General features: G+C 41.2%; 7 protein-coding genes across 15 annotated transcripts in view; 3 read left to right on the plus strand and 4 right to left on the minus strand.

The window, feature by feature from the left end:
• Positions 1 to 278: 278 nt before the first annotated feature.
• LOC121306446 (ankyrin repeat domain-containing protein 34B-like) lies at positions 279 to 7037 on the plus strand. The gene is made up of 2 exons (XM_041238165.1): positions 279 to 631; positions 5172 to 7037. The coding sequence occupies exon 2, from the start codon at positions 5222 to 5224 to the stop codon at positions 6791 to 6793; it is 1572 nt and encodes a 523-aa protein (XP_041094099.1). The 5' UTR covers positions 279 to 631; positions 5172 to 5221; the 3' UTR covers positions 6794 to 7037.
• Positions 5590 to 25269, minus strand: fam151b (family with sequence similarity 151 member B). Of its 4 annotated transcripts, none has more exons than XM_041238182.1 (6): positions 25105 to 25269; positions 21864 to 21992; positions 21063 to 21222; positions 19776 to 19996; positions 18870 to 19005; positions 5590 to 5648 (listed from the first exon to the last, which is right to left on the minus strand). In XM_041238182.1, exons 1-6 carry the CDS (start codon positions 25124 to 25126, stop codon positions 5633 to 5635), a joined length of 684 nt encoding a protein of 227 aa, XP_041094116.1. In that variant the 5' UTR covers positions 25127 to 25269; the 3' UTR covers positions 5590 to 5632. The 4 variants fall into 4 exon arrangements, with proteins under 4 accessions (XP_041094116.1, XP_041094109.1, XP_041094130.1 ...); XM_041238175.1 differs by lacking the exon at positions 5590 to 5648 and adding an exon at positions 11623 to 12082 and having other exon boundaries at positions 25105 to 25267; XM_041238196.1 differs by lacking the exons at positions 5590 to 5648; positions 25105 to 25269 and adding exons at positions 11623 to 12082; positions 24910 to 25095.
• A 2529-nt stretch (positions 25270 to 27798) lies between these two features.
• Positions 27799 to 54632, minus strand: LOC121306483 (zinc finger FYVE domain-containing protein 16-like). Of its 2 annotated transcripts, XM_041238214.1 has the most exons (19): positions 54471 to 54632; positions 52402 to 52510; positions 49772 to 52068; positions 49255 to 49351; positions 42191 to 42367; positions 40713 to 40858; positions 39524 to 39809; positions 38432 to 38554; positions 37886 to 38041; positions 36998 to 37222; positions 35145 to 35227; positions 34313 to 34417; positions 33079 to 33229; positions 32607 to 32687; positions 32229 to 32391; positions 31387 to 31492; positions 30920 to 31096; positions 30483 to 30651; positions 27799 to 29324 (listed from the first exon to the last, which is right to left on the minus strand). In XM_041238214.1, exons 2-18 carry the CDS (start codon positions 52469 to 52471, stop codon positions 30490 to 30492), a joined length of 4605 nt encoding a protein of 1534 aa, XP_041094148.1. In that variant the 5' UTR covers positions 52472 to 52510; positions 54471 to 54632; the 3' UTR covers positions 27799 to 29324; positions 30483 to 30489. The 2 variants fall into 2 exon arrangements, with proteins under 2 accessions (XP_041094148.1, XP_041094140.1); XM_041238206.1 differs by having other exon boundaries at positions 27799 to 30651.
• Positions 54633 to 60026: 5394 nt separating this feature from the next.
• LOC121306493 (coiled-coil domain-containing protein 125-like) lies at positions 60027 to 74347 on the minus strand. Its single transcript, XM_041238229.1, has 12 exons — positions 74154 to 74347; positions 72102 to 72403; positions 70474 to 70541; positions 69043 to 69129; positions 68571 to 68648; positions 67673 to 67758; positions 67012 to 67094; positions 65695 to 65810; positions 65220 to 65327; positions 64360 to 64528; positions 61767 to 61882; positions 60027 to 60650 (listed from the first exon to the last, which is right to left on the minus strand). The coding sequence occupies exons 2-12, from the start codon at positions 72358 to 72360 to the stop codon at positions 60405 to 60407; spliced, it is 1416 nt and encodes a 471-aa protein (XP_041094163.1). The 5' UTR covers positions 72361 to 72403; positions 74154 to 74347; the 3' UTR covers positions 60027 to 60404.
• A 3331-nt stretch (positions 74348 to 77678) lies between these two features.
• rad17 (RAD17 checkpoint clamp loader component) lies at positions 77679 to 90302 on the minus strand. 2 transcript variants are annotated; one of them, XM_041238241.1, is made up of 17 exons: positions 89997 to 90302; positions 89020 to 89128; positions 88263 to 88520; positions 87177 to 87260; positions 86576 to 86735; positions 86329 to 86465; positions 85873 to 85925; positions 85397 to 85522; positions 85211 to 85280; positions 84384 to 84495; positions 82794 to 82991; positions 81626 to 81711; positions 81059 to 81205; positions 80075 to 80221; positions 79551 to 79671; positions 79154 to 79211; positions 77679 to 78684 (listed from the first exon to the last, which is right to left on the minus strand). In XM_041238241.1, the coding sequence occupies exons 2-17, from the start codon at positions 89059 to 89061 to the stop codon at positions 78417 to 78419; spliced, it is 2067 nt and encodes a 688-aa protein (XP_041094175.1). In that variant the 5' UTR covers positions 89062 to 89128; positions 89997 to 90302; the 3' UTR covers positions 77679 to 78416. The 2 variants fall into 2 exon arrangements, with proteins under 2 accessions (XP_041094175.1, XP_041094183.1); XM_041238249.1 differs by lacking the exon at positions 79154 to 79211 and having other exon boundaries at positions 78606 to 78684.
• A 54-nt stretch (positions 90303 to 90356) lies between these two features.
• LOC121306511 (adenylate kinase isoenzyme 6-like) lies at positions 90357 to 93966 on the plus strand. Its single transcript, XM_041238254.1, has 5 exons — positions 90357 to 90462; positions 91506 to 91598; positions 92244 to 92302; positions 92914 to 93059; positions 93487 to 93966. The coding sequence occupies exons 1-5, from the start codon at positions 90426 to 90428 to the stop codon at positions 93674 to 93676; spliced, it is 525 nt and encodes a 174-aa protein (XP_041094188.1). The 5' UTR covers positions 90357 to 90425; the 3' UTR covers positions 93677 to 93966.
• Positions 93967 to 112555: 18589 nt separating this feature from the next.
• LOC121306518 (MARVEL domain-containing protein 2-like) overlaps positions 112556 to 115364 on the plus strand; it is a 16093-nt gene continuing 13284 nt past the window's right edge. For 2 of the 4 annotated variants that reach the window (XM_041238274.1, XM_041238264.1), the window contains exons 1-2: positions 112557 to 112675; positions 114345 to 114427. The gene's annotated coding sequence lies outside the window, so the exon portion shown is untranslated. Of the gene's footprint in view, positions 112676 to 114344; positions 114428 to 115364 lie in introns of all 4 variants that reach the window. The other 2 variants (XM_041238290.1, XM_041238282.1) reach the window with 2 other exon arrangements.

Raw genomic sequence — 115364 nt, forward strand, 5'->3', positions numbered from 1 at the left:
CGTATTGATTACAACCACCTGAACAATTAATATTCCTATTGTCTATAAAGGATTCCCAGAAACTATGAATGGGATGAAATGGAACTTTCGGCAGTGATCAAACTGGAATTAACTGGCTGCTCTTTACACCCGGGCTCCATCTATGTAACTCTGGAATCCCCTCTGCTTCAGAACACCCTCAAGAGTCTTTCTCATTGGCTGAGTCCTCCTGTCACCTGGCAGCACACTCAGCCACACCCCCTCAGCATTTATCAGACTTGTAGATACAGCAAGAGATCTGTGTGCCTGTCTCTTATGAATCTGAATGAGTGAAAGCATGCTGTCTGAAATTACTTGTGACATTTCCAGGAGCCCTTTTAGCTTCCATTAGGAACCAGCTTACTGGAACTTTATAAGTACTGTTTTCTGAAAATTCCAAGGACTACAATAACTGGCTAAGTAGAACATACATACATATGCTGTATACATACATACATATACATTTATGTATTCAGTTTTTTTTTTGTTGTTGAATAAAAAAGCTGAACACGGCAGGCAAGTCTCTCTTGAGTGGATTACCAGTACCTGTGTGAGATGTAACCTGAAGCATTGTCAGACAGCAGGGTGAGAGCTGCTAGCAGGATAGACGCTGGTAAGTGTGTTATCATTATAGACAGTGAATTGTGTTTTGTAGTGGTCCTGGAGTAGAAGTGCACAGATGACGTGTTCGATACATGTTGTAGTATTACTTCCAACGAGGAGGAATGTAAAACCTGCTAGAATGACCCTGTGGTTTCTTTAGAGCTGCATTCTTCAGGGTATCGCCGACTGAAATATTTAATCTTCTGAACTACTGTGCAGTGACCTGGCGTACATCTCAACATATGGGGAGTGTGACCTATAATAGTTATTGGGGGAATTGGAGGTTCATTCTAGAATGCAATGCAGTATTTAAACTCTATGCATACTGAACATTCGGTAACAAAAATAGAACAAATAGAACAAAGATTCTTCAGCAGCACACCTAATCGATGCATGCCGCTCAGGAAATGTACTCTGATATACACACGGTTGATAATTAAAAAATGACTAAACAAACACCATCATGTAGCTTAAATAATGGTAAGTTTAAAGCTGACCATTGAATCATGTTTGTATTTCTATGTACTGTTTGCTCTCCCGTGAATAGCAGTTGTGATCTGACACGGACTGGGATTGCCTCCTATGCATCTCATTCATTGACTGTACAAGTAAATAAATACAATGCACAGCACTTTTATACAGGAATATTAACAGACCCCAAAGGAACCAGTTCTACTGACTAACTAATCAATGTAACAAGCAGTTGCTAAGGACTGGGGTGCATGCAATTCATTCATGCCAAAAACACTCCAAGTGTCAAAGTGTGCTTGTGTGAGTGTGACAACTTGAGTACTGCTGTGTCTGTCTGCTCAGCTCATGACCTACCAGGGGTGTCAACAGGATTAATCGTTAATATGTGAAACGTTCAGTAGATATTGATATACATTAGTGTTGGAACTTGTTATCCAATGCAAGGGAATGGCAATGAACTCTAGCTAGGAATGCAGAGCAGTCCAGCTCTTTTCATAGTGTTTAAGAAGCTTGTTTGCTGTGTGCAGGGTCGCTGGTTCATGCCCAGCCTATACCCCATTAGACTGACTACAATGATTTCGATCTCGTAGATTGACTGCAGCCGGTCGCTGGGGTTTGAGGAGGGAAGAGTGTAATGGACGGTATTGTGTAAAGGCTCACATAATGGATTATGGCCAGTGGGTGAGATGAGACCTGGTTACAAGCTTCATAACCAAGTATCAAGGCAAGTCCGGCTCTTTCCAGCAGCTGTTACACCTAGTATAGCAAATCACAGCAAGCAATCCTCATAGATACAGTAGGACGTTTTCTGGGTTTTGGACTACAACTTTGTATAACTAGAACATCTATTTTGTACCCCCACCATTTAGAATCATGCATATTTTCCAATCCATACAGACACAAGCTTTCATAGAAACGAACAACCAGGCCTTACATGAATATGTACAAAAGCAGAAAACATGATTGGTCAATAAGATTCTTTAAAAACTTTTTGCATCTTCTCAAAATGACTTCATTACAGTTGTGTGTTAAGATTCTGTGTTCCATTATAATACCTGCTCTTGTTTTATCATGCTGCATTTCTGCCTGTTTCTCAGGCTTTCCTGCATTTTCTCTTCTTGGCCTGTCATCTTTATTGATGGAGAAATTGAATGGTATGGTAACTTCTGAAAAGACACTTTGTCCCTGAAGTTTTACTCCCACCTGCATTGTATCCGCTAGACAGATGGTCAGATTCAACCCTGACATTTTCATGAATCTTTTCTTTTTTTTCATTTGTATTAACTCAGATGTGACGCAGTTACTTTTGTAACTGCAATAAAAAGCTGTAGAACTGTGGAAGCAAGGTTAAAGCTGACAAGAAAGCTATTGAGGCGTGGGCTTTGAAGCTACTCAATATTATACATTCTGTATGTGCTGTGTTCACATGGTTAGATTTTTATGTGACTCAGATCTACAAGATTCACATTGAAAATCTCAATACATGAAATAACGACAGCACTTTTTAGTGTTGGATAACAGGCCACTGTCACGGACGGCTGGTGTGGGTGTGGTCAGACCAGGAAGTAAACACTCAGGATGCAGTGACTGCGGGGTGTAATGTGAGCTGTTGGGCTCACGTTTATTTAAACAAAAGAAAGCACGCAATCATGGGGTTTCCATGCAAGTCAATTTACAAGTGAAATGGCGATGCGTGTGCGCATTTGGGAAGAATTACTCGGGTAAATCAGGTTTGTGGCTGAAAAAACGGCCAAAGAGAGGTATAGGGTAAATCTCATTTACCCGTGTTAATGACGAAACACACGGGAAAATCCACACCCAGTTTTGCACGGAAACCCGCATTTCACATGTAAATGTTAATGAGGGTGTTTATCTGTAACTATAAATATTGCAAGGGTGCAGGTCAGTTGTTACTGTGGATTCCAAGACAGCAGACAGTAGTGGCTGATGGGTGATTTTATGGTTAGCAGTGGTGTAGTTCACCTTAATGATAATGCGGGCGGCTTTTTTGGTTATTGTTTTTTGCTGTGTTTTTACTGTCATGTTGTAGATCTCTTGTGGGTTTACAGTTCTGTATAAAACCACTTAACATGAACTGCGTCATGCCCGTGTTATAGTATTAATGCAGCTGTTTGAGAATACCCTTGCTGCTTAAATGTCTAACTGAATTAATTCCCGTCCTTTTTTTGATCCCAGCTATGTCCAAAGACAGCGTGTCTGCACTCCACGTTAACAAATACAGTTGGTGAACTGAATGTCATGAGCCAGCTTGATGGCCCAAAACAGTGCAACAACAACAACTTAAAAGAAAGGAGAGAATCTGTGACAGCATGTGACTCCTCAGATCACTGCTGTCCAATTGAAACTAGTGGCTGAGGTAACCTTCATAGTTGCCAAGTCCGCTTATAGTAAGCAGAATTGGGCTTGTTTTTGAGAGTCACTGGTTGGAACTTGTATAAACACCCATACTCTATCATGAGTTCCCATGTTTTGGGCTTGTTTTGAAAGGCAGTGCCGCTTTTTGTTCTCGTGAGACTTGGCAACACTGGTAACCTTCCCTTTCTGTCTCACAGGCAGCCATTGATTCCTGAACACCTCATTCTGCTGTTGACAAGAGTTTGTGCAGGATACAGCAGGCAGTGGCAATTTTGGGAACGAACTAATGCTGCACTTCAGTCCGTTTCATCACTACCCGTATTTGCCCAAGCGTGATGTTGAATTCTTCCTCAGCAGCAGTCAGCCTTCCAGATGGTAGGGTTTCTAAATCAAAGCTAGGGTAGTACACGCAGCATCACCTGATCCCCTGCCGTGTCTGCTGGTTTTCAGCTATGGTGAACTGCAATATCTGTTAGTCAGTTTCATTTTATACCTCCAAGTTATTTTTTAATTAATGAATCGTAAGATAAATTAGTTGCAACAGTATTCATTACTAAAGACATGACACCCCACTAACAACATTTGAAAAACAATTTGGGCAAGAGCAGTAAAACACATTATTAACCAGCCAGGCACAAGGTATTGTGCTTTATTACAGCAGCTTAGATTTACTCGTGTACCAGTTCTCTGTGCATGGAAACCACATTTTCACAACATTTTACTAGTAATCTTCAAAAATACGCAGAGTTAATCTGCATATCAACCCCCCATTTTCCATGACGTCAGGTGAAAAGCCTGGTTTACTCGAGTAAAATAAATGGAGCGAACGGAAACCCCAAAAAGCATTCTACACAAGACATTTTTCTCATGTAAATGTAAAGAGTTTAAAAAAAATAAACTTGCATGGAAACCCCATGAATTAAAAAAAAATCAAAAAAACGGCACAATGGCTAAAATACACAACACACACTAAACAAAACAATAAACAAAAACACACTAAACAAAACAATAAACAAAACACACTAACAAGTATCACGCTGGTGCGAACCAGCGTGAATAGCAACTGTTATTTTATTTTACAGTTTTTTCTCTCTCTCTCCCAGTGCACCTGTTCCCCTTAAATACACAGTGAACTATAATTACACAATAACCCCGCAGCTCCCACCCGCACTAGAACAATTAAACAATAAACAGACACATTTTCGTTCAAGCATCCCTTCTTACAGAGTTAACATATATTCATTCTTATGTGAACTCAATCTCCCAAACATAAACAAACACTGTAAACCGCTCACTATTTACAAGTCACGTTGCACTTCATCGGTCATGGCACCATGAGAGTCCCCACCTCTCCAATACTCTCTCTCCTGCCATTACCCAAACAGAAGTACTTGGAAAGACTTGGCTGTGCTGAAATGACCAAGTAAAACCGTAATAGGGTTCCTGAGAGTAAGGCATGGAAACTGAGAAGGTCCTACAATCTAGTGTAATAACGCAGACCTTCCCAAAAGCAGGTCCAATTTTGTAACACGTGACTTTATACCATGGCTGCAGGTTGGGTTTTTTGCATTCAAGGCATACCGTACCAATAAAAAAAAGTCATTTTTTTAATTTTTTTTTTTTTGCATGTCAATTAATGGGTGCATTGCTTTTTACCTGTCCAATAACTGGTTAGTTGATGGTTTTCTTTTTGCCAATCTCAGGTCTTGGTCATCACACCCATGGAATACAATGATGTGAACCAATAGCCAGTATGGATGATGCGATGGAAGTGCGCACTGATGGCAACTCCCTGCTGAAAGCGGTCTACCTCTGCAGGCTGCGCCTCACCCGGCTGCTCTTGGAAGGGGGCGCTTATATAAACGAGAGCAACGAGCGGGGAGAGACCCCTTTAATGATTGCCTGCAAAACCAAGCATGTGGACCAGCAGAGTGTTAGCAAGGTTAAAATGGTGAAGTACCTCTTGGAGAACAACGCCGACCCCAACATCCAAGACAAGACGGGGAAGACGGCACTCATGCATGCCTGCCTGGAGAGGGCAGGGGTGGAGGTGGTGTCCCTGCTCTTGAAGAGAGGAGCCGATCCCAGCCTAGACGACCACTCGAGCAGCTCAGCCCTGGTGTACGCTGTCAACTCGGAAGATAAAGACACCCTGAAGGTCCTCCTAGATGCCTGCAAGGCTAGGGGTAAAGAGGTCATTATCATCACCACGGACAAGTCGCTATCAGGGAGGCAGATGACCAAGCAGTACCTGAATGTGCCTCCCCCTCCAGACCTCGATGACAGGCATTCCCCAATCCCTTGCATGTCTCCATCAGAGATCGAGCTGAAAACCACCTCTCCATTATCCACCTGCACTGACCAGGAACCACACTTGTTCAGCTTCAAAGACCAAGGACCTCAATCTACCGGTAAAGGTTTGTCACAGCCTGGTTCCCCCACCAGAAAGCCCAGCCCAGCCCGAGGGGTCACCAAGCTGCTCCACCTGCAGCGTCTCCACTCTGAACCCTGGCTGAAGATCCCCCCATCCCTCCTACACCAGAACAAAGCCACGTCCTTAAACGAGGACCTGCAGGACATCACCCCGGAGGAAGAGGTTGACAGGCTACCCTTCCTCAAGCAGCATGTCACCCGGCACCAGAGCATCGACGTGAAGGACACCAGTGGCTTGCTGAAGACCTTAGAGCAAGCTCCCGGCGGGGCGGTGCCCAGGAAGATGTCCTATGATGAGATTTACTCCCACTCCCCGCACGCTGATGCCTGCCGGAACAGCAGCGCCGTCCCTGTAGACCAGGACCCCGATTCCATTCAGATCCTCGGTGTGTCGAGCCTGAGAAACATTGTCCAGAGACGCACCATCGGAGTGGACCACTACAGCTCGGATTCCCAGCTCCCTGTGTACACCACGCCTGTGGCCAGCGAAGACAGCAAGGGGCTTCTGGAGAAGAAGAAGCTCATCTCCATGCGGTCTTCAACCATGTCCAGCTCGAGGGAGTCTCTGGAGAACATGTGCGCTGCTTCAGTGAGCAGGAGACACCCTGGGGTGCTGGAGCGCAGGGGGTCGGCGGCCTTGCTTTTAGATCATATTTCTCACACAAGGCCAGGCTACCTCCCTCCTCTCAACCCCCACCCACCAATCCCAGATATCGGGGCCAACAATAACAAGCCTACTGGGGTCATCTCCAGTGGCCCCAAACCCCTCATTCCCACGGCGCCTGCCTTCCCAAAGGATCTCAAAGCTAAGAAAATGCTGCTACGGAGACACTCCATGCAGACTGAACAGATTAAACAGCTAGTTAATTTTGAGGAGATTTTCGGTCATTAATTTGTGAAAATTAAGCCATTGTCTTTGATTGTGAAATCTCAAGTTAACATACATTCCATAGCAATTTGTGTGCTCTTATTGATGCTGTGGTGCATCTGTTCCTGCTTGCTATTAAGTATGACATGCCATTTTGTTACAAACATTGTGCAGGGCCCAAAGAGAAGGTGACCACATGGCTCTGTGTTCAGTGGGACAGTTCAGGCTTTTCAACTCACAGCCTCAATGCATTCTGGTAAGCGTAGTCCTGCTTCTCTTGAAGGAAAGAATGGTACCTGAGACAGGTAAAACATACCAGAATGCATTGGGTTGCGAACTGAAAAGCCTATCCCCAACTGTCCGACTGAACACAGAGCCATATGGTCATCTTACCCAAAGACATCATGGTAAGAAAATGCAAGTTTTATCAGTCCAATGGCAGAATGTCATAATGAAGGTATTCATATGGTTTATTATCAATTGTTAGTTGTGTATGCTAGTGGTGATAAATGCCAACCAATATCTATTTTTAGGGAACTCCATAATAAACTAAGGGGTCAATTTGATCACCCTATACCCCATCAAGACAACCCTTATAAAAGTGGCCCATAGTAAAAGCATAGAAACATGTAATAAAGCAGTTCAAGCATAGTAATGCACAGGTAAGCACTGTGAAGAACAGAGTGGTACGGTAAAGTATACTAAAAAACCTGGCAAACCAGGGTGAACTATGCTAAATGCACAGTATAAGCTTGGGGAAAACATGCGAAAATTACAAAAAATACCATGCAAGAATATCACGGTAAACTTGTATATGGGAAAGCACAGCTAGGGAGTGATCCTAGATTGCATGAACCATTTATCCTTTGTTATACTGAGATTAGCCCTAAAAAGAAGAGGTTGACGCAGCAATCCACGGAGGTTCCACAGTGCTGCAAAATGCTGTAAGAAATCCAACTGCAGCTTATTTCAGCTGATAGGATGAATCAAGGCAGCTATATCACCCTAAGAGTTTATTTTGTTGGGTAGGGTTTGTGACCACTCCACATCTGAAGAAGGTCAGAAAGGCCCCAGTTACTATAAAAATGTAATAACACTCATGATGGCACCAGTTATTATAAGAATGTGATAACACTGATGATGGCACCAGTTATTATAAGAATGTGATAACACTGATGATGGCACCAGTTATTATAAGAATGTGATAACACTGATGATGGCACCAGTTATTATAAGAATGTGATAACACTGATGATGGCACCAGTTATTATAAGAATGTGATAACACTGATGATGGCACCAGTTATTATAAGAATGTGATAACACTGATGATGGCACCAGTTATTATAAGAATGTGATAACACTGATGATGGCACAGGGCTGAATGTTTAAGACTCATCATTCTTAACCCTATGATAGTCTATGGATGATCAATTAATCAAATGATATTGTACATGCCAAGACTTTTCCCAACACTTTAATTTTATAATTTAGGTATTTGGAATATTAACTTTTGACCAAAAATGTCTTGCACCTGTGCAGACATACGAAAAGGGAATGCTGCATATTCTGAATAATTAAAACTTAATTTTCAAAGATGATTATTTATTATGTATTGTATTAATAAACTAAGTAACTATATTTAAAACAATTTTTATGCCTTTGTAAAATGGTGATTATGCATATCCAATGACCTGGAGAACTGACTATAAAAACATTCACCCCTCTAAAAGTTTACCTCAGTAACAAAATGTAATAAAACATTGCAAAATATACAGTGTAACTACAGGGAAAGCACGATAAAACTACACATGGCTGCACTGCTTTTACAAGGGCAGAACCATACAGTTTTAATTTAGAAGGTGATCATTTGAACCTGTGATAGCTAGTCTCCCATATTTGAATATTTTGCTCATCTAAAAACCAACTGGTCATTTCCATAACATCAAAAAAATGTACTGTGAAAAAAAGTTGTTGTTATTTTTTGTTTTGCATGTGACAAAAACACACAGTAAAACTGACTGGGGTTATTGTTGGTTCTGAGACAACACATGTTGAGACAATAAAAGTTGCTGTTAGTCCTCACTATTCTTTTGAGTCTTGCTTGACTTGTTCTCATTGGGTCTTTATGAGATAAAAAAAAAAAAAAAAAAAATTGAAAATGAAATCTCCTTGTTTTTCCATTCTTTGTCACTGAAAATAAAATCACCCCTTAATTTAAATAAAGGATAACTTAAAATGTGCTAAGGAAGTCAGGAGCTGTCACCATCAGTAGCATTCTTGAGATTGACCAATAAAATGAAGGTGACTAAGGAAGATGAAGGGATCTGGCTCCTCAATGGGTATGGTGGTAAACTTGGCAGTTCCCACCATACCCCAGGCTAGCGTTTCTAATCAAATACATGCAGTCCACGCACAGACAGCAGCCCTCCGACGGCTCTATATACACAAGATATCGCTGCGTTTGTCAAGCCTGGCTGTGTACACGGACCATGAGAAGCTGAACACAGCACCCTGCTGCAGCACCACCCAAAGCTAATGTCAGGCTGATAACATTCAAAGGGAAATAAGGCAGCAATTCCCTCGTTTCCAACTGAAATACAGAACCCTACATACATTAGAGCTTGCCTTGCATGTTGTTTTGCACAGCACGTCAAAAAGAAAGCTATGTATAGCAACAATAAACCCTTCTGGAGGCACAGAAGACCTCAATTACCTATCTGTCGCTTACGTGTTTTTGTGAGTTTGAACTTGTTCTGCAAAATATTATTCCATCATGCAATGCTGATTTTATTTGAGTTACAGATAATGAAAAAATAGAAGTTGTGTTTAAATGAAAACACGTACAATATCACCCACTTTACACACACTGGGATATACTTTAAAAAGATCTGTAATTTACTGAGGAGAAAATGAGAAACAACTTGAGAGTGCTTCAGAGCCATGAAGTGTTTAATAATGTAACTGACTGAGCCTCTGAACCAATGCTTCTGAGCACCACTATACTGTATCTACTATACAGGGGCCTCAAAGTATTTGGACAGCTTGACGGCTCAGAAATAAAATAACATTTACCAGAATGCTGTTCACCATGTGATTGAACAGCAGCTACTGAGAGAGCATGAATCACTGGTAATTATGCTAGGCAGGTCTACAGAAGCCATGCACTAAGTATTTGATTAGTAAGCTCCTCTCTGGGGATTGCGTCTGGTTCAGATGCTTGTTACTCTGTGATTACAAGCCTGGTTAACACAGTGGGATGGGCGAGTCACTGTCATAACAACAGAAAGCATCACCTTCATGCTTTGTGAAGCGTTTCGAGAGGCTGCAGGCTGTTCTGTTTTTTTCTGAAAATGACAAGTGGTGTCAGAACATGAGGTAGCAGCCACCTTTAAATATTTCACAATTACTATACCCCCACAAACTACAATATTTAATAACACGCTGTTGATTCTATTAGCGACAGCTTCCAGTACAATTCTTTTTATGCAGATCATGCCCGTAATCCAGAGGTGAAATTCAACAAAAAAATGAAGGTACTCCTATGCACAGCCGGGTGTAAACATTTAAAAAATTGATACAATTTGAGTGCCAATGAATAAATACTTTTAAAATGTATACATATTGGTACACAATACATTTATAAATACAAAATAAGCCTTAGAAAATAACTGATCAATTCTAACCAATTCATCATAAAAAATGATGCAAAAGGTCCAAGTCAAACAATGCACAATAGCGGCTAAAATACCCCTCAAATGTGTTCTGTAGCAGACACTACTATTACTAATGGTGCACCTGGTCATTGGAATCTCCACAGTATTCTCTGAAACCATCCCCATACTTCCCAGACCCTGCATACTCACCTACAGGACCTGGCCATGCTACAATAATAGCCTTCGATTAGAACAGATATCCCGGGTCCTTTAATTGATTCTCTACTTATTACTTATCTTACAAAATCTCCGTTTTTTTCTGTGTAGATTAATTACCATGATCTATTCCAGAAAAAAGATTTCTCAGGCAGAAACAGTATAAAAGTTGTTTTTTTTATTTTTAGTTTATCCCTGGTATTGTGGTTTCTGCACAAGAAACAGAGTGGCAAGAGACACATTTTCGTGAAGTAATATCATTGCTGTGGTTTATTTCTGCCTTTTTTTTTTGGATGTATGAAAGTGAAAACTCACATTTAACTTAAATAAACTCATTCAAAATGTTTTAGAACGGGGGGCATTGCACAAAGAAAAAACACCTCACCAATTTGGTTTTCGTTAATTCAGTCCTCATAACAGAAAATACTAGGATCACAAAATACAATGTTGATCACTGTGCTTAACATGTACCTTGCAAGCTGGGCTGTGTTTGAAAAGCGTGAAGCACGCCTCCATCTGTATCCCGACTCGAACTCACTTACCAGATCAGAAGCTGCACTCTGATTGTGTTTTTTTTTTTTTTTTTTATGTTCTTGTTAATCCCTACTGTCCCACTATTTGCCATTTTAGAAATTTTCGGTGTAAGGCAAAACGTGTTATGACAATTATTTCTAATATTTATCAACTATGTAATTTATGGCGAACACGGACGTGGATTTTTGCCTTAATTCATGTGCAGCAATGTTCATTTCGAATATTTCAGATAGTTTCTACACCACACTAGATAATTATTACTTCATGATAATGATAATTACACCATACCGTGGTTTTGACGTTGAACTGCTAGTCTTCTCTTGTTGATCAACGAATGAGCACTGACACAAAGCGAAATGGGCGGAGATTTGTGACTCATGAAATCTGATCAGAATGAAAGCTCGGCCAATCAACATGCAGTGATTATACAGACTTAATGGTGGCCAATAGCACCTAACAGAAACAGAAGCAGTGTGAGGAAACAGAAAGCAAGCAGCATGAACTGTGCTGAATGAAAGTGCATTTGAGAAACATTGTGCTAATGGACTGTGAGTGGATGGAATGCATTTGCACTGGATGAAAAGCAGATTAAATAAGTCCTGGTACTCAGTGCCGGCCTCAATATAAGTCCCGGTACAGAGTACCGGTGAGTCCCGGCAGAATTTCACCCCTACCCGTATCAAACCATATCTGTGGTAATAATGTTGGTTTCCAATGCAATTCCTCCAATGCCTGAGTCCATCGGTTACTTTACTATTGAAGAATAACCTATAGCCTTCTTGAAAGCTGCGTCCTGAGCCTCAGTGATGTCATAGAAGATCCTGGACTTGTCGAAGTTTTTCCTGAAGTACAGCAAGTCCTCCACAGGATACACATCATCCTTTCCTGACCAGACGCTTAGACTGTACCTAAAGCAATACACAGAAGATACAGCACTAACATACAGCCAACCAGTGTCTTAATCACAATACAGATGAGGGAGAGCATCTGGCAGTCCATAGATACAGCTGGTGTGTGATAAGTTTACATTTACTGAAATCGGTATTCTGAAAAGCTACTATGTAGTCTACATTTTTATTAGCTGTATAACCAAACTATCACATGTGTTGATTTTTTTTTCCCCAGCTGAAATCAGAGGAGAGTCACCTATCACCTCGCTCACACTCGTCACCACTGGTGTGAAAGGTAGTGTAGAAGCGAAAGTACCATTTTATCACAGGACAAACTGCATCACGTCCAGTGTGTGTAGACCTTTACTGTTGAAGGAGTGTAAAAATGTGCTTTAAAATGTATTAGTAAGTAGCTTCAATGTAGTTTTATTTGCTTGTTTATATTCCTCTTATTTTACAGTGTTCACAATCATTCCCAATGGTTCTGAAGCTCAATTATCGAGTTATTATAAGTTCTCTAAATGACAGACCGAGAAAGAGAGGAGACTTTTGTCTTAAGATCCTTTATTTAAACATTCCAAATAAAATCCTTTAAAATTCAATAAAGGTAAAACACAACAAAAATTAAGATTCCTACTGCCTCAGCAGAATTAAAAAATCCTAAAATACATCAGGTTCTCCTTAAAAACAGATTTTAAACAGAATAAGCCTAACACACTCGCTGTACATGTGAAACACTGTCTCCTCTGCAGAGCAGAAACTGCACTCTGAGCTATTACTGGAATCAACTCTGTGGAGAAACCTGCCGGTGGACACAATACAATGCAGGCTCCTCCACTGCAGGTCCCCCGCACTCTTGGTGAGAGGCAGTTTATACAGCACCCTCCATACTGGCCTGTGCCCCTCCTCTACCTCCAGACAAGCCCTCCACCTTGAATCTACCAACCCCCTCAACTGGTGAAAATGTGATATCTTCACACACAACTGGTACATTTTTTTTACTCCCTGTTGTGTGAAGAGTTAAGTCTTTAACTGTGTTAAAGTTGAGTAGCATTCCCTCATTCCCTACATCCCCCTCTCCTTCACCTACTGCTGGACACACCAGCAACCCTGGAAAGATGAAGTCTGGTCTCTGCCCTGTGCCACTGGATATCTCCTCCCTCAAAGCCTCCCTGAGCTCGGGGGAGAGAGAGCTTCTCAGCTCACTAACCATTTTCTCTGCCAGCCTGTCAGAGTGCCAGCCCAGCCACCCGACCAGCTGTGTAGCAGTCAACCAGCAGGAGAGGTCAAGGTTGATCAAATGACTCGGCCTGGTCACTCCTGCCCTCAAAAAACCAGCACAGAGCGTCAATGACTGAAAGAAACGAACAGGGAAGAGCGGACTGAAGAACAGGGGCTCCTCCAACAGGACCCTGCCTGTCAGAGACCCCTCATCTCTCCACCCTCACTGACCTCCAGGCATCTTAAACACTCAAGTAAAAACAAGGGAGACCTATTTTAGCTAATCCAGTAGTCTCAATTAAAAACAGGTGACTGCCTATCCCCAGCCCCCCTACTCTGCTGACAAAAAACAAGCCAGCCTCTTCCAATGAGCCTCCTCCCCAGCGTACAGGAGCCTCTGAACCGCCTACAGTCTGAAAGCTGCTACCCTGCTGGCAATGCTGACCAGCCCCTGCCCCGCCCCACTTTATCAGTGGGGAGATTCAGGACTGCTGGCCGCAACCAATGTCTCCTGCTCCAGAAGAACTCCAGCAGTATTCTCTGGATCTGCACCATACCGCGGGGAGGGTCCAGACACACCAGCCTGTGCCACAGCATGGAGGCCACCAGATTATTAATCACCAGGACCCTTCCCCTAAAGGACAGCTGGGCCAGCAGTCCCCTCCATCTCTGTAGCCGCCCCCTCACCCTGTCCACCAGGCCCTCCCAGTTTTTCTGCACATAAGTCTCCACTCCGAAAAACACACCCAACACTTTTATACCTGTCCTGTCCCATCTCAGCGCCTCGGGCAGGACAGGGGGTGTGCAATCATGCCAACTGCCTGACAGGAAGGTGTCACACTTTGCCCAGTTAACTCTTGCCTTAGATGCTCTCTGGAATGTGTGCAGGCTCTGTTGTAGTGCCTCGATGTCTCCATCACTGCACACAAACACATTAACATCATTTGCATATGCAGACACTTTCACTGTGACAGGGGAGGGTGAGGAGGGCACTGCCCAGCCAACCAGCCTACCCCTTAGCAGGTGCAGCAGGGGCTCTATGGCCAGTGAATAAAGCATTCCAGACTGGGAGCACCCCTGCCTAATATCCCTGTAGACTGGGAAGCGTTGACTCAGCCCATTGCTGATCTTTAAAATGCTAAAAACATTTAAGTTTAAAAGCTGAATGTAAGAAATAAAAACAGGGCCAAACCCGAAGGCTTCCAGGGTTTTAAAAAGGTATGTGTGGTCGACCCTGTCAAACGCCTTCTCCTGATCTAAAGAGACCAGCCCAACATTCAAATCACATGTATTAGCCATTGATAAAAAGTCTCGAATTAAAAACAAATTATGGAGCGTCCCGGTATACAGTAAGTTTGGTCCATGTGAATTACAGCTCCTATATGTTTTTTTAATCTATTGGCCAGACATTTTGAAATTATCAGAACATAAAAGCGAAACAGGTCTCCAGTTTTTTAACAAACACAAGTCTCCTTTCTTGGGCAGTAGTTTGATTACTGCCCTCCTGCAACTGAGGGGCAGTTCTTTATCCCAGAGGCTTTCTCCCATCATCTGCAAAAAGTCTCTCCAATCACAGTCCAGAATTTTGTTAAAAATTCAGCGGGCAGTCCGTCAATACCAGGAGCTTTTCTGTTTGAAAGCTGTGTAACAGCTCCTGATATGTTAGCAGCTTATTTAATTGATGTTGTTCTTCTTCGCTAAGGGTGGGCAAATCCTGAAGCAGCAAGTCCATATTCTGTTGGTCACATGGCTCTTTACTATATAATTCAGTATAAAATTTTACTGTCTCCCCGCTAATCTCCTCCCGGCTGTACAGCTCCCTGCCACAAGGCATCCGGATGCAATGCATCTGCCGGCTGTCTGCTATTCTCCTCTCCAAACCAAAAAAGAAACTGGAGGGGGTGTCCATGTCTTTCAGTTCCATGAAGCGAGAGCGCACCAGCGCCCCCTTTACTCTCTCCTTCAGCAGGCTGCCCAGCATGTGTTTCTGCCCCCTCAGGGTTTGCAGGGTCTGCTCCTGGTGGTCTGTGTCCAGGCTGCTCTCTAACTGGAGAATTTTAAGCTCCAACTCTCTCACTGCTGCGTTCAGTGACCCAGTTGAATTGAGTGTGTATTGCTGGCAAAAGATTTTAATCTGTGTTTTGCCAATGTCCCACCACATATTTTTATAGAGTGTTTTTTCTTTTTTTCCCATATGTTCCAGAATTACTTAAACTGCTTTACAAAAACTGTATCCTGTAATAACTTTACATTAAAATGCCAGTAGGAGTTGCTGTGAGAGTCAGTGGTAGGTATTACTGTAACTAACAGGCAGTGGTGATCAGAAAGGCTACTGGGGATGATGTTGGCTTTAATGAATTTATTCAAATGAGTGTGTGACGTGTAGAAGCGGTCTAACCTTGCTCTATATATTTGTTGTGAGTGACAATGAGACCAGGTGTATTGCCTTGCATTAGGGTGCAGACACCTCCAGACATCATCCAGGCCACTGAACTGAAAAACTGCAGCTAATTCACTGGAGGACTGGGGATTGGGCTCCTCATTGTTTCTATCCATAGTAAAATCAATAGTGCAGTTAAAATCTCCTCCCACTACCACCACATCATCATTATCAACACCTGAAAGAGCTTGCTTTAGTTTGGTAAAAATTTAAATATGTTCCCTCCCCTTATTTGGTGCATAAATATTAATAAAAACAAATACAGTGCCACCCAACCCTGCTCTCACTTTTAATAACCTCCCCTTTTCAATATCTAAAATTTATTTAGGCTGGGCTTAAATAAAATTGACACTCCTGCACTGGTGTTTCAGCCATGTTTCAGCCCACATGGCCCCCTCCACTCTGCCAGCCATGCCGCCTCATTCTCACTGTCTGAGTGCATCTCCTGCAGCAGCGCTACCCCCGCCCGCTTCTGCTCTAAAAACTCACACAGCTGCGCTCTTTTAAAAGACTGTCTGCAGCCATTCACGTTAAAAGAAATAAAAACGCACTTTTCCATAGCGGCTAAAAATAATAAAACAAGCAACAATAAAAAAATTCTTAAAAGAAATATCCATTTTAAAAATATTATTATTTGGCAACATTAGAGATCTTTTTCTTAATCATTTGAACGTATTTTTTAAGACGGTACCTTTTTTGCTGGTCAAATTCCTCTAATGTTGCCTTTCGTGTGATGATATGTGCTGAGTGGAGGAACAACCTCAGATCTGGGAAGACGTTTTCAATTTCAACCCCCCTTTTTCCTTTTGTATTCTCCATGAACTGTTTGAATTCATCCAGGGTATAAACTTTTTTCCCCTTGTTAACGGCTTGGCTATCGGGGATGTCAGAGATAAGCGAGGAGTCAGAGAGCTCCCCCTCCATTTCCTCTGCTCTGTCCTCGTTGTCTGCTCCGCCATCCACGACTGTCCATTCCTCCATGGCTCTCTCCACCTCCACCGCACCGATCTCCTCTTCTCCTCCCAGCACAGCCGTCACCGCTGCTTCTGCCTCTGCCTCCGCTTGCTGAGGTTCAGAGAGAGAAGAGCGCTGCAAAGCGCCGTTCCCCTCTCTCTCCATATCAGGAGGGACAGACACCCCTGCCTGAGACTGCAGGTTCCCCTCCAGCACAGGCTCGGGGCTCTGCTCCGTTCCCCGTTCGCTGTTAGGCAGATCTACCTGTTCCTTATTTTTTTACTTTTTTTTTTTTTTTTTTGTTACCATGACAAATGACTCATCATTTTCAGTAATTTAATTTTGTGAAGGTCTGAGCTAACAAATACAACACAGCCCGTACCCTCCACACTGAAGCTCCAAGCGACATCTATCACCTGCCCCGGGTTATTCAGCAGTAAAAACACTTGTCTCCGAAAAGACAGGACGTGCTTAACATTAGCATTTTTACACCCTAATGGAAAGTTTTTAATTGGGGACACCAGCTTGCCATTCTCCAAGATCGCATTTCTTAAAAACGGCGACACGTTAGACATAATAACCTTGGTAACAGGGGTTACTAAGGGGGACACTTGAATAAAATCTCCTTTCACTGAGAATCCTTCCTCCACCAGTTGACTGACCAGCGACACCCCTTTTAAAAAGATGACAAATCTTTTATTCATACGGGAAGCCGACACGATGTTTGTATAGCCGACTACCTCTCTTACTGCCAGCAGGCACTCCCCCACCAACACGCCGGTATCCGGTATGCAGCTGACCCCGTGCTGGCGGCTGAGAGCCCCCAGCCCTCCAGAGTGAGATCCCATACCGGGATCTACACACACACGCACACACAAACACACAACACCACTCATTAAGCTGTAAAATGCAAACCAAAACAAACAAAACAAAGATATATAAACAAACTAAACGATTAACAAAGAATTATAGAATATTGCACAAAATGGTAGTGCGTAAAAAAAAAAAAAAAAAAAAAAAAAAAAAACACCCTCCTACCGCACTACTAGTATTTGAATAGTATGAAGAACGCTGTTCAGTCCGGGCACTGAAGATTCTCAATAAATATTGAGTCCCCCTCACTTGTCACTGAGTAACTTGGTTTGTCACTTTTTATTTTAATAATAGATACGCCTCTGCATTGCTGTGCTTTGTAGTAGGAGTTAACAGTACCATGTGAGTGTACTCTGTGATACAGAGCTGCTTCTTAACCTCACAGGCGCCCTTACACAGCCGTGGAAATTTCACTTCATCAGACAAGAGCCTCTATTCCTCTTTACTGGCTCTGACGCCTACTGAATCGTACCGGCATGCTGAGGTAACCTTGAGAAGCTTACGATTGAAACACGAAGTATTACGCTGTGTTAGGAAAAAAAAAAATGTACTGAATTAAAATGTTATATAAAAATAAAAGAATAAGGGCTTGGTGATCAAACCAGCTCTATGGAACTATGTTTGGATATTTAAGACTAACACAAATCATGAGAATGTCAATTAGTAACTAATTCCCAAGAATCTTTTTATCATGGTTGCAATCGCTGTGTTTGTTTGTTGCAATTACTCGAATATTGTGAGTTTTTTTGTGGGATTCCTCTGTTATTTGTAGCAAAAGCAGTTATTTTTAACTTTAGTTGCATTGAAAAGGATCTGAAAGGAAAGTAGTATCTACTGTGCTTCCACGCAGATTCCACAAACCCCAGCAGAAGCACATGAGAACACAGGAAGCGGAAGAATAAGAGAAGTCCATTCCACCCATCAATGCTCACCCAGTTCCTAGCAGCTGACTGATCTCAAAACTTTATCAAGTCAGCTCTTAAAGAATCCCAATGATTCAGCATCACCAATGTGGCTTGGTAATACATTCCATCCCCTCACCACTCTCTGCGTGAAGAAGTGTCTCCTGCCCCCTGTCCCACGTCTATCTACAAATAATTTACAACCGTGTCCTCTGGTCCTGGTTTCGGCACTGCGCTTAAAGTATTGGTGAGGGTTCATTTAGTCAGCTCCTTTTAACTTTTTCTTTTAAGATTTAAAGAGTTCACTCAAGTCCCCCTAGTTGTTCTTTGTTTTAGGCTGTACTGACTCAGTTCCCTCAGCCTCTCTTCAGAGCTCATTCCTTTGAGCCCAAGGAGAAGTCAGTATGATGCTCACCTGTCAGACTGCTGCAGCAGCCAGTGAAGCTGATTGAAGGACTGTCTCAGCAGAGCTGCCCTGACTGGAAACGTGACCGGCTGCTGTAGGGCTCCACAGATCTGTTCCATCTCTTTCACCATCTCCCAGCTGTAACCTGCCATGAACCAAGAGGAAACCACTAGCACTTCCACTACAAAAGCTCACCATAGTCAAAGCATAGCAAAATGCAGTGGAAGCATTGTAAAGCTTAGGTTAGCACTACAAAGCCATGGCAAACTGTGGTAAATGCACAGAATGACCATAGCAAAAGCATGGGAGAATGAGAACAATGATATAAACTCTATTAAAAAAAACAGAAAAGCTTATACACTACAGTAAATGCAGAGGAAAAGCATGGGAAAATGAGAACAATTATATAAAAAACACAGACAGCCATATAAACTATAGCAAATGCAGAAGAAAAGCATGGGAAACATACTTGTACAGTTCTACCGCACAGCAAGTTCTCCACCATTATCTATTGCTGTGTCTGCATATAGCATTATTTTACAGGATTACTAGACAATGTTTAACCTGGCTGAAAACCACTGGGTGCTTTGAAAGATAACCATTAGGGGTGTGCAGCTGTCATTTCTGTCCCCTCAGAAACTCATACTGAACACAGATTTTCCATTTACTGACTGCTGACACAGAGGTAATTTCCAACTCAGCTTTTAGGAGTCACAGTGAGTGAATAGAAAAAGGATATTAATACAGGAAGCCTGGTAAATGAGGATCCTTTAAAAAAAAAAAAGATATATAACATTATTTATATTGAGGCATCCCAGGTTGAGGAGAGAGGGAGAGAAAGAGAGAGAGAGAGACAGTGAGAGAGAGAGCGCGATGTGACCCAGTCCGATCAAGTCTATCTGCAAACCCACGTACCGTGGTTCTCTGTTTGAGGGCTCCAGCCTGTGGTCCACCCCAGAGACAGCACTGCATGTGGGGAGACAGGGCACACAGAGTCCAGGAATCCCTTGGCTTCCACTGCTTGCCCAGGGCTCCCGTTGGGTCCTGGGAGAATATCAGCGTTTATCCACAGCGGGCTACTTTGCCGACTCTTCACTGACTCCAGGAGCCTAACGGAGGACTGCACAGCTTCCAGACTGGGGACCGGTAAACAATCACGCAATGTGTATTACAACAAAGCCATTTCTCTCAAACATGCACCACTGAACAGTCTAAGGCAGGGGTGGCCGCCCTGTTCTAGGGTTTAATGAGTTTTGCTGGTGTTCATGCTTTTTATAATGTCACTTGAGTAGAGCGTAGGGCTATGGACTTTGCCAGCAACTTTCAACCCAATCAAAAAAGATGGCATACTGCAGCATATAAATGTAAGAAACACATTTTATTTTAAAACACATAATATACCAACAATTTAGATGAAAGTTGGTTTTCACAAGAATCGAAATAATCAGTATTCAGTGTCCTACGTTTCAGTGTGAGAAAAAAATAAAAATTTCAACTGCTGCAAACTCTCCAAACAAAATGGCGCCATCTAGTGTTTATTTGCTGCAATAGTAGGATAGTGTTTCTGACGTCATTATAGTTTTTCCCCTCACCACAGTTAAACTGAACAGCTTGTTACAAAAACACAAGTTAACTTTTCTAGTGGCTACTGTATTTACCCAGATTCAGGAGAATGAATAACCAAGGCAGGTGTGTTCAGTTACTACTGTATGTATTAATTTAGTAAATGTATTCAGGACATGGTCAGCAAAACATAAAAGTCAAGCCAAAATAAAAGTAGCATTCCATGCAAAGCACTATCTGCAGCTATGAGACTGTGCTTTCTTTTAAGATGGACAAACGTTAGATCTACCAGAAGTTTTAAGTATAGTACCCCAAGTAAGATTAAGTAGATTTAAATGTCATACATTGCCTACATTCTAAGTGGTCACGTTCCTCCAATACTGAGCTATTATCATTAATCTGTTAGTATGTCTTTACCTGCTTTGAGCTTGTCTGGAGAATCCTAAGTGCCGGCACTGATCCTTCTATTCAGAGCATGTGACTCTGACTTTTCTGCCAGGATTTCATATTCACATATAGGCAGATTTGATAACAATATGGGTGCAACAGACCCCAGAATCACTCTGCATTTCATTTCTTCAGGAGCACACCCCCTCCCCCAACCTGATATAATAAACACTTCTGAAAAGCAAGCGATACCTTTTGAAATCCAGCTTGATTCCTTTATCAGACAGCAGCACCTCGTTCAGCCAGTCCTCTAGCGTGATGTCACTGTCACTCTGGGGAGGGTGCGCCATGATTGGTTCTCTCGGCTCCCGCCCCCGGAGTAGAACATCTGCTTCAATCATGTGAGCTGCACCTAGACATGCATGCAATTAGAAAATAAATCCACCCCACTCAGCACAATACCAAAGCACAAACTGCTGTCCCTCTATCCCAGCAGGCACCTGACTACAGACGTACCCATACTCTCTAACCTGCACAGAACTGCATGTTTACATGTGTCTTACAAAGTGATTATAGCTCACAAAAGATGTCTAGAAACCATATCTGCAGTGCCCTTCCATTCATTACAGAGGTCTCACATGTTCTAGTAAACTGGATTTTTACTTGAAATCATGATACGTGGTACTACACGAGCTGAAAGAAACCTCTGTTTGCAGCCCATGCTTTCAGCTAGTGTTGCACTTCCTTGGTTATTTTACCTGAACTCTAATGAAAGCAAACCATAGAAATGAGGAAAAAAAGGGGACAACAAAAACAAAAAAGTTTGAACAAACTGAGGTCACACCAACATAAGACTTTTTTTATTGTATTTGTAAAAACAGACCTCCTTTAAATAAGCGCTCTTAAAGCAGATGCACCACCAGTTCACACAAACTCACCGAAATGTAGTGCTGGATTTGTCCATTTTTCCATGAGTACATTTGCAGTTTAACTTGTTTTAAGCCTCAGACACATTTTGTTGTGTGTTTAACTGGACTTTTCGTTTCTGCTTACTTTTTAAAGCTTCCGCTGTGCTGGCCTTGCTGTTAGCTGCATGGTACCAGGTCACCTGACCCCCATCTCTGTCTGGAATGTGTCCTTTATTGATGAAGTAGTCAAGGGCAGCCCCACCGCCCTGTCCTCCTGAAGCACACAGGTCCAGTAGCAAAGCACAGAGAAACACACAGTAATATCGGTGTCACTTCACACAAGGTACATTGCTCAACACACACACACACACTTCTAGGGTTGAGACAATAAGAAACAGTACTAAGAAGAAGAAAATAAAAGTGATCATTTAAAATATGAAAATGGAACTGTAATGCATTCGTTTATGGACATTCATGAAGAGGATAGTGCCACCGTACTGGACACGGATCAATTTGTCCTCGGTCACATGGAGCAGAACATGGTAGGGAGAAGAACATTGTTTGGGAAGATTTGGTGGTGATCTGTTGTTACTTGTGCCCTGTTTATATATATATATATATATATATATATATATATATATATATATATATATATATATATATATATAAACAGTTGTTCAGATTACCCCACACAATATGACAATGTAACTGTACACAGTTTTGGCATTTAATCAAATGTTGTTCATTGCTGTAGTTCCTCTACAAACTTCCAATTATTCTTTCAGCTCCCCCAGGGCTGGGTTAAACCAGCTATGCATAAGTTCACTCCTACATTTCACTGAACTAAAAATATAAACTCAGCATGCAACAACTCCAAAGATTTTACTGAGCTACAGTCAACTGAAATAAATTCATTAGGCCCTAATCTATGGATTTCACGACTGGGAATACAGATGTGCATCTGTTGGTCAGATACCTTAAAAAAAAAAAAAAAAAAAAAAAAAAAAAGGTAGGGGTGTGGATCAGAAAACCAGTCAGTATCTGGTGTGACCACCATTTGCCTCATGCAGCGCGACACGTCTCCTTCGCATAGAGTTGATCAGGCTGTTGATTGTGGCCTGTGGAATGTTGTCCCACTCCTCTTCAATGGCTGTGCGAAGTTGCTGGATATTGGCGGGAACTGGAACACGCTGTCGTCCACGTCGATCCATCCCAAATATGCTCAATGTGTGACATGTCTGGTGAGTATGCAGGCCAAGGAAGAACTGGGACATTTTCAGCTTCCAGGAATTGTGTACAGATCCTTGCTACATGGGGCCGTGCATTATCATGCTGAAACGTGAGGTGATGGCGGCGGATGAATGGCACGACAATTGGGCCTCAGGATCTCGTCACGGTATCTCTGTGCATTCAAATTGCCATCGATAAAATGCAATTGTGTTTATTGTCCGTAGCTTATGCCTGCCCATACCCTAATCCCACAGCCACCATGGGGCACTCTGTTCACAATGTTGACATCAGCAAACCGCTCACCCACACGACGCCATACACACTGTCTGCCATCTGCCCGGTACAGTTGAAACTGGGATTCATCCATGAAGAGCACACTTCTCCAGCGTGCCAGTGGCCATCGAAGGTGAGCACTTGCCCACTAAAGTCGATTACGATGCCGAACTGCAGTCAGGTCAAGACCCTGGTGAGGACGACGAGCACGGTTTCTGACAGTTTGTGCAGAAATTCTTCGGTTGTGCAAACCCACAGTTTCATCAGCTGTCCGACTGGCAGGTCTCAGACGATCCCGCAGGTGAAGAAGCCAGACGTAGAGGTCCTGGGCTGGAGTGATTACACGTGGTCTGCTGTTTCTGCCAAATTCTCTAAAACGACGTTGGAGGCGGCTTATGGTAGAGAAATGAACATGCAATTCTCTGGTAACAGCTCTGGTGGACATTCCTGCAGTCAGCATGCCAATTGCACACTCCCTCAAAACTTGAGACATCTGTGGCATTGTGCTGTGTGACAAAACTTCACATTTTAGAGTGGCCTTTTATTGTCCCCAGCACAAGGTGCACCTGTGTAATGATCATGCTGTTTAATCAGCTTCTTGATATGCCACTCCTGTCAGGATGATGGATTATCTTGGAAAAGGAGACATGCTCACTCACAGGGATCTAAACAAATTTGTGCACAAATTTTGAGAAATATGCTTTTTGTGAGTATGGAAAATTTCTGGGATCTTTTATTTCAGCTCATAAAACACGGTACCAGCACTTTACATGTTGCGTTTACATTTTTCTTCAGTGTAGAACGTAAAGTCTCTTGTAAGTCCTTAGTTGTTACTAGTTAGTTTATAACTGAGCGCTCTCTTATTTCAGTTGTACAACACCTACTTGAGAGGATACTTTGTTAATTCATCTAGCGATGCATACTACGTAGGTGGCGTCATCACTGCTCGGAGGCCAATTAGAAGTGAGGGTGTTTCAGAGGGCTTGGTCAAGTGATACAGATCGAAGCTCCCACTGAAGAAACATGTGTGGACAGGATCTCTTACCTGTTATTTATAAAAATCCAATCGTTACGATTAAAAATATTATTCCCGCGGCTCCCCCTAGTGCTGTCTCCCTGTCACACCTCTGACAGGCAAGCGGATAAGGCAGCTAATTAATTCAAGAATATGTTGTACCGGGAACCGCGGGCATGTCACTATATTCATACATATATGGTATAAAATACTGAATATTTAAAAACAAGTTTTAGGAAAGTTTACACATTATTAATATAACTTTAATAACGTTAATGATTGCTCCGTGAGAGCCACGGATAATAAATATACATATTTAATTATACATTTAATATAACCCTGGTAAAAAATCCTATAGGAAATCCTAAAGAATTTTATAGGCATGCTTCAGAAATCGAAAATTCTTATCGGATCATATAGAAACTTTACAATTAATACTATTTTTATCCTATAAATCGCATAAGAAACTTTAGAATCTAACAGGATTTAAAAGGATTTCCTATAATTACCAAGGCCGTATGCTTACACCTCCCTAAAGGTATACCTAAATTTTAAGCAACAACTAGTCTTACGTTGTAACTATCATAGCTGGTGCAACCCATGAATATTTAGTAATGTTTAAAGTCGACTTTAGCAAAGATTTACGCTTTAACTATTGTAAGAACTTACGCACAGCTGGTGCAACCCAGCCCTGGTCCCTTGTTCCATATAGCTAGGAGGAAGAGGAGGAGGCTCTCCTTTGAGATTTCTTTAGCTTGGGGGGCCGAGGCCCCGATTTTAACCACTGGATCAAAGATAAAACACACAACAACGACCTATTTATTTAACGTGTGCGCGTTCCTAAAATAAGCAAATCTACAAATCCTACCGCAACAAGTAATGCATGCCATAGCTGGGACAGCAGCAGCACAGTCAAAGAGGGTATTTCCGTTAGTGGTACAATATGGCCGCCAAAACAAGAAACGAATAACTATATCACTCCATTAATGCCGCAACGATGCAAACAACCCTTAAACACTGAAGAAACTGCTATAAGTACCGTTGTCGGGGCGCTGGGAAATGAAGTCTTTCTTTTTCACTTCACTGCGCAAGCGCAGATTTCCCTCCGTTCTGGTGTAAAAAGGAAAGGACAGAAACTGAACTCATACCCGTGTAGTTTTGTATCTGACACCGTAGCTTACTAAATTCATAAAATATTTTTTTTCGGCAGATGTGTAGTAAACACGTGTCACGTAATAGCAAAGCGCTCTCGCGGTCCTTTCTGGGATATGTAGTCATTCGCAATGTTCCTTCAACGCAGTGGGTCATGTTCCATATAGTCCTGTGATAGTTTTGTTTCTAGTTGTCTTTTTTCTTTTAATACAATATTACAATATGTATTAGACATATTCAACAGTTTGGCAACATAGGTGTCGGTGGGTTGTTCGCTCATCTAATTACAGTGTCATTTGTCATAGTATTCAGGATTTACTTGTATTATTTAGTTTACACATACATTACTAATTTAGCATATCGTTTTTGACATCAATGTATTGCGGTAATTTTGGGACCCACCATCAGGGGGCAATAACGAGTTCACTGCATCTATCATGTGGAATGCTGGAGTTACTGGTGTAATTAAGGGTTTAATATGAGAATGAGTATTTCTGTGTACAAACATATACAGAAAAAAAGCTTATACGAATTCCCACTTGTACTCTTTTCCCTTAGAAAACGATATTGAGGTTAATGATGGGGGTTGTTTAATTAAGCAGAATCAATAAGACACCTACGCAAATGTAAGAGTTTCCCTTTGTTAATGAGGATGTAACCTCCGAGACACTAGTCTTAAGCTTGGCCTACAGAAATCTTTACAATTTCTAGAGCACTGCAAAAAACTATCAAAGTGTTTACCTGTGTCATAAACTGCATCTTCATGCTGAACACACTGCGACATTGTTTTGATTATGCCAATCTGGGATTGAAACTAAGAAACTAAACACAAACTCCACCATGTTGCATCCATCTATCTTTCTTTACAAGTAATTTCTCAACAGCCTATAGTGGTGGACCAGTTTCTCTCCAGGCTACTGGTCTACTCTAGACTCTGTCCAAGTAATACATTCTAGTTCTTGCTTTGAATGTGCGCTTTGCTTGCGTGACTCGTGTACAGTGGCTTGTGTGCAGACAGAACGGGTAGAATGACTACTAATTTCACAGACTGGAATAGTTGACATAAAAACAAAATCGACATGTAGATACATACATAAATAAAAAGAATAAACCATATATTGGATAGTGTCTGGTGCTCTATTTGTGAATATACCATTTGTATCACTTTGCTGTTTGTGCACTATATATTTTAAAACTGCTTGGAATTAAAAAAGAAAAAAAAAAGGTTAAAAAAATGTAATCTCTAGGTTGTTACTAGTTAGTTTATAACTGAGCGCTCTCTTATTTCAGTTGCACCACACCTACTTGAGAGGATACTTTGTTAATTCATCTAGCGGTGCATACTACGTCAGTGGCGTCATCACTGCACAGAGGCCAATTAGAAGTGAGGGTGTTTCAGAGGGCTTGGTCAAGTGATACAGATCGAAGCTCCCACTGAAGAAACATGTGTGGACAGGGCCTTTAAACTGACAAAAATAAACACAGAACATTGTGGGAATGTGAAGAACGTTTAGTATAGAGTAAAACTGCAAGGCTATTTGTTTTGTTTGTTTGTACTTCATATCTTAAAGCTCTTACCTGTTATTTATAAAAATCCAGTTGTTACGATTAAAAATATTCCCGCGGCTCCCCCTAGTGCTGTCTCCCTGTCACCTCTGACAGGCAAGCGGACAAGACAGCTTATTAATTCAAGAATATGTTGTTTAATTAAGAGGAATCAATAAGACACCTACCCGAATGTAAGACTTTGCCTTTATTAATGAGGATGTAACCTCCGAGCCACTTGTCTTAAGCTTGGCCTACAGTAACCTTTACAATTTCTAGGTTGATAACACTATGTAACACAATTTTTGTTCCTGGGTAGTAAGTGTTATTTCCTAATTGCTTATGCCTCAAAAGTATAGGAAATGGCTATTATTCCCCACAAACTTTGCTTTTGTGACCAGGACAGTGATATTTCGAAATATCACTATTTCCAATGGGAAAATGGGCAAATGTGTGTCTTTTCGTTCACATAAAGTCAGAAAAAAACAACATATGAATCCAAATTAACATGTATTTATACTAAAGTAATACAAAGATGACTACAAAAGATTTAGAAGTGAGTAGTTTTTTGAGATTTACAATGTATGTAAACTGTATTTACAGTATAATTGTAAATCTCGAAAAACTACTCAGTTCTAAATCTTTTGTAGTCGTCTTTGTATTACTTTAGTAGTAGTATAAATACATGTTAATTTGGATTCATATGTTGTTTTTTTCTGACTTTATGTGAACGAAAAGACACACATTTTCCCATTTTCCCATTTGAAATAGTGATATTTCGAAATATCACTGTCCTGGTCACAAAAGCAACATTTGTGGGGAATAATAGCCATGTTCTATACTTGAGGCATAAGCAATTGGGGAATAACATTTACTACCCAGGAACAAAAAAAAATAAACTTTTTGTTACACAGTGTAGTTGCAATCGTAACTGCACTGCCGTCCATCTGAAACAACACGCTTCAGTGAATTCACAATGACGTGCCGTGCGGTAACTCAACTACACGTTTTAGCATTTCTATCTGACTGTAGAGCAACAATGCACTACTTTAAAAATAAATAAAAAACAAGAGGAAACGGAAGGCACCCATGACAACAGAAACTGTGACATACAAATTTATAATTTATTTTCACCTATATGCAATACAGCAATACAAAATCTTAATCTGTGTATGAAGATAGGATCCTCACCAGTATTATGAAATACAGACACTAGTCTTGATGAGGGAAAGTTTGTTTTTATATATAACAAAATAAATCAATAAAAATCAATCCATGTCATTTTCCACCAGCACCTGCCATAAATGCAACAAGCAGCCATGCTGCAGGGGTCGGGTTAATAAAACACACCTTTGTAGTATTTCAGTACCATATTTAAATACATTGGGTTATATACAATATGTTTTACTGCATTTGGGTTAATAGGAATTAAAATAAACGTATGGTTATAATAAAGGATAACTAGTAATAATTGCAACAGGCCATTACTGCTAGCTATACACAAGGCTGGTAAACTTTACCACCAGTTAATTTCCTCTGAATATAAATGTCTAGCAGGACCACTACCTTAAAGCAGTAATGACAGATCAGACTTTAAAAAAAAAAACAAGCACAATACAGTGACAGACACTGGTAATGATTATATGCTGTTTATAAGCTGTTTAAAAAAAAAAAAAAAAAAAAAAAAAAAAACAACAAGCACAATACAATGACAGACACTGGCAATGATTATAAGCTGTTTAAAAAAAACACAACACACACATACTTCGAAAACGCATGGGGACTTATTTTCAAAGCATTTCTTCCATTCTTTAACTCCTATTTTCTGAAAGGAAACACGTTAAAGTTACTAAATGAGATATGAAACACCTTGAGAGTGATTAAGAGAACTTGAAATATATAACTTGGTTATTAGGTGTGTTTAAAAAATAACATAGGAGTTAATTAAAGACTGGAGTGAACACTTTGAAAACATGGCCCATGGTGTCTCAATAGTACAATGGCAGGGTACAATTCCCAGGGCTAGTGTTTGGCCATGGGCTGGCTTGGAGTGTACAGGCATTCCCTTACTCCCATTACAAAACTACAATAAAGTGCATAGGTCTCATAGATCATTTGTTTCCAGCATTAAATTCAACTACACAGGTTTTTCAAAACATCAAAAACACATGGTAAATCAACACTCAGCTCTTGCTTCTTTAAAAACAAACAAAAAAAGGCAGCAAAACAGCAGCTTCATGCTGTCTAAGTGTGCAGGTTCTTATCTATAAACATGAGCATCACTGCAAGTCAGCAGTGTCCAGGGCAGCTCCAGGGCAGCTCCGAACAGTACCATTCCTCCAAAGGGTTTGTCTTGGGAGTTAGGGCTTCAGAACTCTAATGAGATGGCACCTTTATCAAAACAATAAAGTGAATGTAGCTGAAAACTGTAGAAACATACAAAGCTACTGTATGCTCTGGCCAAAGTGTTCCTTGTTTAAAGTTTGGGTAATGCAAAATGTTATCTTTTTATTATAGAGATCCAGCAAATGAATGTTCATATTGAATAATGATGTCATATCTTTAAACAATGGTTTTAAAAACAAACCAAAAACAAAATAAGAAAAGTTCAGTTTGAATCAATACCTAAAACACACAAGCATATATACATATATGTGATTCATAGCTGTGTTTTTTGGAGGAAATACAACTCTGATAGCTCAAGAGCACATCTTTACAGTACCATATTACCTTTGTGAACCACAGCTGTACCCCAAAGAGCTAATTAGTGTCTGTAGCCATATTTACATTTTACACTGCCAGGTTTTTAAGTATACCTGAATGGCAATTTCTCATATCAACTCACATACCATCCTATCAAAAATATCTTTTGATGCACAGGTTTGTTCCAAAAATAGGACTGAAGCACCGAATTTAAAAAAAAAAAAAAAACCTTCTATAATAATTATCATTCCTATGCTTCATTTTCTATCAAATTAGGACATGCTAAAAATGAAGACCAGAGTGAAAGACAATGCAAGGATGTTTATAATGCACAAGACAAAAATATCCTCCTTTACCTCAAGTGTGGAACACTTGATTTCTAATAGTATATACACTTACATAAATGTACATGATACATCACATTTCTGTTAAATATAAAGCTAAATTCATTTCAGATACTAAAGCTGGTTGATACTTAAAGTAAATGTCCTTCCTTCAGACTGTGGTCTATTCTATTGATCTAAACGGTGGCGGTCCTAAACACGCTGTTGTTTAAACCCTTAAAAGAGAATTTTGTGTTTAGATCTGCCATGTTTAGATTCATTGAATAGAGACCATTAAGTTCAAAGCTTCTAAAAAAAACTGCACAAAAAAACAAAAAACAACCTGGTTTTCAAAAGACATTGTAAATGGTACCGTATTCAACATATCCTACATAAAAAGCATTTAAAAAGAAGAAAGTGAAGTTGAAGTGTTTGATCGCTTGTGTCTCAGTCTTTTTGCTTCTTGTAAAAACCTGCTGTGATTAGCTTGAACGCTTTGGCATATCTGAAATGAGAAGCTCACCCTTGGCTTAGTAAAGGCTTTCTGTTATAAAGAACAGGAAGTCCATCTCCATGGGGCTGCGCGGGGGGCTGGAGCTGCCGCCGTGAATCACAGGAATGAGCGCGGTGTCCAGGTCATTCATGTAGTTCTGAGGAAGAAGCCTGCCTCCTGAACCCGCCTGGTATTCCACCTGTCAACAGCAGTCAACACACCAATCAGTGGCTTGCCACTCTCAAGAACATGCACATGTTGGCATTGGTTTACCACCCAGATTTTTTCTACTGATTTTATCTTATTTATCTTGTTACAAGAGCGTCCCAAACATTAGCATTTTTGAAATGTCCAACATAACCGTAGCAAATAACGAAGCATGCCCATTTTAACATGTACAAAAAAGGAAAACACACTGAAACACACACTGCACACACAGCTAAAGCAGGAGCTAGCCCGCACTTTACCATGTCTATGTCTGTAGAAACTCTGAGTCCCAGCTTATTTATCCCACTCTCTTTCAAGGTCTTCAGGTGAGGGCAGAGGGCAGCACAGCAGGCCGTGGCGATCTCTTTCGGGAACTGACTGTGGGCAACCAGAACGCTGGCAAGAGACTGCTCCGGGCGCTTCAGAAGATAGAACACCTGGAGCACAAACAGCAGCACAAACACTCACTACAGTCATGGAAATACACAGTGGCACTGGGAGACTGAGGTTTACCTGAATGCAGCTTCCAACCCAAACCACCACATTTATTTTTGATAAAAGACAAAGAGGGGAAATGTGCCCTTTTGTTTTGTTTACGATCTAATGAAGGGGAATGCCTATTTGACCTGTTTTGGCAATTAAAACAATCCCTGGGTAAACAATCTGGACACTCATGTGTTGCACGCAAGGTTAAAACCTCATATAATCCTCTTGTTCTATTACATACCTCAGTACATTTCACAAGCTTCCCATCGCTTTCAAACTCTGCCTCCTGTTGCATTTTAATGCTTGGAACCCCTTCCAAGGACTTTCCATCAACTGGACTCATAATCCTACATGATGAAGATAAATAAATAAATACAATCAAATAAATAAAATATAGTCTAAACAGCCCTACAAAATATTCTCACTGCATTAAGGTTTCAGAGTTGGCTATACAAGATATGTGGTTCATCAGTATTACATTATGAAATACTTAAGAATGAACTTCTATTGGCACACTATAGAACATGTCAGGAACAAGATGAAAAGACCCAGGGGCTACACCAGGTGGCACGAGTGCTACATGCGGTTGTCAATACAAATTCATGGTAGCTTTGCCCAAATTTGGCCTTTGGAACCAAAATTAAAGCATGTTATGGACAGTCATTTTTTGGTGTAAAATTTATTATGGTGATCTGTCATGTTGCAGAACTGTTTTAATACCTGGGTAGATCATCGTGCATTTATTGAACACTCCACAGTTCATGCAATCTTAACTAGAGGCATTTTATTATGAAAGCAGCTTCTACTCTTAAGGGCATACAGAAAAAAAACAACTATATGAACCCTTACCAGTGCAAAGACACATGGCCACATAGTGGAGACCTTGCCCAAAATGGACCCAGGTTGGATCTATATGGTTTACTGATGTGAAGTTACAGCAATTGACTTTCCACAGTAAAATACAGATCTTGACCAAAACACATAAATACAGCAAACCGATAGCTTTGTTACAGTTTCGAGTAAGAAAATAAATAATTTGATCAAAAATGTTCACTGTGCATTAGAAAGACTTTTTATCCTTACCCTGTGTTTACAATGGATGCCCTCTCCACCCAGTGGATGTTTACATATTCTCTTAAATCTCCTGAATCATGTTTTCCACATGGGATCTGGAAGTCCCTTTTTTCCCTAAAAGCTTGCCGTAATGCTTCCATCGTCTCCGGTGTTATTTGAACCATCAAACCATCTGATGAAAAAATGTATACAAAATAATAACTAAATGAACTAGAAACAGGTTGCTTTTGTGAACACAAATACAGCAGCCCCAAAGGCATAATGTAAAGGGAGTCAAATATCTGGGAAATGTGATGTTTTGCAGACAACATGGGATTCATGTTAATTTCAAGAAACTTGAGGCACCCTGGATTGTTTACTTGAGAAACACAAGTACTGATTCATTACCTTCAACTATGCTGGATTTGGCAATAAATCCAGAGGAGGCCTTCAGAGCACCGTTGAATACAACAAAACTTGCTCCAGTGACTGAAAGGAACAGAATGCCTTCATTAGTACAGCAAAGCTACTTCAAGCGGTCTCCTAAAATATAGAAGCATATTACTACAGCTGACAGGTTCAACAGAATGCTATTTTAAAATAAAGAAGCATAATACTACAGTAATATTAATTATTGAGCTATAAAACATAGCTTGATCATGTAATTCCTAAACTGGTCTGCAGGTTTCAGTGTAAATTCTTAAAATAAAAACAGCAAATGATAATGTTTTAGTGAAAATGCATGCAAGACACCGCAGCTTTCACTGCAATGAGCTAGACTTGCATACCTAGATATACATGAACAGACACAGATATGGCATGTCAGTGCAGGTCATTGAGCGGCAGGGTTTTACAGAGGCTTAAAGCCACCTGGACTTACTTCTCCTAGTCTTGCCTGGTACACTGTTGGCCTGGGTCTGATAGTTTCCATCGGCGTTCTGAACACACACCAGGTGGGAATCTGCCTCCATGCTAAAGCAGGCACCCATGCTGATGACATGCTCATTGGAGGAATTCATTACTTTCATCACCTAGGGTTACAGATACAGGCCACTGTGAATCAACTGCTTTGATAAAAATACGCTGAAACTTTCTTGCATCACTGGATCGTTTTTTGTTGAGAACCGGTTTTGAAAACTAACCGTCTAGATTGTGAAAGTTTAGCTACCTATTGTACAAAATATATAGAGTATGATCAATGGAACCATAAACTATTAAATGTATATTTGTATTCACTTTATCAATATTCTTAAATAAAATACATAATGTCATACAATTAGATTGGTGTATATAGACATGTTCCAATTGAATGACGAAAATATAAAAAGTTAAAAGCATATATACTTTATAAATATAAGCAGGGTCTTACTAGATATATGTTTTTGTTTTCCATTCTGTTCTTATTAAATAAATGAAAAAGCTTCATATTTATTTAACTGCCGTGGATGAATTCAGCACTAACTTTAAAGAAAGACTGTCCAAGGACAACTGGTTAAATATTTTCACTGGTTCATACCATACTACTAGAGCTGGCAGAGAGTTGAAGTGGAATCATTTTTCCCCAGACCCTTCTAGTCTGTCACATCTAGAAAGGTGTTAAAATGCTGTTTGGTTTCCATGTACATTTAATACTTGGTCTCCTTTTCAGACTGTCTGCAGAAGTAACCGGATCCACTGATGCTGTATTGTGTGGTGTTTTTTCTTTTAACCCACTGTGCCACCTAGCACCTGTTCCTTCAACACTCCTGTTCTCTGCACATATATATCCTGGGGAGAGTCTGTCAGCCAATTTCATCCCCCTTTTTAAAATGTACTTAATGTCTCAACGGCTTTGTTTGTACTATTTGATCTCCATGCTGACATATCATACGTTACATAGTTTTTTCGTTTGTCTTCGCTGTGCAATAGCTGTGTTTTAAATTTAGCATTAAGATATTACACTGTCCAACACACAGCTAAGTCTTATGACTTAGTGAGATCGGATTCTGCATGGCTTGATAAGAATGGCTTAACATTCCTCCTGTTTTGTGTTTCCCTGAAGCTGGTCACATGCTTGCCTAAGTGGGAGAAAAAAGAAAATAAATAAATGGAGCACAGATGGAAGTCACACTCACCTCATTAAACCTCCCCTTAGGGATTTCAATGTAACTGTTGCCCATTTCCATGTGGATCAACAAGCCCTCCACACTCGCCAGACTGTACTGGTAATTTCTGAGGTCCTGCAAAAAGGGAAATTGTCAAAATGAACACGGCAATACATAAAGACAAAGCAAAGGAAGTGAGCAATAGGTTTGATTTTAAAATACATTCAGAAATGAAGCTGAATTAGCATAGAACAGCAACAGATTTCTTTCATGCAAAGGATTTGCATGTGGTAGTGAATCTTTGACCATAAATAGTTTAAGTTTTACTGTAGCAAGTGGAGTTTAAAAGGGTACTACAGGATGTCCCATAAGTCAGGCATCACAGACAAGTTCATATATTATGCTGATTAAGTGGCTGTTCTTTTAAAATGGGGGGCCAAACCCTGCGGCTACCTGCACCCACATCAAAATGATTTCCTCTGAAAAAAACTGAGACAACCAATATTAACAAATACGCCTTGATGCCTACCTTATTGGAATACACTGCAGACCTAAATATAGGATCAACCTATAGAAAAATGAACCACACGACAATAATTTTCTGTTTGCTCTCCATAATAAAAATAAATTCCTTTTCACTCTGTGGAAAACTGGGTAAACATCTGCTATATGTATAGAGAGATGACAGCAGCTGTGCAGGAACTCTTTGCTGCCCCCATCCCACTGCTCTCAGCAAGCATTGCTGCTATTAAATCACTGGTGCCTGTGGAGTCGTTCCTGGTGCAGGATCATAGGATAAAATGAAGACAAAGTGCATAGGCTTCTACTAATAGGTGAAATTTGTGTTTGAAGAATCACTTACTGCTAGAAGGTTCATTATAGTGTGTCCAGTTTCTCTGAATAATGGGTTCCGGAATCTGAAACTCGTCAAAGTGCAAGGATACACTGAAAAACAATAAAATAAAATTAAATTAAAAAAAAAAAAAAAAAAAAAAAACATAAGCCTTTTTTATTTTACAACTTCTGCAACAAATGTTGACCTAGTTTCATGAAAAGTCTTCATCAGAACTCATGCACAAGTAACCCAAATTACTGAGGATTCCGACACCCTAGTGCAGGGGTTTTCAACTAGGGGTATGCGTACCCCTTGGGGTACTTCTAAGGGTCATAGAGGGTACGCAGGAGGACTCCGAAATGCAAATAAAAATTAGTTAAAAAAATAATGATGAAAATAATGATAAAAAAACCACATAGTATCTACCACAGCCGTACTTTCCACCTGTACGCATGCGTAATTCCGAATAAGTGGATTTCCACTGATATGGGTGGGTAAAGTAGGGGTCTGGTGATTCCGCCTATGGAGAGCGCTCTGTACTACTCATTAACTTCGCTGCTTTCAACTTGTCATATCATTGAATACTAAATCAGTGAAGACCAATATTTCAGCATTTTCTAGAAGTATAAATGTTTTGGTAAACATGAATAATAATCACTAATAATAATAATAATATTTGTTTTTTTGTTTTTTTTTTAAATTAGGTGCGGCTGCATTTTTTTTAGAAAAGCAATAGCGGCTGGTTGAAATGGATACCTGTCTTACTTGCCCAATAAAAACGAAGGAAGAAAATACAAGTTCAAGAGTACAGAAAGTGCAAAGTGACAGAAAGTTCTACTGAATCCGTTTGGATCATTTGTATTGGCTTAAAGTTTACAATGTTAGTTACTATAGTTGCATTTTGGTTAACTTTGATATTGTAAACATTGCAAATGGCACATAATTATGCTGAGATGGTAAGTAAATGGTAAAGTGATAAACATTTACAGCGCAGACTGTTCTGTATTATTTACAATAACTTTGCTGAACAGAAAGTGAATAAGTGTTTCCAAAGAGATTCACAAATACTGTCTTAATTATATGTGTCCAAAGACAAATTAAAAGCTTTAAGAATTAAGCCTACTGTTTGGTATTCTGTCCTTAACCAGCAGTTTGTCAGTCCAAAACTGTTGACATAAATTATATAAAATAAAACAGGGAAAAAAGAAATGTGTTAATCAGAATATTCTGCCTTTTACTGCAATTGTGGTACCATTCAGTCAAGTGAACATTGTAAAGGGGGTCTTGAGCTGAAAACTCCAGACAGAAGGGGCACGGTTTCAAAAAAAAGGTTGAAAACCCCTGCCCTAGAGTACCCTCAACAATGCGTGCTTAAGAATGTCCATACCAAGTTTCAATCCAGTTGAATGAGTGGTGTGAAGAGGTCAAAAAATGTCAGTGTGGCATACTGTATGTTCATCCTGGCTTCTGATGCTCTCAATAGCTTGCATTAAAGAATGTCCTTACCAAGTTTAGATCACAATTGTACAAGCAGTTCTCTTTATTTGTGAGACTGATGTACGGTTGGAAGGAAGTATTGATAAAAGTATAATCTGTATTTGGAGTACTCTTAAGACCTTGGTGGATGTAAACTGCTTCTCCAAATGTTTTGTACTCTTCTACCATAACAGGACCTTCAAAAATAACGAGAACTGACAGCAAATATTTGGTTTTGTTTTTTTTTACTTGAAAAGGCCCTGCCCAGCATTTAAACTTCTCTGCTCCATATACTACAAATAACATGGAACTGTGTCAGCTGTTTCAAAAGGACAAATTCAACACGTTACTTCCTTTTTTCTGCTCCCTTTTGCAGGGGGCTCCTCCTCCTCTCCCTGACTCACCGCTGTACTCAGCTCCCAGTCTCAGCATGAGCCTCAGGGGGAAGACCTTTGCCCAGGGCACCTCCAGCTTGTGAATGAGAACCCCAAAGAGGAAGGGGCTGTCTGGCAGGTACAGGTCATTCAAGGGCTGGAAGGTGGGCGAAATGAACAGGAATCCACCGTGATCCTTACTGCCAAGGAAACTCTCACTAAAGGTCACGTTGCCCAGATTTTCAACATACTTGCCTGACAGAACAAGAAAAAAAAAAAAAATGGTATTAAAAGGAAACTGTCATTCCAATTAACGTCAGACGAGTAAATTGGAAGCAGAAATCAGACAGGGCCAAGTTCATTTTTAGTAGGTGACCTGCTTTGTTTTTTAGTTTGCAAGTGTAGTTGTATGCTGCTCTCTCTGCAAGCAAGGTGCACATCTCAATAATGGAGGTTTTATTCTTGTGCACAAGTTGCCCCATTTTGACCGTCCTCCCTTTGTGTGCAACTCACCTTTGTCATTAATGGAGACGACACCATGGTCCTTGATATATCTTGTTTTAATTTTAATAAAGGGAGTCTATTTAATTAAATCAACAGTAACAGATCTAAACACCTACACTGTATTTAAATATTAAATAGGAAGAAACCCAACATTACTAATTTTTAAAAGACAAAAATACACTTGACTCACCCGCACTATTAGAGATGTTGGTTTTCACAAAATCCCATTCGAGTTAAAAATGATGATGGTATTTAGGTCCACTACTGGTTAAATCAATTAAAATGGATTCCAAGCTGGTTATCCTTTCTGAAAGCTAGACTCTAGCCTGGATGCTAGACACCTTGTTTACTTTTTTTTTTTTTTTTTACTTTGTCTACCAATCATGTTTCAATTTCTCGATGCCTCAGCCTTACCCTTTAGTGCATCCTGATAGATGGTAATGTACAGCTTAAAGATGTCTTTGGGGAGAGTGCTTTCCTCTGGCAGGCACTGCAGCAGGAACATAATCTCAGGCTGACCCACCCCGTGCAGGCCATTGGAGCTGAAGCACCAGCATTTCTGCGCAGCATCTGAGACAAAGTGGAAACGTGCACGTCATACTGTCACAGACAACAACGCTCTAGCTCAGTGATTCAACACAAAAACTGTGTCTACACAACTGCTATATCCCACACAGTAATTACTTGATTTAATTTACTTATTTTATTTTTTAAAGTTGATTTTTTTTTTTTTTATTAACTAACCAAATCAGCGTGGTAAATATTAATCCTTACAAAAGCAGAAAAATAAATGTTAATTCCACCTAAAAGCAATTATGGCAAAAACATGTTTAGTAGTAAAACATAATACTTTATTGAATATGATGTTGTATTTCTGAGTACACGAGTAAAATACAGTACATCACAGTGTACTAAAAATAGGTCAAATAAATTGCTGCACAGGGATGTCCGAGTACTTACAAGTCACTAGTTTGACATTCACCAGCAGGTTGACATTCAGCACGAACGTGAGAGGGTTAGGACCTCCTTCTTCAAGGAGGAGTATCAGCTGGCTGGCAGAGGGGCGATCCTCCACCAGCGAGTCTGCATTTAAAATGGGAGAGACCTTTCATTATACTCTTCAACACCACATGTACTGTTTCTGAACAAGAAAGAGGAATGTATCTATAGACGAGGGAGGCCAGCACAGGCTTCAGTCAGCCTCAGTGCAGAGTAACCATTTCTGGGGTGGTTTTATGATTAGACTAATAACGGGAGCGGAATCAAACTCAACTCACTGGTGACCTGAGCACGATTCTAACACAGGCCTCCAGGTAAGGTATGACGGGCTCGTGAATCAGTCAGAGGAGTCACCTAGCCCCTGCCTATAAACTCACATCCCAAGAGGCTAATGCAGGCTCACATGACCAAAGAAACTGTGCATTGTCAAGTGGTTTGTAGTGCCATCTGACACCACTTTACAATAAATAAAATGTCAAACCAGCCACAGCATCACAGATCTCTCTGGAGGAATTGTTTTATTAAAGAGTTTAATAAATACAATTTTAATAAAAGATAGCCACAGCAGGTTTCAACTTACAGGAGAAAAATGTGTCGCTGGGTTGAAAAGGTGACCTCTAGTGAGCAACAAAGCACTTTTTCTGAGGCTTCGTGCTTTACTGCGCACCATGTGTCAGTTTTTCAACCCTATGAGCAACACTACAAGCCTCAACTACAGTTCACATTTCTATAATATCACTAGGTTTTGAAGTTGAATAGAGAAACACTTTTTTTTTTTTAAACTGCAAAGAGTATCGGATCCTCAATTAACATCAAGTAGGCTTTCTGTCTGGACCTGTGGTGGACAACTCTGACCCTTGAGATCCATTCCAAGCAGGTCCTCAATTAGTTAACTGAACCTGCTAAAGGAGCACCTAAATTTGGACTTGATTGGGAAAAAAACAACATGGACTGGAAAGGGGTCTTGCAGACCAAGTGGTGCACACGCCGGTCTAAGCTTTGTCTACACGTTTCTACATTGATGTTTAGATTTTCATGTCTCTGCCACATTACCGTCTCCTCTCTCCCCTGTTGCTATGACAACAGGGGGCAGCCCCTCTTCGTCATCAGGAACCAGACTGCCCGTCTTGGTAATGCACTCCCCTATGGTGGATAACATTCTGTAATCCGAAGGCCCTGTGATAAGATGCTTCATATCATCTTCTGGACTCCGAGAAGCTGGACTGTTCGGTACCTTCATCGCGGCTTTAGGAATATCAGGTGCTTGTTCTGAAGAATAGCTGAGCGCTGTAGCTGTAGAATCCTGAATCTCCTTTTCCAGGCTTTTCTGAACCTGAGGCTTCATAGAAATAAAAAATAAAATAAAATAAAATGATGCATGGCAGTACCATTTTTTCACCTGTGTAGACCCTTTTGTTTTCCAGGATTTATTCTGACTTGGTGAAGACCATTTATTCTGCCACCAAACTACAGATTTCCCTCTTGTGCAGCAGCTATTAGGCTCCCCACCTTAGCCTCACAACCACCTTACTGTGCTGCACATGTGGGGTCCTAATACCTGCTGCACAGGAATGAAAAGCAGACTTCAGTAAACTGGAGTAAAAAGGAAAATAAAGTCTGGAAAGCTAAATGATCTTCAGCATGGATAGAAACAAGACTCAAGACTGTGTTTGAGGCAATCCAGGTCTTACAGTAAGCTTAATAAACCACAGAGTTCAAGCAACAAGCCTGTCCTTGGCAACGGATCACATTCCCATACCTGTATAAAGTAATATAAGGGATTTGTGTGAAGGTTGTTATGCTGTCAGGTAGGAGTACAGTATGTAAAACTGGATTTTTTGAACTCATGCATTAGACTAGAAGAAAAAAACAAACAAACAACCACACATATATATATATATATATATATATATATATATATATATATATAATACACACGCGAGGGGACAAATGTTCCGTCGGACAATGTGCACATTAAATATAATTCTGTGGTCATGTCATCGTACCTAGGTTAAACGGGGTATACGTTACCGTGCCATAAACAAGTAGTCTTGTTATAAAAGGCAGAACACGTTCTCTTAACCATGGCTCCAGACTAGAGCTTTCTAATTAGACAGACAGTTTAGTGTTGTATATTAATTTAGGTTTTCTTAAATAAAAATAATAAACAGGGCCACTTAAAAGTCTGAAAAGCAGGCACTAAATGCACAAGGTAGCACTGCAGGGCAGAAGCAGCACTTACCACAGGTGGTTCGGGGGTTACAGGGATGGAGTCTTGGGACGACCTCTTGCTGACCCCTACTGACAGTTTCGATGTATCTGCTACTTCTCCGTTTGGCAAAATACCATCTGCGAACCAAACCCGTTTCTGTTCCCTGGGAAGCCCAGCTGCAAGAGGAGGAGAAAACTGGCACCAAGTACAACTACAAAAACATGAGAAACTATCACCAGAGCTTCACAAACATGAACTGTGACAACTGGGGAGTCTGTGAAACCAGGCTGTTATCTTGCAGGTTACACACAGTTGCAACCTCTGTTTTTAATTGGCGTAACATTGGCACATTAGGACAGTACAATCAATCTAACCTATTGTCAAAAGGAACTAAGAGAGGTGAAGGCATTTTCATCCATGAACAAACTGCTATTCTGTTCTTGCTTATTACTTTTGTTTTAAACTCCATGACAATTTTCAAGAATGAAACGTGGTGATTCCGAGAGATGGCAGGGGTGCTTTAAACAGGTCATTAGGATGTGACAACAAACAAAAACTGAAATTTAACTTTAAAACACTTCATTTCACAACGGCATTTCCACATTTATTTTATTTGAAGGAGTGAAAAAAACTCACGTTTTGGTTCTCGTTTATTACATTCCATATAACAAAGTTGCAATAAAAAAATCTATAATAATCTATATAAAAATCACTACATATTTCCAGCAAGTTGGGCACTGTTTAAGCGAGGCATTTCAGAATGACGTGCTTGCCTTTTTTTTTGTCCCATGAGATTCTGACTCGCTCTAAAGCGCCACAATGCGTTTGACACAGATGGCCTTCCACAGAAATCACTATGCGTGCGCACGCATAATCTGGTTTGTTTACTTTTTGTTGTCTAAAACTTTAAAAAATATAGCTGCTGTGTTGATCCTGTTTTTTTATGTATATTAAATCTCACATATCACACAAAGCTCTTTTTAATTTGCCATTTTTAAAACTGTCACGCAACTTCTAGTGAGGTTGTAAATAAGTGCAAGGTATTTGTCATTTGTAGCAAAATTGAACATATGATTTTTGAATCCAAACACGTGTCAAATATTTGTTTGAATAGTCAGATATTTGTCCCCAACACATACATACGCACATTATATCTATCACAGTACTGCCACAACATCTGGTGTTCCCCTTCTTCTTATACAGCACAGACAGCATATACAAATGTGCAATTCTTTATTTCATTTACCTTAGTGTCGGAAATAATATGTCGATAATTCTTAAATACTGATAATCAAAGCCAACAAAAAATCTTAACTTAATAGTACCAGCAAAACTGCTCCTTCTTAAACAAAAAAAAATTATTCTTTGTTCTAGCTAAATGACACATTGTGTCATCATATAGCTTCACAACAGAAATCAGATACAAATAAAATTGGTATTATTTAAAAAATGTCTACACAGCAACAGCTGCACACACTACACACAAGTGAGAGAGGCGTGCAGGTTACCTTCGTTTCCAGGGTGCTTGAGCACAGACACAGGCACCATTACTGTGGGCGGAGGGGAGTTGAGAGTGCCAGCTGCCTGGGCTTGCTGCAGGGGAGGGATGGTGGAGCAGTATTCAGAGGGAATATTAGGATTAGGACTCGGACCGGTCGGGCTCATCATCCTCTCAAGGGCTTGTGCTGGAAAACGAACAAAAATAAAATAAAAAATAAAAAATTTGAAAATGTTTTATTTAGGCAGAGAGACAGAGAGAAAGTTTCCCTCCCTCTCATCTGCACCCACATGCTGTGTGGTTACACAGGCATTCCTGGCAACTTCAACCCCTTTTTCTAGTGGTTGTTTTTGATATGAAGTGACACACAATCACTTCACAACTGTAGGCGGCGGAGGAGTTTGTATTAGCTTGTGTCCGTCATTACTGCTCCATCTTTATTTAAAAAAAAAAAAAAAAAAAATAGTTTTGCAGTGTGTTTAGATGCAATGTTTACCTGCATTGCTATTCTACGAACAGTAAATCCACATCCCTGTAAAAAGATGTTAAAGTCCTTGTCACGCCTACCTATCATACTGGGTTTTTATTTGAACCAACAGTGTTACACAAAGGCCCACACAGCTCAAGGGTGACATTTTAGATGCAAGGTATGAGTCACAAGGTTCACTGTGGAGTTCTCAGTCTTTAACTCTATTGTGTTGTTATATATGTGGCACAAAAAAAGATTAGTTGTAATATTAGAAAGCTCAGGGATCATTTGAGCCAATCGGGTTACAATCACAGCAGTTATTCGCACAGGTTGATACATGCCCTCTACAGTCAATGCTAACATCTCACTTTAAACAACGACTCATTTTAAGCAGCACTAAGCGATCCAGACCAACCTAAAAACACAATTAATGTCTTCATACACAAACATATTTTTTCAAGTTTGTAGTAAAACCATTCAAAGTGAAACAAGTGAAGAAGCAGCTGCTTGGGTTTGTGATGACTGCTGATTTTCATAGACTGTGTGGAGAACAGAGATCCACGCCAGTCCAAGCAGCTGTGTCTTCACTTGTTTAACCTGGAATGGTAAATTAGCCTGGTCAACATCAATGCCCCTCACCTGTGGAGCGCTTGATCTGAATGACTGAATAATCGGTTTGTGCAGCTGTACAGTCCACCACAGTGTTGAACAAATCCACGCCATGTTTAAAAATATTCTCCAAAAGCAGCGCTGCAAGAAATCTAACACTGCATGAAAAAAAAAGTATACTTCAACACCACCCTTCTAACTTTAAAGCAAACAAAACATTGCTTGGCTACCTTGACAAAGAAACCCCACAGGGATACTTATATTACTAAACACCCCTAGCTAAAGAATTAAAAAACAACGTGCACTCACCAGTCGCTAATCCACCCACTAGGCTCTCGTATCACTTACAGTTCAAAACCACCGTCACTGAACTGCCACTGAGCACAAGACAAGACAACTGGATGCTTAAACACCTCACTCGCCTTGACAATCCTAATGGATTCCTGTAGTACAGTCAGTAATAAACCAGCTCACTCTCCAAAAGAGTTAAATAGAAAAAAGAAAAACATGAAAACCACAACTGCTCCAGCAGCAAAATCACAACCTTGTTTGAAAAACAAAAGCTGTACTGCTTAACTAGCTTTAAAAAAAAAAAAAACACACACCTCAGCCATTATAAGTGATTCAGCTGGATGTTGTGTTGCATTATGTATGAACTAACAATTTACTGTTAGCTCAGCTGCTGTTTACTGACACATGACCCGAAAATGACTGATTTTCTATCCTGCCACAGAGTTAAAATGTCAATTTTAATGACATCATATTTTACAGCTATGAAAAAAACACTGACCAGTCACTGATGAGTTTACAAATATCTACAGGTATGAAGCAGAAAGCTGTGTAAGCTTTAGAGGGGGGCAGGCAATACCCACAGACACAAAGAACTTGTAAAAGGAAAGAAAAGTGCAATTTACACTAAAAAAAAGTGCAAGGTAACAAAAAGGTATCAAATGAATCAAGAACGTTTGCTACCAAAAATGAAAGAAACACAATCCAACACGGATAAATGCGATTTTCTATTATTGTAGTAAGGTTTATAAGTACCATAATGAGCAACAATCCAGCCAATGAGGATAAACACTAAAGGAGCATTTCAATTATAACTGGCAGGTCTATTGTGTAAGTTACACCAAAGTGACACACAGATAAAGGGAACATGCCTCAAATACATATTGGATTTTTTTTTTTATTATTATTATTTATTTTATTTTATTTTTTTACAGATTAACCCAGACATCCTAATAGAAGTTATGGTTCAATGAGCAAAGAAATCTAATATTTTCAGTTGGGCCATGGCTTGAGATTTAACATTATATAATTAAGAAAGAGGGAGAGAAACGAGATGAGCAAAAATGTGAGCTAGGGACAATGGCAGTGAACAATACACAGCTTATGTTTAGAGACAGACATTGTGCTTTATCAGTAAGGCTGGATGTGCTAGAAGACATCAGATGCTTTTACAGAATATTCAAAACACAGACCCCCACTGCAATAGTATAAAACTGCTCTTGGTCCACATGATGTTTACAAAATAATGTAAAGGTTGAGTTTGGAATCAACAACTGTCTGCTTTCACAGATCCAGACCAGTTCATCAGTCCTTGAACGCAAAAATAATATGTATGACACCCCCACTTTCAAAAAGATATTTGACATCAGACTTGATAAAATCAAAGAAAGGAAAAACAAAAAAGTATTCTCAGTCTGCTTCTGCTGAGAAAGTTTATTCTAAACAGAACCAGCAGTCTGGACTGTGTAGGTTTCTCATCTGGTTTCAGCTACAAGACGTATTGAAAAGGGACTGAACATAGAAAGATAATTGATACAGCGAACTACAACCATCCCGCTGGACAAATCGTTTTATTTATTTATGTTTGTTCTGTTCCCAGAAAAACACGCCGGATATATTTCCAGACAGCCATGCAAGTGCTCAAACATTTAAAGTGTTTACATCCCACCACTATCACTTCTGATTGGCTAGCTGTAGAAAAGCTGATCTTCTATTGGTTACAAAGAAACCCAGAAATAGCTGTCAAGAGAGCCTCTCGCAAAGCACAGACTAATCTTTTAAACTTAAGGAAAATAAATCATACTGCTTTCTTAATATATAAACCTGACATTTAAATGCAGCAATGTAATAAAGTTACCAAAAAAAAAAAAAAAAAAAACCAGTCGCTTAGGTATTTGCGGATTAGACAAAAAAACATGTTGTGTAATTTATAAAATTATTTCAAGCGTGTACTTGTTGGGATGTTTAAAAAACGTGAAGTTTACTGTTTAGAAGCATTTCAGACAAACCTTCCCTGGCAAAATGTAATGCTTTTTTTTCTTTCGATTTTAGTGTTGCAAACCTAGTTTTTCCATTTACCATATTTACATATGTTTTAGATTTAAATACGATTGTAGGTCAAAAGTGGCCTGGTAGCTTTTTCACTCACATGTCTACGTGTCAGTTTGCAGACAGGCTTCAGGACGAGGCGTGGGGGGCTACTTCAAGGTTCTGAAACATTCCATACTATATGTAGGCAATAATGATATATATTAATTACCACGAAGGGGTTCTGCTGTCAGGAGGCTTAACTGTCATTATAAACCCAGATGATAGATTAAAATGGATGGAAGAATACTCCTAACCAAACTAACTTGGAGTGCCTTTATTCATAAGAACATAAGAAAGTTTACAAACGAGAGGAGGCCATTCGGCCCATCTTGCTCGTTTGGTTGTTAGTAGCTTATTGATCCCAAAATCTCATCAAGCAGCTTCTTGAAGGATCCCAGGGTGTCAGCTTCAACAACATTACTGGGGAGTTGATTCCAGACCCTCACAATTCTCTGTGTAAAAAAGTGTCTCCTATTTTCTGTTCTGAATGCCCCTTTTTCTAAACTCCATTTGTGACCCCTGGTCCTTGTTTCTTTTTTCAGGCTGAAAAAGTCCCTTGGGTCGACACTGTCAATACCTTTTAGAATTTTGAATGCTTGAATTAGGTCGCCACGTAGTCTTCTTTGTTCAAGACTGAACAGATTCAATTCTTTTAGCCTGTCTGCATATGACATGCCTTTTAAGCCCGGAATAATTCTGGTCGCTCTTCTTTGCACTCTTTCTAGAGCAGCAATATCTTTTTTATAGCGAGGTGACCAGAACTGAACACAATATTCAAGATGAGGTCTTACTAGTGCATTGTACAGTTTTAACATTACTTCCCTTGATTTAAATTCAACACTTTTCACAATGTATCCGAGCATCTTGTTAGCCTTTTTTATAGCTTCCCCACATTGTCTAGATGAAGACATTTCTGAGTCAACAAAAACTCCTAGGTCTTTTTCATAGATTCCTTCTCCAATTTCAATATCTCTCATATGATATTTATAATGTACATTTTTATTTCCTGCGTGCAGCACCTTACACTTTTCTCTATTAAATGTCATTTGCCATGTGTCTGCCCAGTTCTGAATCTTGTCTAGATCATTTTGAATGACCTTTGCTGCTGCAACAGTGTTTGCCACTCCTCCTACTTTTGTGTCGTCTGCAAATTTAACAAGTTTGCTTACTATACCAGAATCTAAATCATTAATGTAGATTAGGAATAGCAGAGGACCTAACACTGATCCCTGTGGTACACCGCTGGTTACCACACTCCATTCTGAGGTTTTTCCTCTAATCAGTACTTTCTGTTTTCTACATGTTAACCACTCCCTAATCCATGTACATGTGTTTCCTTGAATCCCAACTGCGTTCAGTTTGAGAATTAATCTTTTGTGCGGGACTTTGTCAAAAGCTTTCTGGAAATCTAAATAAACCATGTCATATGCTTTGCAATTATCCATTTTCGATGTTGCATCCTCAAAAAAATCAAGCAAGTTAGTTAGGCACGATCTCCCTTTCCTAAAACCATGTTGACTGTCCCCCAGTACCCTGTTACCATATAGGTAATTTTCCATTTTGGATCTTATTATAGTTTCCATAAGTTTGCATATAATAGAAGTCAGGCTTACTGGTCTGTAGTTACCTGGTTCAGTTTTGTTTCCCTTTTTCAATTCAATTGAGCCAGTAAAACATATCTATAATGATCTGTTGCGTTGGAAATAACACATACTGTATTAATTATATTTATCCAAGTGGAAAAATACTGACCCAAATTGTGGTTAGCTGGTGTATCTAAATGTTCCTAGCACTGACCCTGATCCAGATATGCAAGCACAGCATGTTAATATACAAAAGAATGCCCTTGCACCTATATAAGAAAACACTTGCAATAAGATGATGGAACGAGTTGTTTAGTTCTGTTGCAGGAAATGTGGCTGGTGTATTAACTGCTGTAGCTTGTAAGTTCTACTAAGAACAGCAAAAGGGGGGAAGTGTATGTGAAAATGTATTGATATATTGGGTAAAATTCCACGGGCAGATGGAATTGGTTTCGTCTGCTCAGGACCAGGAGATGCTTGGGTTGTGGTTTTTCTACTTGCTTATCAGGGTGTTCCTGAACATTCTGCTAATTTATGTATTTATTTTTCAGGGAGAGCAGTGCAGGGAAATAATGTTGCCCTCCCAAATGTATTTATTTATTTATTTTTAAAAAAGAAGAAAAAAAAGCCATCAAGGTATGAAACCAGGATCACTAGATCACAGGTTCCAGCTAGCCATCATGGGACAAGATGTTAGAAGAGGAGAAACATCTGGAAAATGCTGTACACCGTTTAAAAAAAATAGTATACAACAGAAATAAACACAAGAAAAAAGATATTTTGTCTTAGCAGAATTTGATGGAGCCCACTGTAAATATTGTGTGCATTTTGTTAGAAAACTGTAAAAAATGCAGAGAAACGTGACAGGTTATACAAAAGTTCTTTAAAAATCTAGGGTTCAGTCATTACAAAACTGAAACATCAAGAAAAATCAGAATTCCACAAAGCAGCAGTAATAGTTGGCAATGATTTCGTATCAGTGATGCAACAAACTAAAACATCTGTACATCACATGTTGAATTCAGCTTATAGAGAAACAGTGGGGGGAAAAAACAGGAAGAAGCTATTTTTATATTTTATATTTTAATAACTCCCAAGTATTGCATTATTATATTACAGTTGTACTCTTAGTATGCTACTTAAATTTACAAGAAAATGTGCTGCAAACTGCACTGAACGGATCCTTTGCTTAAAGTATATTATAAATTTGGTGAGGTGAGGTGGGGTCACAGGGAACCTTTTATCTTGAAGAATTTGGTGACCCAGTCAAGCTACAAGGCTAGATTTCCCCGTTAATCACTAACTGATTGATTGTGTTCACTGTTAAATAAAACCATAATCCTACAAGTTCTATTCTACTTTTCTGTGTGTATTTTGTGCAACGGGGAGGGGGCAAGAAGATTTTTCTAGCATTTTGTCCCTTGGACAAGAATTTTATTTATTTATTTTTTTTTAAATTGCACACTCCTGCCTGCTCCTTTATGATGTAAAGAAGCAGAACAGAAACTAACCCTCCAGATAGCATCGGCCCGGATCTCTGCACTTCATTAATGCAGTAAGACTGTATTTGTAGGGATATTTATACTAAGGATCTGTAGAAGCAGCTAAGGGGGTAGATCCTAAGTTTGCAAATAATCTAAAAAGGCTTCCAGAATGGGGAGGGGTCAGAGAAGAGACTGGAGAAGCTACAAGACCCTGGGAGGGCAGTCAGGTCTAACAGGCTTCAGCTCTATTGAGACATTGTCTATTCTTGCTGACAGGTAGACAAGAGAATGGAGCTACTGTCATGTTTTGATATTTAGGACAAATATCTTTAAACCTAGGTGCTCAGTAGTTCCTAAATAAATTAACCCATCCCTGGAATGTCTCATTCAATATTTATGAATTGGCAAAATCAGTGCAAAAAGCTCAGTTAGTCTGTACTGGATAAATTTAATTCATTACAAGACTAATCTGAGTCCTACTCCTACAGCTTGTCCTTGTTCAACAGAAAAAGTATTACAGATGCTATCACAAAGAACAGCTTTCACCTACCTTTATGAATAGTTTCATAGCAGATGACGCAAACCCTAGCTTCTTTTTCCATATATTTTAGCTTACATTTTCGGTTACAGCAACCACCACAAAATACCTGTTAAAAAAAAAAAAAAGTTAAAATGCATTAAAATTTAGGCCATGACAAAATCCACTTCCACTAGCTGCTACAGTAGAACAAGAATAAAGTCAATGTTTTATACATTAAAACAAAGTGGCATACTTTGTCAACTCTCTATATAATGAATAACCACTATGATGATTTAGCTCTCAGCTTAAAACATGAATTTCATTTATTGTGTTCAGATGTTTACTAATGCATTCTATCTCAAAAGGGCCGAAATCCAGAAGACTGAGTTCCTGCAGGTTATCAATTTCATGCAGAACAGCATCCATAAGAAATACATTTTCATTAATTTATTAAATACATTCATTCATATAAACAATATCTGTTCAGGAAACAAAACATAACTGCAACAAATTAAATCTTTTTTCTTTTCCCAAACTATTCACATACTTTTCCACATGCCCGACAATGATGCCTCCTTTTGGTGAAGGTAAACTTGAGCTGGCACTTCATGCACTTTAGTGCTTTAGAATCAGGTACCCATGCAGGCTGTTTCAACCCCAGACTTGATTCTTCTCTCATCAGCCGATCATCGAGGGAAGCAGCCTCCTCTGTGCTGTCCTCCTCCTGGTTAACGATAAGCTGAGCAGATTCCGAGCCCTCTTCCAAATCAACGCTACTATCTATACTCTCAGAGTAGGTATACCCAGGACTTGCTAAAGACTGGTTCGGGAAGCGCTCTCCAATACCAGGGGACTGCACATGATTTACGGTTTGCTCTCCTGCTAAAGGAACATCTTTAAAATCGCCTCTTTTATGGTCATTCAATTCCCTTGTCAATAGAGCTTTTGGAGGATGAACAAAAAGTTGTTTTGGTCTTGCCCCTCCAAAATATGGGTGTTGGTTATTACAAGCACTTGGGTTGGGTCTCTGACAAACAGAACTGCACGCGTTTGCCTCACCACTGCCTTTTGCGTCTTCTACTACAGTCAGGGCAACGTCCCCAGAAGAAACAAAGTTTTGGTCTACCCCCAGAGATGGAGGTCTCTCTGGTTCTGAATATGCAGGCTCAACAGCCTTAATGTTCAGGGCACTCCTGACAACCTCAAGCAGGCCATCTCCCCCAATGTTCTGGGAAGGATCAGACAACCCTGACAGGTCACCATTCATTTCTGAAAACCCTTCGTCAGTAGAATTCTCCATAGGCCTCAACTCAGTGTTCTTGAGGCTTTGCTCCATCAAGAAGGCATCCAGGTCCGCGTCACTCACCAGGTTGTCACACAGGTCTTCGTCTGGGAGAAAGTCATCGACAAACGTTATGTCCGAAGGGAACTCAGGGCTGGAGCCCACAGGGTAGGCCCACCCTTCAGTGGCGTCCACAACACTGCTGGAGGAGTCTTCACCCTCAACTGAATCTGCTTCTGCCACGGCAAGGCTGTCAGGGATTGTGTAGTGCAAGAATGCTTTTGTCTCAGGGTTGACTTTGGTTTCCGACTGGATTCTGCAGCTTTCGCAGGCAGGCTCTGGACCAATTTGGTCCATAGTCTTTGTACTTTCCTCCACAGGAGGAATAATCCTTTGTGTTTCAGGGTCAGGAGAAAGACTGTTCACCACGAGTGTATTAGTCTGGGTAGGAAACAATTCACTGGCTATAATCTTGGTGGTTTCAACCTGAGGTCTGTTGCTTTTGGAGTCTTGCATCAAAACCAAAGAGCCGCACATGGACATAGCAATTGGAAGACAGGGCAGGGACGTCTCGCTATCTTCTGTAGGACTACATGGCACGTTTAGTTCGTTCTGTTCTGCTTCCACCTCCCTGATGGATTTTACATGGTTTAAACTGTTCACGTCTTCCTCGCAGTCTAGCTTTTTGTCTGATGAACAAGCTGTTATTTCCAATGAGGAGTTAAACTTTGCTCCACCATTAATATTTTTCTTTGAGTGGATCAGCTCCTTGGCATCTGTGCAATCAAGGGTCCCGTTTACAGCCACACTGCCCTCACTGCATTCAGTTTTTGAAAGGACTGTGGTGCCGTTCTCAGTTCTCTCTGGATCGCATGGAAACTCTTGATCCTCCTGGCCGTCTTCTTCATTTTGCTCCATGACGTTCTGAGCAACAGCTTCATTTTGAAGGACTTCTAATTGTTCTTGGCAGACAGTGCTTGAAGATGAATTTATATTCACTGGTTCATCAGCAGCCTCAGGGGGCAAGATAATGTCTAATAAGCTCAGGCTTTCCAAATATCCTGTTGCAAGGCGACCTGCTCCGTGCAGTCCCAAACCTCCCTCGGAAAACACCTGTACACCAGGAACATTACTGAGGCTGAACTGCAATGCATCTCCTGCAGCACAAGAAGGCAAATCAAAGTCTACAAGCAAACCTTCCTCCAACTGCTTTTCAACAATATCCAGCTCCTGAAAAGCAGCATGGCTATTGGTTCCGATAATAAGTGATCCTGAATTGCTAACCAGGTCACAGACAGGTTTGAGACCCCTGTCCAGACAAGGAGGTGCAATGTTCTTTGAAGCTCTGCTGTCGACAGTTGGAAGGTCAAGTTCCGTCAAGGGTTTTGTTTGAAAACCATTGGCTGCTGCAGAGGTGGACACCTCAGCGGACATGCTGTAGGTAAGACTTTTGAGTTCATGGAGAGATTGAGATGGAGATGATTCAGGGACAAAGTGGTGGGAGTTGAGGGAAGGAGCTGGGAAGGCTGGAGCACAATAACTTGCAGATGCTGTAAGCTCATCTGGAAGAAGAAAAATGAAGACTTTTTAGAAGACATGACCAAAACAGGAACACAAAAGCCATCTGCTTTTCCAAAATATACACACATACATTACCTTACATGCAGCTGGTTGCGCAGACCCAGATTAGCGCTACTCTTGGACTACCTACTGTTACCTTAGGCAAGGTGGTCCAAGACTAGTGCTATTCAACAGATACAGATCTTTTTAAATAAGCATTTGTCCACTTGAACATTTTATTTGTGAGTCTCCCTGGGGTGTTTGCATATATAAAGGTGTAATGATATGGTAGGTTTAAGCTGTGCCAACAGCATGAATTACACAAGTGAACCAACCTGTGTTTTGCTCAAAATCATCTAGTAGTTTGTCCAGATCGCAGACCACTGCTTTGAAGTAGCTGTCCATTCTTGTTCAGGCGCAAACACAAACCCAGCTTTTGTGTTCCTAATAAAAGAAACAAAAAATGTTAGAGCCAAGGTGCAGTACCAATGAATAAAGAATCTGGTGTAATCAAAAAAGAATGTAAGAGCAACAAGTGAGAACCACTGGTTTAGAGCTTAAACATTGAACCTTATATATATATATATATATATATATATATATATATATATATATTTTAAAGGTCACAATTGTAAAATAAATATTCATGGCAGAGATACAATAGGCTGTGTTACATTAGCTTTAGCACATTTAACAAATAACTGCTACCTTCTCTGATAACAAATTGAAACATATTTTATAAAATGCCAAGGTGTGTGTGTGTCCTCTTTACATGCCAGTGAAAATATATATCAGGGCTCGACACTAACGGTTGTCCAGGGCAACCAAAATTCAGCCTCGGGCAACTAGCCGGGCAACCACAATTTTGTTCATTATCAGATCAAAACCTGTCTAAATATAAAAACTTAACTTAAAACAGACTTCTACTGCTGCTCTCTCGCTCCCCACGTGGATGATCTGATAATCTGATTCGATTAGGCGTGCATGACGTTACCGGAAACACAACATTCTCACCGTTATCTGTATAATCTGCCCGTTCACCTCGGCATAACCGCGTATGTAAAAAAATAAATTAAAAAGAAATATTCCCCTTCCAGAAAAAATAAAATGAAGAAAAGCGGCGATCAACAAGAGGGCTGTATCCCCTCGACATCACCGGTCTCTGCTGTGCCACAGGCTGTCGGTGAAGGGGATGCAGTGGCGAGCAGGGGAAAGGGCTCGTCGGCCAGACTATATCAAAGCCTAAACTGATGCAACGTAGATCTGTGACTGGATAGCACAACGAAATGTTCGATGTTTGTTTACCTGGATACGGGTGTCTGCTTAGTAAATAAATAATACATTAAGAAAATGGCAATGTTTATTTATTGTATTTTTTCGGGCAACCTAAATTTCACTCCGGGCAACTTGGATTTTTTTCTGCTGGAAAAAAAAAGTTAGTGTAGAGCCCTGCATATATTAAAAGAAAACCTGTCCTTTCCTGTGCTTGAACCAAACCCATGCTTTAAGGAAGTGTAAATATCAACCACACTTAAAACATTCTGGTTCAGAATAGAAAGCCATTTTTTCAATAACATTTACCAACAGGAAAACTGAGGTTTGATAAAGAAAAGTGACACGAAACCTGTCTGTAACTCGAATCAATCTCGTTCAATATCAAACTGATATAAACTCAGGCATGCATGAGTTAAACACAAGAAAAATAAGGAAACATTGTCATGTAAATCCAGTCATTTCTTAGAATACTGTACAGTATTTGTAATTCATTAAACGGGTACGCGTACCGATGTAGGGTCATAATGTGGATTTAAATAACTTGCACTGTAAAGAAAGTGACTAATATTTTGACTAAACCGAACTCGCAAATACTGTATTACAATCAGACAGCACCGTGTTGATGTGGCTGAGTGTACTGTCAGTATAGTAGCACCCAACGCATAGCACCGCTTTGATCATATTCGTCAGGGGATTTTACAACAAGTGCACAACCACACTTCCTTAACATATTCCAGCCTCAGAACATTGCCCTCCTCCTGTGTGACAAGGCCGAAAACATTCACACGTTCCTCATACTTACAGAAGTCTAGCTTTACTGACACGTTCCTCAGACTTTATTATAAACTGTCATAATAGCAATTTATTAACACGGCCACTGAACTAGACTAGGAAACCAAATTCCATACTGCCCATGCATTCGGAAACGTGTTTATAAAAGGGTTATACTCATACCTACAATTCAAGTTTTTAAACCCCTGCAAATGTGAAATAAACTAATTAATTTAACTAGCTCCAAATAGCAACACACCACAAATAGCTCGAATCCAGTCCAAGTGAGTTCTAGGTTCATTTTTGTTTTGTTTTGACAGTTTTGTTTCTAAAATGAAACGTATTAAAATTGGGTTACCAGCAATCTCTTCATCCTGCTGTTCGCTGGATCTCTGCTTACGTGCCTCTGTGTTGTTTTCGCTATCGAGTCGGTTATATCACAGCTCTCTGTTTACACTTCCCCAGTTTTGTTTGAAAAATACCCCTCATTGTTTTCTGCACAAGCAGCCATCTTGGATGTGGAAAGTTGACCGGAGGGGTCATACCGTCACACCATTCTTAAAGAGACAGTACGTTATTTTTTCATGTAGACTGTTGTTGTCTGCTTTTTTTTTTTTTTTTTTTTTTTTTAGTAGTTTTAAAACACGTTAGGAACTTTGATATATGAATACACGTTAAACTATTAAGGAGGCAGTGTGGTCCAGTGGTTAAAGTCCAGGCCTTGTATCCACAAAGTCCCCGGTTCAAATCCCACCTCTACCCCTGACTGACTCGCTGTGTGACCCTGAGCAAATCACTTAACCTCCTTCCGCACCATCCTGCGGATGAGATGTTAAATCAATGTCTTATTGTAAATGACTCTGCATATAATGCACAGTTCACAGCCCACCTCTGTGAAGATTAACTGCCACACTTAGTTTGTCCGATTTCTGTGTATATTTGCACCTTTCACACTTCTGAATTGTGACCATCCTGCCCCAAACTTTGGAATGAGCTACCAGCAGACATGATATCTGTTTTTAAAACAAGACTAAAAACAGATTTGTTTGAGATGCTATTTTTATAATATTTATATGCATGCATGCATATATGTTTTAGTTTTTATTGTTGTATCTGTATTTTATCTGCATATACAGTGGCTTGCAAAAGTATTCAGACCCCTGACCAATTCTCTCATATTACTGAATTACAAATGGAACATTGAAATTTCGTTCTATTTGATATTTTATTTTTAAACACTGAAACTCAAAATCAATTATTGTAAGGTGACACTGGTTTTATGTTGGGAAATATCTTTAAGAAAAATAAAAAAACTGTTTGCATAAGTATTCAACCCCTGTGCTGTGGAAGCTCCCAGTTTGCACCGATGAAAGAACTTGCCCTAACGAGGACACAATTACCTTACCATTGGCCTCCACCTGTGAACCATTAAAGTTGCTGTCACATTTTCTGGATAAAAACCCCACTGTTGAAGGATCATGGTAAGGCTGTGAATCTGAAGGAAAATGAAGACCAAAGAGCATTCTACGGAAGTTAGAGATAAAGTAATACAAATGCATAGATTAGGGAAAGGGTACAAAATAATATCCAAGTGTTTGGACATCCCAGTGAGCACAGTTGGATCAATAATCAGGAAGTGGAAGCTGCATCACACCACCCAGGCACTGCCAAGAAAAGGCCATCCCTCAAAACTCAAAGCGCTATGTGCTCAAAACTCAAAGCGCTAACCCTCAAGACACACCATACCTACAGTGAAGTATGGTGGTGGCAGCATCATGCTGTGTGGATGCTTCTCATCAGCAGGGACTGGGCATCTTGTTACAATTGAAGGAAGAATGGATGGAGCAAAATACAGGAAAATACTGCAAGAAAAGCAGCTTCAGTCCACTAAGAAACTGAAGCTTGGGAGGAAATTCACCTTTCAGCAGGACAATGATCCCAAGCACAAGGCCAAAGCAACATTGGAGTGGCTCAAGAACAAAAAGGTGAATGTCTACAGTGGCCCAGTCAAAGTCCTGATCTCAATCCCATAGAGAATCTGTGGCACTATTTGAAAATTGCGGTCCACAAGCGTCGTTCAACCAACCTGAACAACCTGGAGCAAATCTGCCAAGAAGAATGGGCCAAAATCACTACGACACTGTGTGCAAAGCTGGTACATACTTACCCCAAAAGACTTAAAGCTGTTATTGCAGCAAAAGGTGGCTCTACCAAATATTAATGTGTGGAGGTTGAATACTTATGCAAGCAAGATATTTCAGTTTTTTATTTTTCTTAAAAATATTTCCCAACATAAAACAATGTCACCTTACAATAATTGATTTTGAGTTTCAGTGTTTTAAAATATAGAACAGAACGAAATTTCAATGTACCATTTGTAATTCAGTAATATGAGAAAATTGGTCAGGGGTCTGAAAACTTTTGCAAGCCACTGTGTGTGTGTGTGTGTGTGTGTGTGTGTGTGTGTGTGTGTGTGTGTGTATATATGTATATGTATATATGTGTGTATATATATATATATATATATATATATATATATATATATATATTTAGTTAGTTAGTTAGTTACTGGTGTTTACCTTTCATATTTCTTATACTTTTTCCAATCAGACATGTTTGTTTTGTTTTATATAAATTTGACTATTGTTGTGTAATGTGCTTTGAGATACACTTGTATGTTGAAATCCAGACAGACCACAACACACAATGATACGAGAGGATGTGAGCGATGCCAGGTATGGAAAACCTCATCTGATCAAACATAGAGTACTGTAGCGCCTGATGATCTTCTCTTGTATTTGTTACAACAGAACAGCAGGTTACCTGTTCCTTGTGTCAAAACCAGCTCTACTGGCTTTGTCAGAGACTTCCCAGCCCTGGTCCTGGGGAACCCATGTGTCTTCAAAACCAGCTCTACTGGCTTTGTCAGAGACTTCCCAGCCCTGGTCCTGGGGATCCCATGTGTCTTCAAAACCAGCTCTACTGGCTTTGTCAGAGACTTCCCAGCCCTGGTCCTGGGGATCCCATGTGTCTTCAAAACCAGCTCTACTGGCTTTGTCAGAGACTTCCCAGCCCTGGTCCTGGGGATCCCATGTGTCTTCAAAACCAACTCTACTGGCTTTGTCAGAGACTTCCCAGCCCTGGTCCTGGGGATCCCATGTGTCTTCAAAACCAACTCTACTGGCTTTGTCAGAGACTTCCCAGCCCTGGTCCTGGGGATCCCATGTGTCTTCAAAACCAGCTCTACTGGCTTTGTCGGAGACTTCCCAGCCCTGGTCCTGGGGATCCCATGTGTCTTCAAAGCCAGCTCTACTGGCTTTGTCAGAGGCTTCCCAGCCCTGGTCCTGGGGATCTCTTGTGTCAGATTTCAAGTTAGCTGTAACATTTTATATGTAACTTAAAATCTGTAACTTTTTAGAGCCGGAAACAATTATAAAAAGGTCTAATTAAACAACTTATTAGTTCAATTATAAAGGTTTATCTGGTCATCAGCATTTCACACACACAATGCGCGTACCTACAGAAGGTTCTCATCATGGTTTAATAATAGCACAGTACAGAAAAGATTCAAAATATGCAATATTACTGTTTTCGTGCAATACGAAACAGATATAGGAGGCGAGGAGTGTGACGATTGATGCAAAGTTAAGGCAGTTATTATGTTCACCGTGTAGACTGTGACAGACAAACAGACAAATGCATATATATGTATATTTATTTGTTTGTCTTTTTTACATGCCCTTTACAACTGCTTTTAGTTTTCTTTGAACCTGGATTTATTGGAAGGGGGCTTTGACCCGGCTCTTAGGATTCTCCAGACAAGCTCAAAGCAGGTAAAGACATACTTCAAGAACAAAGATAGTAAAATGACATTTGAACCTACTTACTCTTTAAATTTTATTGAAGTGTTTCAGTAACACAATCAGAAACAGGTTTGATCCTCCACAATCACACAGCGCTCAAGTCTATATCCTTTAAGAGAAAGGGACCTTTCGGTCAAGTGCTCAGTTTATTATTCTCAGATAAAAGGGCAGTGAATCTCAGCTCTGATTTGTAAAAAGAGCCGCCTGTGGTCAATTCCTTTCATGAGAACTAGCTATACCAGAATGCTACTTTATATGTAAAACAAATGACGTGCTTTAAAATGTCAAGCATCTTCGTTTATATTTCCGAATGTATTTAAAACAGCACAATATTTAGAGTCAATGCAAGAAAAACAAACATTCTCCCTTAAAACAGATTTATTAACATATACATCATATTATACACTTTAAAAATGCATTGATTTGATGTCACCCACGTGTATATATATATTGTCAAAGTACATTTATATCAACATTATGGATCAATTATCGTCAAACTCAATTATATATATATATGTAAAAACACATAATTTACTCAGTAAAAACTGAGTGTAAAATTATGTAAAATGTTAGCCAAAAGTGGATCTAATTCAAATGGGAGAGTCCCCAAGTATGTCCATTAAACACAGATTAGATGGTTCATGACAGCATGTGATTTTCAATGTGTTATGCGTCCAGACTGGGCCGATCACAAACTGTGAACAGCAGGCGAGCGCTGAATCTTGCTGTGCCCTGAGGAGGTGAAACATGCCAGGTAAACTTGAGCACAGACACGAGTCACCAGGGTTACAATACATGCAGATAAGACGCCACTGTGGCTCCACCAGAGAATTAGCAACGTGTGCTAAACACAGAGGAGCTGGAGTCAACATGGCAAACACAGGGAAGCAGTTTCATACACTTCTATTCTGTGGCAAACACACTCTCTGGATTTAGATTAATCCACCATCTCTTAAAAGCACAACAAAAAAAACCTAAACACGCACCAGGAGATTACATTTCCTCCATTCACTGTTTAAATTAGGAACAGTCCCATACTTGTTACATACCAATTGTACCATAATCAATATTCCCCACATAGTCAAACTGATGTGTGTCCTACTAAAAAAATAATACATTAAAAACAAACACAAAAAATAAAACCTAACTTAGGCATGGTAATAAAGTAACTACACAGAGTGCCGTTAACATTTGTGTTGATCCATTTCTATAGAATGATCCTATTAAAATAAATATATTGTGCTTCTCGTATATGGACCAGAGCGGCTATCCTTGTGGAAAAGGTAACCCCCTCCCCTCCAGCATCACGCCAAGCTACTGCAGCTGCAGGTTAACCCTTACAACCCTCTCCTCTCAATTTATGTTTCCTTTGCAAGCCAGCCTCAAAAGACATCATTTGCACACGTGATTCAAATCTGTTGCCGGACTAATCTATAATATAATATTGTGTTTGGCACAAGGAATAGTGTTTCACAAGCTTTCTTCTATATTAAAATAAAGACAGAGATCATTAGTTACTAATGTTACTATAAATTAGCCCTTCCACTTGATTTGATTTGCACAGTACTGTTCATACAGGGCCCATGCCTGACTCGTAGATCTCATGGGCAGTATGCAGTAAAACTGCTTGCTGGCTGATTAGAGGTTGAACAGCCTATCTGGCATCTTACTCAAATCAGACAGGGCATGGGAGAGGCCAAATGTTATGGCAGCTGGTCCCCCAACTGTGTGGTAAACAGAAGGCATGTCTCAGTTCTACACCAGGGTCAATATTATGCTTTCGACCAGCCGCCCTACCATGCACAATATGAGGTTAGCACAATCCCAGTTGTGTAACAGGTCATTTTTAGATGCAGGCCCGGACCTGTGCTGGTGTGCTGCAATGTCAGATTATGTTACTGAACAATTGCCTGGATCGCTCCTGATTGAGTCCTGCCAAAGCCTGAGATTTGTCTTTTCTTGGAGCGGGCACCATTCTCCCTCAAACGCAAAGGCTTGTTTTTCTTTTGTCACGCTGGCCTTTCTGGAAGACATAGTTTTGCGCCTCCTGTATAACACTGACACACCATCGATGATGTATTGATTGATTAACAATAATAAATTCTACATACACATTTTCAATATGCTTTCGACCAGCTAACATGCACAATGAGTTAGCCATCCCAGTTAACAGGTCATTTTAAGATGAGTCCCGGACCTGTCGCCTGGTGCAATGTCAGATATGATACTGAACATTGCTGATCACTCCTGATTGAGTCCTTGCCCAGCCTGAGATGTTCTTTTCTTGGAGGCACCGCACAGGCTGTCTCGCTGGCTTGGCAGCTCATTGCGCCTGTTGCTGCTTCTGTCCTTGTCTTCGCTGATACCAGAAACGGTTGTGTGGTCTTGCGAAGGCAGCGCTTCCCCAGAGAGACAGTGTCTTTCTTATTTCAGAGTTCTCCCCTGACATTATGTAAGCCCTCGTCAGGTTTGTGAAATCTCGTTCCAGGACAGTGGTGCTGGCTCCAGGGCTCGTGGCAGCGTTGATTTGTGCCGCTCTCCCCCGCTGAATCAGCATTTCCAAGAGGATTTGTGCCTTTCATCTGTTTGATGTGTCCTTCCAGCTTTTCAGCATTGTGAGCCAGCATGTAGCTGACCTTCCTCTGATGTGCCAAAGCCTCCTCCTTGTCATTGAGCTGGAACACACAGACCACAGCAGGCATTAGCGCGACATACTGAACAATTACACTTGAACAACAATCACTCCAACCCTGTGAACAAAGGGAAGCAGGTAATTATGCCAAGACCCCCGCTGAATGAGACACCTCTGCCTGCCAGTGAACTGATTAGGCAAATTAGGAACACTATACTAAGCAACTTGTTCTAGTAACTAAAAGGAGATCTTTGAACAAATAGTTGGTTTTATCGGGTATAGACCAAATGTTAAGCACTTCCCCCCACCATCCTCTGCTATCAGTAAAGTTAATACAATTACAATACATTTATCAATTAACAGTTATGCTTACAATTACGACAGGAGTTAGGATATATAAAACATATTTTGTAATATACTGAATGTTCTGTATTTTGAAATACACTTTTCTTTTATTTTTTTATACATTTTTTATCCCCATTTTTTTTTTTAGTCCAATTTGAACGTTGTCTGTAAGGACTGGAGATCAACATGGGGCCACCGTTCCCTATGTCAAGCCAATCGCTTCTTTTCACCAGACGAACCTGAGAAACTAATACTGCAAAGCTACTGAACCCTGGAGGCTAGTTTCCACCTGACCAGTAGCGATCACTGTGGGTCCCTATCTGGATAACTTGGCATGAACAGGATTTGAAGCAGTGGGCTTTTAATTGCATAACTTGCACAAGCCAATTAATTGTAATGTTGGCGGATTAGCAGCTCTACATTGTATAGCTGCAATACAATAAGATTGTGTAATGAAATGAGTTGTTACAGTTGTATATTTAAACTGAGAATGAAAGGGATTTATAATATCAAGTTTCAGGGTTCTAGTCTTCCATCGCTGAAAGCTCAAGATGTTTTTCCATATAACTAGAAGATCAATGCAGAGACAATACAAGCATCATCCAATTCAGCACAGTAAGCAGTACCTCTCTTTTCTTTTTATATATTTGCAGTCACTGAAAAGATTGTATTTTTTTACTGAAACAGGTTCGTGTTCAGTAAAGCAGAGCACTACTCAATTATCAATTAACAGTAAATCATTTCCTGCTACACTAAGATTAGAGGCCACCTCTTCAGCAGGGCACAGTGCCAAGAAGTTGTTAGAGACACAAACCAGGTCCAACAGCATTTGCAGGATCTCCTCGGGGTCATCCATCGCCTCCAGCTTCTCACAGTCTGCACTGGAACCCAGTATCCCCTTCAGCTTCTGCCCCATGGTGAGAGTGCCCGCTGCCAAAAACAACAGAGTACTGTTACACTGACTCTTCCAACAGCGCAGACCTGGATACAGGGCTGGTATAAGAAAGGAGAACTCCACTCACACCTACAGAGCATCTCCACTGGTATAAGAAAAGAGAACTCCACTCACACCTGCAAAGCGCTCCACTAGTATAAGAAAAGAGAACTCCACTCATACCTGCTGAGCACCTCCACTGGTATAAGAAAAGAGAACTCCACTCACACCTGCAGAGCACCTCCACTGGTATAAGAAAAGAGAACTCCACTCACACCTGCAGATGGTAAAGAAAAGAGAACTCCACTCACACCTGCAGAGCATCTCCACTGGTATAAGAAAAGAGAACTCCACTCACACCTGCAGAGCATCTCCACTGGTATAAGAAAAGAGAACTCCACTCACACCTGCAGAGCATCTCCACTGGTATAAGAAAAGAGAACTCCACTCACATAAGCATCTCCAAAAGAGAACTCCACTCACACCTGCAGAGCACTGGTATAAGAAAAGAGAACTCCACTCACACCTGCAAAGCGCTCCACTGGTATAAGAAAAGAGAACTCCACTCACACCTGCAGAGCATCTCCACTGGTATAAGAAAAGAGAACTCCACTCACACCTGCAGAGCATCTCCACTGGTATAAGAAAAGAGAACTCCACTCACACCTACAGAGCATCTCCACTGGTATAAGAAAAGAGAACTCCACTCACACCTGCAGAGCATCTCCACTGGTATAAGAAAAGAGAACTCCACTCACACCTGCAGAGCATCTCCACTGGTATAAGAAAAGAGAACTCCACTCACACCTGCAGAGCATCTCCACTGGTATAAGAAAAGAGAACTCCACTCACACCTGCAGAGCATCTCCACTGGTATAAGAAAAGAGAACTCCACTCACACCTGCAGAGCATCTCCACTGGTATAAGAAAAGAGAACTCCACTCACACCTGCAGAGCATCTCCACTGGTATAAGAAAAGAGAACTCCACTCACACCTGCAGAGCATCTCCACTGGTATAAGAAAAGAGAACTCCACTCACACCTGCAGAGCATCTCCACTGGTATAAGAAAAGAGAACTCCACTCACACCTGCAAAGCATCTCCACTGGTATAAGAAAAGAGAACTCCACTCACACCTGCAAAGCATCTCCACTGGTATAAGAAAAGAGAACTCCACTCACACCTGCAAAGCATCTCCACTGGTATAAGAAAAGAGAACTCCACTCACACCTGCAAAGCATCTCCACTGGTATAAGAAAAGAGAACTCCACTCACACCTGCAAAGCATCTCCACTGGTATAAGAAAAGAGAACTCCACTCACACCTGCAAAGCATCTCCACTGGTATAAGAAAAGAGAACTCCACTCACACCTGCAAAGCATCTCCACTGGTATAAGAAAAGAGAACTCCACTCACACCTGCAAAGCATCTCCACTGGTATAAGAAAAGAGAACTCCACTCACACCTGCAAAGCATCTCCACTGGTATAAGAAAAGAGAACTCCACTCACACCTGCAAAGCATCTCCACTGGTATAAGAAAAGAGAACTCCACTCACACCTGCAGAGCATCTCCACTGGTATAAGAAAAGAGAACTCCACTCACACCTACAAAGCACTCCACTGGTATAAGAAAAGAGAACTCCACTCACACCTGCAGAGCATCTCCACTGGTATAAGAAAAGAGAACTCCACTCACACCTACAGAGCGCTCCACTGGTATAAGAAAAGAGAACTCCACTCACACCTGCAGAGCATCTCCACTGGTATAAGAAAAGAGAACTCCACTCACACCTACAGAGCATCTCCACTGGTATAAGAAAAGAGAACTCCACTCACACCTACAAAGCATCTCCACTGGTATAAGAAAAGAGAACTCCACTCACACCTGCAAAGCATCTCCACTGGTATAAGAAAAGAGAACTCCACTCACACCTACAGAGCATCTCCACTGGTATAAGAAAAGAGAACTCCACTCACACCTGCAAAGCGCTCCACAGGTATAAGAAAAGAGAACTCCACTCACACCTACAAAGTACTCCACTGGTGGTCAACTCTGTCTTAGAGAACACTTCAGCTAAGAGAACACTTCGCTTGCTTCCCGAAGGCTGTTCTCTTAGACTACTGTATACCTTTGATTAGGACAGACATGTCATTTTTAGAATACTGTATTTACATTTCCAGAACCTTCCAATACCAATCGCTTGACAAAATACTAGGTATTTTACATTATAATTCAATAATACAGAGCAACAATAAAACATGTGGAATGTTTAAATAGCAATACATTTAAAAAAAACTACCCAATTCACTACATTGCTTGCAATAAGATTCCTCAAGCTGATTGTGGGGAAGCAGAATTAAATATTATGGACATATATAAAGTATCCTATAATAATACAAGCCGGTGTCCATGCTTGGCCATCTCCCAGTCACTACATGAGAACACAATGGTCACTCCCATTGAGTGTTTACCTTCGCCATTGACCTTCTTTGCTCTTGAGGGTTCCTTCCTGAGGAAGGGGTCTGCCTCCATCAGTAGCAGAGTCTGGTCAGCTCGGCGCTTCAGCTGCTGCTCGAAAGCAATTCGGAATGCGTCTGCCATCACAAAGGCTTCCTCCTTCCACTCCCTCTGTGTGTCGAGCTGAGAGAGAGAGAGAGAGACAAACGGACAGAGAGAGAGAGAGAGAGAGAGAGAGAGAGAGAGAGAGAGAGAGAGAGAGAGAGAGAGAGAGAGAGAGAGAGAGAGAGAGAGAGAGAGACAGAGAGAGATAGAGAGAGAGAGAGAGACAGAGATAGAGACAGGGAGAGAGACAGAGAGAGAGGACAACCATGTGGTAAATATGTTCTCCCCTTTAATGCTTAATTGGTTTGAGCAAACTGAGATTCTAAATAAACAGCTGATTATTGCTGGGCATTCACTTCAAAATGAGGTCCTCTATGCTCTATACTTTTTCATAAGATAACCCACCCACCCCCTCGCCCAGAGGCAATCTATTCACTGAAAAATAATCACATTATAAAGTCACTGTATATCCTTGTGCAATAAACAGTTCTTACTACTTTTTAATTAGGAATCCTAGTCTGCAACTAATTAAATCTTGAAGTGGTGGAAAATCAGAACAACCCCTGAACACATCCACACTACAGCTTCTTTTTCTTCTTTTGTTCTGCATGCAGGATTTAAAGCTAGGTAGCCTCTGGTCATGCTGCTTTATCAGAGACTCACAGCTACACAGGTACAGCCTGGTCTGCACTTGGCTGACAGATCTGCAGGTACCTGAAGCTCTTAACAGCCCAGGCTCATGGCCTCCTGGAGGCTCAGTTGGACGTACCTCTTGTTTGAGCTGTAGGACCTGCGTGCGGCTGGCGGCTGCTGATTTGGCGCAAGGACAGGGCTCCCCTCCACTGACACTGCAGCTGCACGCTCCTAGCACAGCCAGCTAGGGAGGAAAGCAGACTTAATTTACAAAGTGGAAACACAACAAAGGAAGCACATCCATCTGCGGTCTGCAATCTATAACACTAACTGCAAACTGACATTATACAAATATTACAATACATGTATAGCCCTTGTGCTCAGCCTACCTATTTTTTTTTTTTTTGTCCAAATCAGTGCAAGTTGGAGAGTTCTCCAGGCCCTCAATCCTAACTGGGGCTGACAGAGTTCCTGTTTAAATTGAACTGATATTGATCTGCGGCTGATGGAAATGAACGAGTCTGGTCTCGGATTGTTTGAGTCAGCCCCAGTGGCAGGTGCAGAAGGTGCTGGAGTCTCTAATGAGACACATGTTCCTGTTTCTTACTGACCTCTAAAGCTGTTCCCTCTCTCACACCGCCACTGCTCGGAGGCAAGGACTCTTGAAACATCTTCTGTTCCTTCACACTGAGCATGGCAAGAAGCTCCAGGTGCTGCTGATTCAGATCTGCAATTCAAAGCAAAATAACCTGTGAGCATTCAGCTTTTATTTTATATATACATTTAACATTTATCAGTATATTAAAAACATCCTTTGGAATAAAATCATGAAGTCCAGTGTTTCTGTTTTTACTCCCTGAGCTAAGAGCTTGAGAAAGTCATGCTGAATATCCTGGAAGTATCAGGAGCTGGATTCAGCAAGGAGGTGTCAAACACAGGGTGTGTGTGTGTGTGTGTGTGTGTGGGGGGGAATCTACAGTGTGTAAGAACGTATTAAACAGAGACAGGAGTATTTCAGTGGGGGGGAATCTACAGTGTGTAAGGACGTATTAAACAGAGACAGGAGTATTTGAGTGGGGGGGAATCTACAGTGTGTAAGGATGTATTAAACAGAGACAGGAATGTTTGTGTGTGTGTGTGGGGGATCTACAGTGTGTAAGAACGTATTAAACAGAGACAGGAGTGTTTGAGTGTGTGGGGGGGGGGGGGGGGGGAATCTACAGTGTGTAAGAACGTATTAAACAAAGACAGGAATGTTTGAGAGACACTGAGTAAACTGAACCAAACAAGTCATACATACAATGAAGAAACCCTGTTTTACACTCACACTGTTAACAGAAAGAGTAACGATAGAAAAATCTCCCCCACTGCACTGATCTTCTCCTGACATTGGCAAAATACACTCACACACAGGTGACTTTTCCCTCAGTATTTAATAAATAAAAAAGTCAATGACAAAAGGAATCTCAGCATCACAATGTAACAGAAATAGGAACGAAACAACCAGTACAAGAAAGGTATGGCAAAGAAAGGTTCTCAGTGGAGCAGGTTGTCATCTTGTCTCCAGGACTGTTCGTTGAGTTGCCGAGACTGGATCCTGTGAACTAGGACATTTCGATGCAGTTTACTTAAAGGAAATGTTGAGAGGTGTAACTGAGTTTCTTCAGGGGATCCTTATTGGTGCACCAGCAAATGACATCCGAGGACAAAACTGCAGGTCACTGCAAAGGGTGTTACGCACAGTAAAGAAAACTGGGGTATTGAGATGCAAGGGAGATATATAATGATTTTAATGTTCAAACGGCAGGTAAGAAACTAAACATTACATCCGAGAAAAGGTGAAATGTGAAACACAAAACAAAAGGTAAGCAAAAGTAAACTTCCACACCTCCACATTTACTTGAAATAGGGTTTTCCGATTAACTTACAAGAATTTTCTAACTTCAGCTCCTGCAGCTGGCTTGCATTCACCTCGAGGGCCCCAGTCAGAGTCTCATTTTCACTGCACACCCTATCAAAATCAAACCCACACACAGGAATACCATGACTACAAGACAACATGTTTTCTGACGTTAGACAGAGATAACTATAGTAAAAAAATCTAAACTCAACAAAACACAGAATCACTTAGGATGATTGCAAAAAACAACCAAATGAAAGAGGAAGGGCAACAACCAATTCAAACATGACATGAAGCGACAGATGCATGTCAATTCTAAATGCTACGTGCTGGTGCTTTAAAACAAAAAGCTGTAATTTCATTATGTTAAGTGACTGCTACAGCGGTACCTGATTGCACAGCACTGGAAAACAAATGCATAATTTATCTGTTATAAATATTAACATGAAGGGAGGAAAAGAGTCACAGGAAGCTGTTGCTATGAAGTACAAATGCCTGTCTCGTGTGATCTGATTAATGTAGCCTGGGCTCTGTTGAACCTGAAAGGATTACATCCACATATATGAGTGTACAAAACTAATTAGTGTATTACCTACAAAGCCATGGGAATCTCAGTTATACAAACACAAATAAAAGAGTAGATTGTAAGGCTGAGCGTGAGTCTATAAGGAGGTCAGTCCATCACAAACCTCTGGTATTTCTCCTTCCACGACTGCTCGATGTTCTTGAACTGCACTTGGTTGAATGCAATTTCCCACTGCAGTGCATTTACTTCCTGCAAACAGAAGAAGGAAAATGTAAAACAGCAAATTAATATATGGGAATCAAAGAGTGGCAGTGTTTAGGGTTTGCAGGGTGATCAGGGTTACTAAGGAAAGATTGTACACTGTTGTTCATGCTGCCCTGGAAATGAGCAGTCAATGACTCAGATGCATTCTGAGATGCAAGGCCTAGTGGCGGCAGCAGCTTTGCAACAAAACTGTCAGGAAAGGGTTCATTTTCCTTGTATGGCACCCATGCTCCAACTGGGTGCCCAATTATTTTACCTCCAATTTACAATGGCCAAGTTTGTTCACTATCCATATCAATTCCCCACACAGCTCTGGAGGACAAAGGCCAGCCCAGGGTCCGCTGTAGTGTGTTGAGGAGAAACAGTCCCTGCCAGTTTTGCCTCCCGAACCAGCAGGAGCCTGAGAGCCGATGCTGTATCCCTCCTGAATCCCCAGCAGAGACTGGTGACTTCACACAGCCAGGATGCAAACCTGCACTTACCTGACTAAGACACCCTGCACACACACGCCTTGCTTTTACCAGGTAAGCCTCTCGGGCACCACCCCCCCCCTCCCTCGAACTTGACTTGAATCACAAAATACACAGGTATAGCGAATATGAAGCCGACATCTCGGAGTGACACATGAAACATTAATCATACCACAGATAAGAGAACCCAGATACAGCAAGTTAAATGAACAGAACCAAGCCTTTGTTCAATCTTCCTTAATTACATTGCTGGCTTGTTACAGAAGTAAAAATAAATCAATCAGGGGGCCAGTTCCTCTTTTTAAAAGTAACAAAAATAAGAGATACCTTTTCTAAGAGCTTATTTCTTTCTTCGCTTTTCTGAAGCAGGGTTTTAGTGTGTGTGGTAGCTTTGTCAAACACAGCCTATTGCAGGAGAATCAAAAATAAAAAGCAAGTCACATATTTCTACAGAGTACAACACGAATCTGAATTACATAAATAAGAATCTATGTAATGCAATTAAGAGTATTCCTATATATTTTCTGAAATCGGAATGAGTTTTGCGTGACTGGAAATCGGAATGTCTTCTCAGTTCCTGGGTGCATGTGTAACGGACAGTGTCGTGGGATCCTCTGCGGTTCTGGATTCTGATAAAAGCTCTACAGTCACACCTGCAGACGAGCCTGCCTCTTTAGCAAAGCGGGTAAGACGCTTGCTTTAGAAGTGTGGTCTCCGGTTGGTGCCCTGCCTCCATCGTTACTCTACTGAAAGTACTATTGAAATGACAAAGGCACGGACAGAGATCTGGATGCTGTACCCGGCTCTGCAGTATCTTCAAGGCTTCGCATTTTCCTTCAAGCTGCCGTTGGGTCACTTCAAGCTCACTTCTCAGGATATCTGCCTCCTGCCAGAGACAAGAGTCAATCATCTATCATTAGGAACTGACCTGACTCGCTCCAGGAGTCATGCAACAGGCAACACCTAAAGGGAAACTACAGAAGCACTACAGATCTACATTTTCATAATATTTCATTTCCTACCTGTTTAATACCCTATTGTTTGTATTGCTGTTTCTGTTTAGGTCGATAGTGCCTTCTGAAAGGTCTCCTCCATGTTAATTGTTGAGAAGTGAGCTGGGGGAAGTATTTTAAAGCTGCACCGTGCAATGACGCTCATATGTCAGGGGTCATTCCACTCCAGGTTTAACAGGTAAAATGTGATAATTAACTACTTCAGGGTCTGGATGGGGGTTTAATTGGTTCAATTAAACAATTTAGAACAAGGCTGGGACAAAGACCAAAAGTGGAAGGGCCAACTATGGCTCCCCCTGTCACACAAGTGAAGTAAAGTACTGTGACTGCAAACCTGCAGAACACTGATGTGCTTCCCCACCTCACTGAGGAGTCACTTACAAAATCTGAAAAAATGGAAAACTCAACAAAAAACTTGAAATCATGTAAGAGCGCTTCATGAAAATCTATTCAGCCAGGTTTTGTTTTACATGCTTGTTAGCAGGTGCTAAGTAAAGTACGGTGCATTACAGTGCAGTGCGCAAACAGATAAACTATACATACAGATTTATGTATTGTACTGCAATTGCAAATCTGAGCTCGGGGACATGTAGAAACTGTTTATTTACTTTCAACAAATGAAGAAAATCAACAGAAAGTGCATTCTTGTGCATATGTGATTGTTAACAGCTCTAAACAGAACAGACCATTGTTCCAAGGTTATAAAAACTAGCATCATTATTAGACCATTAGATCTGTGCCTTTCAACAACTTTGTCCTGGAGTTCTTTTGAAAGCGCCTTGGTGCTCATGGTTGAGGCTTTGCTTTGAAATGCACTACACAGCAGAGGGAACCTACAGGAACTGCTGAATTTATCCTGAAATCATGTGAATCAATACAATTTAACACAGGTGGAGGCCACTTAACATGGTGTGTGATTTTGAAGGCAATTGGTTACACCTGAGCTAATTTAGGATTTCTAGAGTATTTTTTTCACTTGGAAATGGTGGGGTAGGATGTGTAGATAAATGAAAAAAACAAAACTATTTTAATGCATTTTAATTCCAGGCTATAAGGCAGCAAAAGGTGAACATTTTGAAAGGGGGTGTAGACTTTTTATAGGCACTGTACATAGCTTATTTCTTCTGTTCTTTGCTATTGTCCTTTTATTGTTTACAAGCACCCCTCAATGGGTAAATCTCCTGATTAAATAAATAAAATAAATACAGTTGAATTACCTCTGCAACCTCCTGAAGCCTCTGCTTCAGCTCTTCATTGGAAAGATCACACATCACATCTGGGGAAACTAAACAAGCATGTCAGTCACACACATGGCTGTAAACTAGAGCTGCCAATGTCATGATAATCAACATGACCTTCATGAACAAGATGTAAGTCATTGTGACAAAAAGACAAGATTCTTGGTGGTACATCTCCCTCCCGACTTGTGAGGGCACCAAGTAACAGGAACAGAATACTCTGCACTGTGTGACCTGACACTTCATTCCGAGGGTTAAAAGGAAGTCGGTCATGTAGAAAAGAGATGGAGCTTCGGTACACTAACTCATTGACCCGGGAGGTAAATAATGTGGCAGCCGCGGCTGCAATCGTTTACCAATGAGTGACGGTATAAATAGGGGCCGAAGCGATGTTATCTGTTCCTTCAATTGGTTTAAAACATTTTGAACTGTAAGGACAGTGAGAGACACCGTGAGGAATAAAAACCTTTGTGAGTGTTTTGTTTTGTTTGTTTGTAATTGTCTTGTGTTATCTATTACTAGACTGTTAAACACGATTCCGGAGCTGTGCCCAGAGGCCAGCACACACCCGGAACAGCACTGCACTGTATCACAATAAACTGGATTAGCACCAGTAGCACTAATTCACACACTAACGGGCTTGTGTATGTGCTTTCTGTGGGTGTACAATAAAAACAGGACTATTACTTGCGGGACAATCCCGGGGATTATAATTTAAGTAACACACGCTACTGAATTACTTAACATCATTATTATTTTCTGTTTGTTTCTGTTTGTCACAATCTCATGAGAAGGATCTTCAAACACACTTTTCTCTCCAGGCATTTCAGATGGCCAATATGTGAACAGATGTGCTTCAAGACAAATCTACATCGAGTAAGCAAACCCTTTATAATTATTTTTCGTGAGATCTTCTGGCTGGGCATACGCAGGTAAACAAACTTAAAAGGCGTTATTCCCAACTTTATCACAACTAGGAGAAATAAAGTCATTTGCATATTGTTGCTGGATTTGTGTTCCCCCCCCCCGGTGAATTGCGCTGGGTTTACTCATTTCAAGACCTGCCAAGGCAATTGCAAAAACACATTTTGTTCCAATGACTGTTACCTGGTAATCAGGAAGCTGGACTTGGACCAGCAGCCATGGCCACCACAAGCAAACGCCTTCACCACTACACAGGCTCCTTTGCAGGAGTGTTTATTAAGCTTGTAGCCTCAACAGAATCCATGCCAGCATCACCCCACACAATGCCCATTACACATTAGCTTTCCACCAGATTTCCAAAGTCCCAAGCCAGAGAGTAGTCCTGTTTTCCTGTCCATACTATTGTTCTGAAACTGATTTTCACCCAGCCTCCAGAGCTGAAATGCTCTGCATTAGAATATGTACCACTTGCAGAACTACAGGACTGGTGCCCAATGTTATCATTTTATATATATCACAGCATTTGTGGGAGAGAGACGAGTTTGGGTCTTTCGTGCACCCTACCTTAGAAGAGGGGCACTTTCCTGGCTATTTCTCCTCTTTTTAAATAAAACAAAATGAAAAATGTTGCAGGTGCTTTTCCATTAGACCCCACTACAAACAAATAGAAGAGGCGTCCTTACCCTCACTGTTCAGTCTCCAGCGTCCAGGACGCTTTTGAAACACGGTGTGCAGGGCGGTGTAAGCCGTCCACTTGAAAGAAACGCTCCTCAGGCGCGCAGCGGGAGCCAGACCGAGGCCGTCAGGATTCTGTGGTTTCACACCTTTCTCGTAAATCCCACCAGGCTTCATGCCCAGCCCGTACCCCAGGTCTCCACCGGTCATGTCATCCTCCCTGTCCTCCTCCTCCTGCCTCTGGGGGTCCTGCTGGCCGCTCTGCATCCTCGCCTGGACTCGCCAGCACTTTGAATGTATCGTCAGTGGCCTGAGTACAAGGGGAAATTATCCTGAATAGTTTGACTACAGATATGTCAAGTCTCACGCACAGCCTGTATATAAAAAAAACATTTATTTTTCAGCAGTTGTAGTATATTTTTACATGCACTATATAATTTTATAGTATACTCTCAAATACTACAGTAATGATAAAATTACCATTCTTTATTGCATGTGTGAGAAACACTGAACTTCAAAAGTATTAATATGCTGCTCTGTAGTTTAACTTTTTTTGGTGTTATTTTTAGCAAGCGCACACTGTAATTATAATAATTAGCACAAAGTCATAGATAAGGGGGTGCACTGCAAGATTAACCATTCTACTGTAATTCTTGATATGTATTTTTTGTACACAACTGTAAGTCGCAGAGTAAGGGCATCTGCTAAGAAATAATAGTAACTAGAAAGTTGAGTGCAGTGATACAGTATCTGTATTTGGTTCAATGACACTAAACAGCTCAGTTTAAAACTGTCCTCCTGGCTTTCTTTGCTATCTTTCAGTAAAGAGAAGTAAGAAGAGGGATCAGCACCAGGAGGGTATATTAAGGTCTTGTGTACATGTTTGTCAGGCTATTTAATCCAAAGCCCCTCTATACTACCTACTACTCTCAGTAGATACAGTCATTCATCCTTTGGTTACTGAGGTTTTTTTTTTAATGTTTTAAAGCTTTATTAAGAAAAAGGTATAATATAAACAACATAGTTAATACAAAATACACATTTTATAACAAAACTTCAGTTTTTTTTTTAAGATTGAGTCTGTTCCATTTCATGTTCAATAATAACAATAAAGGTTTCTGGCCCATTGCTTTCATTTTATGACTGTGAAGCTTATCCAATATATGGAACAAATGACAACAATTCTAAATGTTGTTTATACCCTTTTGGACAAAATACGAAAGTATACGAGTCCTATCATAAGGAATACATTGCATTGTTCCTCCAAATATCTGCAATGAACGTTTCAATATCTTTCCAAAGAATGTGGGAGAAAACACAGCCTTTGCGTGTTTAACAGATTTCTCTTTAGTTTTACGTTAATACGTAGAGTTGTATTACAGGAGTGGTCACCAAAATACAAAGAATTCCTCCTATAAAGAATGCTACGAGAATCCCTGTAAGGCTGTTTGCTCTCTCTGCCTGCCTCCATACGCGTTTAACCCGTCAGTTCCAGGATATCCCATTCTCACGCACGGATGTTCCACCTCTTTTCCTTTGCATTGTTGAATTGAGGTTTTCTGTTTACAGTACTTACCCTTATGCAAAATTTAAACAGTATAGGCTACATTAATTTGGTAATTGCAATACATTGTTATATGGAATCCATTATTACAGTATCAAACGCATTAAAATGGCCCACAAATTCTCATAGCCTTGAAACTAATATTTAAAACTAGAAGATAATACAATGAGCAAAAACGAGTTTACAATTGTTTCTATCGATCGTCATCCTACGATTGATGACTATTACTGTAATTACAGCACTTTCAAGATACAGAACAGAATCTGCGTGCCTTAACATTTCAGTGCCCATTCTGTAAATTAAAAATACAGCGAAAGAACACAAACATGAAAAAAACAACATGAACTTATTCACTGGTATCAGTTGAAAATAAAACAAAACAGACGCACATTTTAACTTCTAAAATAAGTTTTAGATTTGAAAGCTGCTCTTCATTAATGCGAGTCGACGGCTTCACCTGCTGCTACCTGTCGAGCAGGTGTGTTCATCCACTTACCTAGCTGTTCTGTCACAGTGGCAAGTCACCAGTTTAGTAGCGTTCCAATTCTATATGCTTTTAAACACCAGTCTTGGGAGGACTAATTGAAACAAACTACTTGGTCACTATTAAAGCAACTTTCAGAAGCAAAGTAATTAGTTTGCACATTTCTGTTTTAAAACGATAGGCGTATCTTTTTTCAAGTAACCGGACGTGTTACTAGCCACTGCGCAAATGCGCACATAGAGCACGCTGGGAAGTGTAGTCTTTAGCGTTGTGGCTAGTGCATTATTTCCTTTCTCTCAACAACATTCACCGCGACCCTAGGATTAAGCGGTTACGGATAATGCATGGATGGATGAACAACATTCATGGAGGTGTTTTTTTTCCCCCATAAATTGATATGAAACATGACAGTTCTCATAACATTATTTGCAGTCGCTGGGCGAACATACAATGCAATGCTTTGAAGTTAGACAAACCATGTCATATGCAGACAGGCTAAAATAATTGAATCTGTTCAGTCTTGAACAAAGAAGACTATGTGGCGACCTAATTCAAGCATTCAAAATTCTAAAAGGTATTGACAGTGTCGACCCAAGGGACTTTTTCAGCCTGAAAAAAGAAAAAAGGATCAGGGGTCACAAATGGAGATTAGACAAAGGGGCATTCAGAACAGAAAATAGGAGGCACTTTTTTACACAGAGAATTGTGAGGGTCTGGAATCAACTCCCCAGTAATGTTGTTGAAGCTGACACCCTGGGATCCTTCAAGAAGCTGCTTGATGAGATTCTGGGATCAATAAGCAACTAACAACCAAACGAGCAAGATGGGCCGAATGGCCTCCTCTCGTTTGTAAACTTTCTTATGTTCTTATATACAATTAATGCAATAGTGTTGTAAATCAAACCCTGACGTTGGCATCGTGCAAATTCTAACGACGATTATCGATCCCCTGCTGGACATTCCCTATGCACAGGGCCCCCGTTGTTGCTTGCCATCTCCGCAAGCGAGACGGGTGAAGCGATCCAAACAGGCCAGGGACATTATGGACCTGAAGGCTCAGATGGCCCAGGTCCTGGAGCTCCTGTCTAAACAGACACCTGCGGCTCCGGCCACAGTCCCAGCTCCAATGCTGCCCTAAGTACTGTACCCTCCCTCCCCCAGGGGAGATCAGGGTGACTGGAAAGAGGTGTCCCACCTGGTACAGGAGGACACGCTCTCTATAGCAGCATTCTGGGATGGGGCCTCCTTCTCCTCTGGCATCTGATCGAGGGGAACCCGGCTTCGAGGTTGCCTCGGAAGCCAACGTACCACTGATGTGTAGCTTGACCTCAGCACTTATGAGGTGCGCTGCAGTATTCTTGCAAGTCCCCTGGACGCCAGCGGCAGAACCACGCCGGTCCGTATTCCAGACATAGGCGACAGCTTCTCACCCTCAGCCTTCCCAGATTTCATGGAGGAGGTATGCTCCGCCTGGGACTGCCCTACCCAGCAACGCAGGGTGATGGAGACACACCTCAAGAGGGCGTACGGAGCAGAAGCACAGGTAACCCTCCTGGCAAACACGGCGGGTATGCTGACGACCTACATGGACACCATACTGCATGAGACCCTGCTTCCAGAGCCGGTGGCCACCTAATTACATCTCATGTCGTGTACACTGCTCCAGATCTCTGGTCTCCAGGGGCAAGTCCTTGGCAAGGGGCAAGTCCTTGGCAGGAGCCTGGCTAGTTTGGTTGTGGCTCACAGACAGCTGTGGATGTCGCAAGCAAGGCTTCCCAACGTGGATATTCCCGGGACATAGTTTTGGGCCAGCCATGGAGGAGATTCTGCAGCGATCCCACCAGGAATGCAATGCGTCCCGGCAGGTGGCCGAGTTACTCCCTCCCCACGCTTCTGCATGGGGCAAGTTGAACCGCTGACAAGCTCCTCCGACGCGAACTGTCACCAGGACGGTTCTGGTTCCCACGGCTCTACTGGGTGATCTGAGGCACCGTCTACAGGGCACAACTACAGCGAACAACCAGGCCCTCCGAAGAGGCAGATGGAATGCAGGTCGTGGCCAGCCCACACACCAGCATTCCAGGAGGCAGTTCCAGGCCACTGTCCTAGGCAGCCACCCCAAACTTCCCCGCCACAACCTCAGCAGGGCCCCTGAAGACTTGTGGCCTCAGACCCCCTTTTCGGCACACCAACTGTATTACTGGTGCGCTTGCACCTCTGACATGGACCTGGGCACCGTGTGCATTTGGGATTGATTTGGGAAGGCGCCGGTTGTTCTCTTCACCTCGGCGGAGACGACACCTTTCCCCCTGTGGTTCTCCCTCCACTGGTTAGGCGGTCCATTCGGTGTCGACGCCCTAGCCCACGATTGGCCCACAGCGCTCCTATACGCATTCCCGCCAATCCCGTTACTCTCTGCCTTTTTCAAAAAAGTCTGGTTAGAGAAGACGTCAGTTCTCCTAGTGGCCCCCAGTGGCGCAGGAGAATCTGTTTCTCGACCCTGTGCCAGCTCTTACAAGGCCATCCTTGGGAGATCTCACTTCGCCTGGAGAGACATTCTTTGGCACCCGGAACCGGGCAGGTTCCAGCTATGGGTCTAGCCCCTGAAAGGAACCTCTTGTTATCCCTAGGGCTATCAGATGCAGTGTGGGTACGTTGCAGAATGCTAGGGCAGAGTCCACAAGGTCGCTGTACGCCTACATGTGGAAGTATTTTCACAATTGGTGTCTGAGTAAGTCATGACTCAATCTCTTGCCCCATACCAGTTATCTTACAGTTTCTGCAAGAACTGCTTGATGCTGGTAGGTCACCTTTCACTTTGAAGGTGTATTTAGCAGCTATTTCTGCGTGCCATGCCCCCGTGAGATTCTGGGTTCAATAAACTACTAACAACTAAAACAAGCAAGATGGGCCGAATGGCCTCTTCTCGTTTGTAACCTTTCTTATGTTCTTAATATCCTTTTTAGGGTCATCATTCAAAAAATTTGGGCCACGCTGATGGTGTCTGTTTATCTGTCCCAATCTGGAGATATGGCAATGCAGCATTAAATCAATCAATCAATCCGCAAAACAACACTGGAATCCCTCTCAATAACAAACCAGTGCTGAATGGAAGATGTTCAATTAAATAAAGTTGTAAAATGCAATTAAGTTGTACAGGAATGTCAGTCTCACTAGCAAAACAACAGTAACAAAAATACAAGAGATTGGTTTTCTTTAAAGAACTAGCATCACCAAGCATTAAGAGAATTCCTGCAAAGTTTAATCACTTTTTAGTATTGAACACTAAATAGTGAATATCTATTTATTTGTTTGTCTCATTTTGGAATTGACCTTTTTATTTATTCAGATCAAAGACAGAATGACTGGGTGATGAATCCTACTGTGCTAAAGTACGCAGTGTTGCTATGCAAATGTAGAGCTTGAAATAATTGTAAGAAATGAGCTGTTTATCCAGGTTTAAGCTGCTGTTAAACTGCGTGCCCCTTGGTTATTCAGCAATCCTCATTCAGTGGAATAATCACAACACTGCACAGATACTCGCTTTTTATTTGGATTTTCAATTATACAACCAATTCACTTCGCTGACTTTGGTCAAACAGCAACTAATTTATAATTAGACTATGGCTTTAACAATTCTGTTTTCTTTTAAATGAACTTATGATATATAAACTAGCAGCTAGCTTTTTTTTTAAAGTACATTGTATAATCAGGGATGTGTTCATAAAGGCATGGGTTTTAGCAATGTGATTTTTATTTTGTTTTTTGATCAATTACGTATTTTTTTTTGCAATTGCAGAGGATTAAATAATTGTAACTAATGAATACCGACTATAATTCTGTCCAACACTTCAGGTTTGTTTTTGCTAACATGCCATATAGAATTTACAATGCAACTTTGTCCAAATGTGCATTTTGGGTATGTACACACTACACAGAAACAAGTGCTCCAGAGACACAAAAAGAAACAACAGAAATATAAATATAAAACAAACAAACACAACTGGTGAGATTTACACAACAGCACTTTGGAGACGATGAGCTGTAGAAAACACTGCTGCACACCCCTGGCTGTGAATAACACACCTTTAGTTTAACTTAAAGGTTTCACAGCTTCTGTAGTTATCTGCTCTTTTGCTACCATAGCAGTCAAACAAATCCATCATCCGCACAACAACGCAGGGAAAAAGAGCAGCAGCTTCATAAATAGGAAGACAAAACGTGTGCTTAATTCCAAAGTAAAGCCGTTTCAGCTGCGGGGTGCACTGGGTTTCTTCAGTCACTGTCGTAATCCTCAATCACAATCTCCTCTTCCTTCATGATGGCTTGTGCTGCAGTGGGTTGCGGCTGGCTCCCAGGAAGGTCCCCTCCAGCAGTCTGACTGGAAGGAAGGGAGCCACCGTCTGACTGGAGGTCTTCATCGGGGCCAGGAGCTTGGGACTGCTCTCCTTTAGGTTTTGCATAGGCGGAAACAGCAGGGTCATCTTCATCACTGTCCAGGTCTACTACTGGATCCTTATCTGTCAGAGCTTCAAGCTTCAACCTGGAAAAGGAGAGTGCTCTTCAATATCAATTTACAGGGTCTCCCAAAAGTCAGGCATTATTGTTAATACTGGCTGTCTCACTTTCTGTATACAATGTCTTTAAGCATTCTGGAACAAACTCAGATCATTTTGAGGTACGATGTAGATTTCACAGACAGCATACTAAATTTACATAATATATGATATTACCTTTGATGCCTGACTTCAGACATCCTGAATTTTTGATTACAGTCAGCCCCTGACAGTGAAAGACCACATTTCTTGAGAAATGGTTCCCTCAATTCACAAATGGAAATGTGTTAAAAACTCGAATGGGTGAAACTGCTATGCGATAGGAGTCTTATTTCCATTCCTGCCAATCACAGGATGAGAATACAGTCTTATATCATTTGTTGTCCTGCACGTTAGCTTTGGAACCAAACTTCATTGTTACTGCTGCAGTTTTATAACCCCCAAAGCTGGACATACCTTCTAGGATATTTCTTCAGAGGAAGCCTGCCAACATCCTGGATAAATGCAATTTGAGCTGATAAAAAAAGGTGTGTTTTAATAGCAAATTCTCAAAATGAATATCTTAGAAGTTTGAACTTTAAACTCTTCTGGATTATGTTACAGGGAAAGTGTAATATGCATCGGTGTTGTAGCATATTTTTCTAGAAGAATGCTGTCTGCTAGATCTCTTTTTTAAATATGCTTTTCACAGCACTATGTAAAAGCATTTTTTAATAAGAAATGGACAAACAAATATAGAAAGCAATGTGGAGGAAAAGAGAGACATCTGAATGATATTATTCTCTGCCAAATTAAAATTGATCAGACCCGATTAAAAAAAACATTGAACAGCACTGAAGTACATTCTACATACCTTGATTCCTCATTGGATTTGTCAGTAGAGCAAGGTAGGGCAAGAGCTGAGTCTGAAGGCATGCCGGAGGCATACAGAAACTGATAAACAGAGACTTTGCTACAAGGCAGTTTTCCTGGTACTGTAACAGAAAAAAAGAAGATTAATACAATATCTGAAAAGGTTATTAATGAGAATTCATACTTCCCAGTTCTGCAGGTCAAAGCCTTTAGTTTTAACTACAGCTCAGGAAGCAATTGCATCTCAGTCCGATTAGCTCTTGTGGCTATTAAGCGTCACCCTTTTAGAGGGGTATATGCAGTGAAGAAACTACAAAATAAACATTAGCCGTGCTCTGAAATACATACAGCCAGTGTATTCTTGTAGTGATCATCAAATGACATTAAAAAGGGTAAATCTAAAACAGTATTACTGCATTGTACCTGTAATACTGTACAGCAGTATTAAAAACCAATTTTTTCACATAAAGCTGACGAAACTGGCAGTTACTTTGCATTCTCTACACATATGAACAGCGTTTGCACCTTTCTGTTTATAAGAAGCCATTGTGGTTTGTGTAAAGGCTTAAATCCCACTCCTGTCTGGCTGCTGGCAAAGGCTCTGGCTTTGTTGGAATGGATCATCCCTCTAGCTGCGACCGAGGCGCTGTACTCTCGGAGTGAAGATCGAGACTGGAACAGAAACAATGCATTTGGATTAGTGAAGCCCTTCCCAGGCAAACAACATGTGCAGCCAGCAATGGGGCAGAATACAAGCCTCTGTTCATTTTGGCAGTTACTCGGGTAATCTTTTTGTTTACAAGCCTGGAGCGGAGCATGGCTGTTTGTGGAAAGTCTGTTAAATTGTTAATGTTACAATAAATGAGTATCCACAAGCGCTCGTTGAAAGACTAGAATGGCTACAGTGATAATGTTTGCTTTGGTTTGATATCCAACATGGCTGTTTTACCTCCAACCAAACCAAATATTAGAAATGAGGAACACCCTCGATAAAATACCAAACCAGAAATACACTTTTCATAAAACGCAAGTTAGCCTGCAACTAGTTTCTTGTTCATTTTAGAAAAGCAATTGCTGTTTTTCTTTTTCTTTCAGAATTTTGAAGATTGTAAAAGCAAATAGCTTTAAGAATTTAGCCCAGCCTACATAACTGCAAAAAAAGCTTCCACTAGAAAAACTATAGACTGAGCACACAAGGCCACTGTGGTTGGGTCTGCTGTCTCTGGCAAGTCCCTGTTTAGTATCACTGCCTAAACATTTGATAAAACTCAAAATTTAAACATACAAATAAAGAACCGACATGTCTCAATTTAGCACTATTTTAAATTGTAACTGTCATTTTGAATTATCTGAAAAACAAAAAGTACTTCTCTTTTGTGCAACCAAACACATTTCAAGCGGTGTTGTATGAATAGTCTAACATTTAGTCCCAATGCTAATTTGACACAATTAAAAAAAGTCATGTCTCTCAATCAGTACTATGATACAGCAAGGAAGAGCAGCTCTTACACTCCACTCTGCGGTGAGGAAGTCCGCGTCGGAGAGGTATTCACTGGCTCGCACCACATCCTCAATGTTACTGAAGAACTCAAGGTAGTTCTGGTGCAGGTACATGTTGAACAGCTCTCCTGACATGTGGCATTTCTCTGTAACCATCTACACAGGGGAACAGACACTTTAAATGGTATATTTTCTGTCTTTGTCTTGTAGATTTTAATCAGGTCTAACTGAATTCTTGGTGGGTTTCTTGTTCACGGCTTGTCTGTGTAAAATGTGTCTGGTGTGGTTTGATTGTTTCCGTCTGGACATTATTTGTAATTGAATTTCCTTACTGTTGGTGAAGCATGTATGGCAATCATGTTTCAAGTTAACAGCCTGTATTGCTGGAAAATTGACCCCTCCATAGCAAATGCATTACCATGGCAATTTGCCTGCAGTGGAACATTGACCCAGTATCCTTGTTTGGTAATCTAACTGTCTGAAGACTGACTGTTCAGTTTTATAAGATTAAAGAGCTGTGTGGGTGATAACCTACTGAAGGTTTTTTTTATAGATCTAAACAGCTGAACAACCCACCTCTGGGTCCACCAGCAGTGGGTCTCTCTCATGCTCTGACAGATGGTCTGGTAGGTGAGGAAGCTCAGGCTCGGTGCGGGGCTCCCCTGTTGGTGTCATTACATACATGCAAACACGTAGAAATCATCAGTTCACCATGTACACACAGGTTAGGAATGTCAAATGTGGTTCAATGTGCTCTACAAAAACACGCAGGCTAAAACAAATTGTAAGAATGCACTTATGAAGATATTTAGCAAGTTTAAACAGAAACTAGCCCCATGATTACAACAGCTTTTAAAAAGTACTACCAACCACTAGGAAGTCACTTCCTTCACAAATTCTTAAGGAATTTTAAAATATTTTGCAGTAAACTTATGGCTTGGTAGAAACATAACCAGATATGCAATCATTCATTTATTCAGGATGTATTTGATTTTGTATTGTGTATATTAGATATTTATATTACATAAATTGTCTATAGCTTGATTATGTACGCTGCTGATTGTTATTCATTTTTAATAGGTAACATGACTTTAATATTGTTTTACTCAGATATTCAGTAGGAAATTATTGCCATAGTTTAGAGTAGAAGTATTATGGAGATTTATTACAGTTGTCATCAGTGTCTGCCTGGGGACTGTCAATGGAAATGAGCCTACTGGCTACATTGAAAATGCAATGCATCTTGTGTCATGCAAGTGACATTTATGTTATAATTGTATGCGCCCCTGATAAATAAATACAATAAACAAACAAACAATAACTGTGATACAGATAACTGTTGGGTTTGGCTATATATGCAGTGTTAGAGTTAAATATTTGTAGAAAGTCAGTATAGTTTTTGTTATCTAGTAGCCAGTAATATTAATATTATTCATAGGGTTTTAAAAGTTGGATGAATTACTGTTCTAAGATCCCCTCTATGATTTAGCGATTTACTGCCAATGATTACTCATTGCTTTCAATCTACCTGGTGATTGATAATGGTTTACAAAACATTAACATGTAAATTTGAGTTCTGTTGCTGTAATTTTTTTACGTTGTGATACAGTACATGTTTAAGCTGCTGGTGTAAAGTATTACTTAACAATAAATATGTCCTGTACTAAACTAGTCAGCTTGGATATTCATATTAAGAGCAAAAAACACATCTTATTTAAGATTTGAAAGAGACAACTTTACTTACGTTTGAAGTGCAGTATTTTTCCCAACGCTCGGAACAGGAAGAGGGAGACGTCCTTTCCACCAATGGCTTGCAGCCCCTCTTGTCTCTCAGAGGTCTTTGACGACTTGTCTTTATTTCTCCCTTGGGTAGATGTTTTACTTGCTTTAGATGAGGCCTTTCCTTTCTTGCTGCTTAATAAACTGTTTTCCACAGCATAATCTAGGACGCACAGAGTAGAATTATTAATAGTTTCATTACAATGAAAGGAACACACAAAAAACACTATATATACACACACATTTGAGAGATGCAAACAAAGTCTATACACTGAAGGGCTGGACATAAAAACCCAGTTGCACTAGTTTGATCCATTCCTGGTTTACTACGAGTTTAATAAGACACACCTGATGTTACCTATACACTGAGGCTAATCATGCACACATTAAAACCTGGAATGGGGGAAACTGCTATGCAATAGGAGTCTTATTTCCACCCCTGTGCTGCACTAGGTTAGTTTTATTAAAAGACTGGGCCACAGACGAGAGTAGATATTTCAACGTTAAACAAGTGATACAGCAGCACCTGCAGTCCATCACAAACCCAAGTGATACAGCAGAATCTGCAGCCCACCACAAACCCAAGTGATACAGCAGCACCTGCAGTCCATCACAAACCCAAGTGATACAGCAGCACCTGCAGCCCACCACAAACCCAAGTGATACAGCAGCACCTGCAGCCCACCACAAACCCAAGTGATACAGCAGCACCTGCAGCCCACCACAAACCCAAGTGATACAGCAGCACCTGCAGCCCACCACAAACCCAAGTGATACAGCAGCACCTGCAGCCCACCACAAACCCAAGTGATACAGCAGCACCTGCAGCCCACCACAAACCCAAGTGATACAGCAGCACCTGCAGCCCACCACAAACCCAAGTGATACAGCAGCACCTGCAGCCCACCACAAACCCAAGTGATACAGCAGCACCTGCAGCCCACCACAAACCCAAGTGATACAGCAGCACCTGCAGCCCACCACAAACCCAAGTGATACAGCAGCACCTGCAGCCCACCACAAACCCAAGTGATACAGCAGCACCTGCAGCCCACCACAAACCCAAGTGATACAGCAGCACCTGCAGCCCACCACAAACCCAAGTGATACAGCAGAATCTGCAGCCCACCACAAACCCAAGTGATACAGCAGCACCTGCAGCCCACCACAAACCCAAGTGATACAGCAGCACCTGCAGCCCACCACAAACCCAAGTGATACAGCAGCACCTGCAGCCCACCACAAACCCAAGTGATACAGCAGCACCTGCAGCCCACCACAAACCCAAGTGATACAGCAGCACCTGCAGCCCATCACAAACCCAAGTGATACAGCAGCACCTGCAGCCCACCACAAACCCAAGTGATACAGCAGCATCTGCAGCCCACCACAAACCCAAGTGATACAGCAGCATCTGCAGCCCACCACAAACCCAAGTGATACAGCAGCATCTGCAACCCACCACAAACCCAAGTGATACAGCAGAATCTGCAGCCCACCACAAACCCAAGTGATACAGCAGCATCTGCAGCCCGCCACAAACCCAAGTGATTACCTTTTAAAGAAGAAAACTGCAGGCTATTTATTGCACTTCTGATGTCTCCAGAGCTCCCAGAACACAGCTGATCCAGAGAATCTTTGTCAGGAACCGATACCTTTCCTCCACTCTGAAATCAAAAATAGAAGCTAATAATGAGGTACTACTTAACCTATAATTGATCTTAATTAGTCACACAACGCAAACATGTCAAAACATATATGGCAAGCCATTAGCAGATTGTTATTTTTGAGAAAAAAATGCCCTAAAAGCTCACACAATTAAATGAATAGTCATATCTGTGCTCATCTATTTATTCCCCTACACATGCATATGCATACACGCATATGCATATGTTGCAAAAAGCTTAATTTTCTACATAACATTTACTTTGTATAATATGTGTATGTGTTTAAAAACACATTGTTACAATTATTAGTTTGTAAAACCTCTGCTAAAGAAATAAGTTGTCTCAATTTTTATAGATCAGTTCTACAATTACTGTGATTAATATTATTTGTTAGTGAGAAGGACACAAACCTTACACTGAGTGATGATCTGTTTTCTTTTTGGTATACCGATATATTGTTATTTAATTTTAATTATCTCATAATGTTATAACAGTAATCTGATATGTCGTGGTAGAGTATATTTTGATGAATGCTGAATTACTGTTTAGCACACTTGTAGTTGTACTATGTGTTGCATATTTGAATAAAACACACATATATCAAAATGGAATCATTACTACAGAGTATAAGAACCAATTATCATGTTAACACAAATCCAACACATATACATACATGCATACGCAGACCCAGCTCACCAGTGGGTGATGTACTTACCCTGCTTGTCTCCTGAGCTGCTATTCGACTTAATACCTTCATCATACTGGTAGGAGCCACAGGGTTAAAACTGAAAAGGAATACAAAGAAACCACACACATCATTAACTGACACAGTGAAATAAAAATGAATCATTCAAGTCCAGAATGCATGTGTATTTGTGTGCACAATGTACACTGCCCTTACCTTATATTACTAATGTTCAGCTCCTCCTGTATGTCTTTTGGAAATAGTAACCATTGGTTGCTGTCTCCACTGAGACTGTCGGAGATGATGAAGATCAGTGGACATCTACCAGTCCGAATGAATCTCCTAATAGCCAGTACAAACAGTCTTTCTGTTAACATCGCTGCAAGCATTTGCAATTGTGATGGCAATTTTGTTAATGAGCAACCAAAAATAAATGACAATCAAGAGATGAGAATTAAAAGAGCACCAAGCAGCAGTTGTAACCAAATGAACATGAAAATATTTACACAACAAAATAAAACTGGATCAATAAAATCAAGTGTGTGTGCTCCCGCTATAAGAGCTTCAGATAACAACCCTGACTGTGATGAAAACCATAATATCATTTACAAATGAGAATACAAGTAACAGTTCCTGACAATACATCCTGAATATCATACTAATGTTTCTGCACACCAGTAAAAGCAACTTACCGTAGGATATCATGCAAGGAGGCTGGCTGTCTATAAAACTGATTGGGGACTTCCTGTAACACAACGGACAAGTAAATAAATATATTTATTTTGAATTGCCAAGTTTAGCATTTAAATTAAAATAGGCCATGTATTTGATTACATTTCTGATAATTAGAAAGATAGTTGCAATTCGTTACTGGAGCAACACAACTGGAAAAACAGTCCTTTTGATTGCAAATATTATATTAAAAAAAGGGAAGGAAATAGTGAAATGATGACATTTAAAGCTACTTAGCCCTATAAGTTTATTAACAGATAGTAGGAGATTTTTAATTTATATATAAAAATAAAAAACAGCAGCAAGACTACACACAATATGCAGCTGTCTTAACTCACTTCAATGACTACACACAATATGCAGTTGTCTTAACTCACTTCAATGACTACACACAATATGCAGCTGTCTTAACTCACTTCAATGAGGATTACTTTCTTGTTGGTGTCCTTGGCCTCCCCGAACATCTGCAGTTTGTTATATTTGTTTGCTCTTAATAGAAACTCTTGAAAAACTGCAGACTGTGATTCACTAGTGAAGCCTCTGAAACGTGACTCTTTTGACAGAAAGAAAAACAAGATGGATAAAGCAGAAACTAGACATAGATGGGAAAACGTAGAAGTGCATGCATGCAACAATTGTTTTATTCAGGTTTGTACCACTTACCGGGGTCAAAGACGTTTTTATAATCATCCTTGTTGAATTCGGACAGCGAAGTTGGGTTTGACCACTCCTGAATCTGAACCCCCAGCTCTTTTGTTAACACCTGGACTGTGGCGGTCTTTCCACAACCAGAAGGTCCGGTCATCAGCAGAATCGAGCCACCCTTTACAAAGAAACAGCATCAGGGGAGTTACAGGCAATATTGTTTTTTTCATAGCAATTATTGTATGGTTCAGCATATTATAACAATGTTTTATCACACAAGCAAGGATGGTGGCTCATTCATCGTGCTACAAGTTAAGTTTGAGGATCATCACTCAGCTTCCTGCATCCGTTAATGTCCTGTTTGTCAGATATTAGTACCATACACGTGCTTCACTGGAACCCCTAACACCTGCCAGTCACCAAGAAATGAAAATCAAACAGTTATGCTAACTACAGGTACGTTTTTTTAGGCCTCGGCTGGTTCCATTTTTGAAAGCTCTGGACAATACCAATTGTATACCAATATTGTTTCCTTTTTCCGAGAAATTATTATGCCACTGTCAACCCGGTCTATGGCATTTGGAACTACATGAACACAGGCTTCAACAGTATAATATACCTTTTTAGGTTGTCTTTGCTGAACTTCCGTTGACAACCAGTTTTCTACTTCTTCAATCTTCTTTTTGTGTACTGCCAGCTCGGCCTGTAAAATATTAAAAAGACAATAATTAAGAAAACAATAAGCCAGTGGTAGAAAAAAACAACATGTGTAGCGTTTCCACATCCATACCGTAAAAAGTATGTTACATTCACTTAAAACAACTTTTCAAGTGTTCAGTGTAAAATTTCCAGATTTCATTTTTAATCATTTTACAGATCAAGAAAGATTCAGGTGATTCAAGAAAAAATATCAGTCCTGCCGCCCCCGGGATAGAGGAATACAAAGAAGCCCATCACTGCACAGCACAGGGGTGGCTAGTCTGGGTCCTGCAGAGGCGCAGGGTCTTCTGGTTTTAGTTCCACCCAAGTTCTCAGTTATTTCATTGTACCAATTATTTTCTTAATTAGTCAACAATAACATGTTTCCAAGGTCTTTGGCATTTGATGATTTAAAGAGACACAGAAAACCTACAGGATTGTGGCTCTCCAGGACTAGGATTGGCCACCCCTGGCATAGCAGTTTGAACCATTCCAGCTTTTACAATTAACTTAATCAGGCACAACTGAGTTTGGTACCAGCTGTATACCATGACTAATTAAAGTGCGTAAGAAAAACAGCAATAAATACAATTTCTATAGAATTTGGGACTTTATGTCTATCCCTGAATTTCTTCATTCTTCAATGTTACAGCTACTCATATTAGGTTACCACATTTAGTCTTAAATTAACTGTAGTGATTTCCATCTGAGGGGTGTACTCAATAGCTCTAAACAGCAGTGAATTTAAATACCATTAAAACAGAAATGCTAATACAATATTTAACAGATGAAAGGCTCTCATGCACTGTTAGATACTGGATTTTTCATAACCTTGGTATTCCAAAGGCTGTTTTAAATATTTAAGCACTTAGATCTGCCGCTGTTTAAATCAAATCCTGGCAGATTTATGTTTTCTTCTGTACCCTTGTAAAATCCATGCTTCCCCCTGCAATGGTCAGTATAGAAGAGTAGAATGGATTGGAGATGTATGTATGGTGATGTGTACCTGCGACTCCGGCTTGTATTTATCCACCCAGGGCACATCTTGATCTAGGTCGAGGTATTCCTTGGTAAAGTGACCTGGCTGCTCACAGAATGGTGCTTTTGTCCTCTTCTTTGCCTGAAGTTTGCTGCTGGCGTCCAAAGCGGAAGACCAATCATTTCCCTTTGGTTCTCTAGAGTTAGTCCTCTTTTTTGAAGTGAGTGATTTCAAGCTGGCACCTCCAAATAAGTCATCAAATGAAGGCTGTACCCAGTTTGTTAACTAAAGTAAAGACAGATTTAAATCAATTAGCTTTAGGGGTAGTGCTACTTCGCACTTATCTACTGACGCTTTATAAAATTATGTAAACTAGATTACTTATTTTGAAAACAAACTACTGTACTGTTTAAACATAAGTGAAACCATAAGCTGAATACAAACGATAAACTTTAATTTTATAATAATTTAACAGACCACAGAACTACTGTATCCCTACTAACTAGCTACTGTCATGCATGCTGGGGTTGAACTTTTTTCCTTTCTTTTATATATGTGCCATGTGACAATTTTTTTTTTTTTTTTACAACAACTCCCAGTGATTTCACTGTAAATAACTCATAAACTTATTATACCACCACCAACAACAAAGAATCCAGTGGTGCAAAAGTTTGATACACAGTGAGGGTTGTTATCCCTAAAACAGTTATAATAGCTGTGTCAAGAGCAAGGTTTTTTTTTAATTGCCAATATCACCTTGCATAATTTTAATTCAGCAACTCACCTTACCAGAAGCTACCTTTCTGCTGAGAGAACTTTTGGACATTATCAGCTTTGTTGAGTCCCATCAGCAATACACGTTCTCAGCAAACCAAATACAAGCTGAAGTTTTACTGTGAAAAACACACACACAGAGAGAGAGAGAGAGAGAGAGAGAGAGAGAGAGAGAGAGAGAGAGAGAGAGAGAGAGAGAGAGAGAGAGAGAGAGAGAGAGAGAGAGAGAGAACTGAAAACTGAGGCAATGTCACAGTCTGATATTTCAATTCATAGCACATATGTCCCTCGACTGCATTGTTCATATCCCTCTGATCAAAGCACAGATCTATTGTTGAGATCCAAAACATTTGCAAATCTGATCATTACAAAGATAAACAGTTAAGTAATACATAGCTAAACAAATGCACACATAGAATCTGCACCACGAGGAAATGACAAATGATAACGTTTAGGAAAAAAACATATACTTTGCTATATATAAATTAAGAGAGACTACTGTATAAAAAAACAGTATGTACATACAGTATGCATTAGAATCTCACAAGACAGTACTGAGATAGTAAAGCAAATGTGTTTCTGCGTTATTTACACACGCTATCGTTAGCCTGATTTCTGTAGAACACTACTCTAGATACAACAACATTAATAATTGCACATTTACAACCTCACGCTGTGAACAAAAACAAGAAACAGGTACGTAAACAAACACAGGTGCTCCATGTCACAATCTGACAGCGGGTTGATCAAACATCAGACATAAGAATATTTATTTATTTTGTTTTGTTTTACTTACCAGTGACATCTACCGGCAAGTTATTAAGCAGTACAAATGAATGTGTTTAACACTTCGGTTTCATTTTTTTTAATAAAGCTTTAATATACACACATTTGAACTGGGTTTATCACATTTGAATTGTGTTGTGAAAACAAACGCTTTTAATGTTGTGAAAGTTGTAGACATGACACTACATTGTCACTACTTACATGTCGCGTCCACCACAGCTTACTACATATTTGGGGCGTTATTCCTTAAACCAAAAATTGTTATTGACGTTCGAAAAGTCGTCTTATTTATGTTTTTATAAAAAGCTGTAACGACAACAACACCCAAGTTTAAAAAATAAAAACGATCTTTCCCTTTAACGCCGAGGACCTCTGTGAAAGGAGGACAACTAGTGATGAAGTCATCATGGGGACACACCTCACTGCCTGTACAAAACTAGTGCAACTGTACAAATTAATATAAAGAGGCATATTTAGATTGTATTTTTGGTGTCATAAGATCGACATGATTGATATTTTAATAAAATCCCCGCTACTGAAATGTCCTTTTTCCTCGTTGAAGCGAGCAGTTGACGTGCACGGCGTGTTGAAGCCCCTGCGCGCTGCACTTCGCCTTCACGTGTGGCTCCAATGAAGATGTTAAAGAGACCGAATATACTTTTAACCGGTGAGTGATGCTGCCAGTGTGCAGAGAGTGAATGCAAGCACAGTACCTGATTAGTAAATATCCGGCTGTAGAAAAACTGAACTTCTCATACTTCCAGCATTCGGTAATGAACTGAGAACGCGGCAGCAGTGTGGATTGCGTGGGTTTTTATTTATTTATTTATTGATTGATTGATATAGCGTGACTGGTGGATTCTGAAGTTATTCACTTTTCTGCCTTCAAAATATGTGCAGAATGATTTGCTATTAATGTTTCCGTATCACCTAATTTAACCGCATTGGCGCACAGAACCTGGACCGAGCTCTCGCTGAGTACGTAGTTCTGTCAGATTTCGAATAAGCATTACAACACGAAAGAAGTGTTGACACCACAGACCTGCCTGGTGTTGACCTCAAATGCAGTATTAAGTATTGCATTGATTATAGTGTTTATTGATCGATTTCTTTTTTTACAGTGGACAACACATTGCTGTATAAAGAGATGTGGGATGAAAACGTATACATTGCTGTGTCCTGCATTCTATATTGTGCTGCAATAACTTGCTTTTATTTCCCAAAGGGATACTTAGTGGGGTGGCAATCAGTTGGATGACTTATCATTTATAAACCAGATATTAATCGGGGTGTAATGATGACCAAAGAGATAGTGTCAGGTGCTTGACCCCATGAACTCCCTTCCAGGACATTTCAGTGGGGTGATATACGCGTGTGACTGTATCTGAAACTCGCAAAGTTTGTGTTACTGTTAATGTTAGCACTAGTTTTACACCAAAAAAACTAAACAAAACCCCTAAACTATGACTGCCGGTGGACGTGAGCATTTGTATTTGAAGCCCGCTGAGGAGTGACACACGTGTTGAGGGCAGTAAGCTTGGTTCTGCATTGCTAAAATGAAAACTTCCAGTGAGGAATATAAACAGAGTGGCCTGTCCTCTTTGCGGTGCCATGCACAGCAAGGCCATTCAACTGAAGTAGGCCGGTGATCTGACAGAGTGTAACCTTGGGTTAACACCGTAACCATATTGACATTTCTGTGGTTTCCAGGTACCCCCGGTGTGGGGAAAACCACACTGGGTAAAGAGCTGGCACAGAGAACGGGACTGACATACATAAACGTGGGGGACCTGGCACAGGAAAGTGAGTAACCAGTGACAGGGGAAGGGGACATGATTGGGTCTGATTCCTAATGTCAATTACAGTAATTGTAGCTAACAAAATAGTTAAAAAAAATGTTAGCCAGTATGCACATGAATTCACACTATGGGGGGCATGGATTACACAGCAGCTGCTCTGCATCTCCATCACATGGGGTTTCTGCCTCATCAACCATAAAGGGAATACACTCGTCCTTAGAAAAGTGTCCAGTCTGTAATGTGCTCCTGTTATTAAAAAGGAGAAAACACAGATCAAGGTCTTTGAAACAACTTACAAATATGCTTCATAGCTTTTTATATAAACTGCTTCAATGAGATTCTAAACAGTATTTTGTTTACACGTGAAGTGTAGTACAGGTCTATATTCAGTAGTATTGATAGAAGTGTAACACAATCTACATTGGTAAAAGACTTATTGTCAGATTGTTTGTCTGATTTATATATTTTAATTGGCAGGTTTGTTTCAAGGAGCATGATTAAACATGCCTGTGTTTGAGTAAATCTGCTGCTGCTTCTCGTAAACAGAAACCGAGCCGTGTTTATTCACTCAGTAAAGACCAGTCTAGTGGTTATACGTGTGCCCCCTGAATGCAGACTGTTATTCTTATGTGTGTATATGTTTGTCTAGGTGAGTTGTATGATGGATTTGATGAAGAGTACCAATGCCCTATATTGGATGAAGATAGGGTGAGTATATCTTATAAAGACATCATTTCAGAATTCCAATTCTTGAAGTGTTATAATTCAACTGTATCGTCTGTATGAGCTGGTTTGTTTTGGGGAGCTGGAGAATCAGGCTGCTCTTTCTGTTCGTGCTGCGCAAGCCGATTATTCAGTTGTTCAGATTGAGCTGCCTGCAGAAATCGGGTGCTGACAGTCAAGTGAGGAGCATTGGTGTTGATTGGGCTAAATTACCATTCCAGGTGAAGAAGCAGCTGCTTGGGTTTGTGATGACTGTTGATTTTCATAGACTGTGTGGAGAACAGCAATCCACGCCAGTCCAAGCAGCTGTGTCTTCACTTGTTTAACTCTCAATGGTGAATTAGCCCGATCAACACCAGTGATCCTCACGTGACTGCCGGCACCTGGTTTCTGCAGAGAGCTCAGTAATCGCATTTGTATTATATTTGATTTATTTGTATTTATTTTGTACACTGAAGAATGTGTGGTAAACAGGAATAAAGACTGTCATTCATTAAGGCATGAAGAATTACTATGAAAAAGATCAGTGTATTAGATGTGCATGCTACTGTATGTTTTAATGTGTTTGCTTGATTTGAAACTGTGCTGGTTTCCAGGTAGTTGATGAGCTGGAAGACAAGATGGGCGAGGGGGGCATGATTGTTGATTACCACGGCTGTGACTTCTTTCCGGAGCGCTGGTTTCACATCGTGTTTGTGCTCCGCACTGAAAACTCAGCCCTTTACAACAGGCTAGAGAGCAGGTGAGCACAACCCAGGGCTATTGACTTGAAGCGTTTGTGTACACACTCTCCGCATTACTATGTAGACGTGTTGCTCTCTATTAAATATACGTATTTCAAGAAATTACTTGTCCATTTGGGCACCTGCTGTAAACATTCTGTTACAAAACATTTTCAGAATGAATCTTGCCCAGCATGGCCATTAGTTGATTTTAGCAACCAGTGCCCTCTGCTGATCAGTACCCTAAACTGCAGTTTTGTCTGTGATTGTTTTATACTGATGTCTTTTTTATGCAGCTAAGGTGCAATCATCAAACCATACACAAGATGTTTCTTAGTTACCTTTATTAAAAAGTAGGTTTAGGGATCCTCATTCAAAATATGATTGCACTGATCATCTGTTTAAATAATTCTGTGTGTGTGTGCGCGTTTTTTTTTTTTTTTTAAGGGGCTACAAAGGGAAGAAGCTTCAGGACAATATCCAGTGTGAGATTTTCCAGACCATTTACGAAGAGGCCATGGAGTCCTACAAAGAGGAGATCGTGCACCAGTTGCATAGCAACAACCCGGAGGACCTGGAGAGGAACATGGAGCAGATTCTGCTGTGGATAGAGCAGTGGATTAAGGATAACAACTGAACCGGAGCTGCCGTTCCACAGAGACCTCGGCGTCGCCTCACACAGTCACCCAGCGGCACGCCCTTGTCTTGCGTTGCAGGAGGTGCTGTCATCTGTTTCACAGACCCTGATTAGCAGTAATGCTGAAGCTCTTCAGGGCCTGTGAAGCCTGCCGTTGTCGTTCTATTCATATAGCAAGCACACTACACAAAATGTTATCTTGAAAGCTTACCCCAGTGAAGTAACTTACAAAAAATAGATGGTGAGTAAGTAGATTCAAGAAAATGCACAGAGTCCTTTTCTTCAATCAGTTGCCAGGTTTATTGAAATATGCAGGGAGTCTGGTCCCAGGTACAGGGCAAACAAAACTCAAAATTACAATGTTTGCATGACATTAAATACCCTTCTGTATAGATGGTCCACCTCCCCTTTCTCTGACACTTAACCAATGGTCAAGGTAATTTAATTTACTGTGTGAGTGTTAATGTGTGTGTGTCTGTGTGTGTAGTCTAGTGTGACAACCTCTGAACTCAGTGCATTCTTCACACTCCTGGAGACAAAAGGTCCATACATCTGCCTTTTGTTATCTCCTTGCGACCCCCGTTGATGCCAGTGGGATTATCTCTTTTGATCTCTCTGAAGTCTTTAGAGCCTGTTCCCTTCTAGTCCACAGCATTGTTATCTCGTTAGCTTGCAGTCATTGTTGGGCAGTTTGTAGACGCATCGTCTCTATCAGTGGTTAGCAGTACATGCAATTTGAACCAAACAGTCTGCTATCTGCAATATTAGTCTCTTTTCAGAAAAGAACACCAGTATAGCTCTGCCAGTCCACATGCGTAGCAAACCCCTAATCAATTCTCGATCCATGTTTTCCAACACCCAGGGTCACACTTGAGTTTAAGGGTTTATTTACTGTTAACAACAACCTTGATACAAGGTTCGTGAATGTTTAGTAACCTATTTCTAAAGCAAAAGTAGTTAAGTCAGGTGTGTCGTTGGAAGTGGGTTCGGTTGGTTTGAAGACAGGAAGAGAGCAGGTTTTGTATGATTACAGACTTTGAAGACATACAGGAAGTATTTTACTCAGTGTGTGCTTCTCTTCGTGTTTCTAAATGTACCACTATTGAGTCTTTTATACTTTAAAAATACTAAAAGAAACTTTAATGACACACATTTACAGTTATGGAAGATTTAGGAAACTTGTTGTTCATGTAAAACAGTGCCTCTAAAAAGTGTGATATGCCCAAACAATCAGCTTGAACTTGGATTCATATCTATCCCTTTTCTGGCAAGAATTATCTTGGTTTTTTTTTGGTTTTTTTTTTTTTTTTTTTTTTTTTTTTTGCATATTAAAAAAAAGTATTTTATAATATTTAAAACCAAATTATTTGGACTTTTTTTTTTTTATATATCAAGATAATATTTTTGTGCATGTATTGTGTTACTTTAATGTAAACCATATTAATGGGAGTCTAACCGCTATCTTTGCATTAGACTCTTATTCAAATGTAGACTGCATCTTGTATAATATAAATTATTTCCATGAAATACTAGTTTCAGATAAAAAGAAGAGACATCTATTGCGTTCGACTTCACGCAATTGAATTTGATAATTCCTCAAATTTAACGATGTGTACTGCCTGTGTATTAGAATGCATTGTATTATAAAAATTGTGGGGAACTTTTTTGGAAATGTAGTAAAAAGAAACATTAGTGCTTTTTGTGGTTTCTTTTTAGACAAAACAATGGCCAGCAGAGAAGATAATCTGACAAACCATTTGTGTCTTTTGAAGAGGTGTTTGTTACACTTCTTTTGAAGGTTTAATCAGCTGTTGCCACAGACCTGATTTAGCATTAATCTTGGACTACCTACTGTTGCTTTGGAAATTCAGATCGATGGAGTTTGTGAAACCAGTCCTGTCGTGCAGAAAGAGTACACGTAATGGAAAGTGCTGTCATCTGTCAAGGTGCACATGTGAATAAACACAGAATGTGCAGGTGGGGCTTTTATTTGTGATCTTTACCCCACTCAGACCCCCTGCTAATTACAGTGTGGCACCTTTAGAGCACTATAGGGAAGAGACTGTATATCTCACTTCCACCTATATAACAAGAATCTTGGATTCATAGCTCTTTTCACTGCCAGCCTTCCCAAAGCACTATACAGAAGAAACACCTAAAAGATAATGAAGTGAAATAACAAAAATACAGCAAACCTAACTATAAAGAAGCCTTTAGTCTAGATTGAGATGCATGTATGCTGTTGGACAGTAAAGGATTATAGAATCTGAGAGCTCCCTTTGACTGCACTGGTATAGCGAGTAAACCAAGCTCCGTGGAGTGAAGTGAGCTCATGGGTTTAGAGGACCTAACTCTCACCCATTACTCACTGAATATGTTGCTATTCTTGAATATATCTTTACTGTCTGTTCTTCTAATGCTGGCAAATGATTTTATCTTGCAAGCCCTGGTGTTGTGCTCAGAGGTGTATTGCATGAGGTAGCTCTGATTACCGATTTCCAAACAGGAAATAGGGCAGTTACTTGTGGAACAGCGGACACTACAAATGGCCACAGAAATCCACAGAATTCTTGAAAAATAGTAAGTTTACTGCACTGTGTTTACTTTTTTTCACAGCTGAAAAAAGGATTTTGTCTGAACTTCCTGAAATAAATACTTTTTTCAGTCATTTAAATCTTTTGTGTAAATAAAAAACTTTACTCTGCTTCAAATGTGTTCCTGTTTGTTATAACAGTAAGCAGGTAGGTTTCCACTGTCTCAACCCTGTCTGTACATCATTCTCCAGTAGAGGTTTCCACTGTTCTCAGCCCTGTCTGTACATCATTCTCCAGTAGAGGTTTCCACTGTCTCAACCCTGTCTGTACATCATTCTCCAGTAGAGGTTTCCACTGTTCTCAGCCCTGTCTGTACATCATTCTCCAGTAGAGGTTTCCACTGTCTCAACCTTGTCTGTACATCGTTCTCCAGTAGAGGTTTCCACTGTCTCCAACCCTGTCTGTACATCGTTCTCCAGTAGAGGTTTCCACTGTCTCCAACCCTGTGTGTACATCATTCTCCAGTAGAGGTTTCCACTGTCTCCAACCCTGTGTGTACATCATTCTCCAGTAGAGGTTTCCACTCTCTCAACCTTGTGTGTACATCATTCTCCAGTAGAGGTTTCCACTGTCTCAACTCTGTCTGTACATCATTCTCCAGTAGAGGTTTCATAAGAAGAACATAAAAAAAGTTTACAAACGAGAGGAGGCCATTCGGCCCATCTTGCTTGTTTGGTTGTTAGTAGCTTATTGATCCCAAAATCTCATCAAGCAGCTTCTTGAAGGATCCCAGGGTGTCAGCTTCAACAACATTACTGGGGAGTTGATTCCAGACCCTCACAATTCTCTGTGTAAAAAAGTGCCTCCTATTTTCTGTTCTGGATGCCCCTTTGTCTAATCTCCATGTGTGACCCCTGATCCTTTTTTCTTTTTTCAGGCTGAAAAAGTCCCTTGGGTCGACACTGTCAATACCTTTTAGAATTTTGAATGCTTGAATTAGGTCGCCGCGTAGTCTTCTTTGTTCAAGACTGAACAGATTCAATTCTTTTAGCCTGTCTGCATATGACATGCCTTTTAAGCCCAGGAATAATTCTGGTCGCTCTTCTTTGCACTCTTTCTAGAGCAGCAATATCTTTTTTATAGCGAGGTGACCAGAACTGCACACAATATTCAAGATGAGGTCTTACTAGTGCATTGTACAGTTTTAACATTACTTCCCTTGATTTAAATTCAACACTTTTCACAATGTATCCGAGCATCTTGTTAGCCTTTTTTATAGCTTCCCCACATTGTCTAGATGAAGACATTTCTGAGTCAACAAAAATTCCTAGGTCTTTTTCATAGATTCCTTCTCCAATTTCAGTATCTCCCATATGATAGTTATAATGTACATTTTTATTTCCTGCATGCAGTACCTTACACTTTTCTCTATTAAATGTCATTTGCCATGTGTCTGCCCAGTTTTGAATCTTGTCTAGATCATTTTGAATGACCTTTGCTGCTGCAACAGTGTTTGCCACTCCTCCTACTTTTGTGTCGTCTGCAAATTTAACAAGTTTGCTTACTATACCAGAATCTAAATCATTAATGTAGATTACGAATAGCAGAGGCCCTAATACTGATCCCTATGGTACACCACTGGTTACCACACTCCATTCTGAGGTTTTTCCTCTAATCAGTACTTTCTGTTTTCTACATGTTAACCACTCCCTAATCCATGTACATGTGTTTCCTTGAATCCCAACTGCATTCAGTTTGAGAATTAATCTTTTATGCGGGACTTTGTCAAAAGCTTTCTGGAAATCTAAATAAACCATGTCATATGCTTTGCAATTATCCATTATCGATGTTGCATCCTCAAAAAAATCAAGCAAGTTAGTTAGACACGATCTCCCTTTCCTAAAACCATGTTGACTGTCTCCCAGGACCCTGTTACCATATAGGTAATTTTCCATTTTGGATCTTATTATAGTTTCCATAAGTTTGCATATAATAGAAGTCAGGCTTACTGGTCTGTAGTTACCTGGTTCAGTTTTGTTTCCCTTTTTGTGGATCGGTATTACGTTTGCAATTTTCCAGTCTGTCGGTACCACCCCTGTGTCAAGAGACTGCTGCATGATCTTGGTTAGCGGTTTGTAAATTACTTCTTTCATTTCTTTGAGTACTACTGGGAGGATCTCATCCGGCCCAGGGGATTTGTTTATTTTAAGAGCTCCTAGTCCCTTTAACACTTCTGCCTCAGTTATGCTAAAGTTATTTAAAACTGGATAGGAACTGAATGACATGTGGGGCATGTTGTCAGTATCTTCCTTTGTAAAAACTTGTGAAAAGTAATCATTTAATATATTTGCTATTTTTTTTTTTTTCTTCATCTACGTTTTTGCCATTTGTATCTCTTAGACATTTAACCTCCTCTTTGAATGTTCTCTTGCTGTTGTAATATTGGAAAAACATTTTGGAATTGGTTTTAGCTCCCTTAGCAATGTTCATTTCTATTTCTCTCTTGGCCTTTCTAACTTCCTTTTTGACTTGCGTTTGCAGTTCCGTGTACTCTTTCTGTGTACTTTCTTTTTGGTCCTTTTTTAATGCTCTGTAAAGTGCCTTTTTTCGCTGAATATTTTTTTTAATTGATCTATTAAACCATTTTGGCAATTTAGTTTTACATTTAGATTTGTCTACTTTAGGGATGTAATTGTTTTGCGCCTCTAGTACTTCATTTTTGAAGAACAGCCATCCTTTTTCTATGGCGTTTTTCTCTATTTTAATCCAATCTACTTCTGTTAGACTCTGTTTCATTCCTTCATAGTTTGCTTTTCTAAAATTGTAAACCTTAGCTTTAGTCATTACTTTTGGGGATTTAAAAAACACTTCAAATGAGACCATGTTGTGGTCTGAGTTTGCCAGTGGTTCTCTGACCTCTGTTTTAGTTATTCTATCTTCGTTATTTGAAAAGACTAAATCAAGGCATGCCTCCCCTCTAGTCGGTGCCTTGACAAATTGTGTTAGGAAGCAGTCATTTGTCATTTCCACCATTTCTATTTCATCCTTTGCGCTACCCACCGGGTTTTCCCATTTTATATGGGGGAAGTTGAAATCCCCCATTAGTATGGCTTCTCCTTTGCTACACACATTTCTAATATCATTGTATAACAGATTATTTTGCTCACCGTCTGAATCTGGTGGTCTATAGCATGCTCCTATTATTATGCCCTTTGAATTTTTGTCCGTTATTCTGACCCATATTGATTCGGTTTTATTTTCTTTGTCCAGGTTTAACACCTGGGCTTCAAGACTGTTTCTTATGTATAGCGCTACCCCTCCTCCTCTTCTGTCCTGCCTGTCTTTCCTATACAGTGTATACCCACAAATATTATATTCGTCCCCATCACTCTCAGACAACCAAGTTTCTGTAACACCTATCACATCATAGTTACTTGTTAGTGCAGTAGCTTCAAGTTCTAGAATTTTGTTTCTGATACTTCTAGCATTTAGATAAATACGTTTAATCATTTAATGGTTGTTTTACCTGAGTTGTCCTTGTTTTGATGCGATCTCCCTTCTGTTTTTTTTTGTTGATTTCTCCCCCCTTCCTTTCTAGTTTAAATGCTTCTGAACCTGCTCGAGGATCTTTTCTCCGAGTAGACTGGTTCCCTTGTTATTTAAATGCAGTCCGTCCCGTCTATACAGATAGTCCTCGTTGTAGAATGTGGTCCAATGATCAAGATAGGTGAAGCCTTCCCGTGTGCACCACGTCTTCAGCCATGCGTTTTGATTAATTATTTCCAGCTGTCCATATGGTCCTTTGCAAGGTGCCGGTAGTATACCAGAAAATACCACAGTTTTGGTTTTCTCTTTTAATTTCCTTCCTAGCTCTCTGAATTTGTTTTGCAGGGATTTTGGTCTGTCTCTTCCAATGTTGTTTGTACCGATGTGGACGACTACTACCGGGTCGTCTCCTGTTCGTTCTAGGAGCCTGTCCACGTTCTCAGTGATGTGCTTGACCGAGGCTCCTGGAAGGCAGCACACTGTTGTAGTAAGGGGGTCCAAACTGCGAATTGAACTTGCTGTGTTTCTCAATATGGAGTCCCCAACAATCATGACCTCCCTTCTTTTTGCTGTCTGGTCACCACTGTCAATGGGGTCCTGGATGTTGTTCCTTTCATTCTCTTGTTGTTGGTTCTGCTCATCAAAATTCTGAAGTGACTCAAATTTGTTGGTTGTTTTGATTTCTGGTGGTTGTGTTTGACGAAGTTTCTTTTTTTCCCTGCTTCTGCCTACCTGAACCCAGCTGTTCTGACCTTCTATCTCCCTGGTGGCTTTCAGTCTGTTAGGGGTGATGCAGACTTCCATGAATTGTGGGTGTGCCAGTTCCTCAAGATCCTGTTGCTGTCTCACTTCTTCCAGCTCCATTTCTAGCATACTTACTAGTTTATGCAAATCCTGGATCGCGCTGCACTTTACGCACACTTGGTTTAGCTCCGCTGGGTTTTCTCGGATTTCCCACATCAAGCAGGTGTCACAGATTACTGGCTTGAAGACCATGTTGAGGGTTTTTTTTTAAGTTTAGTTTCTTCTGCAGCTGTCAGCCTGCTTTCAAACTGCTTCTAAACTGCTCTGTACTTTTCCACGCCTGTACTTCTCCCACTCGCTGTCGCTTCCACTCGCTGTCGCTGGGAAGACTGCCTCGTTTAACTGCGTTGTTCTGCTGTGCTGTTGGCTCCTCCCCTCGCCCGTGTCTCAGAATGGCGCTGAATTTGAATCAGCTGCTCCGAGTTTCAGCTTGTTTGTTATCAGAAAAACACACGCGGCTGTTTGACTTTGAGCTGCTGCTGTGTTTCCCCAATGTCCTCTATTTTCTGATTAAAGCAATTCAAGATGCAATTTCTCCTTTCTGCTTCTAAACTGCTCTGTACTTTTCCATGCCTGTACTTCTCCCACTCGCTATCGCTTCCACTCGCTGTCGCTGGGAAGACTCAGCGACAGCAAGTGGAAAATTCCGGGAGGAGCAGTTTGCGGCAGGGGAGCACCCACGAGCCATCGCCCACCGTCTGAAGGATTCCGCCATGGGTTGGTTGAATCCGGATTTGAACACCAAAGCCAGGGTGGTGGAGATGATCGTGGTGGAGCGTGTCCTGGAGTGTCTAGCCTCGGGACCTCGGCTGTGGGTCCAGCGGCAGGCGCCAGACACGCTGGACCGGGTGGTCGAACTTGCCGAGCAGTACCAGGCAGCGGAGCCAACGCCTGTGAAACTGCCGAGGAGGAGCGCGGCTACTGGATCGTCCCCTCAACTGGCCCTGGAAAGGGAGAAGGGACTGGGGGGAAGGGGTATTCCAGGATTTGGTCGGGGGGTGTCGGCGGGAGCTCCCGGCCCGGGAACTGGGGCAGGGTGGGGATACCCACGGGCTGCTGCAGTGTCGGACCGGGGTCTCGCGCGGACGCCTTATCGGCGAGCCCCTTTTATGGCTCCAGTGTTTCCCCCTTTTGCCAAAACTTTGGGGAGAGAAACCAGCCCACCGAGGTGTTGGACGTGCAGGGAGGTGGGCCACCTCACCCAGGACTGCCCCGTGATGGAGTGTGACCTCAGCCGACCAGGTAGGCGCATTCAATTACCTCAGTCACTTCAGCACAAGGATTTCTTAGCTCGCTCCCGTGACTTCCGACTCGAGCAAGGGCGTGACGACGTGCTGGGCAGGCTCTTTGACTAAGCAGCGGTGGTTAATGGTCGGGTGGTCAAGCCCTGACGCGCCGCCATGTACCCCCACTTTGAAATTGATTGAGACCTGCTGTACCGTGTCGATAAATTACCCCAGACCGGTGAAGTGCGTCATAAGTTGTTCATTCCTCAGCCCTTTAAGGAGGATTTGTTGCAGCTGGCTCACGCTATTCCCCTGTCTGGTCATTTGGGAAGGGATAAAACTAAAGCCAGGCTTGTGTCACGGTTCTTCTGGTTGGGGCTGGATGGCTATGTCAAACGGTTTTGTGAGCGCTGTGGGGAATGTCAAAAGGCCAGCCCTAGAGCCGTTCCACGAGCCCCACTGGTGCCTTTGCCCCTAGTGGAAGCTCCGTTTGAGCGTATTGGGATGGACATAGTTGGGCCATTAGAAAGGAGTGCGACAGGATACACCCACCTACTTGTCATTCTGGATTACGCTACGCGTTATCCAGAGGCAATTCCCCTCCGATCTATGTCCGCTAAATCTGTTTCCAACAAGCTTGTGAATGTTTTCTCCCGGGTGGGGATTCCCAAGGAGATCCTAACCGATCAAGGCACCAATTTGATGTCCCGGCTAATCCGTCGAACATGTAAGCTTTTGGGAATTAAGACCATTAGGACCTCGGTGTTTCATCCTCAGACAGACGGTCTGGTGGAACGCTTTAATAAGACCCTTAAGAACATGTTGCGCCGGTTTATTCGTAGTGATGTGCGTTACTGGGACCAGCTGATTCCCCCCCTTCTCTTTGCGATCAGAGAGGTTCCCCAGGCTTCTACGGGGTTTTCACCATTCGAGCTGCTGTATGGACGGAGACCCCGGGGCGTGCTCGTTCTGGTCAGGGAGATGTGGGAGGAGCAGCAGGACAATTCGACCAATACCGTCCGGTATGTGTTGGACCTGCGCAAACGTCTTGAGTCTGTGGGGAAATAGGCGCATGACAATTTGCAGCAGGCACAGCACAGACAGGAGACACAGTATAACCGAGGAGCCCGGTTGCGCATATTTCAGCCGGGGGATAAGGTACATCTATTATTACCTAGTTCTGAGTCGAAACTCTTGGCTAAGTGGCAAGGACCCTTTGAGGTTACACGCCAGGTTGGGAAGGTGGACTATGAGATCTGCCAGCCGGAGCGACGGACAGAGAAACACATTTACCATATCAATCTCTTAAAGCCTTGGTTACAACCAGAGGCGTTGTTAGTGGCGCACGCAGATGATGTCACGGATCTGGGACCTGATCTTTCTGTGTTGGCAAGGAAAGGATCGGTACAGATTGCTGAGAGATTGCAGGCTCACGGTCTGGTGGCGGAGTTTCATGACGTGTTCTCTCCCGTCCCGGGGCAGACTCGAGTAGCCCATCATCACATTGATATTGAGCCGGGGGCGCTAGTTCGCCAGAGGCTGTACCATATACCTGAACGTAAAAGACAGGTAATAAAAGCGGAAATTGATGAAATGCTGAGACTGGGAGTAATAGAAGAGTCCCAAAGTGACTGGAACAGTCCGATTGTTTTAGTCGATAAGCCAGACGGGTCAACTCGATTTTGCATTGACTTCAGACGAATCAATGAGAAATCGAAATTTGACGCTTATCCAATGCCCCGGGTAAATGAGTTGCTGGAGCGTCTAGGCACAGCTCATTTTATGACGACACTGGATTTAACGAAGGGGTACTGGCAGATACCCCTGACTCCGGAATCTAGAGAGAGGACGGCATTTTCGACTCCCTTCGGGTTGTACCAATTCAGGACCATGCCCTTTGGGTTGCACGGAGCACCCGCCACTTTCCAGCGGATGATGGATCACATCTTGCGGCCCCATCAGCAGTACGCCGCTGCTTACATAGATGACGTGGTTATCCACAGTGAGGATTGGCCGAGTCATCTGTGTAAGGTGGCGGCGGTGCAGCAATCCTTGCGGGAGGCGGGGCTCACTGCTAACCCAAAGAAGTGTGCCATTGGGAAGAGTGAGTCGGAGTATTTGGGGTATCGGGTAGGGGGCGGCCAGATCAGACCGCTAGTTGCTAAGGTGAAAACCTTGGCTGACTGGCCGGTTCCTACAACCAAAACCCAGGTGCACTCTTTCTTGGGACTAGCGGGCTATTATAGAAAATTCATCCCGAGTTTCGCTACGCTCGCTGCTCCCTTGATAGACCTCACCGGGAAGGCTGCCCCAAATACAGTTCAGTGGACGGAGTCGTGCCAGAGGGCCTTTCTCGCCTTGAAGCGGAGGCTGTGTAGTAAGCCAGTGCTATGCAGCCCAGATTTTGGCAAGAGGTTCACCCTGCAGATGGATGCGTCAGAGACAGGTCTCGGGGCAGTGTTGTCGCAGGAGGTTCGGGGAAGCGAGCACCCAGTCCTGTATATCAGCAGGAAGCTCCTTCCCCGTGAGAGAAATTATAGCACCATTGAGAAGGAGTGTCTCGCAGTAAAATGGGCAGTCGAGGCACTCCGGTACTACCTCCTGGGGCGACACTTCACTCTGGTTACAGATCATGCCCCCTTAGCATGGCTTCACCAGATGAAAGATAGCAACGCCAGAATCACACGGTGGTACTTGGCCTTACAGCTCTATGCCTTCAGGGTAGTCCACCGAGCAGGAAAGTTGCATCAAAACGCAGACTTTTTCTCTCGGGAAGGCATGGGGGTGTAGGAGTTTCGAATGAACCGGTGGTGTCATTCTGAGGGGAAGGATATGTAGCAGGGAGAGATCTATGCTGACTCTGCTGGCGTGTTCACAGTACTACTGGAAGAGGGCGGCAGTCTTCCAACAACCGCCTGTGAGTCATGGCAGTGACATGGGGAGGTGGGAGGTAGGTGTGTGGACTTTCCCCCTCTCTGAATGGCTGAGAGGCGAGTCTTGGCAGATTGCTAGCCCTATAAAAAAAATGCTCTGCTGTTTCCTCAGGTCTGCCCACTTAGACGCACCGAGAGTGCGGAAGCTCTGATCCAGGACCGGGAATCAGGCGAAACAAAAAGAGTTTCACAGCGAGACAGAGAGAGCGGGGAATCCTTGGGCAGACCCCGGCGTATTGTAAAAGAGCAGGCTAGTTAGCCTACAGAGTAGGATGGTGATCCGGGTCGTGCGGGTAGCGGCGACCGGGATAACGCTGCCGAGTGCAGCACCTTTTATTTGTAGTTTTATTACTGTTTTATTTTCCATTGTTCTTTTCGCCTTCTGTTTTCATTATTATTTCTTTGAGCACCTGCGAGTGCACTTGCTGTTCGCGTACCAGCTGTGGTATTTCCGTGGTGCTGTCTATCATCGTTGATATGCAGCCCACGGTCAACAGTGCCCTCTGCCGGAAAAAGTAAGAACTGTCAAAAATAAAACTGGGCACCTGTGTGGTGTTTTCAATTACACCTGTCTGTCTCCTAGTCAGTGAATTACCCCCACCCCTTCCACACTCCTCTTTGAATGTTCTCTTGCTGTTCTAATGTTGGAAAAACATTTTGGAATTGGTTTTAGCCCCCTTAGCAATGTTCATTTCTATTTCTCTCTTGGCCTTTCTAATGCTGTACTGTCTCCAACCCTGTGTGTACATCATTCTCCAGTAGAGGTTTCCACTGTCCCCAACCCTGTCTGTACATCATTCTCCAGTAAAGGTTTCCACTGTCTCAACCCTGTCTGTACATCATTCTCCAGTAGAGGTTTCCAATGTTTCCAACCCTGTCTGTACATAAATCCCTATGAGTAGGCTGATTTGCTGATTACCCTCACCTTCTATTCAGGTCTCAGAGAGAACTGACTTTCAACTTTCCAGCCCCACGTCAGTTTGCTTTTGTTAATGACCTTAATGGAAAGCATATGTGTATTTCATCTCCTACCTGTTCAACATTCTTTTATGTGTGTTTCTTATGATTCTATATTGCTGGATCTGCTTAGATCATTACTTGACAGGCAGACTAACTAACTTTCAACAAAGGGCCTGCATTTGAGAAGACTGAAGTGAGGTGATTTTACAAAGGGGAGTGCATCTGTAATGTCTGTTGTCTCTGCGATGTACCCAGCTGTGAACTAGTAAATTGAAAATGGGGGGGGTAACAATGGTTGAAAAAGAGACATTTCAAAGGTATAATTTTATATTTATAATGTTAGTGTACAAATTATGAGCCTGGCTCACAGGGGGAATGTGTGATTCGCACAGGCAGAGTGTGGCTCGCACGGGGAGAGTGACACCTGCACAGGGAGTGTTTGGCTCCCACGAGGAGTGTGTGGCTCGAATGGGGAGGGTGTGGCTCACACAGGGAGCATGTGGCTCACCTTGGGAGTTTTTGGCTCACACTGGGATTGTGATGCCTGCACGGAGAGTATCTAGCTTGCACGAGGAGTGTGTGGTTCACATGGGGAGAGTGTGGTTAGTATGGGGAGAGTCTGGCTCGCAATGGGAGTGTGATGCCCACACAGTGAGTGTGTGGTTGCCCCTACTGTCACACACACATACATGTTTTATGACCCATGCTGGTCGATGGTGTGTGGGAAAATCACATTGCCCCCCCATAAAAAAGATTAGCAGTACCCATTTCCATGGGGTGCAATCATCATATCACATGGTCATGGTATAGTGGAGCTGTTCTTCTATTTGTTGGCACTGACACTTACCATGCCACGAACTGCCCCAGTGCAACACAGTGTGATTGGTGAAGCCTCTTACCATGGTGTGGCAGGGTGAAAGCCCTGCCGGTGCACAGTCATGGGAAATAGTGGGTGGCAATAAGGGGGTTAAATTCCTCCCTGCAAAAACATGTGGGAATGTGGCTGGAACCATGAATTGAATAAATGATTATTGATTAATTAGGCTCCAGCCACAGGTGTATAAAAAGGGTGATCAGAGGTGTTAGTTTGGAATTAGTGTTGAGAGTGTTAATGTCGGTGTAGGTATGTGTGTTGTGTAAATATGTATGTAGATAATTATCGTTTATGTGTAGGGAGTTTATGTAGTGGTGTTTGCTGTGAAAGCGGCGGCTCAGTCTTCCACTGTGGTGTTTAAAATATACACATATCTATTGGTTTGTTTCAACTGTTTGTTTTGGCCACTGTGCCTATTTGTTTTGCTATAAGTTTATTAGTAAAGTGCACACTAGCGCTTTAAACTTGCAAGTTCTGTTCTTGCTTCCTGGTAGCAACAGCATTTTGAGTGACTTTACCCTGTCACATGCGGTGTCAGAGCGGGATAGCGACCCCTGGAGACATGGAGCAGAACTGCAGGTTTATTTAAAAACAAAATAAAAGAAAGAAAAACTTGAAGAAAAAAACTGAAGATTGCCACGACAAGCAGAGCTTGTGGAGAGTCTGGGTACCTCCGAGATGTGTGCCCCGACGAAGACTCCCTTTGGCATGAAGCCTACAGGCAGGGTAAGGCGAGCACGGCGGAGGAATGGCTCCTCCAAGGGAAAAATCCAAACCCAGCCACCTGCCCAAAAGAGTCTGAAGGAGGAAGTGCTTCCATGGTGCCTCACCTATGCAGAGCCCGGGCACTATACAGGGTGCTGCCCCTTTTAGGGTGAGAAGGAGGTGCCATCTGCCCAAAAAGAGGAAGAAGGGGAGGAGTGGCCAGTCCTGGAGGCAAGCGAGGGAGGTACTGCATTGCTGCTGCCGTAGTACCCTGCATCCCTGCCAGCTACACGTCAGGAGGGCAGCTGGAACACCTATCTCAATGCTCTTGAGGTCCTGTGTGTGTGCCTCATCTGCGGGAAGTGGGGGCACTTTACGGTCAACTGCCCCCTCCAGGAGAAGGAGGAGGAGGTACAGCTGCTCAATTACCCCACATCGCTACTGCCAGTGTTGCCACTACCGGAAGGCTCAGTGCGGCCACCACCGCCAGAGTGCCCAGCACCGTCGCCACTGCTGGAGTGTCCCGCCCTGCTGCCAGCACTGACACTGCCTGGAGTGCCCCACGCTGCTGCCAGCACTGACACTGCCTGGAGTGTCCCGCCCTGCTGCCAGCACTGCCACTGCCTGGAGTGCCCCACGCTGCTGCCAGCACTGCCACTGCCAGCACTGCCACTGCCTGGAGTGCCCCGCGCTGCTGCCAGCACTGCCACGAGTGCCCCGTGCTGCTGCCAGCACTGCCACTGCCTGGAGTGCTCCGCGCTGCTGCCAGCACTGCCACTGCCTGGAGTGCCCCGCGCTGCTGCCAGCATTGCCACTGCCTGGAGTGCCCCGCGCTGCTGCCAGCACTGCCACTGCCTGGAGTGCCCCGCGCTGCTGCCAGCATTGCCACTGCCTGGAGTGCCCCGCGCTGCTGCCAGCATTGCCATGGCTGGAGTACCCTGCACCTATTTGTTTTGTTATAATTGTACAATTTAAAGTGTGCACTAGCACTTTAAACTTGCATGTTGTGTCTGTCTCGCTTCCTGGCAGTAACAGTCTTGCCGGTCATTGGCTGCAGGCTAGAAAAAAAAATTGTTTCCTTTGCTGTTGTTCCATATTATTAAAAGTAGTACATTTAGTATATTTGAAGCTCTTAATGCATAACTTTCTTTGTAACAAAGGTTGGCTGTATCAGGTGGTGGGGTTTATAGCTATAGGGGCAGATTGTAGAATGCCATGATCAAAATGGGGATGCAGTGTTATAATAAGAACATAAGAACATAAGAAAGTTTACAAACGAGAGGAGGCCATTCGGCCCATCTTGCTCGTTTGGTTGTTAGTAGCTTATTGATCCCAAAATCTCATCAAGCAGCTTCTTGAAGGATCCCAGGGTGTCAGCTTCAACAACATTACTGGGGAGTTGATTCCAGACCCTCACAATTCTCTGTGTAAAAAAGTGTCTCCTATTTTCTGTTCTGAATGCCCCTTTTTCTAAACTCCATTTGTGACCCCTGGTCCTTGTTTCTTTTTTCAGGCTGAAAAAGTCCCTTGGGTCGACACTGTCAATACCTTTTAGAATTTTGAATGCTTGAATTAGGTCGCCACGTAGTCTTCTTTGTTCAAGACTGAACAGATTCAATTCTTTTAGCCTGTCTGCATATGACATGCCTTTTAAGCCCGGAATAATTCTGGTCGCTCTTCTTTGCACTCTTTCTAGAGCAGCAATATCTTTTTTATAGCGAGGTGACCAGAACTGCACACAATATTCAAGATGAGGTCTTACTAGTGCATTGTACAGTTTTAACATTACTTCCCTTGATTTAAATTCAACACTTTTCACAATGTATCCGAGCATCTTGTTAGCCTTTTTTATAGCTTCCCCACATTGCCTAGATGAAGACATTTCTGAGTCAACAAAAACTCCTAGGTCTTTTTCATAGATTCCTTCTCCAATTTCAATATCTCCCATATGATATTTATAATGTACATTTTTATTTCCTGCGTGCAGTACCTTACACTTTTCTCTATTAAATGTCATTTGCCATGTGTCTGCCCAGTTCTGAATCTTGTCTAGATCATTTTGAATGACCTTTGCTGCTGCAACAGTGTTTGCCACTCCTCCTACTTTTGTGTCGTCTGCAAATTTAACAAGTTTGCTTACTATACCAGAATCTAAATCATTAATGTAGATTAGGAATAGCAGAGGACCTAATACTGATCCCTGTGGTACACCGCTGGTTACCACACTCCATTCTGAGGTTTTTCCTCTAATCAGTACTTTCTGTTTTCTACATGTTAACCACTCCCTAATCCATGTACATGTGTTTCCTTGAATCCCAACTGCGTTCAGTTTGAGAATTAATCTTTTGTGCGGGACTTTGTCAAAAGCTTTCTGGAAATCTAAATAAACCATGTCATATGCTTTGCAATTATCCATTATCGATGTTGCATCCTCAAAAAAATCAAGCAAGTTAATACAGAGAGGCAGGGCTCTAGAAAGAAGATTCTTTACCAAGTGTGCCTGTCCTGTACACTGTATTTGCATGCATTCCATGTGGGTTGGATTTATATACTGCGATTCCTTGTGATTCACATCTAGCACAGCCACGCTGAAAAAATATACTGCTGTGTATTTACTTTTTAAGTAGGCAGCATATGACTTTATTTGATGCTTTATTTTTAAACTTCACATGCACAGTACAAATGGAACAAAGTTTAACAGAGCAAGGAGAAAGGATCGCAGCATTGTGACACCCCCTAAACTTGACCTTATGTTGCAGCAGTAGTCAAGCTAGTCCTAATTGCGTATTGTACTCATTTTGTGTATCAAGCCTTTTTATGACTCAACCCTCCTATTCATGCGAAATGTTTTTCATCTGCTTCAGAAAATAGCTTTGAGTATTCTACATCTGCGGTAACCTGTAGCAAATTCCAGAAATCCACAATTACTTCACACAATGGAACAAAAGACTTCATGCCTGGGTGATGAAAGTTATTTATTTGCGCACAAGCGTTTTTACAGGATATATAACAATAAGCGACGGTAACTGGGGGGGGGGGGTATATACACAGTAACGGAATCGCACAACAATCATTTTAACCGTTGGGTTGTCAGCTCTACAGTACACATTTCTTTTCAGCATTTTACAGTATCTGATAATTCCCCTGGATTGCATCAACTACGTGTGGATCGGTGGCTGATGCATATCCTGGGTGAGGTATAGTTAATGAGATCAACTCCTCAATCTGTTCTAGTTTATAGGCATGCATGTGGGCTACCTACAGCAATACTGTACAAACATGTATCAGATTACGTGACTGTATTATTATTATTTTATTTAAACTATGTCCCAAGACTTTGTTTGGACTTACAAAAATATCAAATTCACACTTTTATTAAAAAAAAGGTTTTGTTTTGCCTTTTTTTTACAATGAGTTTGAGATTAACACAAGGGTGTATCTCAGCCAGGTACTCCATGCATGTCAAATTGGTGATAACAATTGCAATGCATCTCCTCCTAGCAGCTGAAGAGCTAATAACAGTGCATCAGCACACACCACGTGCTAATAACAGTGCATCAGCACACACCACGTACTAATAACAGTGCATCAGCACACACCACGTGCTAATAACAGTGCATCAGCACACACCACGTGCTAATAACAGTGCATCAGCACACACCACGTGCTAATAACAGTGCATCAGCACACACCACGTGCTAATAACAGTGCATCAGCACACACCACGTGCTAATAACAGTGCATCAGCACACACCACGTGCTAATAACAGTGCATCAGCACACACCACGTGCTAATAACAGTGCATCAGCACACACCACGTCAGTGCATCAGCACACACCACGTGCTAATAACAGTGCATCAGCACACACCACGTGCTAATAACAGTGCATCAGCACACACCACGTGCTAATAACAGTGCATCAGCACACACCACATACTAATAACAGTGCATCAGCACACACCACGTACTAATAACAATGCATCAGCACACACCACATACTAATAACAGTGCATCAGCACACACCACATACTAATAACAGTGCATCAGCACACACCACGTACTAATAACAGTGCATCAGCACACACCACGTACTAATAACAGTGCATCAGCACACACCACGTGCTAATAACAATGCATCAGCACACACCACGTACTAATAACAGTGCATCAGCACACACCACGTACTAATAACAATGCATCAGCACACACCACATACTAATAACAATGCATCAGCACACACCACGTACTAATAACAGTGCATCAGCACACACCACGTGCTAATAACAGTGCATCAGCACACACCACGTACTAATAACAGTGCATCAGCACACACCACGTACTAATAACAGTGCATCAGCACACACCACGTACTAATAACAGTACATCAGCACACACCACGTACTAATAACAGTGCATCAGCACACACCACATACGTACCTCTCAACTACAGATGTTCATGTTCGAACAGCATGGTTTGTGTTTTTTGTCCGGGCCTTGTCTTTCCATTCAATTTAATGCGCCAAGATGCCAACTCGTTACATCATGGACAGAACCATTTCTGGGTTAGGCAAAGGGCCACAGATTTGAAACAATATGCCCCCCCCCCATTTTTTTTCTTGTGTTTGTATAGTTCTCAAAGTTTTTTTTTTTTTTTAAGGAAGCTAAGGAAGGAAACAAAACAAACACCCTGTTTGTTAATGTACTTATTTATTAAATTATTGCTTTATGGCCTATATATTGTTTATTTGTGTTAAATTAATCAGGATGAATCTCATTGAAACGACAGAGTAATGACCAAAAAAGTTGACAAAAAAACGAGAACAAAATCATTTAACAAATAAGAGAAGTAACAAAAAAAAAAATGTATTTCCTCAAAAAAAACCTTTGTCCAGTTTTGAACGACGTCCATTGTATCCCCCGTTACATAATTCCATTAATTTGGTAGTTAGGGTTTTACTACACTTCTTGTTATATTCGGTTCTGCATGCATAGTAAATTTCTAAGGGTACCACTCCTTAAAAAAACAAAACACAAGGAACCTTAACTGTAATGTCAGCAGGTTAACCTACAACCCACTAGTAAAATACCCGGTATGTAATGAAACTCGGTGTTTATTCATTTGAATCAATAGTACCAGTGGTGTAAACGGGAGCATGCAAAGGGTTGATCTTGAACCACCCGAAATAAGTATCTGATGTAGCATTTGCCCGGGATTGCTCAGTTCCAGTGTTACTTACCCTGCAGCAGCAGCCTCGCTGTCTCTGCGCTCTTGGCTGGCCAGGTGTGTTTACCTGTGAGACATCGGCCGACGTCATTCGCGGGGATGGGTCTGTCACGTGATCGATTCCCAAGCGGTTGTGTCGCTCGCCATGTTTTGGGTGTAAAAGGGGAAAGGGAGGACAATTTAACAAACAGGTAGGAAACACCATTTATACAACCGGTATCCTGTCTGGCAATGAGTACTGCAGCATTTAATGTGGAGTGCAGACTTCATTAGACTTATACAGGGTTATTAATATTGATTTCATGAAGCTTTCGTTTTTTGTTGTTTAAAAAGACCCTGGTTAGTTGTTTTCTCAGGGGAGTTGACAGCAGTTAGAGTTGTGTGTAGCTCAGTTAAGGTGTTATTGGAACAGTTACGCACAAACAATGAGAATGGGGTTTAAGCTTGCGTTTCAAGAAAGCGTTTAAATGAGTGTGTAAATATATTTTTGATTTAGCGAAAGTAGGGTCTATTATACCGTGACCAGCACTGCAGGTGAATAAGAACTGAACCGCGGCGGTACAGTCTCCTTACTTTTTGTTTTTAAATACTGGGTATAAGTGTTTGAAAACAAATAACGCGTACCGGTGTTTGTTTTTATTGTTATATGCTGGTCTGACTCTTGCTGAAGCCCGAGGCCAAACCAAATCAGTGCCATTCGATCCGAAGAGAAAATAGAAACTTAATGTTCAAAATCAGGAGCTTCACACAGAACTGTGTTATTGGTTTTGTTTCGGTGGGCAAGAAAGTATGCTACACTGAACTAAACAAACGATGTCACGGATAAACCGTGTTTTCTGTAAAGCGCTGCAATTTGATGCATCAAGTTACTTGGTACAGTAGCACGTAACCAAAAAAAGTGTCGGGTATGATAAACATTTGGAAAATATGAACAATTCAAGGCTGTTATCGTATGGCCCTCCCACCCGAAAAAACAAACAAAAAAAAAAAAACAATAAATAAAAAACAAGTTTCTCTGACATACATTTGCAAACAAGTATATTCATTTATTGTATGGAAATGCAAATCTGTCAGTACATTAACATTTTCACCAAGTCCGGATTTCCGATTTCAAATAACGTTATGTTAAAACGTTCCCATTGTAAGATTTGGATATTTTAATGCCCTACAGTGCAGTTCCACTATATATAAGTTACACACATCCAAACACAGTAAGTACAAGCAACCAGGAAGCAATGTATTTTACAAATGCAGTCGATAAAGCACATAATGAGTACAGATGCTGTAAGTAAACACATTCAAGTCTGAGAAGGCATTATTTAAATGCAGAAACCAGATTGATTTAAAGATTAAATGTTAGGTTCTAGATAACTTCAAAACGCTTCGGGCACTAGCTGAAACATACCTTGACTTAGCTGCTTATAGTTTTACTCTAAAAAATACCTAATGAAATAAGAAAATAGATTGGATTTCAGGCCACATTAAAGGATGCTCATGGGTTCTCTTAAGATACATTACACTGGTCATTTCAAAGAAAACAGGCTTTGATGACCATTATAAAGCAGGGACTCCTTTTGCATACCAGTTTCACCCATTCCAGGTTATAATACAAGCTCGATTAGCCATAGTGCATAGATAACAAACTCAGGGGTGTCTTGAACATAGTAAAACCAGGAATGGGGCACACATCTATGCAATGGGAGACTTATTCCCATCCCTGTGAGTTGCACTCCAAGTGCTGTCGTGTTCATGGTTTCAGTTTGCATGGGGAAGTAAGCTTGAATAGCAGCAGATCACACAATAGCACTGCTGTGTCTGTGAATATGAATGACAGGTTTCACCATTGTCTCTCTCTTGCAGGTGCTTGGCCCCTTGGTGAGAGAAAGCTTGGACATTTCCAGCAAGGCCATGTAAGTCTTGCAGAGTTGCTGCGTGCTTACGAGGTACTTAAGTGAAACCATTTTTTTTAAACACTAACCCACTAATCACAATAATAAGCAAATTATGTTAATAATTTGATACTAACAAAAAGACAAGGTTGCATGCTTTGTTTGTTTTGAACCTTTCGGATCATTCTAAATCACTCCAGTGTAAGTGCTGCTTTGAAATATGATCCTGATGTTTTATTATAATTAAATTCACTTAATTCATCAATACAAAAAAATCACTTAATTCACCAGTACAGAAATACAGTAATAACATTTAAGTACAAAAATGTTGGTTAGATGTGGTCCACTTATTGATTTCTTGCAGTCAGTCTTTCATCACAATTTTACATTTATTGTGTAAGTCAAATAGCAAAAGTAACAGCTGATCAAAACTAAAATAAAATAATTGCTGTGTGGGATTATTCTGTGCTTTCTGTGCTACAGCTGTAGTTTGTTTAGAAATACTAAAATTCAGAGGCAGGCATTTCTAAATTTCTTTCTGCTCATATTCTGTCATTGAAGCGATGATGCAATGTCTGGTGTGGCCATGCCCTTCACCACAACATAGAATTAGGGCGTCTGATTTTCGGGTTTTACCCGATTCATCCCCCAAAATGCTTTTTTCTGCATTCAGCTTAAACCGGAAACCTGAAAACTGCCAGAATAGGCATATGCTGTATATGAATAAACACATAAGAACATAAGAAAGTTTACAAACAAGAGGAGGCCATTCGGCCCATCTTGCTCGTTTGGTTGTTAGTAGCTTATTGATCCCAGAATCTCATCAAGCAGCTTCTTGAAGGATCCCAAGATGTCAGCTTCAACATTACTGGGGAGTTGATTCCAGACCCTCACGATTCTCTGTGTAAAAAAAGTGCCTCCTATTTTCTGTTCTGAATGCCACTTTGTCTAATCTCCATTTGTGACCCATGGTCCTTGTTTCTTTTTTCAG

Source organism: Polyodon spathula, chromosome 2 (genome assembly GCF_017654505.1).
Source record: "Polyodon spathula isolate WHYD16114869_AA chromosome 2, ASM1765450v1, whole genome shotgun sequence".
NCBI lineage: Eukaryota > Metazoa > Chordata > Actinopteri > Acipenseriformes > Polyodontidae > Polyodon > Polyodon spathula.

What these genes read in the sequence shown, in the direction of transcription:
- rad17 (XM_041238241.1), bottom strand. Translation starts at nt 89,061, where the DNA reads ATGTCCAAAAGTTCTCTCAGCAGAAAGGTAGCTTCTGGTAAG. An exon ending in AGCAAAGACAACCTAAAAAG is followed by an intron (nt 86,736 to 87,176) that starts GTATATTATACT and finishes TTCTTTGTAAAG; the next exon opens with GGTGGCTCGATTCTGCTGAT. An exon ending in AAATCCAATGAGGAATCAAG is followed by an intron (nt 79,212 to 79,550) that starts GTATGTAGAATG and finishes TTTTTTTATCAG; the next exon opens with CTCAAATTGCATTTATCCAG.
- LOC121306511 (XM_041238254.1), top strand. Translation starts at nt 90,426, where the DNA reads ATGAAGATGTTAAAGAGACCGAATATACTTTTAACCG. An exon ending in GGGGGACCTGGCACAGGAAA is followed by an intron (nt 91,599 to 92,243) that starts GTGAGTAACCAG and finishes ATGTTTGTCTAG; the next exon opens with GTGAGTTGTATGATGGATTT. An exon ending in TACAACAGGCTAGAGAGCAG is followed by an intron (nt 93,060 to 93,486) that starts GTGAGCACAACC and finishes TTTTTTTTTAAG; the next exon opens with GGGCTACAAAGGGAAGAAGC.
- LOC121306483 (XM_041238214.1), bottom strand. Translation starts at nt 52,471, where the DNA reads ATGGACAGCTACTTCAAAGCAGTGGTCTGCGATCTGGACAAACTACTA. An exon ending in CAAGCACCCTGGAAACGAAG is followed by an intron (nt 40,859 to 42,190) that starts GTAACCTGCACG and finishes CTCCTCTTGCAG; the next exon opens with CTGGGCTTCCCAGGGAACAG. An exon ending in TAACCCCCGAACCACCTGTG is followed by an intron (nt 39,810 to 40,712) that starts GTAAGTGCTGCT and finishes ATTTCTATGAAG; the next exon opens with CCTCAGGTTCAGAAAAGCCT.
- LOC121306446 (XM_041238165.1), top strand. Translation starts at nt 5,222, where the DNA reads ATGGATGATGCGATGGAAGTGCGCACTGATGGCAACTCCCTGCTGAAA.
- fam151b (XM_041238175.1), bottom strand. Translation starts at nt 25,126, where the DNA reads ATGGCATGCATTACTTGTTGCG. An exon ending in CACAGCGGAAGCTTTAAAAA is followed by an intron (nt 21,223 to 21,863) that starts GTAAGCAGAAAC and finishes ATGCATGTCTAG; the next exon opens with GTGCAGCTCACATGATTGAA. An exon ending in CTGCTGCAGCAGTCTGACAG is followed by an intron (nt 12,083 to 18,869) that starts GTGAGCATCATA and finishes GTATTGCTTTAG; the next exon opens with GTACAGTCTAAGCGTCTGGT.
- LOC121306493 (XM_041238229.1), bottom strand. Translation starts at nt 72,360, where the DNA reads ATGCAGAGCGGCCAGCAGGACCCCCAGAGGCAGGAGGAGGAGGACAGG. An exon ending in TCCTACAGCTCAAACAAGAG is followed by an intron (nt 64,529 to 65,219) that starts GTACGTCCAACT and finishes TCTCTCTCTCAG; the next exon opens with CTCGACACACAGAGGGAGTG. An exon ending in TGCAAATGCTGTTGGACCTG is followed by an intron (nt 60,651 to 61,766) that starts GTTTGTGTCTCT and finishes TGTGTGTTCCAG; the next exon opens with CTCAATGACAAGGAGGAGGC.